This window comes from Mastigoproctus giganteus, chromosome 1 (assembly GCF_048544385.1).
Source record: "Mastigoproctus giganteus isolate SK-2022 chromosome 1, ASM4854438v1, whole genome shotgun sequence".
In the NCBI taxonomy this organism is placed as follows: Eukaryota; Metazoa; Arthropoda; class Arachnida; order Uropygi; family Thelyphonidae; genus Mastigoproctus; species Mastigoproctus giganteus.
The window spans coordinates 265,737,111-265,881,289 of record NC_143575.1 but is presented as its reverse complement, the minus strand read 5'-3'; the positions used below and the strand labels follow the sequence as shown (position 1 = coordinate 265,881,289).

The window sequence follows — 144,179 nt, the reverse complement described above, 5'->3', positions numbered from 1 at the left end:
AATTGGTCTATAATTTCCAATTTCTGATTTATCTCCTTTCTTATGCAGCAAAACTATGATTGCATTATTCCACTGCTTAGGCGTCACACCTTTTCTAATTCACTTTGTGAAGAGCCTTGCCAGTTTTTGTGTTATGTCTCTTCCTCCCAATTTTAACAACTCGACAGTAACTTCATCTTCCCCCGGGGCTTTCCGATGCTTCATTTTCTTCAATGTATGTTCTACCTCATCAGGAAGAATATCGGGTATGTCGTATGTGTTATTAATTTGCGATCCATCTTCCCCACTGCTGGTATCATTCCCTCGCTCCTTGTATAATTCTCTATAGTAGTCTTCTGCTATTTGAATTATGTCTTCTCTGCTGTTTATAAGTACACCATCGCTATTCTTCAGTTTCAGTATCATTTGTCTTTCTGTATTACTGCTCATGGCTGCTGATTTAAATCCTTTGTTTTCCCTTAATGCTTGTTCTACTTTTCTTGTGTTAAATCTTCTTATGTCCTCTCTGAGTCTCTTTCTAATGGCTTTGCATAACTCAGTATTCTCAATTTTCTCCCTGTCAGTGTTTTTCTTGCTCTTCATTTGTCGCCTTCGGTTCATCATGACAAGTGTTTCTTGACTAATTTTTTCTTCTTTGGATTTCTTTTTCCCTATAAGTTTCTTGGGCTTTATCACTTTCAGAAAGTTGTAATATTCCTCGTCGATATCTTGGTCCTGAGCAGTCTGCAGAAGCTCAAACTTGTTCTTAAGTTCCAGTACATACTGCTTTTTCTCCTCTTCTGTTATCTCAAAGACCTTTGTATTATTTACTCGAGTCAGTTTTTCTCTTTCCTTTCCTACATTTATATCAAGTGTACATCTTACCATTCTGTGATCACTTCCAACATTACCTTATTCAGGATGGTAACATCTTTCACAATATATCTTCTGTTAGTGAGGATGAAGTCGATTTCATTAGTTGTTAATCCATTTGGACTCTTCCATGTCCACTTTCTGTTCACCCTTTTCTTGAAAAAAAGTGTTCATTACTGACAGTCCTTGAGATTCTGCAAATTCCACAAGTCTTTCACCTCTTTTATTTCGTTCACCAATTCCCAAATTTCCTATAGTTCCTCTTTCTGCGCTGTTTTGCCTTTTTCTAACCATAGCATTGAAGTCCCCCATAATAATAGTGTAGTGGGTTTTCTGCTCATCTAGAAGACTCTCAATCTCGGTGTACATTTCTTCAACCTCTTCATCATTATGGCTCGATGTTGGTGCATAAATCATTATAATCTTTAGCTTGTACCTCTTAGAAATTTTGAGTATTAGTCTTGAGACTCTTGGTGATGTACTTTTGAATTCCAAAATGTTGTTTTTAAAATCTTTATGGACCAGAAACAACCTGTGGTTGTCACTTGGCCTTAATCAGGTCCGTAGTTGTGGGTATTTAGTCCAGTCTGTGGTTACTTATGTCTCTGTCTGGAGTCATGGTCATTAGTTGTTGGGTCCTGGGTCCATTTGTTGGATCCGAGTTTGTCGAGTCCGGGTGTAGGATCCTGTCCGTAGTTGTCACTTAGCACCAGGAAAGGTCCATTAGTCATGTCTGTTGTTGCGGGTGTTTGGTCCAGTATGTGATTACTTCAGTTTATGCTGTTTCTTCCTGGGATGCAATCCCTTTGTGCATTGTCTTGATGGTGACTGTCCGTGCACCTTATATGGTTGTTTTCAAGGTCATATATTGTGGGCCTGAGAATTGCTATTGTGGCTGTGGGGGCGGAAGAGTATGCCTTCTGTCAAATAGATCTTCTGCAAAGTTTGCCAGTGTTTTGTAGCTGTGCGCCTGCTCCAGTAAGCGTTCCTCTTGATTCTCTGGTACATAATGTAATTCTGTAATTAGTCGGCATCGGAGTGGTACATTAAATGCTCCCACGTTTCCACTAAGCCACAATGACAGAGGGGAGCGTTGCTCAGTCCAAAGGTCATCAGTTCGAATCTGATGGCGCCGTGGCCAGTTAGGAGGTACGTGGCCAGCAATCCTGGTGAGAGACAGCTTGGGTATTTTGGATATACTGCCGAAACAGTTTGGAGGAATTTTCGCATTATTTGCCCTTTTGTTGAGTTTTTCCACCGTGTTTGCCAGGTTTGCTGGAGATGTACAGTTAGTCTCTTTTTCTCTATTTTCGGTTCGCTGGCTACGCTAATGTGAAATTTAGGCAGGTATCCGGTATGCCTCTGGAAAGGCTGTAAAGGAGTCCACTGCGTATCACTTCCAGGTCCAAGGGGAGGGCAGCTGTGAGCACCTGAAGCGCGTGTGTACTCACTGTGTTGCAAGCTCGTGAGATAGTCAGCAAGATGTACCTCTGAATGGTTATATCCGAATGGCCCTAGGAACATACCCAAGATTTCTAACATATACCTGACTACCTAATTCTCCGCACCTGAATTCGATTGAGAATGCCCAGCATATGTTGGTAAGGGCTATTTGGCTTCTCAGTCTTCTGCTGACCACAAAACAGCAACTCTGATGGAATAATAGTAAAATCTGGAACTAGACTCCTTTACACACCTAGTGGAAAACATGCAATGAGCCACGACGTGTACATCTGTAATTTAGACAAAAGATGGCCCCGCTGGATATTGATTAAAAGTTTCTAATTTTAGAGGGAGTGGGTGAGTATAGGTTTTTATATTCAGGTTTTTATATGTGATTGATAATTAATAATTCAATTTCTTACAAGTTCTACATAACAATTTCTGCTTTCTCCACAGGCGTGATTTTATTACATTTTGTTTTTCATTTTTAGACAGAAAGGACTTAAAGAAATGGATATGTCACCAAGAATTCATCTTCGTTCTGATAAATTGATATATTTTCTTCTAAATATCATAATATTAACATTTTGTGAGGAAGTGATTTGTGAGCCACTGCATCTAAATGAACAGATTGTGCAGACCACTAAAGGACCTGTGAAAGGAACAATTATAAAAACAAAACAAGGTAAAGCTGTAGAAGTCTTCTTTGGAATACCATATGCTAAACCTCCCGTTGGAAAGTATCGCTTCCGTCCACCAGAACCCGCTGATGATTGGACAGATCTATTCAATGCTACTAAAAAACCAAAAAACTGCATCCAAAGAGTAGCACTAGGAAACAGAAGGACAACTAGTCTTTTCAAATTGGCAATGCCAAAAGGGTACAGTGAAGATTGTTTAAAATTAAATGTTTGGAGGCCAACACCTGCAACACAGAATGCATCGGTTTTGGTATGGCTCCACGGAGGAGCGTTTGTCATGGGATCTTCAACTATGATTATAACCGAAGCCCAAGGCTTAGTTTCGGAGGAAAATGTAATTGTGGTTTCCATGAATTACAGACTTGGACCTTTTGGGTTTCTTTATTTCGACCATCCAGACGCACCTGGAAACGTAGGATTACTTGACCAACTATTGGCAATTAACTGGGTTCGAGAGAATATTGCGCAGTTTGGAGGCGATCCGGAGAGCATCACACTATTTGGAGGGAGTGCAGGGGGAGCAAGTGTGGGATTTCATCTGCTGTCTCCACTGAGTAGAAATCTTTTCAAGAGAGGAATCATGCAGAGTGGAGGTGTACTATCGCCATGGGCAATGGACAAGAGAGCGGAAGCTATCGATCGTGGACTTCGTTTGGCTAAAGCATTAAATTGTCCTCATGATGAAAATGATATTTCTTCTATTTTGGAGTGTCTTTGGCGGAAAAGTGCGGACGAAATTGCAGAAGAAGAACCGAAATTACGTGGTATGACTGCATCTTCTTTTGTTCCTGTAGTTAACGGATATTTCCTTGTTGAAGATCCAAAATTGTCTCTGATGAAGAATCATTTTATGAACGTAAGTATTCTCATCGGCTCCAACTTAAATGAGGGATCTGTAGCTACCATGGTTTATTTTCCTGATATATTCAAATTTACCGAAGAACTTACAATAACTTTTGATCAGTTTTTGCATGTTATGAAGACAATTTCTCCTCTTAAGGACATAATGGCTCAGAAGGCTATCGTGTACGAATATACAGATTGGATCGACTTTGACTACGTTAGTGGAGTTGATCAATTCTTAACAGATGTTCATTTTGCATGTCCTGCAAATCAATTCTCTCACAACTATGCAGCTGCCGGCAATGATGTCTATTTGTACAACTTCGCATCTCCCCCACAAAGTCCACTTTCTTTCAAGTTTCCTGAGTGGATGGGAGCGGTACATGGTGGTGAACAAAGTTACGTTTTTGGACAGTTTCTCACTCCACTGTTCAGCGATTCCAGTCCTGGTGAAATTCGTCTATCACGAAGAATAATGAGATACTGGGCTAATTTTGCAAGGACAGGGTAAGTCTGTTTTTAGTTTTTACTTATTACATTTTAAATGAAATGCTGTCTAAACGAAAAACTTCAACTCTTTTTTTTTTTCCTTCTTTTTATGCTATCAGCAAGATATGCTGAGATGTCTATTTTCTCTGCAGTGGTTGTCTTCTCTGCCCTTGTTCATATGGACATCGATTAGCAACTCTCACCATTCTTGTTGCACTTGAATCCTTTGAACCATACTGTAAATGCAAATTCACCTATTGAGCCACCTGTTTACGCTATATGGTAAACTTCATATCTCATTGTACCATAACCATAGATCTTTTTTATTCTGAAACTTCTCTAGTTTATAACTCCTGGATTTCTGTTCCCCAGATGGGGAACCTTACGTTTACTGACAGAAGCATTAAACTTCAAATGTTATTTTTCAAACCATAAGTGCAACCAATCGAAGTCACTTTGAAGCAAAATTGCCTAGTTGTGGTCAATAACCACCTTTCCTACCTTCAAATCATCAACGTACTTTGACAACTTCCCTTGCAGATCCTTATAAAATGTTGCTAGGGACGATTAGAAACAGGAGTGGCCACAATACTGATTATTGAGGGACTTCCTACAGTTTTCTACCCTGAAAAATGTACATTTACACTAACGAATGTATTCTCTGTCTTGTGTTTTTGAGATTGTAAAATGTGTAAATGTCTTTGAAACACAGTCAATTATAGTTCCATGATTAGTAGTCGATACAGATCTAGACGTATTTAACATTAGTCCAAATTTATTTTCTAAGAAATCAGTCAAAGGTTTGGATTCAGTATCTGCAAAATTAACGATGTTCTTGTAAATGATTTCATGCTCGACTACTGTTGAAACCTGTGGAGGATCTAAAACACGCGATTGAGCTAAATATGATTTGGTTTCTTTTTGGAAGATGCAATCGAAGCTGGTTGTTACAGTATACTCTATATAGCCGGTTCAGGAATCAATTGAAAATCCTCAGGTAATTCATTCGAACTCAAATCGTCTGGATCGAAATCTTCAGGAAGTTCTTGAATATAATTTCGTGATGTTGACGGTCCAGCTTCTTGATGAGAAGTCGATGTAGAAGGTTGATGCTGATTAAAATCTTGAGAAGCAGATTTTATTAAACTCTGCATTTTTTTTCGTTCTCTGTGTTTAGGAAGTGATGTCCTAAACGTTATGGCTAACCAAGCATCTTGGTTAGCTATAACCAAATCATCCCTCGCAATTTTAGCATGATTTTAATAGAGGTAAGGTTAGACATATAACAGTTTTGATCTTTCAAATGTGTTTTAAAAAGAAATCTTTGAGATATTAGTCTAAAATATTATACTTATTGACACTATTTTCAGGAATCCAAATATATCACCTGATGGATCAATGGAGACAGACATATGGCCTCTTTATACAACACAAAAGAAGGAATACTTAATTCTCGATCAATCGAATTCCACTAATGTCGGGCGTGGATATCGTGAAAGGAAATGTGCTTTCTGGAGAGAATATATTCCAGATATTTTACAATTTGCAGGTGAGAAATTCTTTCTTCTCAACTATATTGTTCAGATATGCTTCAAAGAGCGTTGTTAGAACCGAATATTTTGAAAATATAAGCCCTAATCCAGAAATTAAATACCCGGAATTAACTGCAGTCTAAAGTTTTTCTCACAATGACTTAGACATTAAAAATTCCAAAGGCTTTTATTGGTTAAAATAAAATTAGCTTTGACTAACCTTTAAAAAACATTTCAGAGTTATTTTAGAGCTAACTGGTTCGGTTTCAAAAGGTAATTTTGAAATAAGATTGTAGTTCGCACATGTGGCAATTAGCTTTTAAGTGTCTTCGAGGAATAATGAGTCTGCATCGAGATCTTCACGATCTTTCTCTTCTGTGGTCAAGAGTCTATCATGACTGGTTCAACAAAGGCATAATGCCCGGCTGACCACCCAATACAATGTAGAAGCAGCAAGACTAATAGCCACATGAATTTATGTGCTGGCTATTAGCTGGTATAGGCTATGGCAATCAACGGCAGCTACAGATGCAAGAAACAGCGCCATGCCTGGGCACGTCAGCACCAATACTGGCCAATACTGGACCACCAACATGTGGAAATCTGTTGCCTAATGTGATGAATCATCTCGTTTCCAACTGTCATGCTGATGCATTTGAAGAAAGCAATATGAGGTTACTAACTGGTTTCAGAAACAAAACAATGAATTCTTCGTTCGCCCATGCCCGGCCAACTCGCCGAATCTCAGCCCTTGTGGCCCCACGAGGTATTAGGTGGGTGTTGCTAATGCAAAGTCAACGCAGTGTATATTTAAAAATAAAATTACACAAATGCGATGAAACAAAAAATTAAAATACAATAAAACGATCTAAAAATCAATACAGATTCCGAATTACTAAACATGCTCCTTGAGTTATCACAGACATTCACTCAGGTATGACAAGCTGGGCTTTCTACCTGGGAGTGCAAAATGCTGATGAACTGATATTCAGATGACACTTGAGCCAAGTGGACCGCATTTCGTCGACGTCCAGCGTTCTGAGGTAACCAAAACCCCTAGCTTCACGATGGTGGAACTTTTAGTAACCCTGGGTATAATAATTTCCATATCAAGTCTTGAAATACGGCACCTACTGTAGTATACTGGAGTTGACCACCTAGGTATGAACGAACTTAAGCAGGGGTCGAGGTGGTGCCCATACCACACAGAGGAAAGCCGCCCCTTTGTTTTAACAGACAATATTAGGTGGTAAATAACTCTCATCACCTGTTGAAATACCACCAATTTGCTTATTGCAGGCTTGAAATGGTGGAACCCCGTGTTTATTCTCAAGAGCAACGCTCTCCAGCAACACCTTCCATCTCTTCCACTATGCAGTATCAAATTTAAGAAATCAAATTATTATATTAGGGACACCCGTAGATGATTACATATACCCCGAAATGTAGTTGTATGTAAATTGCATGTGTTCTCTGGTCGATCTGCCTGTTTTGCTGGATGAAAAAACTGTTTCTGGGAAAAAAACCTTTTTATCTACAGAGTGAAAAAAAGTCCATTAAAGTTTCTCGCATCATCGACAGGATTCGAACCCGCGCCTTTTCACCACTGCGTGGAGAGGACGGGGACGATACCACTGTGTTACCCGTGCAGACCCACTTTGCAGTGTGACTGACGTCTTTTTAGGTTATGATGGGCATCATGGCGAGGCCCAACTTCCTTAAATTTCGAGGATACACCTCTAAAACGGTTCGCAGACCAGCCGTTAAATAGTCCACCAGATCGAATTTCTTGGTATCTCTCTCTCTAGGAGGCATCTGGATCCTAAAAAAGTACATCAGTCTGGAATATTGGTTGCTCAGATGGATGAACAGGGTGGTGGGTCACCCTTTTACTATCTAGATACATCCTCCAAGCTAATCTAGGGACCCTGGAGACTTCTCATTACGACAAGAAATGCACTCATGGTAGCTCCACTTGTCACGAGCCGAATAGATGCTCAATCTTTATCCCCGTTAATCTCTGGCCCAAAGAAGACAAGAGGTGAACGCCGCGACTCCTGCCACCCACACTTACAAACATTGATCCCCTTAGGGGAATTTCCGGCCAACTGCCTCCAAATCTACAATAAACTGAGCATCAGCCCTAATAAGTTCTGTGAGGACAAGCTCTACAGAAAGGAATGTCTCAAGAACTGTTATCACCTACACTTGGTCTTTTTGCCTGCTGCCTTTTTTTTTTTTAATTCTGATGTGTATTGCTATACACTTTGTTTTTATTTCACGTATGTAAGTTAAATTATGTAAATATCTCGGATCGAGCACGCATGAACTCTTGTACATGTGGTTCCTCGCACCTCAGTATGTAAATCTCTCACCCTCCTGGCACACCGCCGTCCCGGGGTGACCCACAGTTTCTTGTGGTTAATAAATGGATAATAATAATAATAAGAAGAAGAAGAATAGTGTATAATTTTCTTGCAGCTACTCTGCCATATAGTGACTGGAAGGAGTCCGAGTAGTGTGTATGCGAGGGTCATTGTCGAAGCCACATTATGTTAAGGATCTGGCTATGTTTTTGCTGTATGTACATTCTGCCAACTCCAGTAATCATTTTGAGCTATTTGACTCCCTTTCTTTCCAGTCCAACTTTTCTTAACAATGATGTGATTTTACTTGGTGACTTTGATGTTCAAAACTCCAGCTAGTTTCCGTTTTCTGGTGTGTGACCAGAAGACGGACCCAGCTGGTTGAAATACTGAAGCTTTTGCAACTATTAATGACCCCACACACATTGTTCATTTACCTGCTAGAATAACAGACAATCCTGACCAAACAGCCAACGCTCTTGATCTTTTTCTCACAAACAACCCTTCCAAGTACACGGTCGAGATGAGTGGTCCACTAGGCATCTCAGATCACAGCTTGGCAATGGTCTCTTCTCCAATGAAGTATTTCTCTCATGGGCATTCTCAACCTCGTCTTGTTTGACATTACAAGAATGCAAAATGGGACTATCTGCGAGATTTCTATTATTCTTTTTTTTTTCTTTGAATTACTGTTTTAACTCTTCTGATATCGATGTTTGCTCAGGAAAATAATTCTTGTAGAATGAAATTCTTTACAATTCCTCTTAAAATCTCGCCCTTTATTTAAACCTTGATTTTCCAATAAATACACGATTAGACTGTTGCATATCGCAATTGGTTTGCATCCAAATCTCCATGTTTGTTTTCTTCCTATACCAAAACTCGCACCAATTGTAAACTAATTATTAATTAGTCCAAACCAGACTCTGAACAAGCTAAGAGTAGAAAACTTGCATCCTGTCAAAACGGTAGTCAAACATTTTGGGCTCTTGCCAAAGCTACTGGCCAAAATTTTGCCCATCTCTATTCCCACCTGTATAAAAACTCGGTGGTTCTATTGCCACCTCAACTAAAGATTACGCCGACCTGCTAACATCCTACTTTTCCTCTACCTCTTGTATTGATAACCTTGTTAAGCTGCCTCCTATCATTCTCAGTACACTCCACTCCCACTCAATGCCTCCTGTGATCATCCGCCAAAAGTATGTTAGAAGAATTTCCACCAGTCAATGTCAAGAGAGCACCAAGTCCTCATGGTATTCTCTCGCTTCATCTCGAAAGCTCTATTCCTGAGCTCACTCCTTTTTACACTTTCTTATTCCATCGGTGTCTTTCCTTGTGCTTGGAAATTTGTTCATATCAAGCCAGTTCCTAAAACGGATGACAAATCCTCACATTCAATTACCCTCTTATTGCACGTACTTCTACACTTTTTAAAGTAACAGAGAAATACATTAACCACCATCTCCTGAACTCTCTAGAAACCTTCCATCTGATCAATGATTGCCAGTATGGATTTCGTTAATGTTGATCCACTGGTGATATACTGGCTTATGTTATCCATCAATGGACAAATTCAATTGAAAAATCTGGTGAACTCAAGCATTAAGTAGCTCTTGATATTTCACAGGCTTTTATCGTATTTAGACGGCCTCTGGTATTCAGTTTTCTCTCTGACCACTCACTGCGGATAATGGTATACACGACACTATCTTCAAACTTCTTCACTGATGCTGGTGTTCCTCAAGGTTCAGTTCTTTCTCCCACTGTTTTCCTGTTGTATATTAATTACTTTCTTCTGTTGATTGGAAATCCTATCCATAGTTTTGCGGATGACAGATATAGAAAAAGATATATAACGCTATAATTAGTGATAGCTTAGACAAGTTTGATGAGGCCATCATCAGCATTATCAACTCTGAACATAAGGGCTGATAGTGCTAATGATAACTTTAAAAGGGTTGTTAATTTTTCCCCCTTCTCCATAAATGGTTCGTTGAATTCCACTCATAGAAAATAAAAGTTATTAGTTATCAATTTAAGTATTGTGGATCATTTTAAACTGATGGTTGATCGATGAAAAGGAAATTAGTTACATTTAATTATATTTTAGCTGAATCATTAATATCATTAGCTTTCTCTATAACTCTAATTTTTTTCTTTTCAGAAACATGTCGGGAGAAAAATTCCAGATATTCAGGCAAGTATCAAACTCAATAAAGTTTTAACGAGGTGTTCCGAGGTGTTAATAATAACGTCATCACCTGTTCCATCACCCAGAAGTAGTTGAGATAGAAGGTTGAAACAAACACCACGTATTACACTTTTTCAACATAGTCATCAGGCAAAATTACACATTGAAGAAATCCATGGGTGCAAGGCCGGAAAAATAAACGAACGCGGCAATATTTCAAACCCACATTCGTGGGCATACTCACTGCGAGGAATGGGCAAGGACATAACTGCTAACATTTATATTTTAAAATTTTTATCAAACATAATGGCAGCACCTAGAACGTTAGTTCAAATCCGCCTAACTCTCAACTGAGTATCTTACAGCTTCATAAAAATAAATAAATAATAATAAATAAAATAAATTTTAATTTAATGAGTAAAACAATACGAAAGACCCCAAACATAGCTACCAATAAAACTAAATAGTAAACCCACAACATATATGAGTTAGTCAGAGACCGTCTGTTACCATTAACTACTAGAAATTGTCTATTCGAAGCTCTTCGTGTAAAAAGATCGTTTTCAAAAAAAATTGAAAACGATCTTTCTTGTAATGCATTCAAAGTTTTTTTTCATCTCAAACAAACATCCATTCCTGCCCTAAATTTACTCCCAACATTGAAATCTTTCTCTAAAATCACTATATAATGTACAATCGTAAAGAATATGTTTCCAATCTTCTAAACAACCACATCGACATAGATCCGTGTCAGCCAACCGAAATTGGAAAAGTTTCCCGTTTAAAGAACCATGTCCAGTAAGTAAATAGGACAAATATATCCCCATAGAGAACCATCTCTGGTTATTCTTATTCAAGAAGAAAGTAACGACAGAAAAAAAAATGCTCTGGTAACCAGACCTTTGGCAGTAGTGTCCCATCTAGTTTACCAAATATTAATCAGTTCATTAAAGCATCTAGTTTTTTCCTTATTAGTATCAGCGTCAGCGTTTATACTTATCGAAAAAATTTCAGCTGATCGCTGTTTACGAATGCAGTAACATAAACCTGTAAAAATCGCCATCAAGCCCAAAGTCAATAACGTTCCAGCAAGAGTCTGTAAAGCTGGTGTAGAAATGGTCCTGCATATCCTTATCATGACCAGAAGCATAGTTCGCTGAATGGAAATCAATTTTGAACCAAACCAGACAGTGTCAACCTTATGGAACCATATTCCTGAAGCACAGGTGACCATAGGGAGAAATACCACCTTATAATATATTGACAGTTTTACGAGATAACCCTCAATCAGTACGTGATAACCAATGCCCTAGTAAATCCTTTAATTTTCGTGGAAATATTAAATAAATGAGAATGAAAATTTAGCTTATTATCAATGGTAATACCTAAACATTTTAATCCTTCAACCATTGAAGTTGTTGGTTACTAATTTTTATTTGAGGTGAAAGATTATTGTCGAGTTTAGAACCAAATACCATCATTTTCGTTTTATTAGGACTGGTCACCACCGAACCAATGCTAGACACCATCTAGTTTGGTGTAAGGTTCAGGGAACTCCTAACATGAAAATGCTTCCCCCTCCCCTTTTAACGAATGATAATGCGTACCCTCACAGAGCTTTGTTAGTTAACAAGTACTTCTGGAAGAGGATATAGCCCATAGGAATTTACAAGCCAAGTCCCCAGACCTCATTCCAACAGCGCTCTCTGGAATGGTCTAGTCAGGATGGTTACTAGCCATCACCAGATTACTAGACACTAAGTTTGCATAATCTTTTAAAATTATTATTACAGTTAATACCACTCGTATACCACGTTAAATTAATAATATACACTGGTTTTCAAAGAAAGTGCATCACCTCTTTCTTCGCGGCGTGAACTGCACGTAACTCGCCATCCTGACACAAGCAAGGAATGACTGCAACTCTTGCTGAGCGTGCTTATATAGCTGAAAGTAACGGCTGATGCAATATTACATCATCACCTACGCGTGTCAATCTTATGTGATGCAATCTGTAAGAAATATTGCCATATACTTACGTTATTCGGACGAAATTACAATTTTAAGGGGTGATGCACTTTCTTTGAACACCAGTGTAGTTTATTAAGCTCACGTGTGGTATTAAATATAGTAATAATCTTAATGGAAAACAACCACATAACGTCCTTCCCCAACCATATTGCACACAATATACACGATACGTAAAAATAGGAATACAATAGCTCCTATTTACCATAATTTTTATTATTTATTATTTTAGTTTTAATTATTAACCATCATTTTAATTTTAATTGAATTATTATTTTTGTCTACAGGTACTTCGCGACTGGCAAAAGATTCATTTCCCTATATTATGGGCATCTCATTAATACTGTACATGAGAACATCAAAGACACAAGTGACGTAATTTGGGAATGCTTGACAGAGAGAGAGGACAGACAGAGATGTTTATGGCTGTATACGCACAGTGAATGAATTCAACAAGAGAAGAAATTTTCCAGACTGCACAGGAGCTGTTGAGAGAAAACGCTAGAATAAAAAGCCAAAGGAAAGTGTATCTCAATTATTTAATTACAAAACTCCTCGATGGCTCTTATGGCTGTTACAGATGCGATTTATCGTTTTTGCAGAAGTTGGTGCCTAAGTATCGTCAAATGATTCTAAGACAGGTGACAAGAACTTTTTCCACCAATATGAGGAACTGTGAAAAATTAGAAAGCAACCACAAACAATAAACAAAATTTGAAACTCGAACTTTTGAAAATACGCAGTAGTATCAGTTGGTAGATGAAACGCCACTTTTCAAGAAAAATAATTGCAATCACGGTGGCGGTTACCTGATAGGTTCTCACAGAGAACTGTAAAAAATGACTTCAGAAACTGTTTACGTAAAAGTCTATATATATTTAATAATCAATTAACCATCCTGAGATAGAATATTTATACACGTAACAAGCAGAAATGTATGCGCATGCGCACGTTTGAAATATCGCGCGCTTGTCGGTCTTTTAAATTTGAAAACTGAAGACGCTAATAGAGTCATGTTTATAATTTATGTTACCACTGCTTTGTTTTGTAATTTTAAGCAGAATTTTCCTTTCAAAGAAATAAAAAGGCAATAAACAATTTTAAATATTTAATTTTTCTATTAGAAATCTTTTAGAATTTTTCTATTAAAAAATAAAACAGCTACAATAAGTATTGCAATCCATTATGGAAAGATGAAACATTGATACTGCAGAAGCAGAATTCAAAAAAAACCCAAACGTTTTCCAAGAATTAATATACGTTTTTTGCAGAGCACCAAATATTTCAAATTTGGTGCTCTGCAAAAAATCCAACTTCATTATTTTCGTTATTCAAATAATAATATGTAAGTGTTCAATTTATGCCACATATTCTCGCGCTGTAGTATACTTTTATATTCGATGGAATTGTAATTTCTGCCACTCCTACTGATTTGGGAATAGTATTTGAGCCAAAACTTCGCTTCTATGCCCATGTAGAGAAGCTCTAGAGCAGCCTCTCTTCGATGGACAGCTAAACAACGATTAATTTATATTAAGGAGCCTCATATAATTTGTAAGGAGAAAAGTCTATTTCTTGTCCATTAATTAAGGAAACACTTAATAGGTAAGAAAGTGCCCAGCTTAATACACAAAAAGCAGCAAGAACACAACTTAATACACAAAAGGCAGCAAGGGTCGAACTTAATACACAAAAGAAAAGAAGGGTAACATTCTTCAATACCCAGTTTCAAAATGGAAATATCCTTAAAAGTCATAAATGCCTCAAACAATCTAATTCAAATTGATTCCGATCAATGGTTGGACCATATCAATAGATTTCAATCGTTACTTATACTCCCCACTCCCTTTACTTCTAGGCTTACCAGTTGACATGATCTAGTTGGATATCGTTGGTTGCAGCTCAGTTTATAGAAGTTATCAATTCAATACACGCCTCAAACAATTGTAAGATCTGATGATGTTCAGTTTGTGATAAAGTATTTAAGCCTTCATTATACAACAGCAGACCGGGGTTCAAGCCCCTGACTGCTAAATACGGTCGATCTGCCAACCCGCACTGGACCAGCGTGGTAGATTGTGGTCCATGTCCCTCAGCATGAATTGTTGAGGAGGCTTCCATCCTGCAGTGGGTTGACAATGGCTCCAGTTTACCTTTACCTTTTATACAACAGCTTTTATCCGTTCATAATAGCATGGTCAAGCCACGATCCGATCGTCTCCCCTTGAGTGGAACAGCCACAACCATCTCTTATTATATGGTTGCAAAAGCCATGCAAATGTTACTTGGGAAAATGCTGAGTCCTCATCAAACAGATCCTCGAAGGCTAATCCTACACAGATTCGTTGTGTTCTGCCATTCACTACGCTCTTACTGCGATCAGGAACTAAGACCTCTTTGCAATTATGGTGATATATCATCGGAATTCGAACGCAATCAAAAAAGTATCAGCTTATTTGGATATAAAGATCGCTTTGATGTAATGAATGTCTTTTGACCATTGTTATGGCTCTTAGAACCATACTATCAAATCAAAGGAGACATCACCTGCTTACTCTCTGCGCTTCTTGGACAAAGAAGTTGCACTTGTCACAGATGAACGATGATGTAAAATAGCAGTCACAGACATCGCTTGTCTGTAATAACCAAAAGATCCTCTCCTAAGAGTACGATCTAAATATTTGAACCTCTATTGGCTTCAATCCCGATCTCATCCGAGTCACAAATAAAGTCAATAAAAGCTTAACAAAAATCGTATCTTTTCTGCAGCAATTTTTTCTCCTGAAACCAACCTTGCAATGATCACACTACCATTGACCAATATTCGGCAATGCCACTGTTACAAGTCATTTGAAATTTATTTAACGCTAGACCTGAAGCTGCGGTATAACATGCAGCTAAATAAATTCACTTCATAAGCCCAGAAATACACTGGACATCAAACGAATATTACCTTGAATATTAAAATATCCAGGAATCATTAAGAAATATCGCTTACCGGTCATTAATAATAAATTAGAAGTATGGATATTTGACGTCCCCAACGACCAAACAGCCTCTCATGGCATCTGAGAGTGGCCACTTAAGCGGATCAGTTGTAAATCCAATCTGCCACTTCAAAATAGATAAATAGCACTATGAAATAGGGCTTCTACTTCTTTCACATCTCACTGATTCTTAGAGGCTAATCATCACCTTGAAAAAAACAGTCGCGTTAATTTCACACCGTGCATATGGGACACCTGTAGCTGGAAGATACGTTTCCCTGCTTTGTGGTCAACCACGATTGAGCCCCAGACTGACTGTTTTCCTCCCTATTTCAATGTTTTCTCAGATCTACAACCAAGATACTGACCTCAACAAGTTTGTGACTGAGAAAATTACAGGAAACAGGTGTTAACAACCCAGCGTCCCCAGTATTCTCTGTAATCGATGGAAACTATCAAAATCCAACAACCACTTCATCATACCTTATCTGGACTCCAATCCTGCTGCACCAAATCATTGTCTGGGCGGTAGCACAGTGGTATCGTCACCGTCCTCCCCACACCGGGCGGAAATGGCCTGGATTCGAATCCCGTCAATGACGCGAGGAACTTTAGCGGGCTTTTTTCACTCCGTGGCTTAGTTAGTCGGTCTCAGGAGCAGATAGCATGGTTTTTTTTCCCAGAAACTGGGGTTTTTTTCGTCCAGCAAAACAGGCAAATCGACAACTGTAAATCGACACGCAATTTACAGAGAAAACAAAATAAATATGGGTAGGTGTAATCATTTAGAGGACCCTAATATTATAATTTGGTTGTTTTTTTTTTTTGCACCAAATCATTAACTACCCTCTTACTGAACATATATTTCAGAAAAATTTAAATTATCTATGAATCTACCTCTTGGTCGTTGGACTTCATCTCGGCCAACTCCAAAGAAATACCCAAAATTCGCAGCCCAACAAACTAAAACAGGATGATACCTCCTAACCTAAATGCTCTGTTATGTACCCCAGAAAAACCCAACTTTTCTGGCGATCCACGCTGTTATTCTGCTTCCAAATTTTTCGTTATGGCACTCTCTTTCATATCTCCATCATGAGCCAGCTTCCTGTATTCTATTTAACTGATCCTGGCTTACTAACTGAGAATCTGCATGTCATCAAGTCAGCTATATGTGAATGCCAATGTCAAGCAATCATTTCGTGGTGCACAGACGCAGAGAACATGTTTTTGGCATTTCTGCAGTTTCTCATGACTCCATATATAGAACCCGAGTTCCTAGTTTCTTACGAGTTAGGAACTAGGGTTAATGGAACAATTAATTAATGGTTTAATGGAATAATCACAAATCAGCACACACCACAGTTTCTCTAGAACTGCAGCAGATGTAAAATGCTAAGTTCTCCGACAAGTACAGGCCAAGTACATTTGGTAGAATCGCCGTTCCCCCACACCAGGTGGAAAAGATCTGAGTTCGAGTCCCATCGATAACCGAGGAATTTTTATGGACCTTTTTCCCAACGTGGCTGAGTTAGTCGGTCTCAACCGAGAAGCGCATAGTTTTGTCGCCCGGAAACGTACTCGAGTTTTTCGTCCAGAAAACAGCAAATCGACCAGAGAACACTCCTAAAATCCCTGAAACAACCAACCAACTAACTAACTAACCATTCATAATAGTAAAAACTGTTTATATCAGCTGACAAGTATTTTGCTTCTAGCATGAGCTGCTGATATACTGTCAAGCCTAATGAACTCTTCCAACTTTCACAAATTACGTATTTCAGCGTTGAAAACTAAAATGGCGATTTTAGTTTTCAACGCTGATCAATTGTAAATTATGATTTACAATTGATCATTATGATCAGTTGTATACAAATATCCATGGTTCCACAATTGAAATATCTTGGAGTATTAGTTGACGATCGGCTCAATTTTATCAATCACATTAAACCGCGCTGCGGTGCCTTTGTTTTTAAAGCAGCTAACTTAAAGATTCCAGCAAAACTAATTTATTTACAATGTGTGATTCTTCTTGCTATTTTAAGGGCCTTCAGGACAACATCTATTGCGCTGCTAAATGCCTGATATATACAGTATGTGATCAGAAACAACACACATGTCTAGCCTTTTTACAGTGTTTTTATATTTTCACAGAAACTCGAGGTGGAGTTAGGCTAATATCCATGGGGATATTAGCCCAACATGATATTATCCCAGGGGGACATTAGCCCAATACTCATACATGGATACATACACGCTCCAGTCAAAACATTATGACTATCCAGTGTTTCAGCAATCGACCATTCCTCCCTACCTTGCACCTTGCATGGATACTTCCATTCCACCATTTCCCCTCCCCTTTTTCATCTGATGGAGTCCTCTCCATTGTCACTGGGGGATGTCTTCTCTTTCCTCCTCATCTATTTCTCTCCTCCTCCCCTTCTCCAGTCTTCTACCACTCTCTGACTTATTGCACTTTTTTTATATACACACACACATAGGTCCTTAATCCTTCTACTGCCTGACTTGACTCCACGTAGCTAAGGATGGGCAACAGGAGGTCCCACTAGGGCCCAATGACTAAATGGTCACATGGTCAGAGAAACAACATAACATGACACTACCAACACTAACATACACTTTTTGAAACATCTGGCCTTCACAGAGTACTATGACACACAAATAGAGTAAACAAAGCTGAGATGGGGGAAACCACTGTGGCCAGTAGACAATGAACACTATATCCTTTATCCTTGGCATACGTGTCACATTCAGACCGATAAATGTGATACTGCGGCGGTTCCCAGCATGTAGTCCATACGAAGTACTGAAGGGTGGCAGTATTATAAAATCTGTGAATCTTGTGATTTGTTTGCGGAATGTTTTAGTTCAGGTGTTCCAAGAGCGAACGAATAGCGAACAGAGCAGCAATCGCCAGGCCAATGTCAGGCGCCCACACCTCACTGATGGTTGTGATGAACGTAAGCTGTAATCGATCTTTACACCTTCCACCACGACAATGCCCAATGTCACAAAGCAAGGGTTGTGAATTGCGAGGTTTAAAGAGAATAATATCAGAGTGGCTAGCACAGAAGAAACTGAATCTAACTGAAGCCATAAACTCAATCCAATGAATCTTTGGTATAAACTGGAACATAGGATTTTTGGGGGAAAGCCAAGACGGCTTCTTTCATTAGTGGAACTCAGAAATGCTTTAAAACAGGAGTAGAGCATAATACCACTGAGTTTCTACCGAAAGGTTTTACAAAATATTCCATAATGTAATGAATTAGCCATTACAGCCAAAGGTGGGCCAGCACACTATTAAACAACTTGGCATCCTACTGTAATTAAAGATGATTCGTTTTGAAGTAAGAATTTTAATGGTTTAAGTAATGTATGAAGCTGATCTAAATATCTGTTATATTTGTTAAAACTTCACAAAGAAAAGAAAGTTCTCGTGGGTAGCACAGTTGGTAGTATCGCCGTCATCCCCACACCGAGTGGAAAAGACCTCATTTGGAGTCTCGTCGATGACGCGAAGAATTTTATGGGTCGTTTTCACAACGTGGCCGAGTTAGTCGGTCTCAGGAAGGAGAGATGGTTTTTCTCCCGGAAAATAAAATATCGACCGCGGAACACACTCAATTTACAGACATATACGGAGCAGTATGGCTTTATTCGCTGATGATCCTAAAACCCTACTTCAACTACAAAAATAGAAAGGAAAAATTGACCATAATAAGTTGCTAACATAAACATGGAAACTACGATAATGAGAGACAATTTCAGAACTACATACAGGAAAAAAAACAAAGTTAAAAGCAAAATCACGAACATAATTAAATATATTGAAGGTCGTCTTGTTATTCACAAGATAACCTTCAGTATCATCTTGATAATTCTTAGAATTGATGTTCAGAAGGCAATACAAGTTAGGCAGTAAAAGGATTAAGTACGAATTCTCTAAAGTAAGTATTTTCTATTATTCTTGCAATCGATTTATCTTTTTCAAACATTTGTCCTGAAATAATGAATATTATATAATTAATAGTAGTAATCAATGTCTTATAATCGTATTCATATAAATGCAAAGATTTTTAGATGAATTCATTTATAAACTCCGCTTTCAAAATTGCGCATATGTAGATTTTTTTTATCTACATTCAGTCTTCCTTAGGTTTAACAAAACAAAAGAAGCCTAAAAAAATCTGTGCATCACGGTGGACCTTGTATCCTTCCTTTTCCATTATTCTTCTGATAAATTATTCTTAATTTAAGTGGCGATTTTCAGAAACATATTCACCGCGTAAGTCAAGAAGTAATTATTTACTTTCTTAAATGGTTAGGCCAAAGAAAATTTCAACCTTTAGAAAGATAGAATAATGAAAAAATATATTACAATTTTTTAAAAAATTTACTGTCAAAACACTTATTATAAAGCACTTTGTATATTATGACATCCAGCAAATATAATTTTCAAATTATTTCTTTTATTTTTCAAAATGATACCAATCATGCATACATAAGGAATCTCTTTGGCTACCCACTCATTCAACCACCAAGTCAGGATTCCTCCCTCAGTTCACACCGCTATAGAGCCTCCAACAACTGCGCTGCTGAACAATAGAATGCGCCTGATGACCAAAAGAACCATTCATTCTTTGACTCCACATGCAGGACCCATTGCAAAAGAGGCATTGCTTCATTGGCAAAAGAGGCCAATGAAGATAAACTGCAGAACCCACCCCTGGATCCTATCATGTCAGAGGGTACAATATATGAGAAATCCTTGTTTCTTAAAACAGCACTGGAAAATCTGTTCAAAGAGCAGACGAATAGAGTAACCACACTATTAAGGGGACTCTGTGGAATAAGCTCGACACACTCCTGGTGGAAGCTTACCTCGAAAGTGAGAGGGTCAACGCAAAACTCCAGGCTTACGCCCACTGTGGGGCAAAACAAATTCCACAGCGCACCCCCACATACGCCCAAGCGCTGAGGAATACATCAAGCGAGGCAGAAAAAACAAGCAATGCACCAATCCAGAAAAGGAAGATGTTACTGAAGACTCCAAATATTGTCATCCTCAAACCCACTGGGGAGGAGAAACACTCCAGTGAACAAACCAAGCAAAAGGTGATAGAAAACTTGAAAGAAGACTTTGAAAACACCAGAATGAAATCTATTAGGAAAACAAGGAATCCTGGAATCGTCATAGAGACGGAGAGTAAGGAAGAAGCAGAAGAAATACTAGCGAAACGAGAGATAAATGACCTGGGACTCACGGCGGTGGGCCATCCCCCCCCCCAAAAAAAAGGCCATCGATTACAATATTCAATGTTCACCAGGATCTACAACCTCAGCAACTGGCAGAGATCTACAGAAGAAACCTCAAAACCCACCTACCGGACCAGGAAGGGGAAACATTAGTGATCCCAAAATATAAGACAATGTTAAAAAAACGGCGGAGGATGCAACTGGACCGTTTTATGTATGTTAAAATAAATCTGTAAAAAGGATAAGGGAAAGAATTTATTAGTTTTACATACATTTATTCTTGGGATTGTTAATTCTCAACATGTCTACCGTCATTACGTATACAAACTGAGATACGATTCTGAAGTTCTACAGATACGTTTTGCAGTTGAGTTTCAGTAATACCCTGAATCATATTAGTTATCCTAGTTCGAAGATTGTCTAAAGAGCGAGGTTTTGTTGAATAAACAATAGTCTTAACATATCCACATAGAAAAAAAATCCAATGAGCTGAAATCTGGTGAACATGGTGGCCAAGAGATCGACCCACCTCTTCCAATCTATCTGTTAGAAAAATTTTCATTCAGAAACTGCCTAACACTGAGAGCAAAGTGACAAGGGGCACCATGTTTCTGAAACACTGTAATCACCTATTAGTCCTAAACGTGTTAGTTCAGAAATAAAATACTGTAATTCTGCAGCATTTCCAAATAACCCTCACTATTAACAACCAGTCCTTCGCCTTCCAGAGAGTGGTTTATCATTGACAGAACCTGTTTCTTTCTTTTACAGACTTTAATTCGGCCAACCACAGCACACAATTTACTTTCTCTTCTATTGAAGTCATTTGGTGAAGACTAATTCTGCAAAAAAATAATAATAATTAAAATGAAAAATTAAAATAGTTTCTAGTTTTATGGTGTTTATAATTCTAAATTAAATAAATATAGATTTTTTTTTCGCTGTCTTCTAGCACTGAAAAAAAATATATACTATATAATTTTTGCACTTCAATGATTTTTTTTATATATTATTTTTTAATTTATGTCACTGAAATTCTCTCTCTGTCTCTCTCTCTGTCTTCCTCTAGGAGAATCGTTCCTGATAGTATTCATAACTGAACTAACTGTAAGTCATGAACTCTTCGGAAGACATTCATTTTTACTTAAAAAAATGGAAATATGTTATCTTCTTAGCTGTAATATCAGCATTATTCTGTCAGCACGTGAACACAGAATCCACACAATTTGTGCAGACCAACAAAGGACCTATTAGAGGAAAAACCATAAACATGAAGAACGGAAAATCTGTGGAAGTTTTCTTCGGAATACCATATGCCAAACCTCCTGTTGGAAAGTATCGCTTCCGACCACCGGAACCCCTTGATGAATGGACCGAAATCTTTAATGCTACCAAAAAACCAATGAACTGCATGCAAAATATGACTTTTAAGCACAAAAAGATGGACTTGTTGCTGAAACTTCTATCACCGAACTCTTTTAGTGAAGACTGTCTAATACTCAATGTATGGAGGCCAAATCCACCGCCTGAAAATGCATCAGTGTTAGTATGGATACATGGAGGAGCATTCGCATTTGGGTCTTCGGGGCAGTCTCTTTATGATGCCCAAGGGTTAGTTTCGGAGGAAAGTGTGATTGTGGTATCAGTGAATTACAGACTTGGACCATTTGGGTTTCTTTATTTTGATCATCGAGATGCACCAGGAAATGTGGGATTACTTGATCAACTATTAGCAATTCGTTGGGTTCGAGAAAATATTGCACAGTTTGGAGGAGATCCAGAGAGCATCACGCTGTTTGGGGAAAGTGCAGGGGGTACAAGTGTGGGCTTTCATCTTTTTTCTCCGCTAAGTAGAAACTTTTTCAAGAGAGCAATCATGCAGAGCGGAACCGCAACATGTCCATGGGGGCTACAGAAAAAAACACAAGGTATTGTTCAAGGACTACGTTTGGCTAAAGCATTGAAATGTCCTCATGATGAGAATGACGTTGATGCTATTTTAGAGTGCCTCAGACAGAAAGATGCTAAAGAACTAGCAGAAGAAGAACCAAAGTTGAGAGGAAAAATTGGAGCTTCTTTTGCTCCAGTAGTAGATGGCTATATAATAATAGAAAATCCAGAGATATCTCTGCAGAATAAGACATTCATGAATACGAGTATTCTTATTGGAACAAACCTAAATGAGGGAAGTTTATTCTCGGCAATTATGCTGCCTGAAATATTCCCCCTGATGGATCAAATTTCGATCACTCCTGAACAGTTCTTGTACGCCTTGAAAACATTCTCTCCTTATAAGGACAAAATGATTGAAAAATTAATAATCTACGAATACACCGATTGGGTAGATTCTAATTATGTCCGTGGTATTGATCAATTAATAGGCGATGTAAATTTTGTTTGTCCGACCAACCAGATTGCTCGAAACTATGCCAACTCGGGAAATGATGTATATTTATACAGATTCGATTATAAACCACAAGACATATTATTCTACAAGTTTCCAGAGTGGACAGGGGTCGGTCACATCAGCGAAATAAGTTATGTATTCGGTTTATTCCACACTTCAATATTCAGTGGTTCCACTCTAGAAGAAACGCAGCTGTCACGAAGGATGATGAGATATTGGGCCAATTTTGCGAGGACAGGGTAAGATTTCTTTCTTCGATTACTTGAGCAGTGGCGGGTTTAAGCATAATTATCGAAGGTGGGCATTTAGGACATTGCTAAAATTTCGAAGACCCGCTAAAACGGACTCCGAAATTAGGATGTCTAAGCCATTAAAACTACCAAGATATTCGATTGAATTTTGTTCAATTTCTACGTTTTCTTCTTTGTAAAAATTAAAAGAAGAAAATCGTGTATTTTAAGTTAAATTCCTCTATCCATCCCACTCAAAAAAAAATTCCGATGAGGGTCTGAAATTGCCAATTCCACCACTGCAGCTAAGTAATTCATAATTAATAAATAATAAATAATAATATTAATTAATGAATTAATATTAGAGTATTCAAAATGTGGAATTATGAAAGTTAATTTTGTTATTCAATATTTTGCATTTTTCAAAATTTACAAAATAAAATTAAATAAAGTCTCTATAGATGAGAGAAAAACAACAGGCGTCTCAAGATCATTCACTACGTCTTCTCTTCAACGTCAGCGGATTCGGTAGCAGCAAAATTCTACCTTCTCGCGATGCCCCAAGAACTTGTTTGCGAGCTATACAAGAGAGCTGATAGCTGCATAACTAAATCAAAGAGAGAGGGGGGTAGGGAGAAAAACTATCGACATAAGGACGTTGTGAAAGGAATACGTGCATAAAATAATTTAGAAGAAAAGGCCAATTACCATGAATTTAGCTGTGATCTCTGGATAACACCAAGGTCGAATTACGCGATTACATATAAAGGAGACGAAAAAAATACAGGGTTGTTAAAATTAAAATATCCCTATGTAGAGGACTCTGGAGCAAGTTCTAAGGCTCGTCCTGAAGAGAAATTTGGACAAGTAAAATAAAGAATGCGCTCGCCATTTATTGTAAAAAAAAATAGTTACAAAATGTGTCACTGTATAGCGCTGTGGCGATACAAATCACTTGAACAGCACTACAATTGTTCAATCTGTCCTCCATTTTGGTCAACAACAGTTTCCATTCGAAGAACAGCATTTTCTACAGCAGAACGTAACATCAACTGGAATGCTAGCACACAGTGGCGTAGCTACCATGTAGGCAGGCCTCTACGCCCGGGTCCGGGGCCTTTAGGGGCCGAGAATCTTTGGCTGTCTCCTCGTTTTGCAATTTTCATTAATTAAGTAGAGGCCCGAATATGTTCTTTGCCTCAGGGCCCGAAAAAGGGTAGCTACTGCTAGCACATGATATCTATTGCTGTCCTTCAGGCCTGCCAGAGTTTGACATCCTTCCCGATACACCTGGTTCTTCAAAAAACCCCACAACCAGAAGTCGCATGGAGTGAGGTCCGATGAGCGGGATGGCAAAGATGTCTAGAAATAATGGCTGATGACCCGTTCGTCTGTAAAGTGTTTCCTTAGCAATCTTTGGACACAACGGTGGATGTGGGGTGACGCACCATTTTGCATGAATAGAGGGCTGTTCGTGCAAAATGTTTCACTATTTGGGATACAATATACAATATGTAAATAATAAGTTATTTCTACCTGTTGTCCAAATTTCTCTTCAGGACGAGCCTTAGAACTCGCTCCAGAGCCCTCTACATAGGGATACTTTAATTTTAACAACCCTGTACATCTGACTAAATTTGAAATACTGTACAGGAACAAATATTTTAAAACGTAAGAAATGTATTCAGCGAGGGTTAAGACTGTGCGAATCAGCATGAAAATACACTGGTCTGCAAAATTTAAGGATCACTCATGTTTTCACCTGTAGCTTCTCGTAGGAGTCGTCTGGATTTGGGAAAAGCATACCAAAGGAACCTCGTGAGGTACAGAAATGGCGAAGGAAACAAAACCGAAAAAAAAAAAAATAGAAACAAAACGGTACACAGGGACTTTATTCAAAAATGGCAACACAGCACTGGCTTCCATGATACAGAGGCATCACTGCCAAAGATGGAACAAAGGGAAGAGGTGCTCCTCAGTAGCAGATATGACCACCCCTAATATCGATGCACCGCCTGTCCATACTTAGAACAATGTCGTTGATAAGTTCTTGCGGTAACATCGTCCATTCCTCTGTCAGCGCCATCTTCAGCTGGTGAACATTTTCTAGTGGGTGTGGACGTGACACTAGGCGTCTCCCCCAGAGCGTCCAATATGTGTTCAAAGGGATTTAAATCGACGGAAAGGGCAGACTAATCCATACGAACAATGTCCTCACTTTCCAAAAGCATATCTAATGAATAATATACATCCGTTTATATACATAGACGACCTCTGGAAAACAGGCGAAAACCAGTTGTAATCAGTCTTCTGCACTAAGTGGGGTTCTGCTGTAGTCACTTTTCCTCTTCAAGAGCATCTCGTGGGATGCATGATGACTCTTCCTATGATTAAAGCCGGCCCTTTCAAAATCGGCCGTGTGGTAGGCAATGGTATACCACCACGTTATCTGATGCCACAGAGACCATAACAAAACCAACTCCAAAAACTGCTGTTAAAGGAAGACCTGCAATTAGGTGGAAGGAAGGGATCAGTGAACTTTTGGGCGTGATATTTTGCGATGCTGCTCGTACAGCACATGATCGATGCCGTTGGAGGAATTTGTTGGTGGCCACAACAGCTCCTCGGGGAAATATGTGAGTGGAAGAAGAAGAACCATACAACGCACGTTCACTGGCCAAAAAATTAAAAAAATAATAATAATAAAAAAACATTTGAAATTTGTGTCAACGATACGCAAATGTAAGTAAACTGTCACATGGTATAATTACAAATTCGCTGGTAGTACCAGAAAAACAACGCGATCCTCCCCTGAGACCGACTAACTCAGTCAGCTGCGTTGTGAAAAAGACCCATAAAAATTCCTCTTACCGTTGAGGGGATTCGAACTCAAGTCTTTTCCGCCCAGTGTGGGGAGGACGGTGATTATACCAACTGTGCTATCCACCTACTGATGAAAATTGCAGGTCATTCAACGTGGATAATCTTCCAGGCTCTCACTTCCTCGTTTAAATTCCGCTGCCCACTTCTTAACCATGGAATAGGAAGGAGCATCCTCCTCCAATATTGTAACCACTTCTTCATGAATTGCCTTTGGAGTTCGTCTCTTTTTTTTTCCAAATATTGGATGACTGTACGGTGATGATTTTGTCTCTTTCCTTATTCACTTTGATTTCAGGACCTGTAATTAAAGAAGGACGTTATTTAAACTGCATTGAAACTTTTCGGGTTACTATTTGGAGTGTTATACATAAATAAAGAAAATTTTAACACTGTGCCACTATTCTTCCATATTCGGGTCACTGCTCTGACAAGAAGAACATGGCGTCAACAAGAGATTGAAAAGTGACGCGAGGCGTACTGGCGTAATAAAAATGTCCTCAATTCTTGGAGTTAGATAATTGTGCAATACGTAGATGATTGTGCTGATGACTAAGTCTTTACAGTTCATTCCAGAGATGCGCATTGGGTTTGAGGTCCATCAATTTGGCTGGCTAGGGAAGATACTTGAAGTCTTTATTCCTCAAACCTCAAATTCGAACTGAAAATGTTTAAAATTTCCTCAAACACATTTGTCACTCTGTCACCTTACATTTTGGGTCATAATTCAGGGCCTTTTCCAGGCCCTTTTCATTTCTACAGAATGACTCGAATGAAACTAGCATTTGAATACTGGACAGGTGCAACTGTCATCTCTGTTGATGCGCCTGCTAAATAAGCATCAACAAACCCAAACATATAACCCGATGGACCACAAGAAACACAACAATGGCCACCCTTCACAACAAAAAACGAAGAATTTATGATATTCGACAATGAATTTTCCAGTACTAATGTAGTAAAAATAATTTAAGGTTTTCCATCTTTTTATATAATGTCATGTGGTTCAACTCTTCAATGTCCTGTCTTTCTTTCCAGAAACCCAAACATATCACCTGATGGATCTCAAGAAACACAACAATGGCCACTCTTCACAACAAAAAAAAAGGAATTTATGATATTCGATAATCCATTTTCCAGCACTGTAGGTCATGGATACAATGAGAGAAGATGTGCTTTCTGGAGGGAACATATTCCAGCGATGCTAAAAAATAAAGGTAAATCTCTGAACTTTTGAACATCACATACATATTGACTTATTAAAATAATATTGCCACAAATCTGAGATTAAAGTTATACAGTGTCACTACCATGTCGTCAGGAAATTAAACTGAACTTTGTACAAGAACAGCATGCAGTATTCAGAAGTGTACCTTACTACGCTTGAATGACGCCATTCAACTGAATGATGCAGAAACAACTAGGTCAGGTAATAAACAGATTATTATTTTTATTATTATTATTATTATTATGACGCCGGATCACCAATATCATGGACAAGGGCTCGAATCCCACCGCGTTAAAAAAATAAATTTAAAAAAATCGCGCACGAAAAAAAAAATAAATAAATAAAAATCGCAAGTCACGTCATTGGACCTACCCTTCCAAGGCTTAAGTGACGGCTGAGGCAGAGTGGCGCCATCTGGTGTCGCTCGCATAACTACCACCGCCCACTAAACAGATCCGCCTCCATAGCTGGATGAAGATGAGTTTTTAGATGTATTGAACATATTGTATCAAATGTGGCGCAGGATAAAGTCACATGTCTTCGGGCCTTAAGTAGAGGTCAGCTCTAAAAGTCGGAGAGTCTCCAGTGGACCACAATGAAGCGAGGAGCGCTGTTTCCCGTATGGCTACCACAACTGAAGACCAACCAGCCTGAAGTGATTCTGCTCAAATGCGAAAGTGACCTCCCAGGAGGGAAGATGCCTCGTAGTATACATTGTCATATTTCACATGACAATGTATACTACGAGGAGATGGGGAAATCCCTGGTGCCGTTTGACACGAATACACTTTACACTTTACTATCAAGTCTAACAACAGTACCGATCATCAGACAACTGCAACATAGACTCGCGATTGCTAAAGCAAACTGGGACATCTTTGCGCAACAATTGGAAGCAGCTACATCTGGTGGCTCACAAGAACAGGAGACTGAATTAGACCCAGATTACCACCAAAGGACAGTTACAGAACTCATTACCAGTGTAGCTCAGATGGCAATTAGGAAGAAAAATCCCATCCCCGGCGCGGTGTCCTAGTGGAATCAGGAGATCCAGACACTATGAAAGAAAGTTACAAAACGAAGAAAGGATTTCCAGCGGGCACGCAGGACCTGGCCGGAGAATGAGATTGAAGTCTTGAGAAAAAGATATAGGGAAGCCAGGAACCAATACATAGATAAAATTCGCAAGAGCAAAAAGAGTGCCTGGAAGCGCCTGGTGACAACAATGGGAAATGAGAATCCATAGGGGGGGAGGTGGTATACAAGGGAACTAACAACAAAAATCCCTAGGGGGGAGAAGTTCTCACAACCACCAGAATCCCACAAGGACTATTTACAACTACGTGGGAGCAGTCCATTAACAATATTTTGGACATCTTCAAGGAGGCGGTTACCCCAAACACAGAAAAGCTGCAAACCCTATGCAAGCAAAATGAAAACTACAAGACGGAAGCTGTGCTGTGGAGCAACCATTCACATTAGAGGAACTACAAGAAGCAGCAGCACAAATCCGGTCCAAAAAATGCCCGGCCAAAGATCTATTAGAGCCGGAGATTATTAAGCAAGTTGTCCAATTGGCTCCAAAGCTACTACAAAAGCTGTACAATCAATGCTTGTCAGAGAGATACTTCCCCAAAAATCAGAAAATGACGACTGTAAATCTGATTCTCAAGAACCCCAGCAAGGACCCACAACTACCGGCCTATCGCCCTCCTCACAGTCATGAGCAAACTACTGGAGCGACTACTACACAAGCGGATTGAACACTACTACTCTGCTACCAACCTGAAATCACCCAATCAGTTTGGCTTTAGGCCTGGACTATCAACTGTGGATACCATGAGGAACCTTCTGGTTGCTGTTGAGGAATGTCAGAAAAATACTTCCTAGCCACAACAGTGGACTTTGCCGAGGCATTCAACTCCCTTTGGTGGCTGAGCGACCTTCGCTGATGATTTAATCCTTTCAGTGACTGCAGACGCAAGAGCCCAGCTAGAGGACCAAGCAAACAACGGCCTAAAAATCCTACAGAAGTGAGCAGAGGACAACTTTCTCCAAATATCAACAGAGAAAACCAAATCAATCCTACTGAAAGGAACCCTCAATGTCAGAAGGCCACCCCAAATAAAAATAAATGGCACCACAATCAACTTTGCCACTGAAATGAATACCTTGGTGTCGTTTTTGACATAAAACTATCATTCCACCCCCATCTCAAACAAGTCAGGAACAAAATAAGGAAATACTCTGCCATGGTTGCAAGCATCACGCGCCGCGACTGGGGCCTCAAAAAACATGTCCTGTGTTGTATTACAAGACCACTTTTATTCCAATGATCACCTACGCGGCCGCTATTTGTTATCACAAGACCACTATGGTCGTCAATAGAACACTAGAATCAACCCATCGGTCAATCTTACTCACAATTACTCGAGCCTGCAACACAGTCAGCATGAAGCCCGTCCAGGTGCTGGTCTGTGTCCTCCCATTGCACCTGGAGGCAGTCCGACGCGGCCTAATCTGCTAATACTCCAAAGGGATCCCTATCACATTCAAAGGATATACAATCGACCCGACAAACGGAAAGAGCATGGAAAACTTGCGTCTACAAAAACACCTCCAACAAGAATGGCAGAAAAGGTAGAATGACCTCCACCTTTTCTGCCACCTTTTTCGGTCACAAGGAAAATTTTACCATACATTGAAAAGGTCTACCCAAAATCATCGACTTGACTTCAGCCGGGACGGGTACTCACCTTTCTACTAACGGGCCATGGGCCCCTTCAATGACAAACTCACCACGCTAGGGCTCCTTGATGACCCACGCTGCACCTGCGGAGATGTTGAGAGCTGGTCACATCTTACGTATCAGTGTCCAAGGTACGAAGATCTGCTGGGATTATTCTACACGAGATTGATATACATCCTATAGGACCAGGAACATCACCTTTTGGACTCACACGATGAATACAAAATCCTCACAAAATACGCCCAGGACCTCTTTGCGACAAGAGGAACCCGATATGCGCTGACAAACTGGCAAGTGACTGGAACCAGTTGCACTCTCCATGCCACTGTTCCTCTAACAGAAAATGACCATTAACCAGATTGGGACATTCTTCGAAGAATGATTACAGCTCTGGACAATGCCTACAACCGATGGGCCCCTTCGGTTGTAGGCATTGTCCTGCAACCTGGACGGGATACTCTCAGAAAAGAAAGAGGGAATCCCTAACAAAACTACAACTTGTAATGGACCCTGAACTCCTAAAAAGCGAAACTTTACCGAACTTGTCCCAACTACTGGATTTCTACAACAGACTCTGACTCAGATAGTAGCTCTGCTGCACATACTCATTGGAGGTCCATCATAGCAACCACTGTCTAACACTGACCTGTGGAAAGGGATCAGATTGACCTTCTGGACAGGACATTGTCCTGCCTTTGACCAGACCATGATACTGATGTTACCGGACTTAAAGGAAACACATCGGATCCGACCAACTGCCTATGCACTATTTGGCGATCAGTACCCTGCTCCCTTGCTGCGTATCTTTATTCCCCTTTCCTGGCAGGGCGGGAAGGAGCCAGATTCATTCCCCCTCCTCTTTCCATCCTCTTTTCTTTCTGGTGGAGCATGGGCCTGCCCCACTGTCACTAATTGGGAGCATCTCTATCGCACCCATTCTTCTGACTTTCCTTCCCCCAGCCTTCAGTTTCCGTCCCTCACTCTGTGTACATTAGAAAACACGCCAAAATAGTAGGAGTCGTTGTTGTCATTGTTTTTCTAGCCTAAGGAGAATCAGCAACTGAGGCCATATTGCTCCGTGTATATTGACAGTATTGGGTGTGTTCTGATGTCAAGTTTCTGTTTGCTGGACGAAAAATTCAAGTTTCTGGGAGAAAAAGAAAAAGAACGTAAAGCTATAAGGCTTTATTAAGTGTTCTGTAAAGTTATAATCTTAGTAATTAATTGATAAAGGGATAACTATATGTACTTTACACTTCTATTAATCATAGAAAAAGAAAACAAAATAATCATTCAATTTACGATAACAAATCGAACATGTCTGATATGCGGTACACTCCACATTAACCAACATGTTTATTCATTATTGTACACTGAAAGGGCAGAATTCGTGGGTTTCTTTTATGGTCATCGTGCCCACAAAGGGCAGTGGATTCATCCAGCAGGAAAATGCGCCTCACCAGAGACCAGTGGTGACTAGAACACGGGTCAAAGAGCATTCCGCAGATTTTACCACCATGGAATGGCCTGCCCGTTCAACGGACATGAACCTTGTGGAGCGTCTTTGGGATGCTGTGGAAAGGTCCGTTGGAGCTTTGGATCCTCCACCCAGGAATGTGACGGAATTATGGACAGCAAGCAGGGATGGAAATACCAGTGGAACGCTCTCGTGAACTAGTGGACTGAATGCCTCGCCGTGTGCCTGCTCTTATCCTGGCAAAAGGTGGGCCTACCCGTTACTAGATAGGCATCCCATGATTTCTGTCCATTCAGTGTATATTATTTTATTATTTTTTAACGTTACCAATATTTTTTGTAATTACTGTATAACTTGTTTTATACAATCTTATGCGTAATGCTCCTTTATTATTTGCTTCTTTAACATTTGGTGATTTGATTTTTTTTTTTCAGAAGAAAAATCCGAAGACCAAGTAAAACCAACAAGTCTTCCAATTCTATATTTCCAACATTGCCAGCTGTCCAATTGCCTTTGTAGATGTATAAACGCAACGAACATTTTCGTGGAAGAAATTGTAAAATGCACGAGGCGGAACTCATTCCATCCAGGATTTTTCCCTTGAAATCAATCTGTCACGTTTCCATAAATATTAAAAATAAAATGCATTGCAGAATATTTTATAATTTAATTTTTATTTTAACCATACAATAGTGTGCTTCCTGTACTGATACGCACAAAGATCATTGTTATTATACATTAGTGTAACATTGCATAATTTCAACTTTACTTGAAAATCAAGATATCCTACAACAATCTGATTCATTAACCAGAAGACCCCATCGATATTATATTTAACCAATTACAACAGGGGCACCCGTAATTTTTTTTTTTTTTATGTAAACCCCAAACACGAGAGGTGTTAGAAACTATAGTACTTAGTACCGTGCTTGGGTTGGAGGTTGAGAAGACGAAAGAAGATGTTTGTTGACCTTCGAATTGAACTTCTGTAGACTGTCATTTTCAGGAAATATGTATGAAGGAAGGTTGTTCCAGAAAACGGTAGTTGAATGAATAAAGGAGGAAGATCAGAAGTTGGTTCTGTGAGTTTGAAGTTGGACAGTAAATGGATGTTGGCTGGTTGTAGTACGTGTTCGGACTGTTTTGAAAGAGAGAGAGCAGGAATTGTAGAAGCCAGTTCAGAAGAACAGTGCCCATGGAAGTATCTGTAGAAGAGGCATGCAGCAGAAACAGTACATCATTGAGACAGCGAGTGGAGAGACTCTCTTAGAGATGAATCATTAATTAACCTAACTGCCCTCTTCTTGGAATCAAGCAGCCTAAGAGAGGTTTTGGGGGCACCATCCCAGATGTGGGACTAGTATTCCAATGTAAGGCGGATTTGCGATTTGTACAAAGTGAGCAGCTGTTTGGAAGAAAAGTAACGTCGAGACCGAAAGAGAAAACAAAGTTTTTTAGATGCAGAGGAAGCAATATTTGTAATGTGATTGTGCCAAGAGAGATTAGAAGTCAGGGTAATCCCCAAAAGAGATATATCATCTTGCCTAGAAATCGGAGTGTCACTAAAGATAAGAATAGGAGCAGAAGAATCCTTTTTGCGAGATATAAGACAAGAATGAGTTTTAGAAGGGTTGAAATCAACGAAGTTGTCTTTGCCCCACTGGAGAATTACCTGAAGATCGGCATTTAAGGAATTGGTAGCAGAGTTTAGAGAAGTTGAAGCTGATTGAACAGGACAAGGTTTCTCAAAATGGAAAGTGGAATGGAATGTGCTATCATCGGCAAAACTATGGATAGGATTTCCAGTCAATGGAAGACGGTCATTAATATACAAGAGGAAAAGAGTGGGGGAAAGAACTGAACATTGGGGTACACCGGCATTAGTGGAAAAGTTAGAAGACAGACAGCCATCTACCATCACTCTCAGTGAGCGATCAGAGAGAAAACTGGATAACCAATTACTAAAAACAGTTGGCAAACCATAAGTTGGAAGCTTGTTTAGAAGACCTTTATGCCAAACACGATCGAAAGCCTTTGAGATGTCAAGAGCAACTACTCGTGTTTCACCGAACCTTTCCATCGAATTTGCCCAAAAATGAGTAACATAAGCCAGAATATCAGCAGTGGATGGACACTGACGGAATCCATACTGGTGATCATTGACCAGACGGAAGGTTTCTAGGTAGTTTAAGAGTTGGCGGTTAATTGATTTCTCCATTATTTAGAAAGAGAAGAAGTAATTGCAATGGGACGATAATTGGATGGGAGGGATTTGTTACCCTTTTTAGGAACTCGTTGGATATGAGAAAATTTCCAAGCAGAAGGAAACACACCTTTAGAATAAGAAAGTGAAAAAACGCGGCAAAGAATAGGAGTAAGTTCAAGAGCACAGGTTTTGAGAACAATTGGAGAAATACCATCGGACCTGGAGCTTTCTTAGCATCAAGTTTCGTCAAAATCCATCTGACATCCTTTTTACGGAAGACCACAGAAAGCTTTGAATTGATCGTGTAGGGAATGGTGGGAGGTATTTTTCGAAGATCATTAATACATAAGTTGGAAGGAAAATGGAATGCTATCAGGTCAGCTTTATCCTTGGCTGAAGTGACAACAGAACCATCTGGTTTGGACAGACGTGGGAGCAGAGATGGGAAAAAGTTGTGGCTAATAGCTTTGGCAAGAGATCAGAATGCTCGGCTACCATTAGGGCAAGAAGCAAGTTTTCTACTCTTAGCCTGTTCAAACTCTAGTTTGGACTGGTTAATAACTGCTTTAGAATTGTTGCGAGCTTTGGTGTAGGCAGAAAATGAAACTGAAGAATTAGATACAAGCCAATTACGATACGTAACATTCTTCGCTTGAACAGCCTTAGCACATTTATTGGAAAACCAATGTTTAGATAAAGGACGAGATTTTAAAATGGAGTGTGAGATAAAGGATTCGATTCCTGCAAGAATAATTTCACTGACACGATCTGAGCAAACGTTGACATCAGAAGTTTTGAAACAGTAATCCGACCAAGGAAAAGAAGAAAAGAAATCTCGCAGGTCATCCTATTTTGAATTCTTGTAATGCCAAAGAACACGAGGTTGGGAATAGCCATGAGATAAAGGCTCCATTGGAGAAGAGACAATCACCAAGTTGTGATCTGAGGTGCCTAAAGGACTATTCACTTCTACCGTGTGCATAGAATGGTTGTCTGTGAGAAAAAGATCAAGAGTTTTGGCTGTATGGTTAGGATTGTCCGGTATTTTTGTAGGTAAATGAACAATCTGTGCAAGATCCTTGCAAAAGCCTCAGTATCTCGACCAGCTGGGTCGGTGTGACTAGAAAGCGGAAGCAAGCTGGAGTTGTGAACATTAAAATCACCAAGAAAAATCATCTCACTGTTATAAAAGTTGGACTGGAGAGAGTCAAGTTGCAAAGAGAGGAAATCAAAGAGCTCCAAGTGATTAATGGAGTTGGGAAAACGGTAGAGACAACAGATGAATTTGACACAATGAGGTAGAGAGATTTTTAAGCCAGAGAAGATCGAGAAGAGGAGATTCCAAATTACCAAATCTCTGACAGGGAATATCGGACCGGACATATGCACAAGTACCACCTTTGAGACGAAAGGAATCATACAGCGAATAATTTGGACAACTGAGATGAGCAGTAGTTGAATCAACCGATAACTGTGTGTGGATTGTGTCAGAAAAAGTACATGGGGTTTGACAGACTGCAAGTGGAAATGGACATCATTTAGATCAGATTTGAGACCACGTATAGTTGTGAAATTAATTAGGAAGTGTTTCGGAGGTTATATCTTCACGCAGATAAGCTTACTCTATTAGTTTGACAATTTATGGTGTATTCAATAGTAAGAAAAAGTGAGGGGGGAGCATGCTGTATGAAGTAATGAAATTTTTGAATATGCTGCACACATGGTAAGAATATACCCCAGATCCTTGACGTAACGTGGCCTCGACAATGGCCCCGCAAGATTATACACTAGCTGATCCGGAAACCTCGTAAAGAGTTACCAATAGGTTCGGTCCGGTGGACTAACTAGCGACCGGCCTGCGAACACCGTTTTAGAGCTGTACCCTCGAAATGTAAGGAAGGTTGGATCTCGCCATGATGTTCATCATAACCTCGAAAGTCATCAATCATACTACATGATGGAAGAGATGGGAAAGGGTTGACCGGAACTTAGCTCTAGAGACTAAACATGGGTCCCACCACTTCAAGCCTGCAATAAGCAAAGTAGTGGTATTGCACCGGTTGATGAGGGGTCATCTACCACCTAGTACTGCCTGGTAGCATAGAGGGGCAGCATTCCTCCATGTGGTGTGGGCGCCAGAACTCGACCCCTGCTTACGTTGGTTCACACCTGGGTGGTCACCCACAGTATACTTGTGCATGGAGGTTATACCCAGGATTACTAACAGTCCCACCACCGTGAAGATGCAAACAGAGGATTTGGCTGTCATAGACTGTCTGGACTTCGCTGAAATTGGGTCCACTTCACTTGAATGTCATCCGAATGTCAGTTCCATCAGCGTTTTAGAATCCCAGGTAGCAAGTACAGCTTGTCTGGCATATCTGAGAGAATGTCTGTGACAACCTCAAGGCCCAGACATATTACATACATTGTAAAAAAGCGTAAGTTGTTATGTGCCTAAAACCAAACAACCATGTCATACTGCCCGAGTTGAGCGTATTAGCGGCGAATTGTTGAACTAGCCAGCCCAGATGGAAGGCAGAGCCCTGGCTTCTATCCTATATCAATTCATCCCAATTCATCAATTCATCCCTGAATGAATTGGATGGTCGAGTATGTGAGGAGACTCTGACCAAAAACCCAGCTGAACTGGTTGCTACTTTGAAGGTTGAAAGGCTAAAAATGGCGGACATTTACAAACAAAAGGTTATAATTAACCTTTATTTATAGTTTTTAAAGAAATATAGGTTATTTGTAGATAGGCAGATATTAATGGTAGGGTAGTGTGTATTAAATATTATATTTGAATATACACTGAGTGATCACTAAATTATGACCAACCCATCGGTAATGGACTATGTTGCATAGCTCGCAGTATAAACGACCAAACAGCTTCCTGTGCTAGAGCAGCAGCAATTTGCATGTTGAGCAAGCTACAGTTACAAAATAGCCGTAATCGGATGTAGCAAAAAAATCACGGAGTTTCAAAAGGGCATGATTGTGGGAGCTCGTGCATCCGGTGCTTCCATATCGAAAACGGCAGTTGTCGGTTGCTTACGATCCATTGTGGTAAAGTGTACCAAGAATGCTATGAAACCGACTCTTGCCGACAGAACTGTTAAGGATTACTCAAGTTGTATGTTCATGGTGAGCGAAGGGTGCAGCGCGTCCTCCGGTTCAAAGGCAAGTCACGTGCGACAGTCGACATCGCAATACAATATTGGAAATGCAAGAACAATAACTCAAATGAAGATGCGCCGCGCACTCAGACATGCGGCGTTTCGCAGCAAACGACCGAAGAGAAACCCTCACCTCGCTGCTGATCATCATTGATGGCAATTGCTGTAGCGTCAACAACACACCGGTTGGCCATGAGAGGACCAGAAACGAGTCTGCTGGTCAGATGAGTCTAAATACCTGGTGCAACACGCCGACGGACCCTTCGTGAGTGGAGTAAGCAACACGAGTCAATGGACCCACCGTGCATGGCACCCAATATCCAGGTAGGTGGCGGTAGTTGTTTAATATGGTGCATCTTTTGCATAATGTTTCAGTAGAAAAATCTACGGACAGCTCTTAGAAGACCATGTGCACCCTTCTATGTTCCATTTTTTCCTGGATAAAAATGGTGTTTTCCAAGAAGACTTTCCAAGGAAGTCATGTCAACCTGCACTGTGTACAAGTGGTTCGAGGGACATAGTGAACATTTCACCCACATTGATTTCCCTCCAAATTCGCTTGACCTCAATCCAACTGAACACCCATAACATCCGATACAGGTGTTCAATTAGATTGAACACCTGTAGGATGTTGTGGAACAGAAAGTGAGGCGCATGAACGTGCAACCATAATCTATTTCAAAGCTGTGGAAAGCCTTTGAGGTAGCAGAGCTGCAGATCCCTACGGACATCATCAGATATCTAAACTGCTCGACAAAATTAACAAAACAAAAATACTCAATTCAAGTGGACTCTACTTAAGAAAGCCAGCGGTTTGTATCCCATTAACTCTAAACCACCGCAGAGCTCGTTGAAACTGGTGCCATGAACATGTGACTTGGAATCCTGACATACAGTTCTGTTCCGGATACAGTTCTGTTCTGTGTTGAGTTCACTTTTAGCCAATAAACTGATACTAGACGATATTTCATCTGGAGAAAACGAGGAATGCGGCCCAACCCCTGCAACATCAGAGTAAGGGATACTTACAGCGGAGGTATTTTCGTATGGGGGGGGGGGGGTATAATGGCCAAAGACTGCTTCTTTTTTATGTTTTTTCATATAGGTATCCTAACTTCGCAGAGGTACTGAGAACAGATTCTCGAACCCTATGTGACACTTTTCAGGGTATGTGCAGTGGCAAGACAATGCCACTGCACATAGAGCTCAAGTGGTGAAGGAATATCTTGAAATTGAAGATATCCAACGAATAGCGTGGCCAGCACAATCACCAGCCTTAAATCTGATCGAATATGTGTTGGACGACTCCGAGGATCACTTGGTCAGTTAAGGTCTGCGCTGGTGGAAGAATGGAATTTGTTGCCAAATAATCTTATGGACACCCTTATATCGAACGTGGTTCACCGCTGTCAGGCCTGTTAAGGCGTTGGAGGGGATCCCACTCTGTACTGATGTCATGTGAACATAATTTCGAGCATCTGCTACCGACTTCTGTAATGTGGCTTTTTTGGTAATTCCTATGCAACCCCTATAAATGTCCCTCATACCTGTCCAAAGTTTCTCTCTGGCTCCGCATTTCGTGGTTATTCTATGGTACACCACCATTGCAAATTTTGTCCCGCTTCATCGCAAAATGCACGAGTTACACCTCGTTTACTACGTGTCCTGTTAATTTTGTCGAGCACTGTATTTGTAGTGGAGTCAATGCCTAGGCGAATAATGCCTAGTCAATGCCTAGCGGATGAATAATGAATTATTCACAATATTAATTGAAATGGATGATCAGTTATGTACAGATCGTTCATTTAAATTAATATAATAGATAACTCATTTAAATTAATTATCTGTAAATCTTGCTGATGAAGCCTAATTGCGTCACACGGGTTTATTATGCTTTCGATTTTTCAGTTACTACCTATCAGCAAAAGAAATTCGAAATAAATTGTGTTTGTACCAGCATACGCTAGTACAAACACGCGGTTACAAGGAAAACTAAAATGAAAAATAGCTCGTTAACGCAAAAAAAAAAAAAAAAACTAGGAGCATTCGAAGGTGAGCGTGTTATTCCTAACATAACTGAAGCACTACTGCTCCTACATCTGCACAGTACACTGAGAACGACTTTAAAGAATTCAAGGTAAGTATCAAATTTCATTTTTGAATAAGAATTCTCCGTTAATTTAAGAATTTTAACGAAATCTTGCATTTAAATTTCTGGCGACAGGGATAAAAGAAAAAAAAAATCGCAAATGACGAAGGGAATGTGAAATGAATAAAGTGAATAAGAGCCAGAGCTGACGATATTGGTACTTAGTCAATAAATAAATAAATAAAATTCTCTACCAGGTGCATAATGTGTCCTGCCGCTAGCTTATTTAGCGTGCTTTATATTTAAGAGTCTTGGAAGCCGTTAAAAACGTTTTAATTTTCAGATATTAATAAATTTCCTTGATCACATGTTCATATTTTCCACTATCCTGGGAACAATACTGCAATTTTCAGAGGTTTAAAAGTTTTTCCTCTACTATAGCCCTATGATAGATATAACCTGGTCTATAACCAAGTCACAACAGAGGTTAGGCAAGCAAAGGCAGATTACGAGAAATCTTTGGCAAGGAATGCAAAGAAAAACAGCAAAGAGTTCTTTACTTATGTAAACTCTAGAAGGAAGGGGATGAATCAGATTGGTCCACTTGATATCGATGGGTCAACTGCTGATGACCCTGCTCAGGTAGCTAACAAACTAAATGAATATTTTGCATCGACATTCACACATGAGGAGTTATTCAGCGAGGGGAATGCCAGAGGTGTCAACTCTGGCAGTAAGCTAGAGAATCTTATAATAACTGAGAGTAAAGTGGAGGAGAAATTGTTGAAGATAAATACAAGAAAGGCACGTGGGGTGGATGGGATCTATCCAGTTATATTAAAGGAGGCAGCAAAGGAAGTAAGCAAACCCTTAGCCATAATTATGAGAACTTCCTTGGACTCAGGGGAAGTACCCCATGGACTGGAGATGTGCAAATGTGACCCCAATTCACAAAGGAGGATCAAAAAGAGAAACAGGTAATTATAGACCTGTGAGTTTAACTTCTGATCAAGGGAAGTTAATGGAGGCACTGGTTAAAGAAGCACTGCAGGGTCATTTAGACAAGACTTCGGTTATAGCTCGGACACAGCATGGTTTTGTTAATGGGAAGTCTTGTGTGACCAATTTGATTCGATATTATGATGTAGTCACAAAGGAACTGGATGCAAAGAATAATTTTGATATCATATATTTGGATCTTAGAAAGGCTTTTGATACTATGGCACATGGAAGACTGCTGCACAAATTGGAGCAGTGTGGCATTGGAGGCAAATTGCTGCTATGGATAGAGGGATGGTTGAGTAGGAAAAGACAGGGAGTGGTAATCAATGGACACTGTCTTGGTGTACTAATGTTATTAGCGGAGTCCCTCAGGGTTCAGTGTTGGGTCCATGATACTGATGATGGTATATCAGGATTTGGAGGGGATCACTAATGACAGTACGCTGCTGCAACAGGATCTATAAAGGTTGAGCAGATGGGCTGAGAGGTGGAAACTGAAGTTTAACGTTGACAAATGTAAAGTACTGCATTTCGGAAGCAGTAACCCCAGAGTAACATATCAACTGTGTGGTACTACACTGACACAGATAGAGAGTGAAAAGGACCTGGGGGTAATTGTGCAGGCAGATATGAAGTTTTCTGAGCAGCACAGACGGTCTTCAAGAGTCACTCGTGGTGTATTGTCAATGATATACAGGAATTTTCTAGCAGGTATAAGGAGGTGATTATTCCCTTGTATAAGGCAATGGTCAGACCACATCTTGAGTACTGTATACAGGTCTGGAGGCCTCATTTCAAGAAGGATGTAGAGCTGTTGGAACGAATACAGAGAAGGGAAACAAGATTAGTGAATGGAACAAAGGGGTGCTCTTACGAGGAAAGGCTTAAGTTTTGCAGATTACAGTATCTGGAGACTATACACCTGCGAGGTGATCTGATTGAGGTGTACAAAGCCTTGAATGGTTTGAACATGCTCAATGCTCATGAGATTCTTCCTCTTGCTGAGAATAATCACCTGGGGAGGCATAAATTCAAATTGAGGAAAGACAGATGTAGAATAGATGTGCGGAAATTTGCCTTTAGCCAGCGGGTGGTTGATTGCTGGAACAAACTTCCATCTGTCATTGTAGAAGTTGATAGCTTAAATAGATTCAAGGCAGAATTAGACAAACATTTGGAGCGGGTAGATGGGTGAAATGAGAGGGGAGGGGTGTTTTTTTTTTTGGTTTTTTTTTGGCTGATGCTATATAAGCTTGCTTTATTGCATCATGTGCTCTTGCTAATGCTAATGCTAATGAGATTGAAAAAAAAAACTGTATATGTTATTTATAAGTATATATATTATTTATCAGAAAAGTGGCTGCTATATTTTAATGGAGAAAAATGCAAGGTTACATTCTCTACGAGTTGAGGCTGATTCAAAGATAATTTTCAATTTTCCTTTCTTCTTGTCCTTTTTTTTTCTCGTAATTTTATTTTATAATATATAAAAAGCTTTTATAATTTTAATAAAGTGTTTTCGTTACTTATATTGTGACTTACATTTTTCAGCATTGAAGCAAGAAAACTGGAGAAATGAAAATATCAAGAAGAATTCACTCCTGGAGGTGGAGTGCAAATTGGATATGTTTCCTCGTGATTGTTATAATATTAACACATTGCTGTGAAAAGATCAGCACTCAAACCACACCGCTTGATAATTCGATTGTGCAGACCACTAAAGGCCCTGTTAGAGGAAAAATCGTAAAGTCAGTACTGGGAAAATTTGTAGAAGTTTTCTTTGGGATACCATATGCCAAGCCTCCTATAGGAGAGTATCGTTTTCGTCCACCAGAATCTACTGAAGAATGGATTGATACATTCAATGCTACCAAAAAACCAAGTAATTGCGTGCAAAAAATGCCATTCGAGTCGGCGAAAATAAATAGGCTGATGAAACTTATAATGCCGAAATCTTATAGCGAAGACTGTTTAAAATTAAATGTATGGAGACCATACCCTCCTCCAGAAAATATGTCAGTGTTAGTATGGATACATGGAGGAGGATTCGTCTCACAATCATCAGGAATGGCAACTTATGATGCGCTAGGTTTAGTTTCGGAAGAAAATGTGATTGTGGTGTCCATGAATTACAGGCTTGGATCTTTTGGGTTTCTTTATCTGGATCATTCCGAAGCACCAGGAAATGTTGGATTACTTGACCAATTAATGGCAATTCGCTGGGTTCGAGAAAATATTGCCATGTTTGGAGGAGACCCAGAGAGCATCACACTGTTTGGACAGAGTGCAGGAGCAGCAAGTGTAACCTTTCATATGTTGTCCCCACTCAGTCAAAACCTTTTCAAGAGAGCGATCATGCAGAGTGGATCGGCAACATCTCCATGGGCAATCCAAGACAGAGCACAGGGTATCGATGAAGGAATGCGTTTGGCAAAGGCATTAAACTGTTCCCATGATGAGAGTGATATTGATGCTATTTTGAATTGCCTTAAGCAGAGAAACGCAGTAGAAATAGCCGAAGAGGAATCCAAATTAAGAAACTTCTTAAACCCCTCTTTTGTTCCGGTGGTAGACGGATATTTCATTGTGAAAGATCCAAAAGAGTCCCTACTGAAGCGTCACTTTATGAACACGAGTATTCTCATTGGCTCCAATTTAAATGAGGGAAGTTTGTTTGTTTTATTCCTTCGTACACCTGAGCAGTTCGATAGTTCTGAAAGTGTTTCCTTAACCCGTGATCAGTTTTTGAGTGCAGTGAAAACAACCTCTTTATATAAAGACGAGATGATTGAGAAGTCTATTATCTACGAATACACAGACTGGGTGGGGTTTGACTACGTTAGTGGAGTCGATCAATTATTAGGAGACAAGCATTTTATATGTCCTACACGGCAGTTTGCTGAAACTTATGCCAATGCTGAGTATGATGTGTATCTCTACAGATTTGAAGCCGGACCACAGTCCTTGATGGCTGCTGTATTTCCAGAATGGATTGGAGCATATCATTCGGCTGAAATCAATTATGTCTTCGGTTCATTTCTCACCCCTCTGTTCAGTGATTCCACTCCAGACGAGATTAAGCTGTCAAGAAGAATGATGAGATACTGGGCCAACTTTGCTAGAACAGGGTAATTTTTTTATTTACATAATCAATGAATTCTAAAAGTATTCTTGAATGCTCTGACCGCGGTCTTTTTCATATTTAACCTCAAGATTTTATGAAGGTTCAACGAATCACGGTCTTAACTAACCAATCACTAAAATTCACTCGACTGATTTATACATAATGCATACTTGTACCAGCATTATTGATTTTGAGGGTGCCTTAGATACCATTTGGCACGACAGTGTACTTCTATCGTTGAGGGCTTTAAATTTTCCAGACCTGCTGTATAAGACCATCGGAAGTTTTTGAGTCAAAGAATGATAATTGTTAGGTCTCAGCACCTAAAATATGAGAGGGAAATTAATAGCGGAGGCCCTCAAGGATCGGTTCTAGGACCAATATTTTGGAACCTAGTTCTGAATATGTGCTTAAAAAAGGATTGTGTAGACTGCCATAAAACTGGGATTGCAGTTGATTTAGTTTTGTGTGTGCAAAGCAGATCCAGACAAGAAAATAAAATTGGGGTGGCTGTTGACAGTTTGGTAAAATGGGCTTTTTATAATAAACTTAAGATTTCTTTAAGTAAAACTGTGACGATGCTGATTAAGAGAAAGTTAGATTATAGCAGACCTCCCAGATTGGTTATTAATGGAAAACAAATACCTCTGATTCCTCAAGTCAAATACTTAGGGACCATTTTTGGACGATAATTTTTTACTGCGCATTTGGACCATTTATGAGTTAAAGTTGGGACATTTACGGCCTCAATTGCTAGGATTACAAGGAAAGACTGGGAGTTGGTAAACGGGTCCTCAGTCTTTACTATAAGGCCATTTTTTGACCGATAGCGGTTTATGCAGCATCCTTTTGGTTTAGGAGAGTAAGTGTGATTAGAATTATGAATAAAGTTAATTCAGTACAAAGATCCATACTGCTATTTTAGGGGTATGCAAAACAGTATCCACAAATGCATTACAAGTCATTGCCGGTGCCTTACCTTCATAGCTTTAATTTCTTCAACACTTGACACACACATCTAACATAACCTAACTTAACACGGACACTTCTGTCCTGGATAAATTGTAGTGATACAGTTGATAGGGGATCAGCAGATATCATCTCTATGAGCATCCGTACTCTCAGCATCTCTGTCTTCTCTATCAGCGTGAGAATTCCTCATGAATTAAGAAAGGAATAAAGATGATATGATGAAATAAATTAGGATCATACTGTGACTCCAATATCCAAAGTCACTCTCTCAATCAAAATTAATTCACCGAGGGAATGTTTTTTAGCAGCCAATGTACACTGAAAGGACAGAATTCATGTGATACCTGGTTCCTTAGAAACGCAAAGTTGTCACCCCTCTCGCTAGCGGACGAACCCACCGCTTGGCAGGTATATAGATACACTACATCACTGCATTCGCATAGACTGTAATTCGATGTCAGTATGGATAAACGTCGTGAGTTAACCGACTTTGAAAGAGGGATGATAGTGGGCGCCCGACGCATGGGTCACTCTACTGCGGAGGTGCTACAGAAATTGCACTGTCCTCGTTCGACAGTATCAAGAGTATACCGGGAATACGCCATTTCCGGAAAAAACATATCATCGTGGACAGCGCTGTGGGCGGAGAAAGGTGGACGGTCGGTAATGTTCTGAGGCGTGTTCAACTGGGACACGCTGGGCCTCTGGTACGTCTAGACGCATTTCTGAATGGTCCAGGTTACGTGTCCCTTCTTGCAGACCATCTGCATCCCTTCATGGTCATCGTGCACTTACAGAGTAATGGACTCTTCCAGCAGGACAATGCGCCTCCCCACAGAACTGTGGTGACTAGAACATTGTTCGAAGAGCATTCCGCAGATTTTACCACAATGGAATGGCCTCTCTGTTTACCCGACATGAACCTGTGGGGCATCTTTGGGATGCGGTGGAAAGGTCCGTTCGAGCTTTCGATCCCACATCCAGGAATCTGATTGAATTATGGACAGTGGTGCAGCAAGGATGGATGGAAATACCTGTGGAACGCTTTCGTGAACTAGTGGACTCGTCACTAGTTCACGACATGCAACACGTCAGAACCTGCTATAAATATGCAAACTGGGCTTCGAACTGGCAATTGCAAAAATGGGCATGCAAGATGACACGTTCAACAGTTCAACTTTAACAGCTCAACCGAATTGGTCACCTCAAAAATGCTAGACACCGATTAACATGGTGTAGGGAGCACGAATCCTGGACTGCAGAGCAGTGGAAAACAGTCCTGTGGACAGACGAGTCGAGGTTCGCACTCTACCAGTCTGGGTGTGGTCGTTTCTGGGTGTGGCGAATGCTAGGGGGACAGTTCCTTCTTGCTTGTAAGGATATCATCAAGTTCTCCCAACAATGAAGTTTGGTGGAGGCAGTGTCATGGTATGGGACTGCTTTTCATGGTTTGGCTTGGTCGTTATTGACAACCATGAATGATGGGCAATACCAGGACAATTCCTGAACAATGCACTTCCAAAATTATGGCAATACTTCGGGGAAGGCCCATACCTGTATCAGCAAGACAACGTGCCATGCCGTACTGATCGGGTCGTAACAGAGTGGGTTGAGGACATGGGTGTTGAAAAGTTGGATTGGCCAGCCCAGAGTACTGACCTGAACCCTCTCGAGCATTGTTTTTTTTAAAAAACCATTTTTGAAAAAAAAAAAAAACGTAATTTTCAAATCAATCTTAAAGTTCAGTGAGCTTAGCAAGTAGAAAGTTCAGTTCCCGATAAAAATATTAGTAAAACACAACAATTAGTTTTTGAAACAGTAATTTTGGTGTCCCCCCTCTGCTCGGGGCCCTAGGCAGATGTCTTTTTTGCCTATAGGATAACGCGCCACTGACTGGTGGCTGTGTTAAAGGCTGAATGGAGGAACGTATCACGTGACATTTATAAAAATCTGGTTGAGAGTATGTCGCAAAGATTGAAGACCGTCATAAACCAGAATTCCAGGAAGAGGAACCTGGCTTGGTATGATGAGGGTGCTGAGGACCATATAGTCGAGGCATATAAAGGAATTGGGAAAATGCAACGAAAAATGTATTTGATGATAAGGTCCGGATTATGGAAGTTGGAGATCTTTAGTTTTACTGCCCATAAAGTCGAATATGTTTTCTTTCGAGTGGCATTAAAGTGAGGCAAGAAGGTGAGGTCTTTGTCCCAGGTGACACTGGGTGTCACCTGGGACAAAGACATGTTGGGTGACTTTTTTAACTGGAGAGTTCACTATAATGATGTTCACATCGTTGGTATTTTTGTTCTTGGTGATAGAGAGTTGTGAAGTTTTCTCTTTATTAATGGAGAGCCCAATCGCATGAAGGTAGTTTTCCAGGTGGTAAAATTAGACGGTTTGATAGGAAGGGTTCTAAAGATGCGGCAAAGAGGGCGGCAGAGAGAACGCCCCCTTGGGGGAGCCCTCTGGAGCAGAGAATGTGGTGATTATGGTTTTGATTTCTGATCCATAGGGTCCTGGACTGAAGGAGTATCCTAAGAAGAACTAGGATGTTGCCAGAGATTTTGAAATAGTTGCACAGTATGGTACATAATGCATGGGTGGACAGATTGTCAAAGGCCGCCTTAATGTCGAGGAACACAATATCCAGTTGCTCTTTGTTGCTTAAGGTACTTTCAATTCTGAACAGTGTGTCCAAGAGGTTGGTGATCGTGGATCGTCCAGATAGTACACTATGGAGGTATGGAGGTTTGTGGCCGAACATGTGATGGGTGAGAGTAGGAAGTATGGCTTTTTCCAAGATTTTGAGGAAAGTGCATCCTACGGAAATTGGTCTGTAGTCATTAGGCGATTTTGGGTTAGACTTTTTTGGAACGGGAGAAACATAATATGTGTTCCAGATAGCTGGGTAAACTCCTGTTACGAGGACGGAATTGAATGCCTCAAGCAAGAGGTCAATGATATATACACTGCATAGTTTAATCATGAAAACAGGGAATCCATCCGGGTCAGTGGTAGACTTGTTGGGAAGACTGTTGATGACCTCAGTAAGGCGTTCCTTTGTGATGGCTATTTTATCCAGTGATGTCTGGTTAGCTGGTGAATTAACCCAAATAAAGGGGTTTGGGGGCAGGTGGGGACTTAGTTTCGAGCGAGTTAGCCCACGCGAGGAAGATGTCAGTGGTCATGGGTTGGTTCTTGTTTGTGTAGATTCTTTTCCCAAGTTTCATTCTGTGTGCAATCCAGTCATTCTGCGCCTTCCTCCGAATGCGTAGGAAGCGTTCCCGATGTTTTTTATAGAGCTGGTAGTCGTCTAGATCCCGTGTTCTTTGCCATTTCCTGTATAGTTTCTGTTTCATGATGAAGGCGAGTTTTGCGTCGCTGGTAAACCAGTTCTTGGTCCTGGGAGACAGGCGTACAGATTTGGAGGCCCCTTCACGGGCGATGTCTTTTAACAAGTTAGCTAAATTGGTAAGCGTTTGATCAGGATGGCTAGCAGCAATTTTTTTCCAGTCTGTAGCTTGTAGGATGATTTGAGGTTGCATGTATTTTAATGAGAAGATCTTTAGTTGGGATTCTTTATGGTCATGTTGTTCAAGTTGTCGGGGAGAGCATAGGCTTTCGCTATCAAAGGAAATTGGGGGTGATCTGATGCAAACTTAAAAATCGGCGTTGTGAGAGTGAGAAGGTCAAAGTTATTGAATAAGAGGTCGAGGTTTTGATGTCGTCTTGTAGGTTGCGTATGGGTTAGTCTAAGGCCTAGAGATGAAAAGGAGCGTACGACGTCCTTCATAGCAGCTTCGTGTCTTAGGGAGGGCATGTTGAAATCTCCTAAAACAAAGGTGAGCATGTGAGGCTTGAGGTGGGTTATAATCCAAGTAGTTAGCTCATCCCTTGTGTCGGGATTATTGTCAGGAGGTAAATATACAGCTACAACTTGAGTTCTCACTTCTTTGACTTTAAAAATTGCAGAAATGGCTTCAAATGCAGGGGAGTGGCTGAGTTGTGCACACACAGGGTGATGGATGTCTTTGTAAATGATGGAGACGCTACCTCTACGTCTATGGTCCCTGCCGTTGCAAACATTTCTGTAATGGTGGGGAGTGGCCATGTGGGTGAGTTGTCCTCCATGGTTAAGCCAAGTTTCCTGGATACAGATGAAATCATATTCGTCGAGCAGCAGGAGAGATTGCAGAGGGGCAAATTTGTTAAAAATACTGCGCACATTTTGCGAGAAGACCCTGATTGTAGGGCATGGATGGAGGTTTTTTGGAATAGGTGATTGCTATTGTAGAGGACGAGTAAGCAGGGATTGCTGAGGGGATGTCCTTTTTTCGTCAGAGAAGGTCTGATAAGTATGCCTGAAGGCCAGAAGTCGGGATCAAGAACTTTTTCGTAGGCAGAGGGTGAACACCTTACTAGAAATGAGGCGTAGCCAGTTTGCCTAGTTTTAAGCTGTTTTACTTCGATGGGGACATTGTGTTCCACAAGAAACATTCTCTTTATGGAATCGAGGCTTGTTGAGGGTTCAAACCGGGAGACAAAAATTTTGGTTCTGGGCAAGGCGACAGAGATGTCATATTTCTCTGTGAGTGTCTGTTTACTGGGGGTGAGTCTTTGATAATCGTTTGTTTGCTAATGTTGTTGGAATTCTTTGGTTGCCTTCTAGTGGGGGGAAATGGGGGGCTCTTGCTTCTCGATACACATCTCTGGTCATTGATTCTCGGTTCAGCAGCTTGGTCATGTCTGTCGTTGTGTGGTACAATATCATCATTTCTTTCGTGAAACAGAGTCAATTTATTAGTGTGGTTCACTACGTGGATGGCTTTGGTTACTTCCTGTGGACGTTTGTCGCTTGGTTTTCTTTTCTTCTTCTGATCTCAAATCTCTAGTGATTTCAGGAACTTGAAGTAATCTGATTTGATTAGAAGAGTTTCAAGGGCGCTTTCATTTTCTTTAGCCACCCTAAAGGGATTCTTATTGTGCATATTTTCGTTTTGTGTAAGCAGTTCGCCAGACTCCAGGGGTGTTGTTTGCGTGGCTGCATCTCGTTTTGTGACTGTGCAGCGAAGAAAAGGGGGTGACTGTGTGACTATGGACGAAGAAAAGGGGTTCTTTCAGCTTCAAAACAATCGGCCCACGCAGTGAGGGGAAGCTCGCACGGACGACCTTGAGAGAAGATAATGATTAATGGACTGACACAAAAGGCACATAGAGCGCTGTTGGCTTTTGATATAGCTAATATTAAAATCATAAATATCTTCTTTCTGGAATCACTTAAAGATCTGGATTGGTAATCTCTATACCAGTTTTGCTAGTTGACCTAGCAAAACTGGTATAGAGATTACAGAAACGGGTATGTATAATACATTCTTGTAGTGTGGCTATGTCTGCTTAAAGCCCCTGAGGAAGTAGCAGATGTATGTATGGCAATGAGGGAGAATGTTAACTTTCGATACTTTTATCTAATTTTCTCCAGTATTCTCTAATAAAATAAAATAAAATATAAACGGGTGGAGCCACAGATTATTAGTACCATACAATAAAGAACGATATACCGATAAGAACAAACTCAAATAAAGCGGGTAATTTTATCACTCCTGTTATACTTTTCTGTTATACAATCCCTAGCTTACTGCTGTATCTTTTATTTGGAACTCATTAAAGATGATTATTTAATTATTTTTAGGATCAGAATAATAGTTACATACCATATTGATATGTCACCTGATTTACGTTTCAGGAATCCAAATTTATCGCCTAATGGATCTAGGGAGATAGAAGAATGGCCGCTTTATACTACACGAGGCAAGGAGTATATCATTTTGGATAAATCCGTTTCCAATTCTACAGGTCGTGGATATCGCGATATGAAATGCTCTTTTTGGGGAGAATATATTCCTACGATATCAGAGTGGGCAGGTTTGTATTTCTTTCAATCTAATAATATACTGTACTTAGATACTATGCTGATGGGCAAAAGCTAAGATGTAGTGGAGTATGCGTATTTATAAGTCGTGAATAGAACAGAAATTGTAAATACAAATTAATTAATTGATGTTAACGCAAATGAGTCCGTGATTATGTGCGAATATGGGTGTTTTATATAGAGCAGTCTGACCTTGCCTCACGGTCAAACAAGCGTCACAACCTCACCAGCGTGAGGATATTCGCGATGATCCAAGAAGTAAACATCCATCATCCTCTCCAAATAAGGACAGAGTTGCAAACGTTCAGGAAATTGTGGCAAGAGATCGTCGTTTGTCCCTCAGATGGTTGATGAGTTGGATATGAATACGGAGACGACGCATCCAATTCTGCATGAAGAATTAGGAAAAAGAAAGGTCCGCACAAAATTTGTGCCGCGGATGAGCAGAAGCAACGAAGAGTGTCATCAGGAGAAGATTTCATCCTGACTTGTCAATACAATCTTAATTTCCTCGACTGTATTGCCAGTTTCAATTGTGACAGTTACTTGGATATGACTAAAATACAGAAAAGGACCTTGCCTCTCAACCATGACTTCGGCGCACAGCCAAGTCTGGTATCTTGTGACTCCCATTTTCTTCGCTCACTCGCCTAGTGGAGTTTACTTCGCCTAATAATTTTGAGGTCGCATTCCTCTACGCCTCAATATTTTTTACTATTCCCCCCCCACACTTGACTTTCATATTCCCGAATCTCTATTTTATATATATTCTGCTTAAGGCAATACGGCACTTAAGCTCTGAACAAGGTCAATGTGACGCTTGAGGCAACAAACAGGAAAAAATAATGAAGAATTACCTAATGAAGTCATTTGTGAAGATTCTTGCGAAGAACAGATTAACGACCTTAAACAAGCAACAAGAGTAATCCTCTCGCAGACTGACCTTGGAAATGGCATCTTGAGCCATCCTGAAGGATCAATTTTTGAAACCTTGGGATGCGATATTTTCCCGGAAGAGTGCGAGCACTTTGAAAGGGGGTTCCGCTAGACAGAGGAGAAATCATAGCCCGAATGAAAGGCAGAAAGGGAACCGTAAAGAATATGTCTCGCGTGCGGAATTAAAGGATATCCTTACAGACTGCATCAGCCCCTTTTCGATGCAGGCTGTGGAATACGCTGAAAACCTCTCAAGCAATTTCATCCCTGTACATAAAATGCTACAGGAACTGCAGGAAGAGGATTTTCTTATCAAAGAACAAAACAGTAGAATATTGCACACCCTTAAACGATTGGAAGAAAAGCTAGGATGCTTTGAATCCGTCCTCGTTGCACAAGGTGGCTCAGCGATCTCCGTAATCGACGAAACTATGTGAGGCAGAGCTACCCAAAGAAAAGTAGAAGTGATATGAATGGATTGCACAAGAGGATAGAAAGCATTGAAAATCACAAACAGAAGACAAGAAACGAATGGAATTCGGGGGAAAACATATCAGAACGAATTGCGAAACTACAAGACAGCCAAATAATATGTGAATTTCAAGCCCAACCGCAAACTGTCTGTTTGCAGCAGGACCTCGCAAGCAATAGCACCAAACCCAGTGAAACTTTAGGGGCAGCACAAGGAAATGACTTCACGCATTCCATTAGGAAAAGTCGAAACCAAAATAAAGAAGTCTCAGAAATATTAGGACAACAGGAATCAACTGAAATGATTGGGGCATGCATGTATTCCAAGAGTACGAACGCCAGAGTTACATCTTCCCCCTCAGATCATGTTCCTGCAAACCCACTCACTTATGCCCACATCGCTAAGCTACTTAAAAAGCATAACACTTTTGTGGGTAGAAAAACCCGCCCATCCCAAAATTTCATGCCTACTCTCGCCGAGGACGTAATCCAGTTCACAGAGAAAGTATTAACGTGTCTTCCTGTAAATCTACAACATTACTTCCGTTGCAACCGGAGAGCAAATTTTTGTATCAAGGCTGGGGCCCACAACACAGCCCAGAAACATTAAAGCCATGTGTGAGGGCGAACATGGGATAACTGTAGAAGTAAAGCAAGTGAAAACACGACACCCAGCTTACTCCTCCTTTATAATCTCTTGTCCACCAGATAAAGAAACTCGCCTACAAGATGTAGGCGCCTGGCCAGTAGGTACCTTAGTCCTACAGAGACAGATGGGCCACACCACTGGTTAAAAATGATGCAAGGAATCGGGCTCAATAGCAATCAAAAAAAACTACCCCCAGCTGGGGATGCAGAACACCACTTGTTTGCACAAAACGTGAGGAGCATTTCAAATAAGCTCCACACCTTACAAGCGATGATGATGTACGAGGACCTGGATTTCATTTGCCTAATCGATACCTGGTTGGGAAATGGAAAACAGTGAGATCGGCTAACTGCGGCAGCAAACTACAAATGTGTGGGAACCGGAAGAACAGATAGACGAGGAGGGGGAGTTATAATTTTCTATCAAAATAAATGACCTTTATACAATTATTAACTAACTATTTAGCAACCTTTTTTGTCACAGAAAGGAGAGTTACTTAGTACAAAGAAGACATTTCTGACGAAACATGGCACTGTACAGATCAACCATCCACCCTATTATTCCGATTTAGCACTAGAGGATTTCTTCCTCTTTCCAAAGTTCAAATTGATTACAAAACATCGAAAGTAACTTAAAACTTAAGAAGTTTCTTCTCTATCTCTAACCGAATATATTTCACCGATATGAAAACATCAGCATGCACTCATAATAGAAATATAGACTGGCATATATTTTTTATAAAATATATAATTTATTTGTTTTTGTTTTGCAGAGACTTGTCAGAAGAAAAATTCAGGAAAATCGTAAGAATTTTTTATGGAGGGCTTTGATGTGATGCTATTAATTAAAGTTTTCAGTAGTGCGTGGCCTTTCGGTGTCTTATTTAACTGAAATTGAATTGACAGCCACATTTAGACTTCTTGTTTTTTTCAAACTAACAAAACATTACGATAAACTGTAAAACCTAATATAATGATGTAATACGATAACATTTTATCTATTTGCAAACGAAGAATATAAAACAAAGTAAATCACAGAACCACCGGAAAAAGTAAAATTAATTGTACAAACTCTTCCAGGCCTCTTGAATAGGACCCCTCACTATGAGCACAAAACCGGGCTTCCATTTCATTAATTAATTCCTCATCAGTCTGAAATCTGTGGCCCCGTAATGGTTTCTTCATTTTAGGGAAGAGGAAAGAGTCTGAAAGTTGAGAGAATAAAGTGGATGTTGCAGATTTTCAAGGCCACACATAATTGCAAAGTCTAATGTAAGAGTAACCTTGTGAGTAGGCACATTGTCGGCTAGGAGGCGAACACATTTGGATAGCTTCCCGAGTCTCTTCAACTTGATAGCTTCTCTTAACTTTCCCAGGAGATTTCTGTAGTACTCCCCAGTAATGACTGCAACCAAGTCATTACAAGGTACGGAAGCAACCACCTGGCAGCAATCCATAACAAACATTTTGGACGCCATCCTACAACCAGCAACAAACCCAATCACTCAGGAACAAAAATCCCTCTGTGCAGAGAATGAGACTTACTATACTGAAGAGCAGGAATCTCCCTTTGACTTAGGAGAACTACAAACTGCTGCAGCCCTAATCAAAGATAGGACCGGACCTGCTGGAGCCGGAGATTATAAAGAAAACAGTGAAGTAGGCCCCCGAATTAATACTTCATCTATTCAATACCTGTCTACATGATGGTCACTACCCAACAGATTGGAAGTCGGCCAACGTAAAATTAATCTTGAAGAACCCGACGAAACCACCTGAACTCCCGAACTCCTACCGTCCCATCGCTCTCCTGTCGGTAAACTCTATGAAAGGCTACGCTACTACAGACTTCTCAAACCCTACAACAATGCAAACATGGCTTCTCACAGATAATTTGGATTCAAAACGGGGCACTCCACTGTGGATGCACTCCACAATCTCCTTGAAGCAGTAGGAATTACCCAAAAGAAATACTTTCTGGTCATCGCTGTCGACTTTGCTGGGGCGTTCGACTCACCTTGGTGGCCGAGCGTCCTAGGCAGACTGCGCCAATCAAAGCTTTCAGTAAACCTATATAACTCAATCAAAAGCTACCTTTCCAACAGGTCAATCAATGTCAATGCTCCATATATGAAAATCACCAGACAGGTTTACACAGGATGCCCACAGGGCTCGGTTCTGGGCCCATTCTTGTGGAATCTTGTCCTTGATGAATTCCTTGGCATGGACCTGGGTGAGGTCACCTCTCAGGCCTATGCAGATGATATTATTATTTTCACCTTACCGGCGATTCTAGGCTACAGAAGCTACAGGACTGGGCTAAACACCATAACCTCAACATCTCTGCCACCAAAACAGGTTCTATTCTTCTCAAAGGAAGTTTCAATGAAGCCAGACCGCCACAGATAAAAATCGACAACAGGACCATAAAATTCTCCACTCAACTTAAGTATCTAGGAGTTATCCTTGACAATAAACTAAATTCCAAGCCACATCTTAAATACCTAAGAAGAAAGATACGCAATTACACTGCCCTTGTCACCAGGGTCTCCAGACGGGACTGGGGACTCAATAGGCACACTCTGTCCTTATTCTATAAAGTGGTGTTTACCCCGGTTATAACTTACGCAGCAGGCATCTGGCACCCGAAAGCAATCACTGTTAGTGGTAAAAGAATCCTCGACTCTCTGCAAAGAAACATCCTGCTCGCTACTACCCGTGCCTGCTGCACTGTCAGTACCCATGTTCTGCAAATCCTGGCAGGCGCCATGCCACTGGACCTGGAGGTGGTCCGCTGTGGACTACTCTTCCACCTCTCCAAAGCAAATTCCAAGACCATCCTCCGCTTCACAACAGACCCCGTAAACGACAGAACAGCATAAAAGAAGCGTCTCCTCACGCATCTGCAGCAGGCGTGGCAAGCGAGATGGACTACTTCCAACAAAGGCGAAATCACTAGAAAGTTCTTCCCTTACATTAACAGGGTGTTCTCCAGGCTTCCCCCCTGGTTTTCACCTGGCCTTTATGCTACATACCTGTTAACTGGCCATGGATCATTAAAAGGCAACCTGACGGCCCTGGGAATCATCGATGATCCCACTTGCACCTGTGGTGGAACTGAGAGTTGGTCGCACCTTATACGACTCCGCTGCACCTTCATCACTTCTTTGACCTACAGACCCAAAGACCAAGAAACACACCTGCTTGATAGTAGTTCTGTATTTCTTCACAGTATACATATGACGCAGATGTGGGAAACCACAGGTGGCGCTTGACCCTAACACTATGCACACACTAAATGATGTTTCCTTTTAGGTGGTAATCTGTAACAATAAACCATTTAGACTGCAGGAAGACTGACAACATGACCTTGTTGCAGACAATTCAGCCTTGGTTTATTGGAGAGGTGGGGTGAAGAGTGTTTCCATTGTTTGTTCATCTATTTTGTTTCTGGATCATTGTCTCTCTACAAAGCTTCAATGATTGTGGGGAACACTCTTTTCTGTGGAGCTTCTGAGGAACAATCGCGCTCTCGCCTTATACATGTGCGGAAACTCGTACATTATGATACAAATGGACCGATGGCTAATGTACGCTTGATTTGCTATAAAATTTAGTCACATCTTCTAGCTGTTCCACCTTTAACCATAATAGCAGAGTCTGTGACTGATATGGGCCTTTTTTCTCTTGGGTCATCGTGCACACTGCTTCGCCCACACCTGAACTGTCTTTTCCATTTTTTCACAATCTGATATGATGGGCAATCCTACTCAAATACAGCTTTAATCTTCTCATGGAATTGTTTTGCTTTTTTGCCTCGCAATTGAAGAAATTTTATAATGGATCGAATCTCAACCTTTTCCACCTCTCGCTGTATTCATGGCTTTAGTTCAGTAGCCGAAGGATCTAGAAACACAAATATCAACTCCCTAACTAAAATATCTGAGAATAAATACTTATTGAGCGCCCCTTGCGTGATCAATTTATTAATAAAACATTTCTTTGAACATAATCGACTTTTCGAAACTATTTTATTGCTAAACTAAATATATGAATAATTATTATTTATCAAAAAATTAATTAATAACAGCAATTCTTTTGGGTACAATGCTGTACTGTAGTTTTGCTTTGATTATCAGCAACGCCATTCGTTTCTGCGCAGATTTTTTTTTGGAGGCTTGAACCTACCTTGTCGTTAATTTCAATCAAAATTTTCCATTCTTTTGGTGAGTGCCCAAACTTGGGCACTCACCAAAACAATGGAAGAGAAGCTGAGAACTACACAGCGAAGAATGAAACGAATTATATTGGGAATCAGACTGTTAGATAAGAAGAGAAACACATGGATTAGGCAGCAAACTCAAGTAAAGGACATTCTTACCAAAACTAAAGAACTAAAATGGACTTGGGCAGGACACATAGCTCGAAGACATGATGACAAATGGGCTAAGAACATAACAGACTGGTACCCAAGAGGAGCTAGAAGAAAGCCTGGAAGACAAAGGCGGAGATGGGCAGATGAAATTCATGAGTTTGTGGGCTGTAAATGGATGACCATTGCACTAAACATAAGGAAATGGAAAGTTGCTGGAGAAGCCTTCATCCTGCACTGGATCGAAAATGGCTGATTTAAGTTATTTCTGAGGTTTAAATTTTTGATTTTTTGTATTCATACCCTTATCAGATCAACTACGGATTTCAAGTTGAATAAATAAAAATTAAATAAAATAGATCAATTTTTTGAAGTGAAACTTCTTTATGCGCGCTCCAGGCAGTTTTCAGATGGGAGTAACTTGCGTTTGTGGATTGACAAAAAAACGCAACGAAAATGCGACCCTTGCCATAAGTAAACGCATTACAGGGACTCTGCATAGACAACTATCATACTAGACTAAATGCTCAGCTTCTAGTGCAATTGCCCAAGTTAAGCACAGTTAGTATTTGGGAGGGTGATCACCTGGGAATACCCGGTCCAGTTGCTTTCCTTTATTTATTTTTTTTCTCTTGTTAACCAATCGTAAAGCGGTGGTCCACTGTAGTCAGCACTGTAAGGCGTGTAGAGCAAGTATACGTGCAATGCGTTGCTGACAAAAATCGCCAAGAAAATGAGACACGAACTGATTCATCCGCCCCACCATTGTACAACTCCACACTAGGCACAAGCAACCCATAACCCAGTCATTATCCTTACTAATTGCGTATTTCTCCACCGTATTTAATAAAAAATTTCGAAGGAAAAAAAGTGTATAATTCAACATGAGGAAGACTAATAGTGAGCGTTGTAAGGCATATAGAGCACGTGTACGTGCCATGCAACCACCGAAACCACCTCCATTGAGTACAAAGGAGAGATCTAAGCTACACCGATGAGCCAAAACATTATGACCACCTACCTAATATGATGTTGGTCCTCCACATGCAGCCAAAACAGCTCGTACATGGCAACGCATGTACGCTACAAGATTTCTAAATGTGTCTTGTGGTATCTGTTACCAACACGTAACCAGCAGATCCTTTTAACTCCAGTAAGGTCCATAGTTGAGACGCCGAAGATCGGAGTTGCTGTTCCAACACAAACCACAGATGCTCGAAAAGATTGATGTCTGTGGAATTTGGAGTCTTCCTCATGTTCCGCCAACCAGTCTTGAACAATCCGGGTGATGTGGCATGGCACATTATCCTGCTGAAAGAGAGCACCGCCAGAGGGGAAGACCGTTGCCATGAAAGGGTGTATCTGGTCAGCAATGATATTTAGGTAGGATCTAGACATCAGAGGGCCCGACATATGGATGACTGGACCCAGGGTATCTCATCAGACACCGCCGCCATCGGCTTGTTTTAGTCCCACAATGCATCCAGGTACCATCCCTTCCCAGATAAACGACGCACACGTACCTGTCTGTCCACATGGTGCAACAGGAAATGTGATTCAACGGACCAGTCGACCTTCTTCCAATCACTCAAGGATCATTTTTGAACGTATGAATGCTGCAGGCAAATAATCTGCATGAATTATAGCGTCGGAGATATGAGACGTTCCGTTACCAAATCTATTTTCGGCAAGCGCTGTGGAATCGGATGATATTTAAAACCATTTGACTTCGATAGAGCCGGAATCACTTTGTTCTTGTTAGAGCCATGACAGCAATTACAGGCCGACATTTAACTTGCATCCTCATTTGAAAATGCTCTTTGAAGAAGAGAGTGATCTCGAGCTGCTACAATATTCAACTCATCCTTGAACCAAAGCCGATCACACACGGAATAGACTAAACCGAAATCATTATTCACAAATGGATAATGTACGTTTAAACTGTGCATGGATGCTTCGGTGTTTCTTAAAATCCCTTTGCTCCTCCTGCTATGTATTACTCCCGCTACGTGTTGAACGATTTGATGGAGTACTTCTGACACGATGCACTTGTTTTGTCTTCTTCGCTTTTCCTTTAAGACTGAGCTTCGAGGACCTTTCATTGTTTTCATTTGCAGTATCAATTTCCATGATTCCTTCTCTTTCAAAAGCACTTCTAACATTTCTGGGGAGATGTCAGGCTCTGAAGATGTGGATGAACCTTCTCCGCCTTTTTTGTTCAACTCCATCGCATGCTGTAATTGTCGAAATAGCTTAGATCTCTCCTTTGTACTCCTTGGAGGTGGTTTCGGTGGTTGCATTGCACGTAGACTTGCTCTATACGCCTTACAATTCTCATTATTAGTCTTCATCGTGTTGAATTATGCATTTTCTTCCGTCGAAATTTTTTATTAAATACGGTGAAGAATGACAAAAGAAATAGCATGACGCAATCAGTAAGGATACTCATTGGGTCATGGGTCGCTCGTGCTTAGTATGGAGTGGTAAATGGTGGGATAGATGAATCATTTCGTTTCGCATTTTCTTGTCGATCTGCCCTCTTCTCGAAATAAGATAGGTGGAGGAGAACCAGGGTATGTCTGCCGGGAACAACTATTGATGATGTCACCAACAGACTGTCAGATTTTAAAGGGGGTAAAGAAGATATTATTATTCATGTGGGGACAAACGATATTAAACGTACACGATCTGACGATTTGTTGGAAAAATACAGGACCATGCTGAGGAAATGTCGCGAGCTAGGCCATAATGTCTATGTGTCTGCAATTCTGCCCAGACACGATAGGAGGGATTATATGTTAAGAGCCTTGTGGATTAACTCAAGACTTGAAGGAATCTGCAAGGCTTTAGGGGGTAAATTTCTATCAGCATGGCCCACACTTGTAGGTAGAAGGAATTTGTTTTGTAGAGACGGGATACACTTAAACAAAGGTGGTGCAAAAGTTTTTGCCAGTATTATTGAGGATACCTTAAAGGTTCAGGGAAACTGCTAGTTAGGGGGGATGTGGGTAATACTGACACGCGTTTATCTGATAATATTGGTCAAAGTAACTCTTGCACATACCTTAAGAGTTCTTATCTGTTACCCCCATCTGGACGTATTGTCTAGATGTTCTGGGGGCACAAACGTTTCACGTGGGCGGGTAGCTAATGCCAGGGAAGAGAGCCTAAAAAACTTCAAGGGTTGTGTTAGGGTTGTTAAATATACAAGAACAGTAAATCTTAATTGTTTATACAGTAACGTTAGAAGTGTCGTCAATAAAATGAGCGAATTCGAACTGCTGGTTAAAACAAGTAACGCGGACATAATAGGGCTTACAGAGACGTGGTGCCACCCGGAAATTGGCGATGATGAGTTTCAGTACGGCTTGTATAATGTATTTAGGAAGGATAGGTTAGATAGAAGGGGTGGTGGGGTAATGCTTCTTATCAGAAGCAGCCTGAGTGCGACGATAGCTTTCCTGGATTCAGACGTTTCACATGCTAGTACAGAGTCTGTATGGTGTGAGATAGTTGGAAACAAAGGTATAATGCGAGTAGGAGTAATCTACAGACCAGGTGATTGTGAAGATTATGACAAAAGCCTCTACATGCAGATGGAATGGGCAAGTAAGCGTCAATGCCTTATTATGGGTGATTTCAATCTGCCTCTAATTGATTGGAGTAAATGGGAAGGAAACTCGACATGGGGAACAAAATTTTTAAATCAACTAGATGACTGTTATTTGTATCAACATGTCAGGGAAAGTACTAGAGAAAAGAATATCCTAGACCTCATCATCACACATGAATCAGATGACATAACAGGGCTGACAGTAGAGGAACCTGTAGCAGGAAGTGATCACGGAGTTCTACGGTGGATGATGACGAGAGAGGAAGCAGAAGTAAAAGGCAAAGGAATGGGTTTTAATTTCAGAAAAGGAAATTACGATGCCTTAAGGTACTACATGGCCTCTATTAACTGGGTAGATATCGCGCAGAGAATGAATACAATTGAACTGTGGTACGCTTTTAAAACATTAATCACAGATGCCTTGAATGCGTATATACCATTAACAAAATACTCCACGAGAAGGGTTCCAAGTTGGATGAATAGTGAAGTTGCCACATTACTTCAGCAGAAAAAGGTGGCATGGAAAGGTTACAGAGCAATAAAAAGTACTGAAGCCTATAACAGCTACAAGGTGATGTGTAATAGAGCCACAGAAAAGGTTCGACAGGCAAAGGCAGTTTATGAGAAATCACTAGCAAACAGAGCAAAGAGGGGGGATAAAGAATTCTTCACATATATAAATGCCAAGAAGAGCAGGACAAACCAGATCGGACCTTTATGTAAGGGAAAGGGGATAGTAATAAATACACCAGCTGCCGTTGCAGATGAACTCAACAGTTATTTTGCATCAATATTTACAAATGAAAAGCCTTTTGTGGCAAAGGGAAATTGTGGGAGCGAAGTTAAAAAATATGTAATTAATGATATTGAAATTTCGCAAGATTATTTAATGAAAAAACTTTCGAGCCTACAGACCAGTAAGGCTCCTGGAGTTGATGGAATATACCCTATAATCTTAAGAGAGGCGGCAAGCGAGTGCATTGAACCATTGAGGCTAATTATGCGAGCATCATTAGACTCTGGGGAGATTCCCTTGGATTGGAAAAGTGCAAATGTATCTCCCATACATAAGGGTGGCTCTAAAAGTGAAGTTGGAAATTATCGACCTGTCAGTCTGACTTCAGTAGTAGGGAAAATCATGGAGGCAATGATCAAGGGTGGAATTCAGGATCATTTGGATCGAATTGAAATTCTCAAGGATACTCAGCATGGTTTCGTAAAGGGAAAATCATGTTTAACAAATCTGGTTCGCTATTTCGAAAGGGTCACTCACGAGCTGGATTTAGGGAATAATTTCGACATTGTTTATTTAGATTTCAGCAAAGCTTTTGACTCAGTCCCACATGAGCGGTTGCTTTATAAGCTGGAACAGGTTGGAATCACTGGGAAAATCCTTAGATGGATAGAAGGATGGCTTCAGGGCAGGAGGTAGAGGGTTGTGATAAATGGCTATTCCTCAGATTGGGTTGATGTAAGAAGTGGGGTTCCCCAAGGATCAGTATTAGGACCACTGTTGTTTTTAATTTTCATAAACGACATTGATGAAGGGATAGAGGGCGTGATGTCTAAATTTGCAGATGATGTTAAAATTGGTAGAGTAGTTAATGATCACTGTCAAGCTGAGCTTCTTCAGAGAGACCTAGATAGACTTCAGGAATGGTCAGAAAAATGGCAGCTATGCTTTAATCCAACAAAGTGTAAGGTATTACACCTGGGAAACAGTAATCCCAAAATAACTTATTCACTTGGTGGAGTTCAACTAAAGCCAGTACTGGAGGAAAGGGACTTGGGTGTTACGATACGGTCAGACATGAAATTCTCTGAGCATTGTAAACAGGTTGCAAGGAAGGCCCATGGTGTCCTATCAATGATCTATCGAACTTTTGCAAGTAGAGATAGGGACGTGATAATCCCATTATATAAGGCTTATGTTAGACCACACTTGGAATACTGTGTTCAAGTATGGAGACCGCACCTGAAGAAAGACATCGAGCTTCTTGAAAGGGTGCAAAGAAGGGTAACTCGCCTGGTGAGATCGGCAAAAGGGCGTCCTTATGAAGAAAGACTTCGAATATGTGGGTTGCAGAGTTTGGAAACTAGAAACCTTAGAGGAGATTTGATTGAGGTGTTTAAGGCTCTGAGAGGCATCAGTAAAATGAATGAGGACAAAATTTTCAAGATTACAAATGATGCTAGAACTAGGGGACATAAATTCAAGTTACGGGGGGAAATGTTTAGATTGGATTGCAGGAAGTTCTATTTTAGCCAGCGAGTTATAAATTACTGGAATAAGTTGCCTACATGGGTGGTAGAGGCCGACAGTTTGGGGAAATTCAAAGGTCATCTGGATAGTACTTTCGGGTAAGGGAAGCACATAGGATGATAGGTTTAATTTCCTTTTTATTTATTTTTTATTTTATTAATTATTATTATTTAGTTATTTTTTATTTATTTATTTTTTTTTTTTTTTTGTTTTTATCATTGTTTTGTTCGGATGTATATTTTTTTTTTATTTATTTTTTTTTTATTTTATTTTATTTATTTATTTATTTATTTTTATTTTTTTTTTTTGGCTGGTGCAGCATAAGCCATAGGCTTTCTTGCACCATGCGGCCGTTACTAATACTAATACTAATACTAATACTAATAATAATAATAAGATTCTTTATTAACATTTATTAACATTTATTAACATACAGTAGTGATTCCTTACACAGAACGCCAGAGGAATCTTACAATACGTTGTTTATAATAGAAAAAAAACTGAATAATAATTAATAAATAAAAAACAAAAATAATAATCAAACTGTAAAAATGAAGAAGTAATTACAACGAAAAAGGACTACAAGTTGAGCAGAACATGAAAACTAAGATCGGCACTTACATAAATGTCCTTTACAAAGAGCAAGATAGGACAAGATGCCATCGCGATATGCCTTGGCTATAGTCCACTGGTCGATGTTGGGCGAGTTGAGAGTGTCCAGAGTCACATTAGGGAAGTGTCTCTTAAATTCTGTAACCGCTGGAGCCTTGAGCACAAGGTAGGAGTACTGGGGTGATGTCTGCCTGGCAAACGTCAACCAATCGTGTTCCAGATGTTGATGTGATCCTGCTTAGCTGAGTACAGATGAAGGACTGCCTTTATTTTTTGCACATGGGCTCTGTGGACTGTGGGCGTGTATTGCAGATTGGAGCAGAGTGCAGATTTAGATGTCGTGTAGATCTGGTGCGACCACAAGTTGGCCCACTTCAGCACCCAGAATTCGAGGCCCCATAGTTTCATGAGGGCTGGTGGGTGGTGCCGCCGACCAAACTTCCAAGGCATAGAAAAGCACACTACAGAAGTAAGTTGCAAGGTATTTCTTGATTATTTGCTTATTGTGCGTTTTGCACAGATCTATTTTCATTCCCCAGAAGGCTCTCAGGGCTTTGGAACACTGAGCTTGGATTTGTTTTTTATAGGTGAGGTTGGCATCAAGGATTACTCCTAGGAATTTGACACCGTCTGTGGGAGTCAGAACATCTCTTGCCAATTCCGGACGTAGAGAAGATGCAGTATCAGCAGAAGTCAACCGACTTGGCGTAAAGATGAGATAGTTTGACTTCTCTGGATTAACTGACAGGCCAAAAAATTTGACATACTTACAGAATGTATTTAGATAGTTGTTCACAGATTCAGATGGCATTTGTCTTTCTTGTGAGTCACCAACACGGCGTTTGCATGGCAAGTAGCAAACAATATCATCAACATACGATAGGAATGCTGGAATTTGATCCATTAGTGGAACGAATATTGCTGCAAATAGCAAGGCTGAGAGAGAACCATCTTGTGGGATCCTTACTTCGACGGTTTTAGAGACTGTAATGCCATTGCCTGTGAAGTGAAGCTTTCTCCTAGATAGCCGATTATTGAGGATCTCGAGTCTCTAATGCATATTTCCGGATACCCCGTAGAATCTTTCAAGTAAGGCAAGAAGGGGCATGATTTGGACCGAGTCGAAAGCAGATTTCATGTCCAGAAAACTGGAAAAATAACTTGAAACGGAACTCATCGGACCAGGAGACCCGTCTCCATCATCCAAGGTCCAGTGCTGATGTTGTTTCGCCCATTTGAGACGTAGATTCCTGTATCGTGGTGTTATCAATGGGATCTTGTGGATCGGCGGCTCTCATAACCTACTGCGGCTAACGTCGGCTGATGGTCTTGGTGGAGGCGTTTCTGGCAGCTCCCTCGTTGAAGTTGGCGGTGATTTGTGGCACTGTCTCCAGTTGGCTGAAACAATACAAGACAGACGTCAAAGGCCACGTTCATCCACCACCTTCTTCTCCCACAGTTTTGTCCACGATGAGATATTATTCCGGAAATGGCGTATTCTCGATAGACTCTTGATAGTGTCGAACGGGGATAGTGCAATTTCTGTACCACCTCCGCGATAGTGACCAATGCGTCAGATACCCACTATCATCCCTCTTTCAAAGTCGGTTAAGTCATGACGTTTATCGATACTGACATCGAATTATCATCTACGTGCACTGTACCTGCCAAGCGGTGTGTTCGTCAAATAGCGAGAGGGGTGACAGCGTCGCGTTGCCCAGGAACCTCATGAATTCTATCCTTTCCGTGTATTATTACTAGGTACACTAGTCTCTAATGCATGTCAGAGGATATTGCAGAGATACACTGACCTCCAACGTGTACTGTATCTCTACATGTTGCAGTAATAAACCAATACAAATGCTGTACCGGTGATTTCGGCATTAAGTGGATATTTGACAGCATAAAGGAGCGAAAATAAAAATTAAAACAAGGGCATTTTCATTTAAAAGTTAACTTCAGTTGTTTAGATAAGTGGCAGTAACTCAAATAAACAATTCTAAATGATTCGCTTTGAATGAAATTGGCTCGAGTACAAAAAACGTTTTGGTTGAAGTAAAAATATTTCTACTTATTATAATATCCGCATTGTGGATAACATTAGAAATATAAGTTGCTTTCTTGGAAGAAGAAGTAGAATGCATCTCAATTCTACCGTCTTTCATTTTAAAGTAATGGAATACACATTGCTTTTTCTTGAATTCCTTATCGCGCCATTAAGATTTCTAAAGAAAAATATCAGAGTCCTTAAATTTTAGCGAGTAGTACCAAAAATAATGGAACCAGCAACATTGGATAACCATAAAATTCTAACAGGAAATCACAAAAATAATAGGTACGGGCAAGTACACGAGGTCTGGAGTAACCAAGGTTGCACCCAAATTTACATAACAAGGAGATGTAGTCAAACAACGAAGAGTATACTTGGCAGAGGAAACCTTCATCAAGAAGTAAATAATTTCATTTTACAAATCCGCTATTTATATCTTGTAATAAAATAAACTTGATTCTGGATGGCCAACTCGAAACACTTTCAAGTTTGCCCTCCAGAATCATTTCAAGTCTTGTTGTTGATCTCAGTAATCGTGTAAAATATTACGTTACTGCGCTTTAAGTTGCTTCAGCTCTGTTTATTCTGCTGCAGCCCTTTATTAGGTAAGTTTTTTTTTTTTAATATTTCTGTATTATTACCGTTACATATCATTATTTCCGTTTTTTTTTTAAATTATTTCGTATAAATGTATACCAAATTTGTTATTCCAATTAGGTGGTTCAAAATTTTTTTTTGTACCAACTGGGCCTGAAGACAGGTTTTAATTAAAATCCGAAACGTTGCAAAAATATATTTATTTATCAGTTTAGTAGAGGATTTTCATCCTAGGACAGCAATTTTGCTAGAAAGGTGTTCATTCCCTAAGTTTATTCAATCTAACGAGCTCTTAAGTTAAAAATGGAAGGGTCGTTGGGGTTATTGTTGTTGTAAGAGTAGTAGGGTTTTAGGAGGATCGGCACCTAAAGCCATATTGATCCGTATACATTATCTCTAATTGGGTGTCTCTTGTGGTCAATTTCTTGTTTGCTTTTCAGGTCATCATCGGCACGCAAATCCAATTATGCGACCAGCTTTTTTGCAGGATTACTTCTTGGCAACTTAAAGAAAAGGATCATTTCAGCGATAGACACAGTTACCATCTATGTTATCCTCAGAAAAAAACATAATACAGGAATTTTGCTAGCAGGGATAAGGGTTCCCAATGTGCTGCTTAATCACAATGTCAAAAATAAGAAATGGTTTTATCCAAATATGGAAACATCATATTTAATTACCGGGCATGGGTCTTTGAACCAAAAGTTGTTTTATTTTGTTTTAGAAACTTATCCTAATTGTACATGCACACTGCCGGAATCGTGGAATCATATTTTATTTGATTCTTCCTGGTGGTGAGGTGTAATATTCATAGAGTACATGTTTGACTATAATTCTAGGTGGATTTGGACGAGAGTCATGGGGCCACCATAGAACAGAAACGAAGCTGAAGATGATGATGAAAAGGAGATAAGGGGGTGATTGTCCCCTTGCATAAGGGGTCATCTTGAGTATTGTATACAGGTCTAGAGGCCTATTTAAGAAAGACAGAGCTACTGGAACGAGTACAGAGAAGGGCAACGAAATTGGTGAGTGGAACAAACGGTTGCTGTTACCAAGAATGGCTTAAAAGTCTGCGAATTGCAACTTCTGGAGACTAGGCACCTACGAGGTGATCTAATTGAGGCGAATATGGTCTTAAATGGGTTGAGCAAGCTCAGTGCTAATGGGATTCTTCCTCTTGCTCAGATTACTCACCTTAGGGGCATAAATGCAAATTAAGGAAAGGCAACTGAAGAATAGATGCGAAAATTCGCCTTTAGCCAGCGGATGGTAGATAGTTAGAACAAATTTACTTCTACTCCCTGTGGAACACTATCAACCACTTTTTAGTAATATCCTCCGATATTTTTTGCCATTTGTCCTTCAAAGCGAGAACAGTTCAGTTCTGTTTTTTTTTCATCAATTCATCCCAGAGGTTCTCACCAAGACTGAAAAAATGGGTTTGGGCTGGCCAGTTCAACTTTTCGATGTTCGTGTGCTCAAACCAGTATGCCACAAGGCGAACAGCATGACATAGAACCATCTCCTGCTGATAGAGTTAGTGTGGCCTTCCCCGACGTACTGCCAAAACATAGGTAACACATTGTCTATTTATTTAGTGTTTATTCCAATCGTTACATATGCAGCCAGCATATGGTTTCACAGAACCAAACTTATCAGAGCTCAAACCAAACTAGGCAGTGTCCACCGGACCTTTTTGCTAGCCCTCCTGAGAACTTGTAGAACAGTTTCAACTGCATATTTGCAAGCCATCTCAGGCTTGTTACCTCTAGATCTGTATCTTACGTACAAAGGCTTTGTTTACTATATTCGTAAAGAATATCCTCTAACTTTTTCCGAGAACCATGGCGGAGATACACTAACGTTTAGGGACCTCCTTGCGTAAGACACAACACATGTCCACATGCAAGTTGAATTTCGATTCGTCAGAAAAGATAACGGTGTCCCATTGCTCTTTTGTCCACGAAACATGCGTTTTAGCCCAAGAAAGTCGCTTCTTCCTCTTTGTTGGGTCAACAAAGGCTTCTTCTTGGGCCGATAGGCATGCAGACCACATTCTGAAAGCAGTCTTTGGATAGTTCGTGCACTTGTTTCAACACCACAGGCCATCACAAAGTCCAGTTTTAGACCAGGAGAGCACTAGCATGTCGATTACGAAGACATTGCCGTTTCTAATATCGATCTTGGGAAGGCGTTGTCACTCTCTTACGGCCTGATCCAGGTCTTCTCTTCACATTACTGGTTTCACGCTTTAATTTCAGCAACCGGGACTACTGTTGACTGGTGGTAGCCTATTTTATCAGCGATAGCACATGTAGAAAGCAATTCCTGGGACAGAGCAACAGCTATACTTTTTTTCTTGGTGTCAACTGAACATATGGAGCCATGCTTACACCTCAGCAAAACAGTATACTAATGAGCGTGTATTCTCTTCCAACGCCGTATTTATATAAACGGCTGACGCAATACCTTGCAATTACTGTCTGATGCAATAGAAGCATTTGTTGCAAAGCAATACCTTTGCTTTGCAACAAACAAAATGACCGTAATCAAACAATATCTTATACGTTTCATTACAAATGTTACTTTTTCTAAGGTGATGCGGTCTTTTTGTCTGCCACTGTATTTCTGTAAATTGCGTGTGATGTGTAATAGATTTGGCGTTTGCTGGACAAAAAACTTGAGTTGCACACTAGGAAAAAGGCCCATAAAAATTCGTCACGTCATCGATGGGATTTGAATTCAGGTCTTTTCCACCCGGTGTGGTGAGGACTGCAAATCTACCAACTGTACTACCTACGATGTCGGGTTAGCCAAGGTGAATAGTGGCTTGTGAACGGCCATACTACCGTAGTGCCCCCTTATTATAAAGCGCCCTGGCACGCTACTGATATATGTGTGTGTCCCTGTAATGGCACGCATACAATTTTTTTGGGCAAGCGGAATACAGAGCGTCCCAAAAAAAAATTCGAACTTCGAAACCACATCACTCCGGGAATCCACCTTGAGTCGTGAACTGTGCACGCCCGTTCTTTCTGCCAGGCACGTGAAAAATTTCTAGGGACACGCGAGGGTAGTTTTTTAAAAGATTTAGCCAATTTTGGCACGCACCCTTAAAAAGGTTCGTGACCCCTCCATTTTTGAATACAAGAGAAGGCGTTCTACCCACCTGAGGCACACATTACCAATTCCAGGACAATCCAACTGATGGCATTAACTCTTCGCACCTGAGTACCTTTGGGTTGATCTGGTGCCGCTGATACCTGGCTTGCTAGATGTTGGATGCCACCATGGCGCTCTCCTTTGCAGACCTCCCTTGTTCTCAAATTATTATTATATTAGGGTCTCACATAAATGATTACACTGGTGTTCAAAGAAAGTGCATCACCTCTTAAAATTTTAATTTTCGTCCGAATAACGTAGGTACATGGCAATATTTCTTACAGATTGCATCAGATAAGATTGACAAGCGTGGGTGATGACGTAATATTGCATCAGCTGTTACTTTCAGCTATATAAGCACGCTCTGCAACAGTTGCACTCATTCCTTGTTTGTGTCAGGATGGTGAATTACGTGCAGTTGACGGCAAGAAGAAAGAATGCTATTGAACCTTTACGTGAGGAACCGTTACGTGAGGAAGAATGTTCTTCCCGTCTTATTGTTCATAGTAATCAGTCGACAGCGAGTAGATTTCTTTCCAATCTCAAGAATACTGGTTCTGCTGATATGAAAAAAGGAACCGGGTGCAAACGAGTCTCTACGCCAAAACAGGGCCGCGTTTTGAAGAGCTTATGCGTTAAAAACCGTAAGCTTCTTCGTCTGAGCTGAAAAGAGAATGGGAAGAACATAGAGGAGTGGTAGCAAGTGTAGTAACAGTCAGAAGACGCCTCTTCAAAAATGGACTTGTCGTTCTAAGAAGAAGCCCGTCCTCCCACAAAAAATTAAAAAGGCCCGATTAATTTGGTGTAAGGAGCGTGTCAAATGGACCCACTCCCGAGCAGTGGGAGGGGAAACAAACAATTCGCCGTAGATGTGGCGAAGAATACCATCCACCCTGTATGGTGTCTACAGTGAAATTCCCTACCAGCCAAATGATGTGGGGGGGGTTCATTTCATATCACAGAGTAGGTCACCTGCAGTTTATAAAAGGTTCCATAAATGCCAATGGATACCTGGCTATATTGGAAGGCAAATTGCTGCCAACCATTAGAGACTATTTCAACCTGCCAAGTAACTGCATCTTGCAGGACGACTCTGCTCATTGTCATCGGGCGAAAAGTGTAAGTAGGCACTTTTGTAGTTACTTTAGTTTCGTTTCGGCATTAGAGGTTCCACAGTAATGAGTTTACATTTGTTACAGGTGAAAAAATGGTTGGAAGAACGCTCCATTACAACTCTTAGCTGTTCAGGAAACAGCCCGACCGGAACTGAATCCTATAGAGAACTGTTGGCATCGTGTGGAATCTGCAGTTGCCAGAAATAAACGAAAGACCCTTCGTGAACTTCAAGAAGCCATAATTCGTGTTTGGAATCACGAGCTATCAGTTGATTATCTTCAGAAATTGAGCTGTCAATGCCTCGACGGTGTGCTGTTGTCACCAGGGCCAGAGGCGATTCAACTAAATATTAGTTTGCACCTGGTGAACCTTTCATTTTGTTTTCCATTTAAAATGATAAACTGAAGCAAACTGAGGGCTTCTGATAACATTTCAGCCATAATTGTCGTGTTTAGCAAAAACTGTTGTATAAAGGTTGCAAATGCTCATTTTGGAATATTTTGAGAGCACCTGTCAAATATTACTCAGCTCTTTGCCCTATTAATAAATATCTTTTGTTTATATTTCTGTTTGTGATGCTAGTCATTAATGTAACATACCATCGCGAAAAAGGGTTAGAAATATGAAATTCCTAGGTGACGCTCTTTCTTTGAACACCAGGGTATATCCGTTTTTGTATTATGTCTGTAAATTATCTGCGGTAGCACAGTCGTATCATCACCATCCTCCTCACACCGGGTGGAAAAGGCTCGGGTTCGAATCCCTTCGATGACGCCAGGAATTTTAATGAGCTTTTTTCAATCCGTGGCTGAGGCTGTCAGTCTCAGGTGTAGATAGCAAAGTTTTATCCCCCAAGAACTGGGGTTTTTTCCGTCCAGGAAACAGGCAAATCGACCAGAGAACACGCAATTTACAGACAAAATAAATATGGGTAGATGTAATCATTTACAGCGGACTCTAATTATCATAATTTGGTATGTCTGTAAATTGCGGGTCTCTGGTCGATTTTCCTGTTTTGCTGGACAAAAAAACCCGTTTCTGGAGGAAAACCCTTGCTATCTGCGCCTGAGACCGACTAACTGAGCCAAGGAGTCAAAAAAGCATTAATATATCTCGCGTCATCGACGGGATGCGAACCGGGGCTTTTTCCACCCAGTGTGGGGAGGGCGGTGACGATACCACTGTGCTACTCGCGCAGACTTCTCCCTTTTTCTGAAAACTCTCTTCTTTTCCTGGCAATGGGCAGGCTTCCAATGACAGGGGTGATTCCCACTTCTTCCCTCCCACCTCTTTGCTCCGCTGGAGGACGCCTTCTTTCCTCATGCTCCTCCCTGTTCCAGCTTTGATCCACCTCTCGTACTATCTACCCTCTATTCGCTCTCTGTCTCTCGCTCTCTCTCTCTCTCTCTCTTTTTGCTCTCTGTCAGGAAACTCAGCCTACCCTTGACGGAGAGCAGCCAGAGTACTGTGGACAGCCTGGCTCATCTTCCAGTGTTGTTGGTGGCGGGCAACTTGCAGTCGCACTAGGTGCGCTCAGGCCAGGAAACCAGAATATAACAACAGAACCCAACACAACACTTTTAATATACAGCACCCTACACCTTTTCTGGCTTTTTCATAGGTTCTGTATACATCACAAAAGTGCTAAAGGCACAGATGTGCAAAACCACCCGTGACATCTTACCCAAACACTATGTGTAACCATACTCATTTTGCACGAACTGATCTTAAATTGCTTGAATAGTTTTCAAAACACTATCCTGTTATGATTCAGTGTCACTTGAACTGTTTCTTTTTCTTTTTCTTTAGATTTAACACTCTGGCTGCTTTGACATCGATTAATCTTCTAAAATGAATGAGATGGTTGGCTCGTTTTATCGTGCACTGTGGGCATATTTATCTATATCTGGCACAGTTACCATATGTTTATGTGAGGGAATAAAAACTGAAGATATGAAACTAGAGAACCCTATTGTGCACACGACAAAGGGGATTGTTAAAGGAAAAACCATTCGCACCACAGAAGGAAAATATGTAGAAGTGTTTCTTGGAATACCTTATGCCACACCTCCATTAGGAAAGTATCGTTTTCGACCCCCAGAAGCCATTAATCAGTGGTCTGATGTTTTTGATGCTACGCAGAAACCAGGAAAATGCACACAACTGATGTTTCCAAAACACAAAGTGATGAATATAGTTACCAAATTTGTATATCCAAAGAATTCCACAGAAGACTGTCTAATATTAAATATTTGGAGACCAAAGTCACCATCTCAAAATGTACCAGTGTTCATATGGATACACGGAGGGGGATATATCATAGGATCATCAAATATGATTCTTTATGATGCGCGAGGTTTAGTTTCTGAAGAAAATGTAATCGTAGTATCAATTAATTACAGGCTTGGAGCTTTCGGATTTCTTTATTTTGGTGACCCAGCCGCACCTGGTAACGTAGGATTACTTGACCAGCTAATGGCAATTCGCTGGGTCAAAGAGAATATTGCTGACTTTGGAGGCAACCCTGATAATATTATACTGATTGGACAGAGCGCGGGGGCAGCATGCGTGGGCTTTCATCTGTTGTCCCCACTCAGTAGAAATTATTTCAAAAGAGCAATCATGCTGAGTGGAAGCGTAACAGCGTCATGGGCGATGCTCGATAGAAAGACAAGTATTGATCGTGGACTTCGTTTAGCGAAAGCATTAAACTGTCCTCACGATGAGAAACACGTGGATGCTATTTTAGATTGTCTCAGGCAGAAGGATGCAGAGAATATAGCTGAAGTAGAGGCTACGTTGAGAGGAATTCCAGATCCATCCTTTGGTCCTGTCTTGGATGGATATTTCGTTGAAGAAGATCCCAAAATTTCTCTGCAGAAGAAGCATTTTAAGAACACAAGTATTCTCCTCGGTACTACCCTTAACGAAGGAAGTTTCGTTGCCATGGTTTTCTTTCCTGATATTTTCCCGGTATCTGAAGAAATTTCAATTACTTATGACCAATTTCTGCATGTTGTTAGGACATTTTCTCCTTATCAGAAGGAGCTGATTGAGAAGTCAATAATCTTCCAGTACACTGAACGGTTAGAATATAATTATGTTCGTAGTATTGTTGAATTATCAGGGGATATCCATTTTGTATGTCCCATTCACCAATTTGCTCGAAGTTATGCAAATTCAGGAAACAATGTCTATCTATATAGATTTGATTACAGTCCGCAAACATTGTTATCCTTCAGGTTTCCAAAGTGGATGGGGGCTTACCACTCAAGTGAGATTACCTACGTTTTCGGTTTATTTTGTGCTCCATTGCTTAAAGACTCCACTCCCGACGAAGTTCTGTTATCCCGGCGAGTGATGAGAAACTTGGCCAACTTTGCAAGGACAGGGTAAGTCTTCATTATGTAATCATTTTATACGTATATAACTTTTAAATATACACTGTCCTAAATACGCACTATAAAAATTCAATAAAATATTTTTTATATTTACGAACAAAACATTAATTGAATATATGTAAACTGCCCATTTCTGGCTGGAGGCACAAAGCTATCCTGCAACCATCCTTCCTCAATTTGAGTTTACACCCCCTCATGTGCGCAATCTGAGTAAGAGGAAAAAATAATTTTGATATCATATATTTGGATTTCAGGAAAGCTTTTGATACTGTTGCACATGGAAGACTACTGTACAAATTGGAGCAATATTGCATTAAGGTAAAGTGGCCAGATCCTACTCAAGTAGCAAACTCAAGTAAAGGACATTCTTATCAAAACTAAAGAACTTAGATGGTCTTGGGCAGAACACATAGCTCGAAGACGTGATGACAGTTGGACTAAGAGAATAACCGAATGGTACTCAAGAGGAGCTAGAAGAAAACCTGGAAGACAACGATGGAGATGGATAGATGAAATTCATGAGTTTGTGGGTAGTAAATGGATGGCCATTGCACGAAACAGAAGGAACTGGAAAGTTGCTGGAGAGGCCTTCATCCTGCAGTTGATTGATAATGGCTAATGATGATGATGACCACATCCTTAGTGTTCCAACGCGGGACATCGATTTTCTGACTCCACAACTTATTTACTACTGAAAAAACTCTTTCCGTTGCACCATTGGTTCACGGCAAACATAACGCAAATCCAATTACTCTTTTAAAATGCCTACATGGTATGTCCCTTGTGTTAAAATGTTTAATTATTTGGTCCCACCTCATATATGTTGGCATTCTTTGGTGATTCCATTCTTTCATTTTCGAATCATTAGCACATTTTTTTAAATATCATATCTCGTCAAAAAGCCCACTTTCTTCTTCATCCACATCAATTACTTTAATTTTATTGCGATTCTTGATATAAGTATGGAGGATGCATGTCCAATCCGGGACAGTTTGCAATGCGGGGTAAACGACTTAAATCCCGGACGTCTGGTCACTTTACATTAAGGGCAAGTTTCTACTATGGATATAGGGATGGTTGAGTGGGAGAAGACATAGAGTGGTGATCAATAGACACTGCTCTTCGTGGACCAATGTTATTAGTGGAGTCACCAAGAGTTCAGTATTGGGCCCTTTATTTTATATATTTATAAATGATATCGGTGAGAGCTCGGATTTCTTCCTCTTTCCTCCCCCGAAGTCCTTTTTTCGTGGAAAACATTTTGCTTGCTGCAGAGGGTGACTTCTGCTGCCGAGTTGTGGTTTAAAGGACAATCAGAAGTGTGTCATTTTGTCTAGTGAGTATGTTGAAAAGTGTATTACTTTTTTTTTTCAACATTTTAGCTTTTCGAATCCCATCCCTCTCGTAAATTAAAAAAAGCAATTATTGTTTTTTTGAATTTTCCTCTTCAAATATTGTAACATGCTTTATTTTTCGAATTTTTTTTATAGGAACCCAAATATATCTCCTAACGGTTCGCAGGAAACTGAAAATTGGCCTCTTTATGCAACAAACAGGGAAAGTTTCGTCTTTGATAATCCATCTTCTAGTTCTATATCCCGTGGGTATCGTGAGAAGGAATGTGCCTTCTGGAATGAATACATTCCTCATTTGGTAAATTGGATAGGTCAGTAATTCTCTTATGTCTTTGATTGTTTAGCCAAAAATGAAACTTAAGTCCAATGGGATCATGTACATATGCGTAAATTATCAAATACTATATACGATCATAATAGATACTATGAATGTGCTTCGAATTGTATGCAATTATACTTACAATACTTGCAATATAATTGCATTACATTGCTGAATTAGTCGGTCTCAGGATAGCACGGTTTTTTCTCCAGGAAATTCAGATTTTGTCTTCCAGCAAACACTCAAATTGACCATAGAACACACCCAATTTAGAGGCACCCAATCATATCGATATGATCTAAGTCGCTGACGCCCCTAAAAGTCCTTCAACAGCAACAAAGAAATTATTTTTGAAACACTGTTCTACATAAAAGGCTGTTGTACAAATGAGAACAGTGTGGCATTAAAGGCAAATTACTTCTCTGGATAAAGGGATGGTTGAGTGGCAGAAATCAGAGGGTAGTTGTAATTGGGCACTGCTCTTCTTGAACTAATATTATTAGCGTAGTCCCTTAGGATTCAATGCTGGATCCATTATCGTTTTCTGTAGTTATTAAAGACATTGATGAATTCATGTCAGGCTTAATGTCTAAGTTTTCAGATGATACGAAGATTGGCAGTGAGCCACGATAATCAGAATATACTACTATAACAAGATCTACACAAATTAGTCAGAGGGGCGATGAAGTATTAATTAAAGTTTAATATTTTTAAATGCGAGTTACTTCATATGGGCAGCAATGATTCCAGAATGACATACCAGTTAAGTTGCACCACACTCAGGATGGTGGACAACGAAGGAGACTTAGAGGCAATTGTACAGTCCGACAAGAAGTTCTCTGAGCAGTGCAGACAGGACATGGCGTTGTACCAATAATAATATACAGGAATTTTGCCTGTACGGACAAGGAGGTATTTTATCCTGTTGTCTGAAGTTAAGCCACACCTTGCCAACAAGTTGGCTTTATAATGTGGTATAGTTTCCGTTTATGAGCTTAGAATGCCAATTGCATAATGGGAGCAAGATCACGTTCTTTGTGGGGTATTTGGGAAAAATTGCATCATTTATGATAAGTGACTTACTTTTACGTATTCGATTAATGCTACATTGCTTACCTTTTTTTTTTTTTTTTTACAGAAAGATGCGAGACGAAAAACTCCACAGATTTAAATCAGTAAGGTCCTAATTATACCTTGGTCGCTCAGTAATTTTACGGAAAAATGTATACAATTTTATGTTATCCTTTAAGGTTCTGTACTTGAAAATGCAAATAAAATCTAATCGTTGTGTTAAACTGCTTAACTTATTTGACAGTTGTGAATTTTTTCACATTAATTTCTCCATTGTGAGTGTTGTTGTTGTAGTAGGGTTTTAGGAGCATCAGCAACTAAGACCATATTGCTCCGTGTCTGTAAATTGCGTGTTCTGAGATCGAATGTCTATTTGCTGGAAGATAAACCGAATTTCTGGGAGAAAAAACCAAGTTACTCTTGTCTGAGTCCAACTCATTCAGCCACGTTGTGAAAAAGGCCCATAAAAATTCATCCCGTCATCGAACTCAGGTCTTTTCCACCCGGTGTAGGGAGGATAGTGATTATACGGGAACTTTGCCAGTAGAGATCGTCTGCTGGATTATCTTCAGGAAACAGTCTGTCAAGTGTGGAGTTGATGGAGTCGGTCCAGTTAGAAGTCTCGGTGTTCCCAGTAGTTACAGTGCCAAAAATTTCAGGCCTGAAAGTCTTTTCCCTCACTATTTTGTATAGAAGTCCCCAGGGGTTGGAATTCCCTGAGTCTCGGACAAACTCCGACCAGGTGGTTTTCTTCTGGGCAGCTATAGCTTTGGTATATTCGTTCTTTTTAGCGATATAATTGCCGTGGAATCTAGCTACTTCTCAGGGAGGCCAGCCACGATGGCGTTGATAAAGTCGACGGGCACGATGGACCTCTCTGCGGAGTGCAGTAAGCTCTTGACACCACCAAGAGCAGGCAGTGGGACGGATAGATTTTTTCCTAGCCGACCTGTAGGAGGCCTTCGACAACACTTGCTGCATCATGTCTGCTATTTCAGTGGCTGTGCAGGAGTTCAGGTAGTTTGGTTCATGTGGAATAAAGTCTTTGACTACAGAGTCATCAAACGAAGACCAGTCGATGCTCTTGTTGGAGAACCGCACTAATGCAGGTGGTCTGGGCATCCTAGAGGTGTTAGTTGCATTTGGGGTTAGATCGAATGTGATAACTCTATGATCGCTAAGAGTCCAATCTGGTATAGTCTGCCAGTCATGGATACACGGCCTAAATTGTTGGTGGTGACAGTGACATCAATATTAGATTCGCCTTTGGAGCTGCTGTAGGTGGTGTGCTGGTTTGGCTGATTATGGACTATGAGTTTGTGGGAGACAATGAAATCCTCTAGCATTATTCCTCGAAGGTCCGTGGTATTGCTATGCCAGAAATGGGATTTGGCATTGACATCAGAGACAAGAAGGACCGACTTGTTTTCAAGGAAATTGAGTGCAAATTCTAGGTAATTCAGTGAGTCATTGAAGTCTGCAGATGGTGGGCAGTACAGTGAAATAAGATAAAAGTCAGTACTGGGCTAATGATTTGAACACAGGTAGCAAATTTGTAACAGAGCCCATGCACGACCAAGATGTCCAGTTCATAGTTGAAGACGACAATGCAGGATTTTGGGTCCTTTGGGACAGGCTGAATGACTCTGGTGGTGATGGGAAAGCCCATAATCCTCGTTGATGGTCCAGATTGTATTCTAGCAGTGTAGGGTTCTGGATGGCGATAACATCGATCTCATGGTCCTCATTCTCACTATTAGTCTTCGTCATGTTGAATTATGCATTTTCTTCCGTCGAAATTTTTTATTAAATACGGTGGAGAATGACAAAAGAAATACCATGACGCAATCAGTAAGGGTACTCATTGGGTCATGGGTCACTCGTGCCTAGTACGGAGTGCTAAATGGTGGGGCACATGAATCATTTCGTTTCGCATTTTCTTGTCGATCTGCCCTCCTCTCGAAATAATAATAATAAGATTCTTTATTAACATAAATTGTATACAATAGTGATTCCTTACACAGAAAGGCACAGGAATCTTACAATACGTTGCTTATACAAGTGATTTTGTTTTATAATAGAAAAAAAAAACTAAATAATAATTAATAAATAAAAAACAAAAATAATAATCAAACTGTAAAAATGAAGAAGTAATTACAACGAAAAAGGACTACAAGTTGAGCAGAAGTTGAAATGACATCGGCTAACTAAGATAGGCACTTACATAAATGTCCTTTACAAACAGCAAGATAAACAGCAACCTTTACAAACAACAAGATGCCATCGCGATATGCCTTGTCTATAGTCCACAGGTCGATGTTGAGCGAGTTGAGAGTGTCCAGAGTCACATTTGGGAAATGTCTCTTGAAATTCTGTAACCGCTACAGCCTTGAGCACAAGGTGAGAGTACTGGGGTGATGTCTGCCTGCCAAACGCCAACCAACCGTGTTCCAAATGTTGATGTGATCCTGCTTAGCTGAGCACAGATGAAGCACTGCCTTTATTTTTAGCACATGGACTCTGTGGTCTATGGGCGTATATTGCAGGTTGCAGCAGAGAGTAGATTTAGATGTTGTGTAGATCTGGTGAGAGCACAAGTTGACCCACTTCAGCACCCAGAATTCGAGGCCCTATAGTTTCATGAGGGCTGGTGGGTGGTGCTGCCGACCAAACTTCCAAGGCATAGGAGAGCCCACTACAGAAGTAAGTTGCAAGGTGTTTCTTGATTATTTGCTTATTGTGCGTTTTGCACAGATCTATTTTCATTCCCCAGAAGGCTCTCAGGGCTTTGGAACACTGAGCTTGAATTTGTTTTTTTATAGGTGAGGTTGGCATCAAGGATTACTCCTAGGAATTTGACACTGTGGGAGTCAGAACATTTCCTGCCAATTCCGGACGTAGAGAAGAAACAGTATCAGTAGAAGTTATCCGACTTGCCGTTAAGATGAGATAGTTTGACTTCTCTGGATTAACTGACATGCCAAAAAATTTGACATACTTACAGAATGTATTTAGATAGCTGTTTACAGATTCAGATGGGATTTGTCTTTCTTGTGAGTCACCAACACTACGTTTGCATGCGATAGGCATACGATAGGAACGCTGGAATTTGATCCATTAGTGGAACGAGTATTGCTGCAAATAGCAAGGCTGAGAGAAAACCAACTTGTTGGATCCCTACTTCGACGCTTTTAGAGACTGTAATGCCATTGTCTGTGAAGTGAAGCATTCTCCTAGATAGCAGATTATTGAGGATCTCAAGCATATTTCTGGATATCCCGTAGAATCTTTCAAGTAAGGCAAGAAGGGGCGTGATTTGGACCGAGTTAAAAGCAGATTCATGTCCAGAAAACTGGAGAAATAACTGGAAACGGAACTCATCGGACCAGGAGACCCGTCTCCATCATCCAAGGTCCAGTGCTGTTGTTTCGCCCATTTGAGACGTAGATTCCTGTATCGTGGTGTTATCAATGGGATCTCGTGGATCGGCGGCTCTCATAACCTACTGCTGTTAATGATCGCCTGATGGTCTTGGTGGAGGCGTTTCTGGCAGCTCCCTCGTTGGAGTTGGCGGTGATTTGTGCCACTGTCTCCAGTTGGCTGAAACAATGCAAGACAGGCGTCAAAAGCCACGTTCATCCACCACCTTCTTCTCCCACAGTTCTGTCCACGATGAGATATTATTCCGGAAATGGCGTATTCTCGATAGACTCTTGATAGTGTCGAACGGGGATAGTGCACTTTCTGTACCACCTCCGCGATAGAGTGACCTATGCGTCCGGTACCCACTATCATCCCTCTTTCAAAGTCGGTTAAATCATGACATCGAATTATCATCTAGTGAATGCAGTAATGCGCTGTACCTGCCAAGCGGTGTGTTCGTCTACTAGAGAGAGAGGGGTAACAGCGTCGCGTTGCCCAGGAATCCCATGAATTCTGTCCTTTCCGTGTATTATTACTAGGTACACTAGTCTCTAATGCATGTCAGAGGACATTGCAGAGATACACTGACCTCCAACGTGTACTGTATCTTTATATGTTAAAAGTTAACTTCAGTTGTTTAGATAAGTGGCAGTAACTCAAATAAACCATTCTAAATGATTCGCTTTGAATGAAATTGGCTCGAGTACAAAAAACGTTTTGGTTGAAGTAAAAATATTTCTACTTATTATAATATCCGCATTGTGGATAACATTAGAAATATAAGTTGCTTTCTTGGAAGAAGAAGTAGAATGAATCTCAATTCTACAGTCTTTCATTTTAAAGTAATGGAATACACATTGCTTTTTCTTGAATTCCTTATCGCGCCATTAAGATTTCTAAAGAAAAATATCAGAGTTCTTAAATTTTAGCGAGCAGTACCAAAAAATAATGAAACCAGCAATATTGGATAACCATAAAATTCTAACAGGAAATCACAAAAATAATAGGTACGGGCAAGTACACGAGGTCTGGAGTAACCAAGGTTGCACCCAAATTTACATAACAAGGAGATGTAGTCAAACAACGAAGAGTATACTTGGCAGAGGAAACCTTCATCAAGAAGTAAATAATATCATTTTACAAATCCGCTATTTATATCTTGTAATAAAATAAACTTGATTCTGGATGGCCAACTCGAAACACTTTCAAGTTTGCCCTCCAGAATCATTTCAAGTCTTGATGTTGATCTCAGTAATCGTGTAAAATATTACGTTACTGCGCTTTAAGTTGCTTCAGCTCTGTTTATTCTGCTGCGGCCTTTTATTAGGTAAGTTTTTTTATGGATATTTCTGTATTATTACCGTTACATATCATTATTTCCGTTTTTTTTTAAATTATTTCGTATAAATGTATACCAAATTTGTTATTCCAATTACGTGGTTCAAAATTTTTTTTTGTACCAACTGGGCCTGATGACGGGTTTTAATTAAAATCCGAAACGTTGCAAAAATATATTTATTTATCAGTTTAGTAGAGGATTTTCATCCCAGGACAGCAATTTTGCTAGAAAGGTGTTCATTCCCTAAATTTATTCAATCTAACGAGCTCTTAAGTTAAAAATGGAAGGGTCGTTGGGGTTATTGTTGTTGTAAGAGTAATAGGGTTTTAGGAGGATCGGCACCTAAAGCCATATTGATCCGTATACATTATCTCTAATTGGGTGTCTCTTGTGGTCAATTTCTTGTTTGCTTTTCAGGTCATCATCGGCACGCAAATCCAATTATGCGACCAGCTTTTTTGTAGGATTACTTCTTGGCAACTTAAAGAAAAGGATCATTTCAGCGATAGATACAGTTACCACCTATGTTATCCTCAGAAAAAACATAATACAGGAATTTTGCTAGCAGGGATAAGGCTTCCCAATGTGCGGCTTAATCACAATGTCAAAAATAAGAAATGGTTTTATCCAAATATGGAAACATCATATTTAATTACCGGGCATGGGTCTTTGAACCAAAAGTTGTTTTATTTTGTGTTAGAAACTTATCCTAATTGTACATGTACACTGCCGGAATCATGGAATCATATTTTATTTGATTCTTCCTGGTGGTGAGGTGTAATATTCATAGAGTACATGTTTGACTATAATTCTAGGTGGATTTGGACGAGAGTCTTGGGGCCACCATAGAACAGAAACGAAGCTGAAGATGATGATGATGAAAAAGAGATAAGGGGGTGATTGTCCCCTTTGCATAAGGGGTCATCTCGAGTACTGTATACAGGTCTAGAGGCCTATTTAAGAAAGATAGAGCTACTGGAACGAGTACAGAGAAGGGCAACGAATTGGCGAGTGGAACAAAGACTTGCTGTTACCAAGAAAGGCTTAAAAGTTCTGCAAATTGCAACTTCTGGAGACTAGGCACCTGCGAGGTGGTCTAATTAAGTCGAATATGGCCTTGAATGGATTGAGTAAGCTCAATGCTAATGGGATTCTTCCTCTTGCTCAGATTACTCACCTGAGGGGCATAAATGCAAATTGAGGAAAGACAATTGTAGACAATAGAATAGATGCGAAAATTCGCCTTTAGCCAGCGGATGGTTGATAGTTAGAACAAATTTACTTCTACTCCCTGGGGAACACTATCAACCACTTTTTAATAATATCCTCAGATATTTTTCGCAATTTGTCCTTCAAAGCGAGGACAGTTCAGTTCTGTGTTTTTCATCAATTCATTTCAGAGGTTCTCACCAAGGCTGAAAAAAAAGGGGTTTGGGCTGGCCAGTTCAACTTTTTGATGTTCGTGTGCTCACACCAGTATGTCACAACGCGAACAGCATGACATGGAACCATCTCCTGCTGATACAGTTAGTGCGGCCTTCCCCGACATGCTGCCAAAACATAGGTAACACATTGTCTACGACGTCTAGCTAGACCTCAGCATTCATGGTTTGTCTGAAACAACCTGTAATGATCCCAGGCCAAACCATCGGAACGGCGGGGAACTTTACAGTCGGTGTTTTGCAGTCAGGATGGTATGCCTCCGTTTTTCGTCTTCTGACATATCGCTTTCCATCTGAGCTATGCAGGTTGAATAAAAGTAAATTAAGAGTGTCACCATCTAAAACCAAGATGGTGATATTTCACGGAAAACTAGACCATAATAGACCTCCGGTTGTCAAGTTTAATGGAGTATCTCTGTTACTTGTTACCACTCATAAGCGTCTTGGTATTATTTTTTATGAAAAATTGTCATTCTTACCACATATCCAGAATCTTTCCAAAAAAGTGAAAACTTTTACGGCCATATTATTCAAAATGTCTTGGTAGGACTGGGGTTTTAAAAAAAAGGGAACCCTCAGAATTCTATACTACACAGTGTTTATTCCAATCGTTACATATGCAGCCAGCATATGGTTTCACAGAACCAAACTTATTACAGTTCCAACCAAACTAGATAGTGTCCAACTTTTCATAGCCCTCCTGAGAACTTATAGAACAGTTTCAACTGCATCTTTGCAAGCCATCTCAGGCTTGTTACCACTGGATCTGTATCTTACATACAAAGGCTTTGTTTACTATATTCGTAAAGGATATCCTCTAACTTTTTCCGAGAACCATGGCGGAGATAAACTAACGTTTAGGGACCGCCTTGCGTAAGACACGACACATGTCCACATTCAGGTTGAATTTCGATTCGTCAGAAAAGATAACGGTGTCCCATTGCTCTTTTGTTCACGAAAAATGCGGTTTAGCCCAAGCAGGTCGCTTCTTCCTCGTTTCTTGGATGAACAAAGGCTTCGTCTTGAGCCGATAGGCATGCAGACCACCACATTACGAAAGCAGTCTTTGGATAGTTTGGGCACTTGTTTCAACACCACAGGTCATCTCAAAGTCCAGTTTTAGATCAGGAGCACTAGCATGGCGATTACGAAGGCATTGCCGTTTCAAATATCGATCTTGGGAAGGCGTATTCACTCTCTTACGGCCTGATCCAGGTCTTCTCTTCACATCACGCTTTAATTTCAGCACCCGGGATACTGTTGACTGATGGCATATTTTATCAGCGATGGCACGTGTAGAAAGCTGTTCCTGGGACAGAGCAACAGCTACACTTTTTTTCTTGGTGTCAACTGAATATATGGAGCCATGCTTATGCCTCCGCAAAATAGGATACTAATGAGCGTGTATACTCTTCCAACGCCGTATTTATAGAAGCGACTGACGCAATACCTTGCAATTACTGTCTGATGCAATAGAAGCGTTATCTGACGAAATACCTTGCAATTACTGTCTGACGCAATAGAAGCGTTATCTGACGCAATACCTTTGCTTTGCGACAAACAAAATGATTGATTGTAATCAAACCATATCTTATACATTTCATTACAAATGTTACTTTTTCTAATGTGATGCAGTTTTTTGTCTGCCACTGTATTTCTGTAAATTGCGTGTGATGTGTAATAGATTTGGCGTTTGCTGGACAAAAAACTTGAGTTGCACCCTAGGAAAAAGGCCCATAAAAATTCGTCACGTCATCGATAGCATATGAATTCAGGTCTTTTCCACCCGGTGTGGGGGAGGACTGCGAATCTACCAACTGTACTACCTACGATGTCGGGTTAGCCAAGGTGAATAGTGGCTTGTGAACGGCCATACTACCGTAGTGCCCCCTTATTATAAAGCGCCCTGGCACGCTACTGATATATGTGTGTGTCCCTATAATGGCACACATACAATTTTTTTGGGCAAGCGGAATACAGAGCGTCCCAAAAAAATATTCGAACTTCGAAACCACATCACTCCAGGAATCCACCTTGAGTCGTGACCTGTGCACGCCCGTTCTTTCTGCCAGGCACGTGAAAAATTTGTAGGGACACGCGAGGGTAGTTTTTTAAAATATTTAGCCAATTTTGGCACGCACCCTTCAAAAGGTTCGCGACCCCTCCATTTTTCAATACAAGAGAAGGCGTTCTGTCCACCTGAGGCACACACATTACCAATTCCAGGACAATCCAACTGATGGCATTAACTCTTTGCACCTGAGTACCCTTGGGTTGATCGGGTGTCGCTGATACCTGGCTTGCCAGACGTTGGATGCCACCATAGCGCTCTCTTTTGCAGACCTCCCTTGTTCTCAAATTATTATTATATTAGGGTCTCCCATAAATGATTACACTGGTGTTCAAAGAAAGTGCATCACCCCTTAAAATTGTAATTTTCTTCCGAATAACGTAGGTATATGGCAATATTTTTTACAGATTGCATCAGATAAGATTAACCCGCGTAGGTGATGACGTAATATTGCATCAGCTGTTACTTTCAGCTATATAAGCACGCTCTGCAACAGTTGCAGTCATTCCTTGCTTGTGTCAGGATGGTGAGTTACGTGCAGTTGACTGCACGAAGAAAGAGTGCTATTGTACCTTTACGTGAGGAAGGATGTTCTTCCCGTCTTATTGCTTATAGTAATCAGCCGACAATGATTAGATTTCTTACCCAACTCAAGAATACTGGTTCTGCTGATAGAAAAAAAAAAAAGGAACCGGGTGCAAACGAGTCTCTACGCCAAAACAGGACCGCGTTTTGAAGCATTTATGCCTTAAAAACCGTAAAGCTTCTTCGTCTGAGCTGAAAAGAGAATGGGAAGAACATACAGGAGTGGTAGCAAGTGCAGCAGCAGTCAGAAGACGCCTCTTCAAAAATGGACTTGTCGTCCTAAAAAGAAGCCCATCCTCCCAAAAAAATGAAAAAGGCCCGATTAATTTGGTGTAAGGAGCGTGTCAAATGGACCCACCCTCGAGCAGTGGAAGTCAGTTATTTTCTCGGATGAGAAGAAATTCAGCCTGCAAGGCTTTGATGGGAAACAAACAATTCGCCGTAGACGTGGCGAAGAATACCATCCAGACTGGTGTCTACAGTGAAATTCCCTACCAGCCAAATGATATGGGGGGTGTATTTCATATCACAGAGTAGGTCACCTGCAGTTTATAAAAGGTTCCGTAAATGCCAATGGATACCAGGCTATATTGGAAGGCAAATTGCTGCCAACCATTAGAGACCATTTCAACCTGCCAAGTAATTGCATCTTTCAGGACGGCTCTTCTCCTTGTCATCGGGCGAAAAGTGTAAGTTGGCACTTTTGTAGTTACTTTAGCTTCATTTCTGCATTAGAGGTTCGACAGTGATGTGTTTACATTTGTTACAGGTGAAAAAATAGTTAGAAGATCGGTCCATTACAACTGTTAGCTGGCCAAGAAACAGCCAGACAGGAACTCAATCCTAAAGAGAACTGTTGGCATCGTGTGGAATCTGCAGTTGCCAGAAAGAAACCAAAGACCCTTCACGTACTTCAGGAAGCCATAATTCGTGTTTGGAACCACGATCTATCAGTTGATTATCTTCAGAAATTGATCTTGTCAATGCCTCGACGGTGTGTTGCTGTCATCAGGGCCAGAGGCGGTTCAACTAAATGTTAGTTTGCACCTGGTGAAGTTTTCATTTTGTTTTCCATTTGAAATGATAAACTGAAGCAAATTGAAAGCTTCTGATAACATTTCAGCCATAATTGTCGTGTTTAGCAAAACTGTTGTATAAAGTTTTGCTAAACACGCAAATGCTCATTTTGGAATATTTTGAGAGCACCTGTCAAATATTACTTAGCTTTGCCTTAACTATTAATAAATATCTTTTGTTTATATTTCTGTTTGTGATGCTAGTCATTAACGTAATATACCATCGCGAAAAACGGTTAGAAATGTGAAATTCCTAGGTGACGCACTCTCTTTGAACATCAGGGTATATCCGTTTTTGTATTATGTCTGTAAATTGTCTGCGGGTGGCACAGTCGTATCATCACTCCTCCCCACACGGGCTGGAAAAGGCCCGGGTTCGAATCCCTTCGATGACGCCAGGAATTTTAATGAGCTTTTTTCAATCCGTGGCTGAGGCTGTCAGTCTCAGGTGTAGATAGCAAGGTTTTATCCCCCAGAAACTGGGGTTTTTCCCGTCCAGCAAACAGGCAAATCGACCAGAGAACACACGCAATTTAGAGACAAAATAAATATGGGTACACGTAATCATTGACAGCGGACCATAATATCATAATTTGGTATGTCTGTAAATTGCTTGTTCTCTGGTCGATTTTCCTGTTTTGCTGGACGAAAAAAAACACGTTTCTGGGGGAAAAACCTTGCTATCTGCGCCTGACTAACTGAGCCAAGGAGTGAGAAAATCCCATTAATATTCCTCGCGTCATCGACGGGATTCGAACCGGGGCCTTTTCCACAATGAGGGGGACGGTGACTATACCACTGTGCTACCGCGCAGACTTCTCCCCTCTTCTGCAAAGTCTTTTCTTTTCCTGGCAATGGGCAGGCTTCCAATGACAGGGGTGATTCCCACTTCTCCCCTCCCACCTCTTTGCTCCGCTGGAGGACGCCTTCTTTCCTCATGCTCCTCCTTGTTCCCACTTTGACTCACCTCTCGTACTATCTTCCCTCCATTCGCTCTCTCTCTCTCTCTCTCTCTCTCTCTCTCTCTCTCTCTCTCTCTCTCTCTCTCTCTCTCTCTCTCTCTCTCTCTCTCTCTTTTTGCTCTCTGTCAGGAAACTCAGGCTACCCTTGATGGAGAGCAGCCAGAGTACTGTGGACAGCCTGTCTCATCTTCCAGTGGTGGCGGGCAACGTGCAGTCCAACTATGTGCGCTCAGGCCAGGAAACCAGAATATAACAACTAACCCAACATAATACTTTAATAATATACAGCACACTACACTTTTTCTGGCTTTTTCATAGGTTCTGTATACACCACAAGAGTGCTAAGGCGCAGATGTGCAAAACCACCCGTGACATCTTACCCAAACACTATGTCTAACCATACTCATTTTGCACGAACTGATCTTAAATTGCTTGAATAGTTTTCAAAACACTACCCTGTTATGATTCAGTGCCACTTGAACTGTCTCTTTTTCTTTTTCTTTAGATTTAACACCCTGGCTGTTTTGACATCGATTAATCTTCTAAAATGAATGAGATGTTTGGTTCGTTTTATCGTGCAGTGTGGGCATATTTATCTATATCTGGCACAGTTACCATATGTTTATGTGAGGGAATAAAAACAGAAGATATGGAATTAGAGAACCCTATTGTGCACACGACAAAGGGGATTGTTAAAGGAAAAACCATTCGCACCACAGAAGGAAAACATGTAGAAGTGTTTCTGGGAATACCTTATGCCACACCTCCATTAGGAAAGTATCGTTTTCGACCCCCAGAAGCCATTAATCAGTGGTCTGATGTTTTTGATGCTACGCAGAAACCAGGAAAATGCACACAACTGATGTTTCCAAAACACAAAGTGATGAATATAGTTACCAAGTTTTTATATCCAAAGAATTCCACAGAAGACTGTCTAATATTAAATATTTGGAGACCAAAGTCACCATCTCAAAATGTACCAGTGTTCATATGGATACACGGAGGGGGATATTTCATGGGATCATCAAATATGATTCTTTATGATGCGCGAGGTTTAGTTTCTGAAGAAAATGTAATGGTAGTATCAATTAATTACAGGCTTGGAGCTTTCGGATTTCTTTATTTTGGTGACCCAGCCGCACCTGGTAACGTAGGATTACTTGACCAGCTAATGGCAATTCGCTGGGTCAAAGAGAATATTGCTAAGTTTGGAGGCAACCCTGATAATATTATACTGATTGGACAGAGCGCGGGGGCAACATGCGTGGGCTTTCATCTGTTGTCCCCACTCAGTAGAAATTATTTCAAAAGAGCAATCATGCTGAGTGGAAGTGTAACAGCGTCATGGGCGATGCTCGATAGAAAGACAAGTATTGATCGTGGACTTCGTTTAGCGAAAGCATTAAACTGTCCTCACGATGAGAAACACGTGGATGCTATTTTAGATTGTCTCAGGCAGAAGGATGCAGAGGATATAGCTGAAGTAGAGGCTACGTTGCGAGGAATTGCAGATCCATCCTTTCGCCCTGTCTTGGATGGATATTTCGTTGAAGAAGATCCCAAAATTTCTCTGCAGAAGAAGCATTTTAAGAACACAAGTATTCTCCTCGGTACTACCCTTAACGAAGGAAGTTTCGCTGCCATGCTTTTCCTTCCTGATATTTTCCCGTTATCTGAAGACATTTCAATTACTTATGACCAATTTCTGCATGTTGTGAGGACATTTTCTCCTTATCAGAAGGAGCTGATTGAGAAGTCAATAATCTTCCAGTACACTGAACGGTTAGAATATAATTATGTTCGTAGTATTGTTGAATTATTAGGGGATATCCATTTTGTATGTCCCATTCACCAATTTGCTCAAAGTTATGCAGATTCAGAAAACAATGTCTATCTATATAGATTTGATTACAGTCCGCAAACATTGTTATCCTTCAGGTTTCCAAAGTGGATGGGGGTTTACCACACAAGTGAGATTACCTACGTTTTCGGTTTATTTTGTGCTCCATTGCTTAAAGACTCCACTCCCGACGAAGTTCTGTTATCCCGGCGAGTGATGAGAAACTTGGCCAACTTTGCAAGAACAGGGTAAGTCTTCATTATGTAATCCTTTTATACGTATATAACTTTTAAATATACACTGTCCTAAATACGCACTATCAAAATTCAACAAAATATTTTTTATATTTACGAACAAAACATTACTTGAATATATTTAAACTGCCCATTTCTGGCTGGAGGCACAAAGCTATCCTGCAACCATCCTTCCTCAATTTGAGTTTATACCCCCTTATGTGTGTAATCTGAGTAAGAGGGAAAAATAATTTTGATATCATATATTTGGATTTCAGGAAAGCTTTTGATACTGTTGCACATGGAAGACTACTGTACAAATTGGAGCAATATTGCATTAAGGTAAAGTGACCAGATCCTACTCAAGTAGCAAACTCAAGTAAAGGATATTCTTATCAAAACTAAAGAACTAAAATGGTCTTGGGCAGGACACATAGCTCGAAGACATGATGACAGTTGGACTAAGAGAATGAACGAATGGTACTCAAGAGGAGCTAGAAGAAAACCTGGAAGACAACGACGGAGATGGACAGATGAAATTGATGAATTTGTGGGTAGTAAATGGATGGCCATTGCACAAAACGGAAGGAACTGGAAAGTTGCTGGAGAGGCCTTCATGCTGTAGTGGATTGATAATGGCTAATGATGATGATGACCAGATCCTTAGTATTCCAACGCGGGACATCGATTTTCTGACTCCACAACTTATTTACTACTGAAAAAACTCTTTCCGTTGCACCATTGGTTCACGGCAAACATAACGCAAATCCAATTACTCTTTTCAAATGCCTACACGGTATGTCCCTTGTGTCAAAATGTTTAATTATTTGGTCCTACCTCATATATGTTGGCATTCTTTGGTGATTCCATTCTTTCATTTTCGAATCATTAGCACATTTTTTTAAATATGATATCTCGTTAAAAAGCCCACTTTTTTCTTCATCCACATCAATTACTTTAATTTTATTGCGATTCTTGATATAAGTATGGAGGATACATGTCCAATCTGGGACAGTTTGCAATGCGCGGCAAACGACTTAAATCCGGGACGTCTGGTCACTTTACATTAAGGGCAAGTTTCTGCTATGGATATAGGGATGGTTGAGTGGGAGAAGACATAGAGTGGTGATCAATAGACACTGCTCTTCGTGGACCAATGTTATTAGTGGAGTCACCAAGAGTTCGGTGCTGGGCCCATTATTTTCTATATTTATAAATGATATTAGTGAAAGCATATCGGGCTTAATGTCCAAGTTTGCAGATGATTCAAAGGTTAATGATTCAAAGGTTAATGGGAGCATTCGGCTGCAACAGGATCTAGAAAAAGTTGGTCAGATGGGCTGAGAAATGGCAACCGAACATTGACAAATGCAAAGTACTGCAAATGGGTAGTAGTGACCTCAGATTAACGTACCGACTGTGTGGTACTACACTCAAGGTAGTGGAAAATTAAAAGATCTTGGGGGGTAATTGTCCGGTTAGATTTGAAGTTCTCCGAATAATGCTGACAGACTTCCAGCACAGCTAATGGGGTTTTGTCAATGATAAGCAGGAATTTTTCTAGCAGGGATAAGGAGATAATTATCCCATTGTATAAGGCGATAGTCAGGCCATATATTGAGTACTGCATGCAATTCTGGAGACCTCATTTTAGGAAGGATGTGGAGCTGCTGGAACGAGTAAAAAAAATGTCAACGATATTGATGAGCGGAACAACGTGGTGCTTTTACAAAGAAAGGCTTCAGTTCTGCATATTTCAGCGTCTGAAAACTAGGCACCTGTGAAGTGATCAGATTGTTTTAAGCTTTAAATGGATTGAGTTAGCTTAGTGCTGATGGTATTCTTCTCCTTGAAGAGACCACACGAGGGGCACAAATTCAAATTGAGAAAGGACGATTACAGAATAGATGTGTGAAAGTTTGCCTTTATCTAACGATTGGTTGACTGTTGGAACAAACTTACATCTGTTGTGGAAATTGTAGTTTAAATAAAATCAAGTAAGAACTAGACAATTTACTCGAGGAATGAATATGTGAAATGGGAGGTGTCCTTTTTTTTTTTTTTTTTTGGCTGATGCTCTATAAGCTTGCTTTCTTGCATCCTTTGCCAATGCTGAGGGTGACTTCTGCTGCCGAGTTGTGGTTTAAGCGACAATCAGAAGTGTGTCATTTTGTCTGTTGAGTATGTATTACTAAAAAAGGTGTATTACTTTTTTTTCAACATTTTATCCCAACTACTTCTGGGTGAATACAAATCTTTTCTGAATCCAATCCCTCTCGTAAATTAAAAAAGCAATTATCGTTTTTTTTTTTAATTTTCCTCTTCAAATATTGTAACATGCTTTATTTTTCGAATTTTTTTTATAGGAACCCAAATATATCTCCTAACGGTTCGCAGGAAACTGAAAATTGGCCTCTTTATGCGACAAACAGGGAAAGTTTCGTCTTTGATAATCCATCTTCTAGTTCTATATCCCGTGGGTATCGTGAGAAGGAATGTGCCTTCTGGAATGAATACATTCCTCATGTGGTAAATTGGATAGGTCAGTAATTCTCTTATGTCTTTGATTGTTTAGCCAAAAATGAAACTTAAGTCCAGGGGGATCATGTACATATGCGTAAATTATCAAATACTATATACGATCCTAATAGAGACTATGAATGTGCTTCGAATTGTATGTAATTATACTTACAATACTTGCAATATAATTGCATTAGATTGCTGAATTAGTCGGTCTCAGGATAGCATGGTTTTTTCTCCAGGAAATTCGGAATTTTTCTTCCCGCAAACACTCAAATCGACCATAGAACACACCCAATTTAGAGGCATAATATATCATCTCGATATGATCTAAGTCGCTGACGCCCCTAAAAATCCTTCAACAGCAACAAAGAAATTATTTTCGAAACACTGTTCTACATCAAAGGCTGCTGTACAAATTAGAACAGTGTGGTATTAAAGGCAAATTACTTCTCTGGATAAAGGGATGGTTGAGTGGCAGAAATCAGAGAGTAGTTGTAATTGAGCACTGCTCTTCTTCAACTAATATTATTAGCGTAGTCCCTTAGGATTCAATGCTGGATCCATTATCGTGTTCCGTAGTTATTAATGATATTGATGGATTCATGTCAGGCTTAATGTCTAAGTTTTCAGATGATATGAAGATTGGCAGTAAGCCACGATAATCAGGATATACTACTATAACAAGATCTAGACAAATTAGTCAGAGGGGCGAAGAAGTATCAATTAAAGTTTAATATTTTTAAATGCGAGTTACTTCATATGGGCAGCAATGATTCCAGAATAACATGCCAGTTAAGTTGCAACCACACTCACCCTTCGTTGTCCACCAGGGTGGTGGACAACGAAGGAGACTTAGAGGCAATTGTACAGTCCGACAAGAAGTTCTCTGAGCAGTGCAGACAGGACATGGCGTTCTACCAATAATAATATACAGGAATTTTGCCAGTAGGGACAAGGATGTAATTATCCTGTTGTCTGAAGTTAAGCCGCACCTTGAGTACTAAATATAGGTCTGAAAGCCTTATTTTAAGAAGGATGTGGAGCTGATGGAATGGATGCGGAGAAGATCAACAAAATTCCTCAAGGACACAATAGTGTTTTGTAGTAAGGTTACTCTTACTATGAAAGACCAGCTCTTCAAATTGCAGCGCCTGTAACCAAGGCACCTCCGAGAAGATCCGATTAGGTGTTTAAGGCTTTAAATGGCTTGAGTAAGCTAAATGATGATGGCATCCTTACTCTTGTTTAGACGCATAACAGGGCGTAATTTTAAATTGAGGATGGATAGTTACAGGATGTATTAGACACCATAATCCACATTATAAAGCCAACAAGTTGGCTTTATAATGTGGATTATGGTGTCTAGTTTCCGTTTATGAACTTAGAATGCCAATTGCATGATGGGAGCAAGCATCACGTTCTTTGTGGGGTATTTGGGAAGAATTGCATCATTTATGATAAGTGACTTACTTTTACGTATTAGATTAATGCTACATTGCTTACCTTCTTTTTTTTTTTTACAGAAAGATGCGAGGCGAAAAACTCCACAGATTTAAATCAGTAAGGTGCTACTTATATCTTGGTCGCTCAGTAATTTTATGGAAAAATATATACAATTTTATGTTATCCTTTAAGGTTCTGTACTTGAAAATGTAAATAAAATAAAATCGTTCTGTTGAACTGCTTAGCTTATTTGACAGTTGTGAATTTTTTCACATTAAGTTCTCCATTGTGAGTGTTGTTGTTGTTGCAGTAGGGTTTTAGGAGCATCAGCAACTAAGACCATATTGCTCCGTGTCTGTAAATTGCGTGTTCTGAGATCGAATTTCTATTTGCTGGACGATAAACCGAGTTTCCGGGAGAAAAAACCAAGTTACCCTTGTCTGAGACCAACTCATTCAGCCACGTTGTGAAAAAGGCCCATAAAAATTCATCCCGTCATCGAACTCAGGTCTTTTCCACCCGGTGTAGGGAGGATATTAACTGTTCTACCCACGAGGTCCCTATTTTAGACAAAATGTGATTATACGGGAACTTTGCCAGTAGAGATAAAAATGTGAGTAGTCTATTGTATAATTCAATGGTTAAGCTGCATCTTAAATATTGCATGCAGTGTTGGATATTCCATTTGTAGGAAACATGTAGAACAGCTGCAATATATGCGGGTTAAGAGCACACAGGGGTTTTGTAAACTACAGTGTTTGGAAACCAGATATTCATGTCCAAGAATATTCTTCAGTTAAAGTTATTGACTGAGCCACAGGTTCTCCACCTTATTTAACCCTCCTTAAAGTTGCAGTTTTTGAAATCTTCCATTATGCAGTCACAAACCAGTTTACAGTACTTAACTTGGCAATTTTGGAACCACCAGACAACGTGTCAGAAACATTTCTATGGTAAATCAGGGTATAATTGAAAATACATCCTTTTGACATCTACTGGCAGTTCGCCTAAACTTTGATGGATTAGTGTCGCTGCCATTAGATAAAATATAAAATAACAGTCCCACGAATGATCAGCCTGTGTAAATTTATGGAGGAATTAGATAAATACTTGAAAGAAAATAGTTAAAATAGGTAAAGGAAAGGAAGGAGAGTGGCATTGGTTAATTTATTTTATTTAAAGGAAATTAAAAATACTGTTACACCAAGTGATATTGTTTTAAATGTTTATTGAAGTGAATAAAATCAGTTTACACTTAATAGTTTGGTGACGTTTAGAGGCTCAACTGAACTCCTTCATCAGGCCTGAATTCTGCAGTGAGAGAGAGAGAGAGAGAGAGAGAACGCTTATTTTATTTTGCTTTTTTGATTGGTGCTACATAAACTTACTCCCTTGCATCATTTTCTGATGCTAATACTATAATACTAAATGATATATATTGTATATCATTTAGTATTATAGAGGAATACAGTGACCCGTATAGATATAGACTGGTGTTGAAAGAAAGTGCATCACCCCTTAAAATTGTAATTGTCGTCCGAATAAAGTAAGTATATAGCAATATTTCTTACAGATTGCATCAGATAAGATTGGCAAGCGTGGGTGATGACGTAATATTGCATCAGCTGTTACTTTCAGTTATATAAGCACGCTCTGCAAGAGTTGCAGTCATTCCTTGGTTGTGTCAGGATGGCGAGTTATGTGCAGTTCACGCCACGAAGAAAGAGTTGTTTTACGTGAGGAAGGATGTTCTTCCCGTCATATTGCTTATAGAGTGTCTTGTAATCAGTCGACAGTGAGTAGATTTCTTACCAAACTCAAGAATACTGATTCTGCTGATAGGAAAAAAGGAACCGGATGCAAACGAATCTCTACGCCAAAACAGGACCGCGTTTTTAAGCGCTTATGCATTAAAAACCGAAAAAGCTTCTTCGTCTCAGCTGAAAAGAGAATGGGAAGGACATACGGGAGTGGTAGCAAGTGCAGTAACAGTCAGAAGACGCCTCTTCAAAAATTGACTTGTAGCCCGTCGTCCTAAGAAGAAGCCCCTCCTCACACAAAAAATGAAAAACTAATTTGGTGGGTCAAATGGACCCACCCCCGAGCAGTGGAAGTCAGTTATTTTCCCGGATGAGAAGAAATTCAACCTGATGAGAGACAAACGATTCGCCGTAGACGTGGCGAAGAATACCATTCAGACTGCATGGTATTCCAGGAAACAGCCCGGACCTGAATCCTATAGAGAACTTTTGACATTGTGTGGAATCTGCAGTTGCCAGAAAGAAACCAAAGACCCTTCGTGAACTTCAGGAAGCCATAATTCGTGTTTGGAACCATGAACTATCAGTTGATTATCATCAGAAATTGATCTTGTGAATGCCTCGATGGTGTGCTGCTGTCATCAGGGCCAGAGGCGGTTCAATTAAATATTAGTCTGCACCGGGTGAACTTTTCATTTTGTTTTCCATTTAAAATGATAAACTGAAGCAAAAGTCTGATAACATTTCAGCCATAATTGCCGTGTTTACTAAAACTGTTGTATAAAGGTTGCAAATGCCCATTTCGGAATATTTTGAGAGCACCTTTCAAATATTACTTAGCTTTGCCTTAACTATTAATAAATATATTTTGTTTATATTTCTATTTGTGTTGATAGTCATTAATGTAACATACCATCGCAAAAAAAGGGGTTAGAAATGTGAAATTTCTAGGAACACCAGTGTATACGAGTCTCTATGTTCCTCAGAGGAGTTCCTCCTGTTCTGAAAACCAAAATTTTAAAATTTTAAAATTCTTCCTGTATTAATTTCCAAAATTTCTCCTATTGTAGTTTTGAGAACAGGAGGAACTCTTGTTCTGAACACCAGATTTTTGTACTCAAAGGGAAGGTCTTACATTACATTTCGTGATAATACGCAGGACACACCATAGATCACAAAATTGGGCACTGGAAATGCTTCCAAGAAAAGAATAATCGCTGACTTGATGTAGCAAATCAAAGGAAAGACTTCAGAAGTAACAGCACGGAATATATGGTTAATAGCAGCATTTTTAATATAATCTGGGACCTTATATAATGCCAAAAGTGTTCAGGCACTTAGAGAAAATTAAACTCAGACTTTAATACAGTGCACATGTAACGCCTGTAAGGTAAACATCATTTTTTGTGTAATATTGCCTACTAATTATGACATATTTCTGTTGTTAGATGTCAATGCCTACTAATTATGACATCTATCATCAGAAATATTAAACATATTAAAAAATCTCAACGTTGAAATCAGACATCTAATCAACATGTTCAAGAACAACTACTATTTAGTCCATGAGGAAGACATCAAAGACAAATTCTGTTCAGTAGAGAATTGTACATGGCAAAACTTCTGCAAACGATCCATCTGCATAAGCAAATGCAGAAAGGGATGGGCCTAAATACAGTCCCATCAACAACCGATATTAATTCAAATCAAGCTCTGGAGATCGCAATAGCCTCAATCCCCCCCCCATATACTGGACAACCCTGTCCAATGTTAGCTCATAACTTCCGCTGCGAGATTTTCCTGAATGCCCCCCCTGCGATATCGAAAGAAGTCCAAACTTCATCCTCTATATTAAATAGACAACCTCACTAATCTGAAACTATGTTGTTCTTGTAATATGGTTTTAGGAGCATCAGCGACTAAGCCCTTTTTGCTCCGTGTATATTGTCTGTAAATTGGGTGTGTTCTGAGGTCGACTTTCTGTTTGCTGTACGAAAAACACGAGTTTCCGGGAGTAAAATCCATGAGACCAACTAACTCAACCGCTTTGTGAAAAAAGTCCATAAAAATTCCTTACATCATCTCTCACTTATCACAAAATCTTCTAATTCCCCGTTAGAGTTTGGTCTGGCATCCCCTTCCTTAAAGAATATCTCATTTGTGAATGCAGATGCAAAATATCTATTCAGTTTGTCAGCAATCTGAGCGAGGTAATCAACGGTTAAACCATCGATATCAAGTGGACCAATGTAATTCACTTCCTTCCTTCTACTGTTAATATATGTAATGTAAAGAAGTATTTGCTGTTTTTCTTTGCATTCTTTGCCAGAGATTTCTCTTTATCGACTTAAGTACTCCTTGCTTCCTTTGTGGCTTGATTGCAGACTAGTTTATATCTACATTACGCTTCTGTGTCACCAAATAATTGATATTCATCCCATGCATTTTAGTTCGCTGCCATAATTAGTTCATCTAACATCCATCGTCTACACCTTGAACATTATTTCTTGGTTGCTGTTAAAACCCTAATAGGTTCTATTTTATGATCATTTCCATGAACGCTTCCATGTAGAATTTGCTTTTGGTATCATCATCAGTTGGTACCACTGTATAGAATTTAAAAACTATCTCAGACCACAGTAGTCTACGAAAGCAAAAACTGTTCCCTTTAGATGGGGATTTTGGTGAAGAAAAAAAAAAAGAGAAATATTTTCTTTTGTAAAAAAAATTTACAAAATTAAACTCTGTTAGCAGATGTATTTTTATTTTTTTTTTTTCATTTTATTTTAGGTTTAGAAAAAGCTTTGAATAATTTGAGCAAGCTCAATGCTGATGGGATTCTTCCTTTTGCTCAGATTACGCATTGAGGGGGCATAAATTCAAATTGAGGAAAGACAGTTGCAGAATAGATGTGCGGAAATTTTCCAGTGGGTGGTTGATTGCTGGAACAAACTTCAATCTGTCGTTGTGGAAGTTGATAGCTTAAATAAATTCAAGGAAGAACCGTAACAAACTTTTGGAGAGAATGGTTGGTTGAAATGAGAACTGTTTTTTTTTTTTTTTGGCTGATGCTGTATATGTTTGCTTTCTTGCATCATATGTCACTACTAATGCTAAACGCTATACAAGAGAATGCCTTGCCGGTAACAAGGACTAGTCACCATTATCTTCTCTGATGGCAGGGAAGGTAATGGTGACTGTTTCCTGATGACTGAAGCTTTAAACTTTTTTGTTGGGTTGAACCAGAAATCCTCCATTGTACTGATGTACGTTTGCAATCGGGTTGAAAATTGTGCACCTACGATTCACCATTTCTCTGTATGAAAATCCTATTCATTGTGTCACACAGGAAACATTCAATAGCAATGTTCTCCGCTTGTGCATGCCTGCAGTACAAAAGTCAAGTAGTCACTCCCACTGCAGTCCCTGACCACTTATAAAACAACTTGCGCATATGCAGGAGAGCTAAGCAAAATCGTTGTCACCTGGAATTGTTCTCATTGCTAATTTTTCCCCCTTCCACCTACTGATTGAGGATCCTAGACTCAATTAGGCAGGCCCGATCGTAGTCTCAATACACGGTAGAATGCCACTACATAAAGATGTTCCACAACACGAGCACCAATGATCATCCCTCTCATGAGGTTTCTAATGTTTCCTTCTTCTGCATGGTAAACTTTAGTGGCTCTACAGAAGCACTGCAGCAATTCTTTTTATACATCTTTCATTACATGTGATCAAAACATCGTGGCTATTTCATTTACTTAAAAGTGGAGGAACTGACACATTAAATTCTCTATCGAATTGGTAGGGCACTGTATGTAGTCATTGTGGACAACGCACAAGATATAATTACCATCTTCTACACACTGGGTGAAAAACGCCAAGGTTCGAATCCCATCAATGAGAAGAGGAATATTTATGAACTTTTATATTTTCAGCGTGACTGAGTTATTGGTCGCAGGCGTTTAGACATAACGGTGACACGAGTGAACAAATTTAGACGAATTTGCTTCGAATTCATTATTTCCTGGTTACAATACAAAGAAGCAAATTCGTAAATTGTTCTTTCATAGTATATGCAAGTGAGGATTTAAGTATGTCTGAAGAACTCGTCCTTTAGTCAACCGAAAAAGATCAGTAAAATCCTGCTTCCTTCTAAAAATCAAGACATGCAGAATCAGCAATGCTCTTGATTGTACTGAGGCTGAAAAGGAAAAAGACAAAGTTGAGATAATAGCATCAGTATTGAAGACTATGACGGTAGCAAATTTTTCATTTTTCATTTTTGTTAAGGGTGGTCATAATTCAGTGATCACTCAGTGTATGCAATGATATATTTTTACCATAATTCAGGTTCTTCTAAAGCAGGGTACGTCTTAAGGTGCAGTGCGTTTTATAGTCCGGAAAATACGGTAATTGTCAACTGCTCACATTTAAAATAAATAATAAATAAATGGTAACCTCATTTAAGGTCAGTTCAAAAAATAGGTCACAGAAAGAATGAAACTATCAGAATTAGTTAAGCAGCAAGATAATTAGTACCATTCTTGAATCTCTCTATCTTGGGAACTCTTCTAATTTTATGTGGTCAGAGGATTTTACTATTATTTGCATTTTTTTTTTTTTTTATTTATTTGTTGATATGAAATCTTTGACTATCAGACAGAATATTTGCAAAAGCTGAAATCTTATCTTAAAAATACATGTACGTGCATACGAAAGGAAGGTAAAGCTTTTATTACTCTACTTCAACCCACTGTAATAAAAAAAAAAAAAACATAAACAAATAAATAAATATATAAATATATATACACAAAACAGACCTCAGAACACACACGATTTGTTGAGTTCTGCAACGCTTAGCTAGACAACGTCAATCTTGAATTAACTCTCGATTAGATGAGTATTCTTCTGAGAACTGAACACTCGGATACTGTTGTTGTTGTTGTTGTTGTAGAGTTTTAGGAGCATCAGTAACTAAGGCTACTGCTCCGTGTCTGTAAATTCCTCCGTGTGTTCTGAGGTCGATTTTCTGTTTTCTGGATGAAAAAGCAGTTTCCGGGAGAAAGAACTATGCTCCTTCGCCTGAGACCGACTAACTCAGCCATGTTGTGACGGGATTCGAACTCAGGTCTTTCCCGCACGGTGTGAGGAGGACGGAGATCCTAACAACTGTGCTACCCACGAGGGCCGCACACAGAAGGAACGGGAGGGAAAGTCTAGACCGGTATAAACCTCATCTGTTTTGGAGCAGAAATAGTGCCTGTGATAATTTTGATCCTTAAAGTTAGCTCGTTTCCTTCTCAGTAAAAGGCCTTGAAATCTGAAATACTGAGGTCAGGGCATTCGTTTTTGGTTCCATGTTAACCGTGTTGTTTTCCCCCCTTCACCTAGTAGTTAGAATTCACTCAAAAACAAGCGTTTGCTTGTTGTTTAAGCTGCTAATTCCCCGGATTTCAGCACAAATAGAATGACGCATAGATTATACTCTCTTTTTTCTGATTGTAGGCTTTCTGACATGAATGAGATGATGCTCGGACTACCATCTTAATTTCAGCATCTTTAAGTCAGGTGTCTTGAGCTGATAGTCAAAGACAACATCAACTCTGGCTGGCAACAGGAATAAGCACCTCATTTAGCATTAACATTAGCATTAGCATTAGTAGAGGCATTTGATGCAAGAAAGCAAGCTTATGCAGCATCAGCCAAAAAAAAAAAAAAAAAAAAAAAAAGTAACATAAATAAATAAAAATAACCACTTCCACTTTACCCCTCTGTTCGTTCGAAATACCTGTCCAGCTGAGCCTTAAACTTATTTAGGCTATCAACTTCCACGACAAGGGATGGAAGTCTGTTCCACCCACCAACCACCCGCTGGCTAAAGGCAAATTTCCGCACATCTATCCTACATCTGTCTTTCCTCAATTTGAATTTATGCCCTCTCAGGTGATTTTTCTGAGCTAGAGGAAGAATCCCATCAGCATTGAGCATGCTCAAACCATTCAAGGCTTTGTACACCTCTATCAGATCACCACGCTGGTGCCTAGTTTCCAGACACTGTAATTTGCAAAACTTAAGCCTTTCTTCGTAAGAGAACCCCTTTGTCCCATTCACCAATCTAGTTGCCCTTCTCTGTACTCGTTCCAGCAGCTCTACATCCTTCCTGATATGAGGCCTCCAGGCCTGTATACAGTACTCTAGGTGTGGCCTGACCATTGCCTTATACAAGGGAATAATCACCTCCTTATCCCTGCTAGAAAATTTCCTATATATCATTGACAATACACCATGAGCTACTCTTGCAGCTCGTCTGCACTGCTCAGAGAACTTCATATCTGCCTGCACCACCACCCCCAGGTCCCTTTCATTCTCTACCACTGTCAGTGTAGTACCACAGAGTTGATACGTTGCTCTGGGGTTGCTGTTTCCCATATGTAGTACTTTACATTTGTCAATGTTAAACTTCATTTGCCACCTCGTAGCCCATCTGCTCAACCTTTCCAAATCCTGTTGCAGCAGCATAGTGTCAGTAGTGTCCTTGACAACCCTGCCAACCTTCGTATCGTCTGCAAACTTGGACATTAAGCCTGATATACCATCATCAATATCATTTATAAATACAGAAAACAATAAAGGCCCCAATACTGAACCCTGAGGGACTCCACTAATAACATTAGTCCACGATGAGCAGTGTCCATTGATTACCACTCTCTGTCTTCTCCCCCTCAACCACCCCTTTATCCATAGCAGCAACTTGCCTCCAATGCCACACTGCTCCAATTTGTGCAGCAGTCTTCCATGTGCAACAGTATCAAAAGCCTTTCTAAGATCCAAGTATATAATATCAAAGTTATTCCCTGCATCCAGTTCTTTTGTGACTGCATCATAGTATCCAATCAAATTGGTCAGGCAAGACTTCCCCTTAACAAAACCATGCTGTGCCCTAGCTATAACTGAAGACTTGTCTAGATGATCCTGCAGTGCTTCTTTCACCAGTGCCTCCATTAATTTTCCGGGAACAGAAGTTAAACTCACAGGTCTATAATTACATGTGTCAGCCTTTGATCCCCCTTTGTGAATTGGGGTCACATTTGCACATCTCCAGTCAATCGGTACCTCCCCTGAGTCCAAGGAAGCTCTCATAATTATGGCTAAGGGTTTGCTTACCTCCTTTGCTGCCTCCTTTAATATAACTGGATAGATCCCATCCACCCCAGGTGCCTTTCTTGTGTTTATCTTCAACAATTTCTCCTCCACTTTGCTCTCAGTTATTACAAGATTCTCTGTATTCAACTCTAGCTTACTGCTAGAGTTGAATACACCTCTGGCATTCCCCTCGCTGAATAACTCCTCATGTGTGAATGTCGATGCAAAATATTCATTTAGTTTGTTAGCTACCCGAGCAGGGTCATCAACAGTTGACCCATCGATCTCAAGTGGACCAATCTGATTCATCCCCTTCCTTCTAGAGTTTACATAAGTAAAGAACTCTTTGCTGTTTTTCTTCGCATCCCTTGCCAAGGATCTCTCGTAATCTGCCTTCGCCTGCCTAACCTCCTTTGTAACTTGGTTACAGATCAACTTGTATCTATCATAGGCGTCCGTGTCACGTGTTAATTTGTATGTATCCCATGCATTTTTCTTCTCTGCCATATGCCTCATTAGTTCATCTGACAACCATTTAGGCCTAAACCTTGAACAATATTTCTTAGTTGGTATGTAAAGCCTAGTAGCTTCCACGATAAGTTCTTTGAATGCTTCCCATTTTGAATTTGCTGTTGGCAATATCATCAGTTGATCCCACTGTATAGAATTTAAATACTGTCTCAGTCCATTGTAGTCGCCTTTACGAAAGCAATACCCCTTCCCTTAACCCCTAATGGTAGTTACCTCTTTGAGTAACTCCCACTTCAGCACACTGTGATCACTGCCACCAAGTGGTTCATTTATCTGCAGATTCTTAATGCATGAAGAATCACTACTGATAATCAAATCAAGAGTATTACTCCCTCTAGTTGCCTCCCGAACATGCTGATGTAGAAAACAATCATCCAATAAATCCACAAAAGCCTTGCTACTGTGTGAGTGACCAGCCCCCAAATTCCAGTCAATATCTGGGAAATTAAAATCCCCCATTATAAGACTCTCTGATTTACTGGCCCACTCTATTTCTCCGAACAGTTTCTTATTATACTCATCAGAGTCATTAGGCCTATAGCACACTCCTACTCTCAATTTTGATCTCCCAATGCTTATGTCACACCAAACTGACTCGACACTGCACTGTCCAGCGATGTCGACTGGCTTCACTTCCTTGGATTTTATGTGTTTTTTAACTAATAGCATAACCCCTCCTCCCTTCCTATCCTGTCTATCCTTTCTGTAGACATTGTACTCCCCAAATTCCAGTTCTGCATTTCTTATATCTGTGTGACACCACGTCTCTGAAATCCCCACAATATCTGCCTTTGATGTTTTGAGCAACACCTCAAATTCATCAAATTTATTCACTAAACTCCTAGCATTGGTGTACAGACAAGTATACATGCACCTGTTCTTTTTCTTAGCTACCCTAACACAACCCATGTGTTTACTTGTACCCCAATGATTCCCAGCAGTCTCTGAAATATCCTGCATCTTATTTTCCAGGCTGCGGCTCATTCCAATAGAAGCAGTGCAAGAATCACTTTCACCTCTGCCAGTGGCTACTGTTAATCTATTAGTCCTTGTATCCCCCCAATCTAGCAGTTTTCGGACCCACCTAACATTGCCTCGATAGCATCAGCAAACATTCTTGCACCCTTTCTATTTAAGTGTATCCCATCCCTGTAGAAGCAGTCTCTCCTGTTAACAAGTACAGACCAGGCTGAAAAAAATTCTACCCCTTGAGCCCTGCACAATCTTTCCAGGGCCGAATTGACTGACAGGGCTCTCATCATATACTCCCTCCTATCGTGTCTGGGCAGAATTGCAGACACTTTCAATTTCAACCCTAATTCACGGCTTTTTTTCATCAGTGACCTGTACTTGTCAAGTAATTCCGCCGGTCTCCTACTCTTAATGTCATTAGTGCCAACGTGTACAACTATATCACCTTTTGTGCCCTTAAAGGATGATATCCGCTCTACAACGTCATCAACTTTTGCCCCTGGCAGACATACCCTGGTCCTATTCCACCTATCCTTTTTACAAAGCATGTTTCCCGTTTCCCTGACAATAGAGTCACCAACAACTACTAGTTCCTTTGGGACCAGCGCATTCTGCCTTGCGGGTTGCCGCTGTGTTCCGCGATGACCAAGTGCAAGCTCTGGCATTGGTGTGGGCAGCTGAGAGCTTGATGGGCCCCTCACTTGTAATCCTTCGAGTGTATCCACCCTATCCTTCAAGCTCTCATATAGGCCCATAACAATGCTGAGTTGTCGCCTTATCTCCTTACACTCCTTGCATCGCACACACACAAAGACATCCCCCATGGCAGTATCATGTCCCATACTTGACTGCTCCGCAAACATCAAGCAAATAGTGCATCTTACAAGGCTGTGATTCAGAGGACAACTGCCCCCCTCAGTTCTCCCCTGGGCCACAGCATTCCCATTAGCTTGAGCCCTTTGCTTTGCTGCTCTGGTTTGAGTCATGATTTAGATTTACTTTCAATAAAATTTCAATTTCTGTACAAAATTAAATCCTAAACTTGTATCCAAACACAGTTATAACGCTATATTTATGTTTCAGTAACGAGTGTTATCTGCGAAATCCCTTTATATAACTTTCGTATCAAGTTATGTATTAATTATTTGTTTTTACTAATTATTTATGTTACGTAACCTAAGTGGTTATATGTATAATTAATTATGTTAAATATAATTAATTATATTACGTTTGTAATCTAAGTCGTTATATGTATTTATTTAAACGTACAATTTAACTGCTAACGAAGTTCAACTAACGCTATCTAGTACGGTATATCGTATCACAAAGGCGGGAAAATTACGAACGGTTAGCGGAGTTGAAACACGTGGAAACCTTTACCGATACTTTTATGCAATTACAAGGCCGAGTAAAGAATAAATACACCAAATTAATCAGAAAATCACAAAATAATGTTATACTACTAAATTTAAATCAAAAGTTTTAGAAAAACAATAATTTCAAATCAATAAATAAGAAAAATCCACTTAGCGGCTTTGAAAACGACCGTCTCTAGTAGCCTCGTCAGCAGAACTCTTTAAATTTGAGGCTGATCTGCATTTGGGCCAATTTCATTGTGAAGATCAAGATTGTTGAGTTTCCTGCGTTCAAACGCATTCCCCGACTAGTAAGACATGTTACAAAGATGTTGTTCTTATAGTAGAGTTTTAGAAGCATCGACAATTAAGGCCATATTGCTCAGTGTATATTGTGTGTAAAAATTGCGTGCTGTTGCAATGAGATTCAGAGTTATTGATGATTCGTGTAATTTTCTGTAGATTATCCATGAGTTTATCATGGTAATCAGCTTTGTATCATCAGCGTAGCTAATAGAATTTACCCATCGGGATAAAATTTTGTCCATGGCATGCTCTCGTGCAGGGAACAAAATTTTTAATTAAAATAAAAAAAACCTATCTTTCCTGAGATCTGTGCTTGCTCTTGTTACTCCTGCATACGTTATATTGCCAAAATATCTGGACACCCCTGGTATTTGAGAAAAATTATACTCACCACGTGTCAGGAACAGGTATAAAATCACACTAAAATATACATTCAATCTAAAAGTAATTTTAGATCTTAGTAGTTTATTTTAGCTTATTTACCATGCTTTTCGCCAGTCTCCTTTGTTTACCACCATATTGTTTCACTTAACGAACCTACACGTTTTTCAAGTTGGCGTTAAGAAGCTTCTTGGTAATTGGCTATAATTTCTAGCTGTTTTTAATCTTTTCAAAAAAAAAAATAAAATAAACAATAAAAAGAAAATAATAATAATAAATTAATAAACAATAATGAAATTAAATAAAATATGTCAAAATTTGAACCTCAAACGGGAAAAAATACCCCCGTAGTTGTGCTACTGCGCCCTTCATGCAGAGGATGGCACTCCTCCAGCAACGAGGAATTTCTTGAAAACACCTGCCCAAACTCTGCTTCGATTAAACGGCTCAACAACAAACCAGCTAAGTTAGGCACTGATGTTTCCCCGCAACGGGATTCCAATAACAGTAATATTATTCTTGATGACGAGGTCGCGAGTGTGAACACCAAGATAAACAACTCCACCCCTCCAGCTGAGCGAAACGGCTACCCCCCCCCCCCCCAAAAAAAGCCAAGAAATCCACTAAAACCTGTTCTTCTTCAGCTGCTCACTGGGAAAACCTAGAAGAACTGAACTCCATGCAGAATTAATGTCCCTCCTCCCAATCACACTGCCTTACCACTAGCCAGTAATGGCTGCCACTTTACAAACAGTGAACCGAATATCACAGTTGATGATTATCACCAGACCAAGAACCGGGAACTAAGTGAAATGCCACAGTGCCCCCCGACCACATTCAGAGGCACTGAGGATCCAACCAATGATAGATAAGCGATTTGCTCCTCCCAATACCAGAGAGAATAGAGAACAAAATCTAGTCATCCTGTCTAAGAGGTTGTTATTACCAACTTGAAACCTCAAATGAAAACCATAAAAATTAAAAGCCTCAGAAAAATCCGTAATTCTGGGATCATCATTGAGACTGCTTCTAAAAAAGATGCAGAAAATATTATCCAAATCACAGAGATAAATGAACTTGGTCTTAACGCTGAGATACCCAAACCAAAAGGCCCATCTACTGTAATCTTCGATGTCAAAACAGGAATTTCCAAAGATGACCTATCATATTCTTCCTTGAGGAAGAATATGATAGGAACCTTGCCGATCATATCACCAGACATGAAATTCAAAGTGAGTTTAAAGTCAAGTACTCCACCAAATCCAGATCGGGTACTTGTTGCAACTGGGTAGTCGAATTCCCCCCGAAGATATGGAAAATATTATCCCAACGACAATGAATATTTGTTGGCTGGGGCTCTTGTCGGTTCAAGGTGCACATACCTACCATCAAGTGCTTTAAATGCCTCCGATTCGGACACACATCCCATGTCTGTGTCCGACAAGACTTCACCTGTGGCCACTGCACCAAACGCGGACACACCTACAACAATTGTCCAAACGAAAACCAAGCCCCTAACTGCACCAATTGCAAAACAGCAAAAATGGATCCCAATCACTCCATCCAGGATGTCAAATATCCAGTCTATTTAAGGGTATTGAGAACCATCCAGAACAAAACCGACTATGGCTATACGCCATAGTCGCTGTCCCACCAACGTCCTCAAGTTTCTCCAACTGAATGCCCAAAGAGACAGAAATGTGGTCGATCAAGTTAGAATGAAAATGGTGAAGAAGAAATTGATATTCTCTGTACTGAAGAGCCCTCCACCCACAAGAGGCAGATTCAAGGCTACCCCCATGCATATAGGATCATGCATGGGGGTAGCCTTGAACAACTCCACCCCTCCAGCTTTTAAGAAAGATTTTTAGATGCAGAGGAAGCAATATTTGTAATGTGCTTGTGCCAAGAGAGATTAGAAGTCAGGGTAATCCCCAAAACAGATATATCATTTTGCCTAGAAATCGGAGTGTCACTAAACATAAGCATAGGAGCAGAAGAATCCTTTTTGCGAGATATAAGACAAGACTAAGGTTTGGAAGGATTGAAATCAACTAAGTTGTCTTTGCCCCACTGGGGAATTACCTGGAGATCGGCATTTAAGGAATTGGTAGCATATTTTCGAGAAGTTGAAGCTGATTGAGCAGGACAAGGATTCTCAAAATGGAAAGTGGAATGCAATGTGCTATCATCGGCAAAATTATGGATGGGATTTCCAGTCAATGGAAGAAGGTCATTAATATACAAGAGGAAAAGAGTGGGGGAAAGAACAGAACCTTGGGGGACACCAGCATTAGTGGAGAAGTTAGAAGACAGAGATCCATCTACCATCATCCTCAGTGAGCGATCAGAGAGAAAACTGGATAGCCAATTACAAAAAATAGTTGGCAAACCATAAGATGCACGCTTGTTTAGAAGACCTTCATGCCAAACACGATCAAAAGCCTTTGAGATATCAAGAGCAACTGCTTGTGTTTCACCTAACCTTTCCATTGAATTAGTCCGCAAATGGGTAACATAAGCCAGAATATCACCAGTGGATCGAAACTGACGGAATCCATACTGGCGATCATTGATCAGACGGAAGGTTTCTAGGTAGTTTAAGAGTTGGCGGTTAATTGATTTTTTCCATTACTTTAGAAAGAGTAGAAGTAATTGCAATGGGCCGATAATTGGATGGGAGGGATTTGTCAACCTTTTTAGGAATTGGCTGGATATGAGCAAATTTCCAGGCAGAAGGGAAAAACCCCGTGGAATAAGAAAGTGAAAAAAGGTAGCAAAGAAAAGGAGTAAGTTCAGGAGCACAGGTTTTGAGAACAAGTGGAGAAATACCATCGGGACCTGGAGCTTTCTTAGCATCAAGATTCGTCAAAATCCTTCTGACATCCTTTTGACGGAAGACCACAGGAGGCATTGAATGGAGCGTGTTGGGAATGGTGGGAGGTGTTTTACCAAGATCATTAATACATGAGTTGGAAGAAAAATGGGATGCTAGCAGGTCAGCTTTATCCTTGGCTGAAGTGACAACAGAACCATCTGGTTTGGACAGAGGTGGTAGCAGAGATGGGCAAAAGCTGCGGCCAATAGCTTTGTCAAGAGACCAGAATGCTCGGCTACCATTAAGGTAAGAAGCAAGTTTTCTACGCTTATCCTGTTCAAAATCTAGTTTGAACTGATTAATAACTGCTTTACAATTGTTGCAGGCTTTGGTGTAGGCAGAAATTGAAACCGAAGAATTAGAAACAAGCCAATTACAATACGTTCTTCTCTTGAACAGACTTAGCACATTTATTGGAAAACCAAGGTTTAGATAAAGGACGAGATTTTAAAGTGGAGTGGGGGATAAAGAATTCCATTCCTGCAAGAATAATTTCACTGACATGATCTGAGCAAACGTTGACATCAGAAGTTTTGAAACAATAATCCAACCAAGGAAAAGAATCCGACCGGTATTCTTGTAGGTAAATGAACAATCTGTGCAAGGTCATTAGTAATTGCAAAAGCCTCAGCATCTCGACCAGCTGGGTCGGTGTGACTAGAAAACGGAAGCCAGCTGAAGTTGTGAACATTGAAATCACCAAGGAAAATTACCTCACTGTTAGGAAAGTTGGACTGGAGAAAGTCAAGTTTCAAAGAGAGGAAGTCAAAGAGCTCCAAGTGATTAGTGGAGTTGGGAGAAAGGTAGAGACAACAGATGAATCTGACACAATGAGGTAGAGCGATTTTGAACCAGAGAAGATCGAAAAGAGAAGATTCCAAATTAACAAGTCTCTGACAGGGAATATCGGAACGGACATATGCACAAGTTGCACCTTTGACTCGAAAGGAATCATACAGTGAATAATTTGGGCAACTGAGATGAGCAGTAGTTATTATCATTAGCCATATGGTGCTAGGAAGCCTGAGGCTTATGCTGCACCAGCTATAAAAAATTCCCGAGTTACCCAGAGAGAGAGAGAGAGAGAAAAGTAGAAAGGAATCATCAAGAAAGAGAAGAATGATGATGTCCAGCTCGGGACCCTGGGTGTGCCAAGCCCATACTCACCAGATGTGAGCCCCTGGGGTGTATTTGAAGAAATTATTCTTCGTTAAGCGTAGCGAGTTCATTTTTAATTGCATTTTTGGTTACTATTATTATAATTATTTGTGTATTATTATCATCTTTTTTTCTTTATTTTTGCATTTGTCTACTGACATTATGAATAAGAGGAAGTGTTTTTCATATAATAATTCGGGCGTACGATTGTACCGATTTCCAAAGGAACATAAGGTAATTTATCATAATTGATAGAATCAGGAAATATTTAATGAAATGTAAAAAAAAATAATAATAATAATAATAAAGCTAATTAATAACTGATTCCAAACTTATTGCATTAATTATTATGAATAGTGTATTGATATTAAGCGAATTAATAGTTTATCGAATAATTAAGTGTACAGTACATTTACAAAGTGAAGTCTTAAAAACTTTTATCTCAGTCAGTACTGGTTTATGTATGTTGTCTGTTAGATGTATTGCTACTAAGCTGTTACGTAGTTGTCACATTTCTCTTGTCATTTAGAAGATATATGTAATGCAACATTCCCACACTGTCACCATCTTGCATGTAAAGTCTTAACCACAGTGTCTGTATTCTCCGGGAAATCTATTGCTCCTAAGCTGTTATGTATTGTCTCACATTTCTCTTGCCATTAAGAAGAAATATATAATGCAACATTCCTGCAGTGTCATCATATACCATGTAAAGTGTGAGCCTTTTATTCCACTCAGTGCAGGTTTACCCATGTTGTCTCTACGAGATCTATTGCTGCCAGGCTGTTATGCAAGTGTCACATTTCTGTTGCCATAAAGAAGATATATGTAATGCAACATTCCCACAGTATGTTTTCTCTGAGAGATGTATTGCAGCTTGGCTATTATATATTGTGTCACATTTCTCTTGCTGTTAAGAAGATATATATAATGTAATATTCCTACAGTGTCATTATCTACCATGTAAAGTCTGAAACTTTTATCTCATTCTGTGCAGGTTTACGTTATGTTCTCTGCAAAGATCCATCATTGTTCACTGTTATGTAGGTGTCACATTTCTCTTGCCATTAAGGAGCTATATATAATCCATTTCCTCACTGTCATCATCATCATCATCATCATCATCATCCATGTGAATTCTGAATCACAGTGGCATCATCATAGTGTCCACTCTATATGGGACCTCTGGGAGATCTAGCATTAGTAGAGGCATTTGATGCAAGAAAGCAAGCTTATGCAGCATCAGCCAAAAAAAAAAAAAAAAAAACCCACTTCCACTTCACCCCCCCTGTTCGTTCAAAATACCTGTCCAGCTGAGCCTTAAACTTATTTAGGCTATCAACTTCCACTACAAGGGATGGAAGTCTGTTCCACCAATCAACCACCCGCTGGCTAAAGGCAAATTTCCGCACGTCTATCCTACATCTGTCTTTCCTCAATTTGAATTTATGCCCTCTCAGGTGATTATTCTGAGCTAGAGGAAGAATCCCATCAGCATTGAGCATGCTCAAACCATTCAAGGCTTTATACACCTCTATCAGATCACCTCGCTGGTGCCTAGTCTCCAGACACTGTAATTTGCAAAACTTAAGCCTTTCTTCGTAAGAGCACCCCTTTGTTCCATTCACTAATCTTGTTGCCCTTCTCTGTACTCGTTCCAGCAGCTCTACATCCTTCTTGAAATGAGGCCTCCAGACCTGTATACAGTACTCTAGGTGTGGCCTGACCATTGCCTTATACAACGGAATAATCACCTCCTTATCCCTGCTGGAAAAATTCCTGTATATCATTGACAATACTCCATGAGCTACTCTTGCAGCCCATCTGCACTGCTCAGAGAACTTCATATCTGCCTGCACAACCACCCCCAAGTCCCTTTCATTCTCTACCACTGTCAGTGTAGTACCACAGAGTTGATACGCTGCTCGGGGTTGCTGTTTCCCATGTGTAGTACTTTACATTTGTAAATGTTAAACTTCATTTGCCACCTCTCAGCCCATCTGCTCAACCTTTCCATATCCTGTTGCAGCAGCATAGTGTCAGTAGTGTCCTTGACAACCCTGCCAACCTTTGTATCGTCTGCAAACTTGGACATTAAGCTTGATATACCACCATCAATATCATTTATAAATACAGAAAACAATAATGGACCCAACACTGAGCCCTGAGGGACTCCACTAATAACATTAGTCCACGATGAGCAGTGTCCATTGATTACCACTCTCTGTCTTCTCCCCCTCAACCACCCCTTTATCCATAGCAGCAACTTGCCTCCAATGTCACACTGCTCCAATTTGTGTAGCAGTCTTCCAGGTGCAACAGTATCAAAAGACTTTCTAAGATCCAAGTAAATCCCACTTCAGCCCACTGTGATCACTGCCACCTAGTGTTTCATTTATCTGCAGATTCTTAATGCATGAAGAATCACTGCTGATAATCAAATCAAGAGTATTACTCCCTCTAGTTACTCAAAGAGGTAACTACCATTAGGGGTAAAGGGAAGGGTTATTGCTTCCGTAAAGGCGACTACGATGGACTGAGACGGTATTTAAATTCTATACAGTGGGACCAACTGATGATGTTACCAACAGCAAATTCAAAATGGGAAGCATTCAAAGAACTTATCTTGGAAGCTACTAGTCTTTACATACCAACTAAGAAATATTGTTCAAGGTTTAGGCCAAAATGGATGTCAGATGAACTAATGAGGCATATGGCAGAGAAGAAAAATGCATGGGATACTTACAAATTAACACATGACACAGAAGCCTATGATAGATACAAGTTGATATGCAACCAAGTTACAAAGGAGGTTAGGCAGGCGAAGGCAGATTACGAGAAATCCTTGGCAAGGGATGCAAAGAAAAACAGCAAAGAGTTCTTTACTTATGTAAACTCTAGAAGGAAGGGGATGAATCAGATTGGTCCACTTGATATTGATGGGTCAACTGTTGATGATCCTGCTCAGGTAGCTAACAAACTAAATGAATATTTTTCATCGACATTCACACATGAGGAGTTATTCAGCGAGGGGAATGCCAGAGGTGTATTCAACTCTAGCAGTAAGCTACAGAATCTTGAAATACCTGGGAGTAAAGTGGAGGAGAAACTGTTGAAGATAAACACAAGAAAAGCATCCGGGGTGGATGGGATCTATCCAGTTATATTAAAGGAGGCAGCAAAGGAAGTAAGCAAACCCTTAGCCATAATTATGAGAGCTTCCTTGGACTCAGGGGAGGTACCCATAGGCTGGAAATGTGCAAATGTGACCCCAATTCACAAAGGAGGAGAAGGATCAAAGGCTGACACAAGTAATTATAGACCTGTGAGCTTAACTTCTGTTCCAGGAAAATTAATGGAGGCACTGGTTAAAGAAGCACTGCAGGATCATTTAGACAAGACTTCAGTTATAGCTCGGACACAGCATGGCTTTGTTGACATTGGAGTGTGACATTGGAGGCAAATTGCTGCTAGGGATAAAGGGGTGGTTGAGGGGGAGAAGACAGAGAGTGGTAATCAATGGACACTGCTCATCGTGGACTAATGTTATTAGAGGAGTCCCTCAGGGCTCAGTGTTGGGTCCATTATTGTTTTCTGTATTTATAAATGATATTGATGATGGTATATCAAGCTTAATGTCCAAGTTTGCAGACGATACAAAGGTTGGCAGGGTTGTCAAGGACACTACTAACACTATGCTGCTGCAACATTATCTGGAAAGGTTGAACAGATGGGCTGAAAAGTGGCAAATGAAGTTTAACATTGACAAATGTAAAGTACTACACATGGGAAACAGCAACCCCAGAGCAACGTATCAACTCTGTGGTACTACACTGACAGTGGTAGAGAATGAAAGGGACTTGGGGGTGGTTGTGCAGGCAGATATGAAGTTCTCTGAGCAGTGCAGACGGGCTGCAAGAGTAGCTCATGGAGTATTGTCAATGATATACAGGAATTTTTCCAGCAGGGATAAGGAGGTGATTATTCCGTTGTATAAGGCAATGGTCAGGCCACACCTAGAGTACTGTATACAGGTCTGGAGGCCTCATTTCAAGAAGGATGTAGAGCTGCTGGAACGAGTACAGAGAAGGGCAACAAGATTAGTGAATGGAACAAAGGGGTGCTCTTACGAAGAAAGGCTTAAGTTTTGCAAATTACAGTGTCTGGAGACTAGGCACCAGCGAGGTGATCTGATAGAAGTGTATAAAGCCTTGAATGGTTTGAGCATGCTCAATGCTGATGAGATTCTTCCTCTAGCTCAGAATAATCACCTGAGAGGACATAAATTCAAATTGAGGAAAGACAGATGTAGGATAGACGTGCGGAAATTTGCCTTTAGCCAGCGGGTGGTTGGTTTGTTTAACAGACTTCCATCCCTTGTAGTGGAGGTTGATAGCCTAAATAAGTTTAAGGCTCAGCTGGACAGGTATTTTGAACGAACAGAGGGGTGAAGTGGGTTTTTTTTTTTTTTTTTTTTTGGCTGATGCTGCATAAGCTTGCTTTCTTGCATCAAATGCCTCTACTAATGCTAATGCTAATGCTAGAAACCATTCAAAATATTTAGAAACATTTACTAAAATATTATATATCATAATAATTATATATTTAAAAATATATATGTGAAAAAACAAAATTACCATGTGTATACTTCATAAATTAAAGTATAAGAATATATAAAAAATTGGGGAGGGAGTGAAGAAGGAAAAAAAAAAAAAAACAGGGGGATTCGAACACAGGGAGAATAAAAAGTTTTGTTTAACATTACCACAAAACTATTATAGCTATCTATCTTAAGTTATTCAACATCCCTATTTATGGTTATATTTCATTATTCTTCCGCACTTTGATAGTGCCCTTTTTTGTCTAACAATAATAATTAATTATGAATATTCTATATTAATATCCAGGGAGTCGCTATATTGTCCATTGCAATTACAAAATTATAAAAAGTGTTCCACGAACTCTTCGCAATGTTCCCGCTTGTTGCTTAGGTCAGATTTTGGTGGCGCCACTTTCTATGCGTTTTAACGTGTAACCGGAATTAACATTAGCGTCTATGGGAGTTGACACTGCATCTTATTGCTCTGTGGCATTAGTGGTAAGAGTAATAGTGTTATTTGACGTATTTGCGCTTTCGTTGATTACTGTGTCATCAAGGAATGGTTATAAACTTTGAATTAGGTAAAAAAAATAATAATAATAAAAATAAATAAGAAATAGGAGAATGGGAATAGTGAATCCAGCGCGGTCTGATTTCTTTATTTTTATTATTCTTCTTAAAGCATCTGATTACCTTGAATTCAAGCTGCTTTTGAATTATGCCGTGTGCAAACGATTTTGATTTATTTGTTATGTGTTTATTAACTCCTGGCTTTGCTGCTGTGAATGGTGTATTGCATATAACATTTTGTGTACAATAAAAATTATACGTAGAATGAAATTATTAATGAACTCGAGGTTGAAACAAAAACATAGTAGTAGTGTCCATAAGTGATAATAATATATTCCTAAATTAATCCGCCCACCCCTATGCTAATACAAATATAGTAGCAAATATTCTTGGCAGAGATTCAGAAACGGGTACCCCTTTCAAAATGGCGGCGAGACGGCCGTGATTGACGCGTGTTGACTCCGCCCATTGTCACATGATCTCCTTAACACACGGAAACAGCCGGCATGGGTGGCACGCACTGCGTGCCAGCCGTGTCATCCCCGTGCCATGTACCTAACGGCACTGGAAACACGAGGCACGCTAAGGTAAACCAAATAAATTCAAAGTTCAAGTTACAAAAATGTCACGTGACATTTGAATAAGTCGGATATAGCTGAAAAGGGGAGAAGGTAATTTAAAAGGAAATTTCGCGAAAGAAAAGGAACGGCAAATCAACAAAATTTAAAAATAAAACATTATTTCGCGAGCATTAACAACGAACTGAGACGAAGAAAAACCACTCACCTCATCGGTCGGGTGAAATTTCAACGACTTTGAACGGTCCGATGCTTGACAATTTAATTTTAAGTTACTTAATTCTTTACTTTCATTTTATTTTGTTTCTTCTTTCGTTTTAATCTTTAAAAACATAGTGGACGTGGAAATGCCGATCATTAACAATTCCACTGCCAACTGAAAGTCACTCCTTCTACTGATGTTCTTTTTTTTTTTTTCTTTTTTTCTAACCTCCGTTCTGCACTGTTTCCGTGTCCTACCGTAGAACTAGGAGCAGCCTTGGCTCCCCTTTTCTTCTTTCTCACTCTGTGCAAGATAGATAACCACTCTCCCATTTTTTTTTTTTTTTTTTTTTTCATTCTCTCTCTCTCTGCTGGCACCCGACTTACATCTTCCTCTTCAATGTAGCCAGGGTGTGGCATTAAAATTATTTATTTATTCTTTAATTATTTTTATTTATTATTTATTTTTTTTTCGATTTACTTAAGCTTAATATATATATATTTTTTTCTCTAACCTGCGTTTTGCACTGTTTCCGGATCCTGCCCTGGAACTAGGAGCAGCCTTGGCTCACCTTTTCTACTTTCTCACTCTGTGCAGGATAGATAACCACTCTCCCATTTTTTTTTTTTTTATGTTATACGTTATGCTATACTGCTAAATTTGTAGCATTTTAAATTAGTTATAGCCTTACTAAAAGTAAAATTTCTTAGTTAAAAATAAAAAATATATGCCAACCTATGTGATTAGAACCTTCCAGTTACTTATCTATCAAAATTAAAACCCTATAATCTAACTACCATGCACTACATTAGTTATGTGCTACAATATTCACACCAAATCACCGATAGATTAAGTTGAAAATTTCTAGCTAAATTTAAAAATAAGCTAACACATGTGAGTAAGACTATTAAACTATTTATTGAACAATTTAATATGTTACTTAAGTCCAAAAAAAAAAAAAAAAGATCATAAAATTTTCCAGAAAAACTTATCCATTCCCAGGAGCTTAAAATCCTTACTTTGCACAGTTCCTACCCTCAAACCAATTCCAGTTGTTTATTCTAAGTATTGATTACACTTTAGCTGAATGCAAATTTCAGCATATGTAATCTACAACCATCCTTTTCCAATTTAAATGTTTGTTCCCTTTTGTGTGTCATCTGAGAAAGTGAAAAGATGATGTTAACATTTATTTTAGTTAACTTCTTAGTGTTCAACTAGGTCACCACACAGATGACTAGTTTTCAGACTTCAATTTAAGGAAACCCAGTCTCTCTCGATAGGTGTACCTTTTTTACTTTTCTTTTGTTTCCATGCACAACAAACCTTGTTGTGCTTCTCTGCACCCTTTCTGGATCTACATCCTTCCTAAAATGAGGTTTTCAAACCTGTATGTAGTAACCTTCAATACTGTTTCTTACATTTTTATTTTGAATTTTCTTACCTTCTTACTTTGAAATTATTAGTTATCTAAGGATACTGAAGATGTTTTTACCTCATTTTGCATGTACTTGTTTACCACTTTTTCACAATTTTCTTTATTAATTATAATAATTTTCTTTTCTTTACAAATTGAAGTTGGGCATTTACACTTTTACAGCTTGCCTGAATAATTCATCTTGTTAGTATTTATTTTTATGCAGGAAACTGCATATCTTAATTTTTGTGCTTGAGTATTTCATGGTTATACACAGTATGGCAAAAATAGTAATGATTGAATTCAAATAATGCAAAATTTGAATAAGGAAATATTTTCTTACTCATCTTCCTCCCCAGGGAACTAAATACATTTGTTACAGTGGTTTAAATCATTTGTTAGCATTACTTGCTTGTTCAATGTTACTCAGCAGTCACTTGCTAATAAATTGTACACATTCCACCAATTTGGGACTCTAGGTTGTTTTTGGTCATCCATTTCAAGGGTCGTCTGCTGTATCCTCTCTGCCCTCTTTAAAATGCTTAAACCATCAAAACGTTTTTTCTCAGGATAGAGCTTCATCACCATAAGCTGTTTGTAATGTTTCATGTGTTTCAGTGGGCCTCTTCTCCAGCTTTACAAAAAACTTGATGTTGATTCTTTGGTTTCTGATGATGTTAGACACAATGCACAGAGGACGTTCATACAAAAAAACAACATAAGGCTAACTGGTCTGGATTGTGGGATTGACAAGGTCACACTTCTGTGCTTTTCCAGCACCCTCTCTGGAGCAATACGTACTCACATTAGGTATTTTTTAAAATTCAGCTTCATTACTTTTTTGCTGCTGTCCTTTTTATTCTCCAACCTTATAACATGGCATTATATATACAACCAATGTTTATTATTATTTTTTTATTTCATAACATTGTGACTACTTTCAAAACATTTGAAAATATCTGTTGAATATTAAAATGCTATATTCCAAATGAAAAGCATAACTGCAGTTCCTGTAAAGATTATATATTTTAACTTATTTTGAGACACTGGTATTAATGTTTTTGACCTGCCCAAGTTTGACTCAGATATTTGCTTGCTACAAGATTTTTTCCATCCTTATCTTTACACATTAATACTGGTATAGTGGATCTGTTTCATATTACTTTTTACACTGTATGTTTGTATTGCTTTATGCTGTTTGCTTTTATTAATTTATAATATTTTATTTCAGTTGCACTTGGTAACTGATATGAAGACACATTATACTTTTTTTCAGACTATCTTCTTTTCACTAATTTAGTAGTTATTTATATACTATTAACAGCTGCTTTGCACTTGAAGGTCTAGTAATATATCCTTTTACAATTTTCTATCTCATACAGTTAGTGGTTTGTTACAATGATCTGAAAACACTGATTTCAGGCATTTTGATCATATTACACGGTAATCGTCTTTAATGAAAAGGGGAAGTTAGTAGAGTTGGAAAATCTAATTTGGGTACTTTATACCACTAATGCATACATTAGTGGTTTTAAATTCATAATGTACACTGGTAATGCACACAGTGTATGCATATTAGTGGTATTAAACACCTTGTAAACTTCCATAATGCAGAATGAGGATTTTCACTTAATCAAGACATATCTTCCTTTAATGAAAAGGGGCAGTTAGTAGAGTTGGAAAATCTAATTTGGGTACTTTATACCACTAATGCATACATTAGTGGTTTTAAATTCATAATGTACACTGGTAATGCACACAGTGTATGCATATTAGTGGTATTAAACACCTTGTAAACTTCCATAATGCAGAATGAGGATTTCACTTAATCAAGACATATCTTCCTTGCATAATGTTGTACCAATAGTTCAAAGTAAATGCTTCTGAGTTTATCAAGTCTTCACTTTGGCCCTGTGGAAACATGGATTTGAATACATTACATTATAAACTGTGGGAAGAGTTAGAATACATGTTCTGCTAGCTAACAGAACAGCTGCTACCACTGATGACTAGCCTGCTCATTGGAGTAGGAGGATTATGTAAGCAAAAGAACAAACCCAGGGTCCTGAGCTGGATATCGTCATTCTTCCCTTTCTTGGTGATTCCCTTTTACTTTTCTCTCTCTCTCTCTCTCTCTCTCTCTTAGGGTAACTGGGGAATTTTTTTTTTTTTTTTTGGCTGGTGCAGCATAAGCCTCAGGCTTCCTTGCACCATATAGCTGCTAATAATAATAATAATAATAATAATCTCACTTGAAAATTGCCCCCCCCCACTGAGAGAAACTAATAATTTCTACTCAATTTACAAAATTGAAACTCTCAATATACATAAACAGAAGTACTGTATATTATTTAATTTCCTAATTTTAGCGTTCAGCAAAAACTATTAATTCACTCGAAAACAGCAAAAATGTACGATCATAATATCAATTTAGGAATTATTACTTCGGCAAAACGGCGCTCGAAGCCATATTAGTAATAGTACTGTAATTAGCCAATCACAATGTGATTGGCTGATTACTATTGCGCCATTTCCAGGCTCCGGCGGTCATTTTTAGACAGTATTTCATTTGTGCGGGTGTCCTGTTGTTGCTGTGTCATCTTCTTTTTCACAGGTTTTTTTTTTTTCTTTGTTTCTCTCCGTTCAACCCTCCATTCAACCTCTCATTTTCCTTTCACACCGAAAACATTTGTACTCACACGCAATCAAATTTATTTTGATTGCGTGTGAGTACAAATGTTTTCGGTGTGAAAGGAAAATGAGATTGGTGTTTCTTGATGTAGAGCGCGCGAATTTCTTTTTACAGAGAGCTAATTTTGAACTAATGCCCTAGCGCGTTTCGTCTTCAAAGTTTCGAGCGCCGTTTTACCGAAGTAATAATTCCTAAATTGATATTATGATCGTACATTTTTGCTGTTTTCGAGTGAATTAATAGTTTTTGCCGAACGCTAAAAGTAGGAAATGAAATAATATACTTATAGATATATAATATAGATTTTCAGTTTTCAAGTGGTATTTCTTCGTCTCAGTTCGTTGTTAATGCTCGCGAAATAGTCTAGTTATGTATGGGCGAGAAGAATCAAGTGATTGCATTTCGCGTAACTTTTTGTTTTATTTTTAAATTTTGTTGATTTGCCGTTCCTTTTCTTTCGCGAAATTTCCTTTTAAATTTCCTTCTCCCCTTTTCAGCTATATGCGACTTATTTAAATATCACGTGACATTTTATTATCGCGAAAAAAACGTGCATTTTGGTAACTTGAACTTTTAAATTTATTGGATTTATCATTTGTTTTCAGCCGCCATATTTGTTGCTGTGCCAAGTGCAGTCCGCGTGTCAGTTGAAATCCATCGGGCGAGGAGAGGAGGGGGAACGCAGTGAGTGGGCGGAGTCACAATCCGTCAATCATTGCTTTCCCCCCCTCTCCTCGCCGCCATTTTGAAAGGGGTACCCGTTTCTGAATCTCTACCAAAACGTGCATTTTGGTAACTTGAACTTTTAAATTTATTGGATTTATCATTTGTTTTCAGCCGCCATATTTGTTGCTGTGCCAAGTGCCGTCCGCGTGTCAGTTGAAATCCATCGGGCGAGGAGAGGAGGGGGAACGCAGTGAGTGGGCGGAGTCACAATCCGTCAATCATTGCTTTCCCCCCCTCTCCTCGCCGCCATTTTGAAAGGGGTACCCGTTTCTGAATCTCTACCCTTTATTGACCTACAAAGTTAATTTTTCTGTTTTCTTTTTGAGTTAACTTGAGTAAACAAAAAATTTTCCTTTTGAGTTGCCCACCCCCAACCTGACCTCAGGATCCTAGTGCAGTATATTTTTATTGACCCATAAAGTTATTTTTCTGCTTTCTTTTTGTTACTCCCCCCTTTTCCCTGAGTTCAGGGCCCTAGCACAGTTGCACCATAGATGTTATGTCACTGATTACATCTGTGAACATTATATGCATAGTTAACTATTAATAATTTGTAATACAACAAAAATTATTCACAACAACCTTAATATATTTATAATGCAATTGTTATACTTATAGATGATCAGAAATTATTATCCTTACAGATGAGAATATTATTTGCATTGTGCCATGAATGCTTTCATCCAGAAGAAATGAATACCAGGATGAAGCTTTTAGAAATAACACTGGATAGTGAAGTGTGTCATGTAAAACTGCATATGTAAAAGATATGTGTTGGAGGGGAACAAAATAAGGTGAATATAAACTGCATAATTCTCTGCAAATATCTGAATTATCTAAAATGAAGAAATTAATTCAAACATTAGAGATATAAAAATACAGTTTCTTATTCATGATGTTAAAATATTTATGTATATGGATTTTCATTATTCATAGTTATATAATAACTGTTTAAAATATCATAATTAAAAGAAAAACAATTTCCAGTTGAAATTATCTTATAGCTTACTTATGCATTATTTAGAAAATCAGTAGAAAAGACCGAGCAAATGTGAAAATAAAAATTCCCTATGGAAAAATCACTTATTAATAATGATCAAGAAATGCCACGATTATTGACTAGTACTGAAATTGAAATCATTCCTAATATTTTTTCTACAGAAAGAGAATGCTCACAGATATGTCAACGTGAATCACATGTAAGAAATCACAATGAATAAAATCATCTTGTTTGTGATATATGTGGAAATACGTTTACAGACCTAATACATTTTAAAAGACACAAAAGAAATCACCTAAACATCATTGCTGACCAGGTACACCCTTTCATGGCAACGGTCTTCCCTGCTGGCAGTGCTGTCTTTCAACAGGATAATTCACCATGCCACACCCCCCTGGATTATTCGAGACTGGTTCGTGGAACACATGGAAGACTTCCAGGTATTGCCCTGGAATACCTGGAATTTCCAAATTTCTCAGATATCGAGCATCTATGGTTTGTGTTGGAACAGCAACTCTGTTCTGCGGCATCTCAACCATGGACCTTATAGGAGTTAAAGGATCTGCTGGTTACATGTTGGTACCAGATACCACAAGACACATTTAGAAATCTTGTAGCGTCCATGCCTTGCCAGGTACGAGCTGTTTTGGCTGCGTGTGGAGGATCAACATCATATTAGGTAGGTGGTCATAATGTTTTGGCCCATCGGTGTGCACACGCTTCTTGATTAGACCGGGGTTCGAGCCCGTCACCACCAAATACGGAGGATGCGGAAAGGTCACGAAATGACCACCGCATATCCCGGAGCAATATGGCCTTAGTTGCTAATGCTCCTAAAAACCAAATAACAAACTAACAAGCCCATCGGTGTATTTATATGTAATCTGTAAAATTTCTTTATTTTTTTTGAAGCAGAAAAATAAAGTACTTACAAATCTCTCCACTGGAGAGCAGAGCCAAGGTGGTTTTAAAACCACCGTCCTCTGATAGTGGCATCTGGCAAATATCACTTTAAAATTTTTTTTTAAAATTTATTTGTAAATGAAACCAAATCTTGCTGTGCACCTTTCTCCACTAGTATTCTTTAAATGACTGCAGAGTATTTTCTGTTTTCATTTTGATTAGGGACGTAGTGGAGGGTATACGCTGTATACCCTCTGGATTTTTTTAGGTGAATAGCTTAAAATAAAGTATTATTAAAATATTTACTGAAAATTAAAAATAAATGTATTAAAATTTGATTCTTTAGCAATAGGTTTATGTGACTTATATGCGGCCAGAGCAAATTTGATTAATTAGCCTGATATGCACAGTATACACTCTGCTTTTCATAACATTCATAGAATATACCTTTTACTAATTTTATGACTTTGATATATTATGATTTAAAGGAAATTAAGTTTTGTTCGATTGTAATTAATTGTGAGATGTGATTAATGGTGTGTTGTGTGCAGTGCAAACAGGCTGCCAGATGATCATGGGGTTTTGTCAATGATATACAGGAATTTTGCGAGCAGGGATAAGTAGGTGATTATTCCATTGTATAAGGGAATGGTCAGGCCACCTTGAGTACGGCGTACAGGTCTGGAAGCCTCATTTTAGGAAGGATGTAGAGTTGCTAGAATGAACAACTCTACATCCTTCCTAAAGAAGGGCAACAAGACTGGTGAGGGGAAGAAAGGGGTGCTCTTACAAAAGAAAGGCTTAAGTTCCGCAAATTGCGGCTTCTGGAGACTAGGCACCTACGAGGTGATCTGATTGAGGTGTATAAAGCCTGAATGGATTGAGCTGGCTCAATGCTGATAGGATTCTTCCTCTTGCTCAGATTTCAAACCTGAGGGGACATAAACTGAAATTGAGGAAAGATGGATGTCGAATAGATGTGCAGAAATTTGTCTTTAGCCAGCGGGTGGTTGATTGCTGAAACGAACTTTCATCCATCATTGTGGAAGTTGATAGCTTAAATAAATTCTAGGCAGAACTAGACAAGCATTTGAAATGAGTGGACGGGTTAAATGGGAATGGGTTTTTTTTTGGCTGATGCTATATAAGCTTGCTTTCTTGCATCATATGCCTCTACTAATGCTAATGTTATTAATTTTAAGACAATAATAATTATACCCAATCCCACAAGCACCACATTAGAATTGCAGTTGAGTAGAAAAAAACATAATAGATGCTTTACTTTTCATCTGTCAGCTATTGAAATCCAAACAGAAAATGTATGTGGCATTTGCGAGATGAGCTTTGTGTCAGTTCGGGGAATGTATAACTTTTAAAATTCTTAGAAATACAACAAAACCATTCTTTATTAATATTATTTCTCTTTATTAATATATGATTTCTCTTGTTGGGTGGGGGGGGGAGGAACAGGTCAGAGTAATTGCTTTCTAATAGAGAAAATTGTGTGTTTTGTTTTTTTATTTTGATCAATTCCCTTTAATGTGAACTGGTGCCTAGCATCCATACCCCTTGAGTGTGCTGCTGTTATTGGCACCTCTTCTTGAAGCATGCCAGAAGGGTGGACTGAACAAGATTATCTCTATAAATGCACCATTAAGTGCAGAGCGGGTTGGGGAGCAGGTTTGGTAAATCCAGAAGTCAGGAATTGAGAAAAATTCTTGGTAATTTTCTCTTCTAGCAACTTTACATGGAGCAGATTGGACATTAATAATACTGCAATTGTTTTCATAATAGAGGTGAACTAATAATGTGTTACCTTTGGCAACATCCTAATGTGAAAGTGGCAGTTCCAGTCACCGTCCACATTGTGATAGAAACCTTTCCTTGCTTTATAAATACCAATTCAGAATGCTAGACATTTGGCTCTTTAGTGGCAAGAAAAAGAAAAATGCTTCATTACAGATTGCAAAGTTCATTGAGCTCCATTGCAACTTACCATATTTCATGTTTACATGTTGCTGCAGTTTATTACTCATTTTATTTAAAATAATGTATTTATTACTCCGTTTTTATTTATTTAAATACATCTGATTGCAGTTAATGTTTTTGAAAGTATTCTATAATGTTTAAACGTAATATTGATAAATTAATAATTTTAAAAATTATGTTAAAAATATAATAAAAAAATTTCTAACAATACAAATCCTAAACTATCAAATGTTTCATACATACAAATGGTATTAGTTAAAGATTTAAATTTTTTTCAGTAAAACTACATTAGCAGTTATTCTTAAATTATTCGTTTATCATTATCATGCTGTATTATTATTATTGTAGAAGGTTATATTATTTTGTAAAAGTGTAAATAAGACTATTTGCCTTAATTTTGTGTGTAGATATAGATATCAGATTTACTTTGGGTAATAGTGTTTTTGTGGCATTTATCCTTATGTTTTCATATAGTAAAAGCTCATTAAAATCTAGGATTCTCAAAAATCCAGCACTTTCTGAATATTGTCTTTAAAAAAAAGAAAGCCAAGAATTACTTTGATGGGAAGCCACAGCAAGTTGCTATAATTTCAGCGAATGGAATGTTTCTCAGTTTGAATCAAAATCTGTGATCTAAATGTGTCTCATTGATTGCTCCTAATTGACTAACAGATACTGTTATTCAAATTGTACTCGTATAAGGTTAGAAAACATGTAGTTTTTACTGTTTTTATTTTATAATGTGGGAAACTTTCCTATAGTTGCTGAAGCAGAGGCCATGTGAAAGTTTCAAGCACATCACATTTTGTAGCTACAAAAAATTAATAAATAAATAAACATTGATAAACTCGATATCATGGAGGAATTCGTCAATGAGCTGTATAATCATATAGCAAGTTTCATTCACTTTAGTTTTGGAAAGGTGCTCAGGAAAGTTTTCTGAAGTGAGCGAGGTATGTTATAATTGCCTAAATGTCAGTACTGCTTTGCTGCTCTGACAGAATGTGGCATAGTCTTACTACAAAGTTGGTGTGCTTTTCTACAATGGAGCCATAGAGTACTAGGTTTCAAAAATTTATACTGGTTAAGTTACAGCATTGTTGGATTCTTAAGGTCCATATCATTTGCTATCCTGCCCCCCAGAAAAACTGAAAATGCCTCAACAATATCATGCAGAGATTTTTATAGATTCTGTAAAAGGCTTAAAATATTTTCTGTATAAAGGTATTGAGGCCGTCTTACTTTCATTCGCTCAAAGAAATGTAACTTGGTTTCCTTTGTTAATAGAGTTTTTAATGAACGTTTGTGTGTGGACTATTTTTGACAAATTAAATAACATGCTTTACTGACTTTTTTATGTACCTTTTTTTAACAAATAGTTAATTTTGTAACCATTCATATCTTATTTTCATGTAATATGATATATAAACAAATGAAATGCATTTGTAAGAAAAACTCCTATTAAACACTACCACATACACTTTGAGGGCCAATTAAAAGTGATAATTCACCTTTATGTGTGCATTCCTATTTATTACATTTAGTAAACTAAATGCTGATGATATCCTTACTCTGTCTTGGATGACATAAATGAGAGAACATAAATATAAATTGAATAAAGATAGTTGCAGGAGAGATATATGAAAATATGCTTTCAGCCAGGAGTAGCTGGATGTTGGACCTGATGTGAACGTGGACAGTTTGAATAAATTTAAGGAAGCATTAGATAAACTAATCCTTCCTTACAGCTTTTGATTTTTTTTTTTTTTTTAATTTGAGACTTGATTGTCCCCATTCTAACTCCCCTTAGAGAGTGAAAATTTTTCTTGGTGATTCTGATGTTCATATCTCCAGCTGACTTCAGTTTGCTAGTTGTTGGACATAGTTGGCAGAGATTCTGAAGTTTTGCTCTTATTATTGACCCCACATACCTAATTCACTTAGTAGGAAACCAAAAAATTCTAACCACACCTAGAATTGTCACTTGGTGATAATTTTTGGCTTTGAGCTGTCATCACTGCTCTGATCCATTGTGCTCTGAAAAAATGTATCATGGGTATCAGGAAGATTAAAAAATTTTTTAACTTAACTTTTTTTTTTATTTTTCTGTTTGGTCAGCATTCCTGGCCTATTTGTTGTTTTATTTATATTTTATTTATTTATTTTTTTGCAGTAATTCAGCAAAGGCATATTGCAGAACCTGTTATTAACAGTTACGTTAATTCATTCAATAGGGCAAACAAGCTGTTTGACCATAACAAAAGGTATGTTTCGAAAAGGAGTTTGGCTTTTATCTTCCTCAGTAAATCTCCATATTGAGTGGGTAGCAAGTCCTTGTATTACATAGCATAAATATGTTATGGTCCATATATGCTTTATTTGGTAGATATTGGTGAAAAGAACATTTCAGATAGATAAGTAGCTTGAATGTTCTAATCGCATAGATCTGTTTGACTAAAAACCATAACATGTTGGCATACATGTTTTGGTTTTTAGCTAAGGAATTTTATTTCTAGTAAGGCTATAACTAATTTAAAACTCTACAAATGTAAAGGTATAGCTTAATACATAAACTCAGTAGCATAATACATATTATTGCATTTAGGTATCAATTAGTTTAGTGTAGTATTTTCAAATTAAATTGAATTTAAATGGAAATCATAACTCAGACTAGAGCAGCAAAGCAGTGGGCCATAGCACTCCTACTAAAAGTAGTAGGAGTGCTATGGCTCGGGGAAGAATTGAATCAGTGTGGGATTCTCCTATGAATCACTGCCTTACAAAGCGCGTGTGGATCCATCTGTAACAGGACTTGACACAGCCAGAGGGGGTGGATGTCTTTGTTGTGTGAATTGGTGTTCTGATTAATGTTTATGAAATCTTGAAGAATAGAGTAGATGTCCTTGAAGGAATTAAAATGGGAAGATCTATCACACTCTGAAGATGACACAAAGAAGATTGGCAGGGTAGCTAATGACAGGAATGCCAGTATATGCTACTGGAACAGGATCTAGAAAAGTTAGGCATATGGGCTGGGAGGTGGCAATTGAAGTTTAACATTGACTACATAGTGCTCTGCAATTCTAGCTTGTCTTTGCTTTCTCATAAACTGTATAGCTGATGGCCATAGGTCTCTAATCTTCCATAACTTTTGGGCTGTTTGTGTTTTGGTACAGGCTTCATGTGCTAAGTGCATCAGATGGAATGAAGCTTTCCACTGCTAAGGACTTGGATGTAAATGTGAAGGTGATCAACAATATGAATGCTATCAGGATTGAGCACTATGTTGTGGGGAAGATCATTTATCATGCCAGTAAGGTTTTTCTGTTATAGTAATATTGTGTAAAGGGGGAAAAATTGCGATTGTTTATTCTGAGTCACATCAGCTGTTGCTACAAAGGTTATTTAAAGTTAATTTTAACTTTTCTGTGACACTGGTTTTCAGTATTCTTGAAAGTTTAGAGGTGGTTTAATACCACTTCCTTGTATGCCCTTTTATCCTGCCTAAGAAAGTTTGCTAGTTTGTCATTCTTTCTTGTAAAATTGAGGTTGTTTGGTTTCGTTATTTTTCTCCAGTGTTGGTAGGCTTTGTTAAGAAAAAAAGAACAGGGAGATGGTTCTGTGGCGATCTGGTAAGGGTATAATCCAGCAGAACCACTTTTTTTTTTAAGTTACAATTAATTATTTTGACAATGAATACCAATCATTAACCATTTTACCAGTCACATGGGTTTCAACCACAGTCCATTCAAAATTGTGTGCATTGCTGCACTCCTGCACTTGATCATTTGGCTATGTTTAGCCTTCAGAAGTTCTTGTTTACACTCTGGCACAACCTCTAGGTCAGGTGAGTTTACAATTAATTATTTGACAATGAATACATTTCTGCCAATAAGATTGCTTCTTCAAATGTTTTGAGAAGAATCCTGAAAAGTTGAAGATGGAGAGATGCCTGAGATTTATTTCAGACTTGATAAACTTAGATGAGAAGACTGTTGGGTTATACACTAGTAATATAATTTTTAATGAATAAAAGTTTATTTTTCTTTCTTTTTCAAATAATATTTATTATTCGAATCCCATAATAAATGTGTGTGTACACTCATGTCTTCCATAAAAATAAAATATAGCAAAAATATTGTGCATGCTACTACTTTTTGCTTATAAATTTTCATGATCTGCATAACAGTTTTAGTTGCAAATAGCTTATTTTATACCATTTATCAAAAAAAAGTTAAATTTTATTAACTTTTGTAATTATATCAGCCCTTATAAGTATCTATAAATATAATGAACTTATTTGTTGACTGCTTAATATTTTCTTATCAGGGTATATTCAAAAGTTCACAGAATTATATAATAAACTTTTCAGATATGGGAGAGTGTGAAGCACATCATGGCATGTTCAGTATGCTTGCCTTGAATTAGTAAGTTTTCTGGCACATTTAGAAGTTGATGGGTGGCTGATACCCACAGTTCATGTTCAAGTGTGCAAGGACACGTAACATTTTTGTTTTGCACTTGGTAATGGTAATACAAACTTCATATTATGTATGCTATTTAAAAAATTTCTTTTTTAGAAAACACTTAAATTATTGCAGAAAGTTGCAAATGCAATGAAGTACAGTTCAGTGCTTGAGCAGCATAAGCACAAGCTACTGTAATATATTTTTCAAGTGTACCTATATACACAATTGTTATGTATCAACTTCCAGAGATAATAAGAATATATATCTTGTGTTGTTCAGTGTGACTATTTATGTAGAAATTGTCTATAAATCTTCAAGTATGTGTTGCTATATCTTAGCTGTGCTTCCAAGTAATTGTGGATGCAATTTATAATAAATGGCAGTAAGAAATAGCTCTGGAAATTGGAAAGAATCATCTGTTATTGTTATTTATCTGATTTGGGTTTAAAAAGCTGAAATTGAATAAATGCACTGGAATTTTGATGTAGAAGCTGATGAAATTTAATCAAGTTAAAGCATGTTTTATTTTTTTTATAATTTTTCTTTCATAATTTAGAATTAATTAATACTGTGATTTTTTTTTTTAGTGTTTTCCACCAACCATGGAATAAAACGAAAGAAGAAACCAAAATTTTTTAAAATATTTAATATTTACAATAAATTATTTACAAACAATATTACTAATAGTAATTTTAAAATAAATTAAAACAACTGTGATATACAGGATAATAATAAAATGCCGAATTTAAAATGCAATAAAATATACTGGTTAAAATCGCTAAAATACTAACTGAAGCTTTCAAAGGCTTCTGCCTTCTTTCTCAACAGTGTAATTTCTGTTCTGCGGTGCATCATTAAATGGTATTTAATGATGCACCGCAGAACAGAAATTACACTGTTGAGAAAGAAGGCAGAAGCCTTTGAAAGCTTCAGTTAGTATTTTAGCGATTTTAACCAGTATATTTTATTGCATTTTAAATTCGGCATTTTATTATTATCCTGTATATCACAGTTGTTTTAATTTATTTTAAAATTACTATTAGTAATATTGTTTGTAAATAATTTATTGTAAATATTAAATATTTTAAAAAATTTTGGTTTCTTCTTTCGTTTTATTCCATGGTTGGTGGAAAACACTAAAAAAAAAAATCACAGTATGAGTATACCCAACCCCAGAGGCCTATTTGAAGAACTGTTTAGATGCTATGGCCATACAGTTGTGCGGTGCGTTAGAGAATACCAGCCATGGTATTTAATGATGCACCGCAGAACAGAAATTACACTGTTGAGAAAGAAGGCAGAAGCCTTTGAAAGCTTCAGTTAGTATTTTAGCGATTTTAACCAGTATATTTTATTGCATTTTAAATTCGGCATTTTATTATTATCCTGTATATCACAGTTGTTTTAATTTATTTTAAAATTACTATTAGTAATATTGTTTGTAAATAATTTATTGTAAATATTAAATATTTTAAAAAATTTTGGTTTCTTCTTTCGTTTTATTCCATGGTTGGTGGAAAACACTAAAAAAAATCACAGTATGAGTATACCCAACCCCAGAGGCCTATTTGAAGAACTGTTTAGATGCTATGGCCATACAGTTGTGCGGTGCGTTAGAGAATACCAGCCATGGTATTTAATGATGCACCGCAGAACAGAAATTACACTGTTGAGAAAGAAGGCAGAAGCCTTTGAAAGCTTCAGTTAGTATTTTAGCGATTTTAACCAGTATATTTTATTGCATTTTAAATTCGGCATTTTATTATTATCCTGTATATCACAGTTGTTTTAATTTATTTTAAAATTACTATTAGTAATATTGTTTGTAAATAATTTATTGTAAATATTAAATATTTTAAAAAATTTTGGTTTCTTCTTTCGTTTTATTCCATGGTTGGTGGAAAACACTAAAAAAAAAAATCACAGTATGAGTATACCCAACCCCAGAGGCCTATTTGTAGAATTAATTAATATGTGATATACAAAATTCCATAGAAAAACTCACTCTGCAGAGTGAGTTTTTCTATGGAATTTTTCCACAACCCGTGGGTGGAAACTCACCACCTATGTTCGAAAAGGAGCCCATAGTGTGATTTCTGAAAACTTACTGCCATGAGCCCATGCATGTTCCAGGAACTTGACACTGTAAGGATTAAAGGTAAACACCGTCACTCATTTGAGCAGTGGCAGAAGGTGAATGGATCTTTTAGTGAACTTTTGAATGTACTATATAGTAATTGTATTACTATTAGTAGTAAATATTACTACTAAGTAATTGTAGTAGTATAGTTTGTATCTTATAGATAATCAGAAATTATTTTCCTTGCAGATGATATTATTTAAGAAGCCATGACTATTTTGCACCCAAAATCATAAAGCGCCAGAATACAAACTTTGGAAAAAGGAAAAGAATATTGGCATAAAAGTTGTTTGTGAAATTATATATAAAAGTACTGGCAACAGAAGACATGATGGAGAAAAAGATGCATTTACTTCCACCTGTATAATTTTCTGTATATATCTGCTTGCTATCTCAAATGAACAAATATGTCAATTTGTGAATCATATGCAAGAATTTATGGTGAAGAAAAACATTTTGTTTGTGATATGTGTGGAAAGTTATTTTTAGATATATCACGTTTCAAGAGACACAAAAGGATTCACACAAATGGGAAGCCTTTTATGTGTGAAACATGTGGAAAGTCATTTTCACAATTAGGCCATCTGAGCGTGCACAAAAGAAGTCACACCAAAGAGAAACCTTTTACATGTGAAATATGTGGAACATCTTTTGCACATTCGTCGCATCTCAAAGAACACCAAAGAATTCATACCAACGAGAAACCCTTTTTGTGTGAAATTTGCTCAAAAGCCTTTTCACGTTTGCACAATCTGAGTAAACACATTCAAATTCATACCAGAGAACCTCTTAGCTGTAAAATATGTAGTGCATCCTTTTCACAATCATCTGAATACAGAAGGCACAAAAAAATTCACACAAATGGAAAACGTTGTATGTGTGAAATGTGTGGCAAGTTATTCTCACAATTAGCACATCTCAAAGTACATGAAAGAAGTCACACCAAAGAGAAACCTTTTACATGTGAAACATGTGGAAAATCATTTGCACATTCACCACATCTAAAGGAACACCAAAGAATTCATACAAACAAAAAACCTTTTAGCTGTGAAATTTGTTGTAAGGCTTTTTCCCGTTCATACACTTTGAGTAAACATATTCAAGCTCATTCCAAAGGGAAACCTTTTTTCAGTGAAATATGAAATGCTGTTACCAAAAGATATGTTAAATACAGGAACTTGAAGAATTTTATATTATGTTGCATTAGAATGGAATTTAGAAATTTAATAAAACTAATTGATATTGATGTGGTCTAAGTGTTTTTAATAGCTATGCAGTTTTTTTAATTAGGGAGTATCTTCACTTGTGAAACATGCTCTGTGTTGTACAGTTTTTGCCCAGTTCATGAAAAACTAATTTTTTGGAAGCTGTTTTTCGATGATTAGTAGTAGTGGCAAATGATGCAGGAAAGCAAGCTTATATAACATCAGCCAAACACACACACACTGCACCATCCATACCTTCCAAGAATTTGTCTAGTTCTTCCTTAGCTTTATTCAAACCATCCACTTCCAAAACAAGATGAAGCCTATTCCAACAATCAACCACTCACTGGCTGAAGGCAAACTTCCATACATCTATCCTGCAACCATCCTTCCTCAACTTAAATTTATGCTCCCACATGTGTATAGGCTCAGAAAGATGGAAAAATGCCATTCACATTCAGCTTACTCAATCCATTCAAGACCTTAAACACCTCAATCAGATCACCACACAGGTGCCTAGTCTCCAGATGCTGCAGTTTGGAGAACTGAAACCTTTCTAGGTAAGAGCACTCTTTTATTCCCTTCACCAATCTGGTTGCTGTTCTCTGCACCCATTTCAGCAGATTTACATCCTTCCTAAAGTGAGGCCTCCAGACCTTTATACATTAATAATAATAATGATGAGGTTCTTTATTAACATAAATTGTATATGCTTGTGATTCCATACACAGATAACTAGATGAATCTCACAATACATTGTCTATACAAGTGAATAAACACAGAAATACAAAGTTAAGCTATATAAAATAACAAATAAAGGTAAAAACAAAAGTATCAGGACAGAGAGTAATATTAATTAAAACAAAAGGCCCCAAATTGAGCAGAACATAAAATGACCTTAGCAGACTGGGATCAGCACTTACACAATTGTCCTCTGCATACAGAAAGGTAGGCCAAGATGTCATCATGATATGCCTTGCGATAGACCATGGGTCCATGTCGATGTTGAGTGAGTTGACAGTGTCCAGAGTCATATTTGGGAAGTGTCTGTTGAAACTCTTAACTTCCGGAGTCTTGAGCACAAGCAGGGGGTACTGCAGAGGTGTCTTCCAGGCAAATGCCAACCAACCATGTTCCAGATGTTCGTGTAATCATGCTTAGATGAGCACAGATGAAGGAATTCCTTTATTTTTAGCACATGGGCTCTGTGGACTGTGGGCATGTATTGAAGGTTGAAGCAGAGGGCAGATTTGGATGTCATTATCTCTAGTGAGACCACAAGTTGGCCCACTTCGGCACACAGAATTGAAACCCCATGGTTTCTTGCGGCTGGTGGGAGGTGCTGTAGACCAAAAATCCATGGCATAGGAGAGCACATTACTGAAGTAAGTTGTGAGGTAATTTCTGATTATTTGTTTCTTGTGAGTTTTGCACAAATCTATTTTCATTTCCCAGAAGGCTCTCAAGGCTTTCGAATAATGACCTTGAATTTGTTTTTCATAGGTGAGGTTTGCATCAAGGATTACTCCTAGGAATTTGACACTTTCTATGGGAGTCAGAACATTTCCTTCTAATTCCGGAAGTGGGGAAGATGCAGTATCAGCAGAAGTCATCCGACTCGGAGTGAAAATGAGATACCACCGCTCATCGATGCTTGAGGTGCGCGAAGGCTCTCCCAGATGGTTCGTGGCAATAGAAGGGCGGCTGTGGCGCAACTCACCGGTAATTGGAATGCTGGTGACGGGAGTAATGTGTCACAACACAGTACATCGAACCCTGCCGAAAATGGTGCTGCGTAGCTGCAGACCACCCCAAGTGCCCGTGTTAACCACGGTTCACCGTCACCAGTGACAGTGCCTACAATGGGCATGTGAGCATCGAAACTGGACTTTGAGTGATTGGAAGAAGGTCCGATGAATCATGTTTCCTCTTGCACAATGTGGACAGACGGGTACGTGTGCGTCATTTACCTGGGGAAGTGATGCCGCCTGGATGCATTGTGGAACGAAAACAAGCTGGTGGTGGTGGCGGTGTCATATTTTGGGCGATGTTCTGCTGGGTTACTCTGGGTCCAGTCATCCATGTGCCAGGCACTCTGACGTTTACCACCTACCTAAACATACTCACCCACCCTCCTGAGTGGGGGAATCTTTCTACTTGCTTAACACTTATTCCTTCTAACTAGGGCCGATCTTCCCTTAGACCTGTCCCCTTTCTTATCCCCCTTCTCCTTCCTCTACCTAGAGCACTCCTAAAGTTCTTTAGGAGTGCTCAGCGTGACGATAGTAGAACCCAGCACACCGTCACATGGCAGGGTTGGGGGTGGAGGTGGCTACTCAGTGTCTCTGCCCCTCCACCTGCTAGGTTGCCGATCCGGCCACTACACATAACAGAACAATGGCCAGTAGAGAGATGCCATATTACAAGAAGAAATGAAGCGGCTAATGGAGAAAACTCCGGGCTCCGCTCAGGCAACCCAACACACACATACCTAAACATCATTGCTGACCAGGTACACCCTTTCATGGCAACAGTCTTCTCTTCTGACAGTGCTGTCTTTCAGCAGGATAATGTGCCATGCCACACCGCCCGGATTGTTTGAGACTGGTCTGCGTAACATGAGGAAGATTTCCAGGTACTGCTCTGCCCTCCAAATTCCCGAGACACCAATCCCATCAAGCATCTGTGGTTTGTGTTGGAACAGCAACTCCGATCTGCCCTGTCTCAACCACGGACCTTACAGGAGTTAAAGGATCTGCTGGTTACATGTTGGTACCAGATACCACAAGACACATTTAGAAATCTTGTTGCGTCCATGCCTCACCGGGTATGAGCTGTTTTGGCTGCACATGGAGGACCAACATCATATTAGGTAGGTGGTCATAATGTTTTGGTGTATTTTGTTAATGACAGTTTTAAAGAAATTTAAAAATTATACAATGATAATTCACACTTAAACAATTGGAAGCTCGTCTGGGAAATATTGCAATTTGGGGTTAGTTTAATAAATTTGTGAATATCAACAAAAAAAAAGTTGTGCTACAAGAGAGAAAGAGAGATTGATCAGATGGTAATAGCATTTTATCTTTAGTTTTCATAACAGATCAAATTCTGCTATTTTCCTTTTTTTTTTTTTTTTTTAATTTTCTGTTTTTTTACCCCCTTCTTTTTCATCACTTTTCTTGTTGATTTCATAATCAAAGAATTTGCATGTGCTGTAATCTGTTATTTTGATTATGCCCATCACTAATAAATTCCCAGACCTTGTAATTTTAATTAATAAAGAAAACACTACAGAGAACAGTCATTTTGGAGGCTGAAAACCAGATTAGATGAATACTCCAGAGCAACCGAATAAGAGAAATTTAAGACAAACAGTGTGGGCCCACCACAGCATCATGGAGAATCAAAAGATATTACTCCTACTCAGCCAATTATACATCCTCTCTATAGTGCATAAAAGAATAAAAAAATAATGCTGTAAGAAAGAGTGTTAATTGGTAGTAATGACGAAATTATTGAAATGTAAAAAGGGAGTTATCCCCCATATAAAACTATAGGAGATAGACTAAATAATAAACAATATATTTAGTCTACTTAGTTTTCTGTGTTATTGAACCTTACACACTTTCTGGTGGCCATTTTTGTAACTATAGGAAGAAATGTTTGCACTCAACACTAGATGGCACTGTATGTTCAATAATTTTTCCCTAATAAACACGTTTCCCCCTTAAAAGTAGATAACAGATGATATACATATTGTTTGTTTACAAGTTGTATTTAGTGTTTTCTATGCTTCAGTTTTTATTACAAATTGGTCCACGTGATTACAATGGTTTCATATTCTCAGATAGCTGCCAAACTAAATGAGTATTTTGCATCTACATTCACACATGAATTATTCAGAGAGCAGAAGGCCAGATGTTTTGATAAACATCTGGCCGTCTTTATCAAACTCTAACAGGGAGTTAAATGATTTTTGTAATATCAGAGCAAAATGGAGGAGAAATTGTTGAAGTTAAACATAAAAAAGGCACTAGGGACAGATGGGATCTCTCCAGTTATATTGAAGGAGGCAACAAAGGAAGTAAGCAAACCCTTAGCCATAATTATGAGAGCATCATTGGACTCAGGGGAGGTCCCCATATATTGGAGATGTGCAAATGTATCTCCAATTCATAAAGAGGGATCAAAGAGTGACACGAGTAATTACAGACCTGTTAGTTTAACTTGTGTTCCAGGGAAAATAATGCCGACCGGGCTAGCCGGGTGGGTAAAGTGCTTGCCTGGCAACCCACAGGTTGCGGGTTCGATTCCCGCCTCGGGCTTGGATCAAAGTACTGCAAAAACCTTGGGAGGTGCATTATGGCCACAGAAGCCTATGCGCCAACAACTACCAAAAAAAAAAAAAAAAAAAAAAGGGAAAATAATGGAGTCACTGGTTAAAGAAGCATTGCAGGATCATCTAGACAAATTTGCAATAATAATTCAGGTGCAACATGGGTTTGTTAAGGGGAAGTCTTGTGTAACTAATTTGATTGGATACTATGACGTGGTCACAAAGGAACTGGATGCAAAAAATTATTTGATATTATATACTTGGATTTCAGGAAAGCTTTTGATACTGTTGCACATGGAAGATTACCGTACAAATTGGAGCAGTGTGGCATTAAGGGCAAGTTTCTACAATGGAGAAAAGAATGGTTGAGTGGGAGAAGAAAGTGGTAATCGATTGACACTGCTCTTCGTGGACTAATGTTAGTGGTGTCCTCCAGGGTTTGGTGTTGGTCCATTGTTGTTTTGTATATTTATCAATGATATTGATGACTGTATATCAAGCTTAATGTCGAAATTTGCAGATACTGTAATACAAAGGTTGGCAGGGTTGTTAGAGTTGTGGTGGTGAGCTAGTATTCCATTCGTATGCAATTTAGCCTGGAGTACATGGGTTGAAGGAGAGGAAGTGAACATATCATAACTAAACTCACTTCCTTGTATAAAATTTTTTTTGATAATTATTAGTATTTCCAAATATTAAAATATGTGACCATGGATTTGTGGTTTAAAAAAAAGGAACTTTAAAACGAGAAAAAAAGTACATCTAGTAGTGCAACTGTGGTCAATGAAAACGAACATCATGTTGTCACACTTCAACATGAGAATGAACAATCGCAGCCTTTTTTCCCCAAAAATCCGAAGTGAAAAAACAGGAACCAACTAATAAAAGACTATAACAAAAGTATAATGATAGATTTGAATTTCGGCTTTACATGTGTTGGAAATAAAGATGCTCCTGATGCACAGTGCGTCATGTAATAAAATAGCAACAGCTCTTTGTCTCCCACTAAACTTGTGCTTCGTAAGTGTTCCGCGAATATGTTGTGAGATGAAAAGTGTTCCATGACTAAAAAAGGTTTGGGAAACGCTGTTGTAGACTATTGTAGTGATAGTGTTGATGAAACACATTGTACTGACTTTGTGATAGTTAATGATACAGTTGGAAGAACAAAATATGGAAGGAACAGGTGGGAAAAGTGAAAGGAAGAAAACTGCTTGTAGCAAAGCAGAGAAAAAAACTAAAGGATTGTGTGAAAATGTTACATTGGTTTTAAAGGAAAAGTAAAAACTCAAACATGTACAGGGTTGTTAAAATTAAAGTATCCTTATGTAGAGGGCCTTGGAGCAAAGTTCTTTGGCTTGTACTGAAGAGAAAATTTGGACAACAGGTACAATAAAGAATGCGCTCGCCATTTATTGGGAAAAAAATTTGTTACAAAATTTGTCACTGTATAGCGTGTAACTAACTTAGTTTCGATTATGCAAAATAACTTACGTTATTTGTATAATTGTAAGTTATTGCCACAGCACCACTACTCAACTCTACTGTACTGTATAAAAGCAAAGCAGTCTTCGAAATCATACAGTAGATGTTTGCCTGCAGCAGCAATGCCAACAACTTTGCAGAAAGAGGCGCAATTAGTGAAGCTGTATTATCAGAACAGCAACAATGCAGCTGTGACTATCAGAGAATTCCGGCATCAGAAGTGCATAAGGTGTGGACCTATGACTGCTGTCCGCAAAATGATTGTGAAATTTGAAGCGATAGGACATCTTGGTGTTCAACCAGGTAGAGGTCGAAAACGAGTGGACTCCTCTCGTTTTTAAGATGTGGCTATGGCTGTCGTGGATTAATCAAGTCGATCTCCATGTGGTAGTGCAAATGTGCCAACTGTTTCTCGTGAAGTGGACATGTATCAAGGCAAAAAGACATGCTACAGCAGCTAAAGCATGGCGATGCAGATATGCATTTCACATACGCACTTCAGTTTCTGTTGCGAATGACTGGATGTCACTTGGCCATGGAACATCCTTTGGAGTGATAAAGCCCACTTCTGCTTAAATGGAAAAGTGAATAAGCACAACTGTGGCATTTGGGCAACAGAAAAATCTTGAGTTATCCAAGAGGTCAAGTTGCATTCTCCAAAAGTGACAGTGTGGTGTGGATTTACAGCCACATTCATCACTGGGCCATATTTTTATGAACAGATAACACCGACTGGACCCTGCACCTGTTCCATACGTTGCCACTAATGACACACTTCATCATTATTTCGCTCATAACATCACTGGTAATGAACACATCATTATAGCTGGTGACGAACCTTATGTCAAGAGGCTCAGTGGAAGTCTCCGTCTTCTCCAAAGCCCAGAGCAGCAAGACAATCTTGATCATGCTTATTGTACTTTGATACATGGGACATTATTCCTTATGGATTTGCCTGCATGGAACACTACAAAACTACTATATGGTGATTTTGTGATTCTGTTCGGAGAAAACGGCTAGAAAAGTGAGTAAAGGGAAATGGCACTTGCACCATCACAGTACCTCTGCACACACAAGAATTTGAGTGAGTGTGCAGGGACTATTTTTTTTTTTTTTTTTAATTTCTTTCGAACTGCTCAATCACCACTGTCTCTCATTTGCCACACTGATTTGGCTCTATGTTTTTTATTTATGGTTTTTCCCATTCTGAATGCCCCCTTGAAAGGTTACATATTTGTAACGTCTGAGGAAATTATTTGAAAGGCAACACAATGAGAGAGAGTAGTACAAAAGAACGCCTATCAAGAATGCCTCCAGAAATTAGAGGCACTGGAATTAATGATAGGCATAATAGAGAAGAAGTCGATTATTTCGATTATGCTCATGTCGTTCGAATGACTATGCCAATTATGACAAATCATTTAATTAAGGAGAGTCATTCGATTATGACGAATCATTCAAGTAATCACATTTTAGGAAGGGTGTAGATCAGCTGGAACAGATGCAGAGAGGTGCAACGAGATTGGTGAGCGAAACAAAAGAGTATTCTAACCAAGTAAGGCTTCAGTTGTACAAATTATGTCTCAAGACTGTACCAGAGATGTGTTATGATTGAGGTGTTTATGGATTTCAATGGATTGAGCAGGTTCAATGCTGATGAAACTCTTCCTGCTACTTTGACTACAAATATGAGGATGGCATAAATTCAAATTTAGGAAGGAGTGTTGCCGGCTAGATGTGCTGGTAGTGGTAAAATTTTTAGGAGCATCAGCGACTGAGGCCATGTTGCTCCGTATATAGTGTTTGTAAATTGTATGTTCTATGGTCGATTTTCTGTTTACTAGATGAAAACCCCAAGTTTCCTGGAGAAAAAACCATGCTACCCTCACCTAACTCACCATGTTCTGAAAAGGGGCCCATAAAAATTCCTCGTGTTATCGATAAGACTCCAGCTGAAGTCTTTTTCACCCGGTGTGGAGAGGAAGAAGTAGGGGAATTTGTCCTCAGCCAGCGGGTAATTGATTGTTGGAACAAACTGCCATTTCCTGTTATGAATGTTGGTGGTTTAATAAATGCATGGAAGAACAAGACAAACAGTAGAAGGGGACAGACAGATTATGTGGAAGGGGTTTTTTTTTTGCTCATGTGTAAGCTTGCCTTCTATTATCATTTGCCACTACTAATACTAAACTGCTCGTCAAAAAATTAACAGCACAGAAAACGTGTAACTCTTGCAACTACCGCCGAACAGGGACAATATTTGGTATGGTGGTGTATCATAGAATAACGATGAAATTAGGATACAGAGAAAATTTGGACGGGTATAAAGGACATTTATAGGGGTTGTATAAGAATTACCAAAGAGATCACATTATAGAAGTCAATAAATGATGATTGCAAATATGGTCATTCTTCTAGCACATCAGTTTGCCGCATGATACCCTCCAACGGCAAAACAGGCTTGACAGCGATGAACCATGATCGAAATGAGGGCCGTCTATGGGATAGGATTTGTGGCAACAAATCCCATTTTTCCACCAACGCAGACCTTAGCTCACCAAGTGACCGAAGAGTTCACTATCGCCGTGCAGTACGATGTCCAAGAGCGTTGCACACGTGTTTGATCGAATTTAAGTATGGTGATCGTGCTGGCCAGAGCAGTTGTCGGATATCTTCAGTTTCAAGATAACCTCTACCATCTCGAGTCTGGGTGCGAGGTTAGCCTGTGCGGACATTGTACCTTACAGCTCTTCAAACAGAGAAGTTTTTCCTGATTTATTTTCTGCTTTATTAGTTTAAATTGTCATATTAACTTATTTTCTAGAGTACCTTTATATTCCTAGTTACGATACTTAGTTTAAAGTTTAACTTAGACAGAGATTTTGTAGATATTACTTAGTATCGGTAACGGTATCAAATCCACGTGTCACAAACCAAATTTTTTTTTTAACCAAATTTAGTCGATTTATTAACCAACTGTTATATCAAATTATCTTCTATAAGTAGATTATAGACCTAGTCAGGATCCTTAGTTTATTCTAAATTGAGATAGCGAGATTTGGAAGCTAATCAATACTTACAAGTCCATAGAAATACCGTTCCTGAATTCCCGCCATTTTTACACGATAGCATAAGCTTAGTGTCGTATAGTGCATAATATAATATTGTCAATTAATCAGTAAATCTATTAATCTTGATAAACTTTATTGTCAATTAAATTGTACTTTTAACTCTATATATATATATATATATATAACGACTTAATCGTAACAAATAATTAATACATAACTATAGTGGTGCACGTGATACGGAAGTTGTATAAAGGGAACTCGTAGAAAACACTAGATACCAAAAAATATATATATATAACATAACTGTTTTGGGATATAACTTAAGGATTTAATTTTTGTTTTGAATTTTATTGAATTAAATCGGAATCATGACTCTGACCAGAGCAGCAAAGCAAAAGGCTCAAGCTAATGGGAGTGCTGTGGTTCAGGGGAGAACTGAGGGGTGCAGTTGCCCTCTGAATCACAGTCTATTAAAATGCACTGTTTGCTTGATGTTTGCGGAGCAGTCGGGTACGGGACATGATACTGCCAAGGGGGATGTCTTTGTGTGTGCACGATGTAAGGAGTGCAAGGAAATCAGGCGACAACTCAGCGTTGTTATGGGCCTTTATGAGAGCTTGAAGGACAGGGTGGATGCCCTCGAAGGTAATAAATTGAGGGGCCCATCAAGCTCTCAGCTGCCCACATCAACGCCAGAGCTTGCACTTGGTCATCAGGCAACACAGAAGCAGCCCCCTAGGCAGAATGCGCTGGTCCCACAGGAACTAGTAGTTGTTGGTGACTCTATTGTCAGGGAAACGGGGAACATACTTTGTAAAAAGGATAGGTGGAATAGGACCAGGGTATGTCTGCCAGGGGCAAAGGTTGATGACGTTGTAGAGCGGATATCATCTTTTAAGGGCACAAAAGGTGATATAGTTGTACACGTTGGCACTAATGATATTAAGAGTAGGAGACCGGCGGAATTACTTAGCAAGTACAGGTCACTGTTGAAAAAAAGCCGTGAATTAGGGTTGAACTTGAAAGTGTCTGCAATTCTGCCCAGACACGATAGGAGGGAGTATATGATGAGAGCCTTGTCGATCAATTCGGCCCTGGAGGGATTGTGTAAGGCTCAAGGGGTAGAATTTTTTTCAGCCTGGACTGTACTTGTTAACAGGAGAGATTGCTTCTTCAGGGATGGGATACACTTAAATAGAAAGGGTGCAAGAATTTTGCTGATGCTGTCGAGGCAGTGTTAGGTGGGTCGGAAAACTGCTAGTTGGGGGGGATACAAGGACTAATAGATTAACAGTAGCCAGTGGCAGAGGTGGAAGTGATTCTTGCACTGCTTCTATTGAAATGAGCAGAAGTCTGAAAAACAAGATGCAGGATATTTCAGAGACTGCTGGTAGTCATTGCGGTACAAGTAAACACATGGGTTGTGTTAGAGTAGCTAAGAATAGAAACAGGTGCATGTATACCTGCGTGTACACCAGTGCTAGGAGTTTGGTAAATAAATTTGATGAATTTGAGGTATTGCTCAAAACATCAAAGGCAGATATTGTTGGGATATCAGAGACGTGGTGTCACACAGATATAAGTAATGCGGAACTGGAATTTGGGGAATACAATGTGTATAGAAAGGATAGACAGGACAGGAGGGGAGGAGGGGTTATGCTATTAATTAAGAAACACATAAAGTCCAAGGAAGTGAAGCCAGTCGACATCGATGGACAGGGCAGTGTCGAGTCAGTTTGGTGTGACATAAGCATAGGGAAATCAAAATTGAGTAGGAGTGTGCTATAGGCCTAATGACTCTGATGAGCATAATAAGATATTGTACAGGGAAATAGAGTGGGCCAGTAAATCAGAGAGTCTTATAATGGGGGACTTTAATTTCCCAGATATTGACTGGAATTTGTGGATTGGTCACTCGCACACTAGCAAGGCTTTTGTGGATTTATTGGATGATTGTTTTCTACATCAGCATGTTCGTGAGGCAACAAGAGGGAGCAATACTCTTGATCTGATTATCAGTAGTGATTCTTCATGCATTAAGAACCTGCAGATAAATGAACCACTAGGTGGCAGTGATCACAGTGTGTTGAAGTGGGATTTACTCAAGGAGGTAACTACCATCAGAGGTAAAGGGAAGGGTTTTTGTTTTCGTAAAGGCGACTATGATGGTCTGAGACAGTATTTAAATTCTATACAGTGGGACCAACTGATGATGTTACCAACAGCAAACTCAAAATGGGAAGCATTCAAGGAACTAATCTTGGAGGCTACCAGGCTTTACATACCAACTAAGAAATATTGTTCAAGGTTTAGGCCTAAATGGTTGTCAGATGAACTAATGAGACATGTGGCAGAGAAGAAAAATGCATGGGATACATACAAATTAATGGGTGACATGGAAGCCTATGATAGATATAAGTTGGTCTGTAACCAAGTCACAAAGGAGATTAGGCAGGCAAAGGCAGACGATGAAAAATCCTTGGCAAAGGATGCAAAGAAAAACAGAAAAGAGTTTTTACACACTTGAACTCGAAAAGGAAAGGGATGAATCAGATTGGTCCACTGGATATTGATGGTTCAACAGTTGAGGATCCTGCTCAGGTGGCTAACAATCTAAACGAGTATTTTGCATCTACATTCACGCATGAGGAGTTATTCAGGAAGGAGAATGATGTAGGTAAAGTAAACATTGGCAGTGAGCTGGATGATTTTGTAATAACTGAGAGGAAAGTGGAGGAGAGATTGTTGAGGATAAACATAAAAAAGGCACCTGGGGTGGATGGGATCTATCCAGTTATATTAAAGGAGGCAGCAAAGGAAGTATGCAAACCCCTAGCCATAATTATGAGAGCTTCTTTGGACTCAGGGGAGGTACCCATAGACTGGAGATGTGCAAATGTAACCCCAATTCACAAAGGAGGATCAAAGGCTGACACAAGTAATTATAGACCTGTTAGTTTAACTTCTGTTCCAGGTAAATTAATGGAGGCACTGGTTAAAGAAGCACTGCAGGATCATCTAGACAAGAATTCAGTTATAGCTCAGACGCAGCATGGTTTTGTTAAGGGCAGGTCTTGCCTGACCAATTTGATTGGATACTATGATGTAGTCACAAAAGAACTGGATGCAGGGAATAACTTTGATATTATATATTTGGATCTTAGAAAGGCTTTTGATACTGTTGCAC

At 39.3% G+C, this 144,179-nt stretch overlaps 5 protein-coding genes, 1 long non-coding RNA gene and 1 pseudogene across 7 annotated transcripts in view; all 7 read left to right on the top strand.

The window, feature by feature from the left end:
• The window catches only part of LOC150091939 (uncharacterized), a 73,150-nt gene extending 67,214 nt beyond the window's left edge, over positions 1-5,936 (top strand). Inside the window, exons 3-4 of the mRNA XM_090370371.1 lie at positions 2,787-4,346; positions 5,699-5,936. Of these exons, the coding sequence (XP_090226497.1) occupies positions 2,787-4,346; positions 5,699-5,936 (1,798 nt within the window). The remainder of the gene's footprint in view (positions 1-2,786; positions 4,347-5,698) is intronic.
• A 4,441-nt stretch (positions 5,937-10,377) lies between these two features.
• On the top strand, positions 10,378-12,975 carry LOC150091938 (uncharacterized). Its single transcript, XR_016547186.1, has 2 exons — positions 10,378-10,426; positions 12,736-12,975. It is a non-coding gene; the product is annotated as an uncharacterized LOC150091938 (long non-coding RNA).
• A 6,393-nt stretch (positions 12,976-19,368) lies between these two features.
• On the top strand, positions 19,369-27,469 carry LOC150091937 (acetylcholinesterase pseudogene; annotated as a pseudogene). The gene is made up of 3 exons (XR_016546766.1): positions 19,369-19,406; positions 21,785-23,361; positions 27,271-27,469. The product of XR_016546766.1 is annotated as an acetylcholinesterase pseudogene (transcript).
• Positions 27,470-39,163: 11,694 nt separating this feature from the next.
• LOC150091936 (acetylcholinesterase-like) lies at positions 39,164-53,108 on the top strand. Its single transcript, XM_090377441.1, has 4 exons — positions 39,164-39,208; positions 41,714-43,290; positions 50,005-50,183; positions 53,019-53,108. Exons 2-4 carry the CDS (start codon positions 41,738-41,740, stop codon positions 53,051-53,053), a joined length of 1,767 nt encoding a protein of 588 aa, XP_090233567.1. The 5' UTR covers positions 39,164-39,208; positions 41,714-41,737; the 3' UTR covers positions 53,054-53,108.
• Positions 53,109-71,884: 18,776 nt separating this feature from the next.
• Positions 71,885-87,588, top strand: LOC150091935 (acetylcholinesterase-like). The gene is made up of 3 exons (XM_090370353.1): positions 71,885-73,425; positions 74,925-75,087; positions 87,583-87,588. The coding sequence occupies exons 1-3, from the start codon at positions 71,885-71,887 to the stop codon at positions 87,586-87,588; spliced, it is 1,710 nt and encodes a 569-aa protein (XP_090226479.1).
• A 36-nt stretch (positions 87,589-87,624) lies between these two features.
• On the top strand, positions 87,625-121,155 carry LOC150091934 (acetylcholinesterase-like). The gene is made up of 3 exons (XM_090370342.1): positions 87,625-89,165; positions 91,517-91,679; positions 121,036-121,155. Exons 1-3 carry the CDS (start codon positions 87,625-87,627, stop codon positions 121,153-121,155), a joined length of 1,824 nt encoding a protein of 607 aa, XP_090226468.1.
• On the top strand, positions 114,697-132,034 carry LOC150091933 (uncharacterized). The gene is made up of 3 exons (XM_090370334.1): positions 114,697-114,787; positions 121,036-121,185; positions 131,082-132,034. The coding sequence occupies exon 3, from the start codon at positions 131,300-131,302 to the stop codon at positions 132,032-132,034; it is 735 nt and encodes a 244-aa protein (XP_090226460.1). The 5' UTR covers positions 114,697-114,787; positions 121,036-121,185; positions 131,082-131,299.
• Positions 132,035-144,179: the final 12,145 nt, after the last annotated feature.

Coding starts and splice junctions, on each gene's coding strand:
- LOC150091936 (XM_090377441.1), top strand. CDS start 41,738: ATGAAAATATCAAGAAGAATTCACTCCTGGAGGTGGAGTGCAAATTGG. Junction 43,291..50,004: donor GCCAACTTTGCTAGAACAGG/GTAATTTTTTTA, acceptor TTTACGTTTCAG/GAATCCAAATTTATCGCCTA. Junction 50,184..53,018: donor TACGATATCAGAGTGGGCAG/GTTTGTATTTCT, acceptor TTTGTTTTGCAG/AGACTTGTCAGAAGAAAAAT.
- LOC150091935 (XM_090370353.1), top strand. CDS start 71,885: ATGAATGAGATGGTTGGCTCGTTTTATCGTGCACTGTGGGCATATTTA. Junction 73,426..74,924: donor GCCAACTTTGCAAGGACAGG/GTAAGTCTTCAT, acceptor TTTTTTTTATAG/GAACCCAAATATATCTCCTA.
- LOC150091934 (XM_090370342.1), top strand. CDS start 87,625: ATGAATGAGATGTTTGGTTCGTTTTATCGTGCAGTGTGGGCATATTTA. Junction 89,166..91,516: donor GCCAACTTTGCAAGAACAGG/GTAAGTCTTCAT, acceptor TTTTTTTTATAG/GAACCCAAATATATCTCCTA. Junction 91,680..121,035: donor ATGAATACATTCCTCATGTG/GTAAATTGGATA, acceptor TTATCCTTACAG/ATGAGAATATTATTTGCATT.
- LOC150091933 (XM_090370334.1), top strand. CDS start 131,300: ATGTCAATTTGTGAATCATATGCAAGAATTTATGGTGAAGAAAAACAT.